This window comes from Falco cherrug, chromosome 4 (assembly GCF_023634085.1).
Source record: "Falco cherrug isolate bFalChe1 chromosome 4, bFalChe1.pri, whole genome shotgun sequence".
NCBI lineage: Eukaryota > Metazoa > Chordata > Aves > Falconiformes > Falconidae > Falco > Falco cherrug.
The window spans coordinates 32,096,063-32,240,241 of NC_073700.1; the positions used below are offsets into that span (position 1 = coordinate 32,096,063).

General features: G+C 43.6%; 1 protein-coding gene across 1 annotated transcript; it reads right to left on the reverse strand.

Annotated features, from left to right (window-relative positions):
- Positions 1-16,065: 16,065 nt before the first annotated feature.
- FAM20C (FAM20C golgi associated secretory pathway kinase) lies at positions 16,066-76,889 on the reverse strand. The gene is made up of 10 exons (XM_055708565.1): positions 75,050-76,889; positions 73,151-73,323; positions 63,685-63,763; positions 30,727-30,819; positions 28,844-28,959; positions 20,605-20,785; positions 19,871-19,980; positions 18,208-18,289; positions 18,055-18,114; positions 16,066-17,231 (listed from the first exon to the last, which is right to left on the reverse strand). The coding sequence occupies exons 1-10, from the start codon at positions 75,553-75,555 to the stop codon at positions 16,979-16,981; spliced, it is 1,653 nt and encodes a 550-aa protein (XP_055564540.1). The 5' UTR covers positions 75,556-76,889; the 3' UTR covers positions 16,066-16,978.
- Between the last annotated feature and the right edge of the window lie 67,290 nt (positions 76,890-144,179).

The window sequence follows — 144,179 nt, forward strand, 5'->3', positions numbered from 1 at the left end:
TCTTTTCTTTGCAGTGAATGTGTGATTAAGTGAACTTACTGAAAAGGAGGAGAGGGAAGCAAGGTTTAGAATAGGGTTGCCCACATTGCCTTGAATTGATTGTAATATTCGTGTAATTCAGCTGTGATTGGGAAATGTTGTTGCATTCCTGTTCATAGCACAGCCATGGGTTTGGTGCTGGTAGAGCAACTTTTCTGAAAGGTTCTCCAGATTCTTGGCTGGTGACTATTATTTTCTGCACCTTTATGCCTGAAGCAAAGAAGCTGCTTGGTAGAGAGGACCTCATTCTCATCTCTCCCTGACGTGCCAGAGTCATTGCTGAAACCAGTTCAGCAGACTGGTTCTGGCCTGGAAGTTGCATCAGCATGTCCTAATACCTAAACCAACCCTAAAGACCTCTTGATATGTAGGTACAACAGACAGCTCTGTAGATGTTAAACTAGACTTGGCATGGAGCAAATTGTCCACTGAACAGAAGACAATTTTCTCAGCAGACCAAACAAAAAGGTGACTCCAGGTCCCTGCCTCCTGCCCACAACCACCAGGTCTCACTTTGCTCAGCCCTGGTGGTGTGGCTGAGCCTGAGCTTGCTGATTCTTGCAGGCTACGAGAGGTTCACTTGAGTCACTCGTGTTCCTCCCATGGAGCAAGGATGCAGGCTGAAGTTGTTCAAGATTTCAATGATCTTCCAATACATTCCCTTGGAAGGAGAGACAAGGTCCTCCTATTACTCCCTGGGGAAGAGTTATAGCACATTGCAGGTAAGCCAGAAGCTCAGGGGACAACCTTTTGAGAAGTCGGGGCAGACATCAAGGTGCAGCAGTTTAGGTCCAGTTGTGCAACAGTTGTGCTGTTCACACTCAGCTAAGCTACCCCAAGACACAGGTATGTACATACTTGATTTAGCTGTTGCAAAGGCACTATAAATTAATTTGTCCAAAGTCACTGTCTGTGGCAGAAAAGAGAATGGGGCTACAGTTCAGCCACAAGCTGGGTCTGATGTGTTACTATGTTGTAAGTGCTGATGCCTAAGCACCCACACATAGCAGCTCTGTCTCTGGGAAGGTTTGTGGTGGCATGACAGGTCAAAGCTGTTGTACCTTGAGGATCAGCTCCAGAAGAGCTGGACTCTGGTCCATGAAGGCAGAAAGACTGGTGCAGGGCGTGAAGTCCCTTGAAGTAGGGTTATGCTTAGTGCTGATAGAAGCACATAACTTTACTCAAGTCCAGCATGCTCAGGCTCCTGCTGGCAGCAGCCAACTGGTACGTGCTCTGCTCCCACCTGGATGCAGTCTGCTCGCCCAGGCCCAGTGCTGGCACTTGCATAGATGTGAGCTGGAGGAAGGATGGAGAAGATGTTTACTCTAACAAGAGATACCCAGCGTTTCAGTCTCCACAATAATTAGGAGCAAAGCACTTTTAAAGCACCTTCTCTGCACCTATTATATAGGCACAGTGTGAGGTGTAGCCATTAATCAGACAAGCTGCTGGAGATAACTGCTAATTGAGAGTAGTCTGACTCCCTGAAGCTTCCCTCCCTCTTTCTACTCATGCTGAAATATATAATTTGTTCTGTACGCTGGTGTTCAAGAGCAGGTTGTGGCAGGTTGTGGTTTTACTCTTCTGCTGTGCTGGGGACTGGAGGAAGGGATAAGCTGTGTTTATACAGCAATAAAGTGTGTGTGTGCTGCACGCCTCTGTCCGCATCTCGGCAATCGTGGGGATGCTGTGAGTTCATATTCCAGTTCTGCGGGAATAGGTAAGAGTGGGTGGCTGGTAGGAAGCAACTGGAGAATTTCCATGGACATCTGATTTTGAATGTCCAAATCAGTGTCCACCAGCTCACCAAAGCAGCACCAGTATGTAGAGTGTTTCCAGCTGGTGTTGGAAAATTCAGCATGCTCATTCTCTTAATGCAAGATTGTGTTGCAATATCCAGTACTTCAACATAAGGAAGACTTTCCTTGCAGTAGTAATCCTCTTAAAGCCAGAAAGCCACTTGTGGGTGAAAGTGCCACCCACCAGCAGAGCTCCAGAGCAGGACTAGCTGTGAAATGAAGGACTAGAGAAATTAAGAAAAAAATGTTATCTCATGTATGGCTGGATAAATCAGGTGGTAAATTAATGGAAAATACTGGAGTTGCAGGACAGTGAAACCAGCATAAAAAGAATCAGTGAGGCTCCATATCCCAGATGTGCTACACCACACTCAGCAACCTCCGGACAAGGTTGCTGCTACCTTGAACACTGCAAATCAGCACCTGCTGCTTTATTTTCTAGCCAAAATCAGCATTTTCATCCTCACTTTAATTTTCTGCCAATAGATGCTTTTTTTCCCATCATGATGATGCGCAACGGGTGCTATTAAAAAGTGCACTAAATTGCAATTAACTGTGAGAGACTTCTGACATGGCATAGCCACCTTAGGTGCTCCTGTCCTTCCTTCCTCTCTGCTGTGGGCTCAGGTGGGTGAAGAGAGGCAGCAGCAGTTGGGGCTCCCTTGGTCAAAGGTGGAGGGACAGTGGCAGTCCCCCACGATGTGTCTCGGTGGGGGTGGGGAATCGTTGCTGGTTGGACCCAAGACAAGTCTTTGTGTGGGCTGTTCCTGCTTGGCTCTGTTCCCAGCACAGTTTATCCAAAGGGAAGTCTTGCTGGGGAAAAAGTAAGCAAAAAAGCCTCCCTCTGTCTCTGCCTAAGCTTATTCCCATGTAATCCTCAACTGGATCTGGCTTTTTTTCCCTTTGCTGCTCAGTTCTTCGTCCTTTAGGAGCTGCCTAGGACTTAGCGAAGAAAGCCTGCCTCATTCCCTCAAAGGATCAAATCCATTTGGCCTGTTTTCCAGCCTGATTGATGTTTATATGTATTAATTGTTCCCCCTCTTGTTTTCTGATTTCCTACTGATATCATGGAAAGCCCTGAGGAAAACAATGTTTGATGGAGAATAACATGTTTCAGAAGACAACTTCCCATCTCCAGTGTTTGTGGATAATTAGAACATAGAATATAAATGGCTTGCAAAGCTGTTTATTAATTTTTTTCCTTCCATTACCTAAAATAGTTAATTTCTCTGTGTATTTTAAACATCCCAGGCTGTTTTCCATGCAAAAGACAGAGGTGACCACCTCTATGCCTGTTGTCCTTGTCCTGCCAACTCTGATTTAAGCAATATCAAATTTTTAGCATCTACTGCAATGATGACTCCTGGTGTTTACGTACTGCTTGATCATCCACATGCATTGGCAAGTGAGAGCAGATTAACCCACACGCTTCCCAAGGCAGGTCCTGCAAATTTCCATAGATGGACAAACTGAGGCAAAAAAAAAAAATAAATGCAGGGATGTCATGAGATCACAGGAGGAATAGAGATTAATTCTGGAACTGGAGATTCTCCTACCCGGTAACTTTTGGCTTCAGATGACGGTACACATTAATCACAGGATGTGACCTTATCTGGGTCAGGTTAAGGGTTTTGACTTTTAACAAAGCCCGAGCTAGGAATTCAGTGGAAAAAGACTTTTAAGTCACAATGTATGTCAAACTCATATTCAGGACAGATGGTATTTTCTAAAAGTAGGTGTTTACTCCTAGAATTACCCTTCTTCCTTCCTGTAGCCTTTCTTCCTCATTCTGTGGTGCTTCTGCCCACAAACATCTCTTTTCCAGCATATTTCTGGCGGCAATTTTAACAATTAAAAAAAAAACCCCCAAAACAACAACCAGCTATAAAAACCCTCTCTCCCTGTCTTTGTCTCCTTACCTTCATGTTCCTCTTTGGCAATATTCTGGCCTAATTATGGATAAATGTACAACATTTAGTTTTGGAAAATGTCTTTTGTCTTCATATAGGAGGTGTAATTAGGGGTTTAGTTCATCTTGCTTTTTGTTCAGCTAAATGTCACACGCTCTGTTTGTGGTGTTGCCTTTTTTTTCCATCCAAGTAGGGAAACCAAGAATAGATTGCAGAAATAAATGTATCTTATTTCATTTTCTTTTAGAAAACTGCTTTCAGAGCCACTCTCCTCTCCTCCTTTCACCTTGTGCAAAGGACGGCAGACTGCTTCAGATGTCTGCCACCATAGCCTCTCCCTTCTGACAAATCCCACCTGGGTTTATGCCAGTGTGCAAATCGAGGGGGATCAGGATTTGGCCCAGCAGACCCAACAGGAACCGTACAGAGGGCTTGACTCAAATCATTAGGCACCTTATGGGGCAGAACCAGACCCAATTAAAAACCTTGAAGGTGCCATTCTGGGTCAGCCTCGTAGTCCTGTGACAAGACTCGGCTCTTGCATTCCTCAGTCACAATCGTGAAGATTAGATTTTCTGTTATTTAAGCCATATTTTCTTTCAGTTTGGATGACAGCAACTTTCCACTGGCACCATATTCATTAAACTGCCTCTAAGTCCACAGCCATATTCAAAAGTGCTGCTCATTAAATCTTGGAAAGCAGACAACCTTTCCTCTTGTATGTTGGAGAGGATAAAGGCACTTGCAAAAGTCGTCTTTATAGGAATAAAAATAGTCCCAGAAGACAGTGAGTTTTTCTTTCCAATTTCACACAAGTTACTCTGCTAACAATTGCCACTAATATTGTCTTATGTTATTTCTGGATATATTTACGATAAACCCAGAATAATTTCACAGAGATTCTTCTCTTCGTATAATTAACTGCCATGCCTGCTGCAGTGACTTATTGGTACCCATCACCCTGGTTTTAACACTCATTTCAGAAATAAAATTAGAGAGACAGATGCTGATTTTTGCATTATTCACAATGCTAAATTTTGTTTTGTCTGCTTTTATCATTTACCTTTACACTTCTTATAAAAGTAAAGACATTTTAACTCTCAAATTATGGAGTTGCACTTATCTTAGGGATAATGGAACAGAAAATGTAGTTATGAAATTGTTTGCTTGAAAGAGAGGAAAAAAGTAAAAAAATTATTGTTAGTACTGCAGAAGAAATATGGAAAAAGTGCTGGCTTCAGGTTTACGTGTAACGTGTGATTGAAAAAAACAGAGCCAAGTGGGAACCTGCAGTGCCAAACTGCAATTAGTCCCAGCTCACCAAAGCTTGAAAAGCAGATTTGCAGCTGATATATATTACATAGCACTCTGGAACAGGCAGGCAGCGGCTCCAATCCTCTGGCACAATGGCTGTAAGAGAAGAATTGGCCAGAGCTGGAGCGTTCGAGGTGATGCACCATGCTCCTGCAGGAGGCAGGTGCTGGAGAAACATGGCCGCTGGCTGCTTGGATCCTGAAGTGGAACTGCTTTGCCTTCACCTGTGGAATCAGAGTAACAGGATCAGTTAGAAGAGGGGAAAAATAATCCCCAGACAAAATACGCAGTTTGCCATGTGTGTGCTGCGTCGGCTGAGCCAAGCCGCCCGTGCAAGTGTCAGCCATGCAGGGCAGTGCTGCGGAGCGCCCAGGTCCCCTACCAGTGGTAGTAGTATCACTACTACAGCCTCACTGCTGAGCAGGAATACACAAGAACTGATGAATAACGGTCTTCGGTTAAAATGTTGCAAGGCCGCTTTTTAGGAAATAATTGTGTTTATGAATATTTTTGTCATTTTCTTCTTGTTAATTTTTCCCCTGTGAAAGAAAACTCTTTTCCTTACTATTCATTTGACTTTTGGTCTTTGGAGTGCTGTTTCTCATAACTACTTTGTTTAATTTTTCAAAAAATGGTTGCGCTTTCCCAGATGGTGCAGGGAATGGGATTTTGGGAGAACACAAATCCTACTCTTCCTGTTAATTTAAAAAAAAAAAAATAGTTTTGAATATATTGTAGGATACTGTTGCTGCTGAATTTCCAGTGCAAGACTTTGTCCACCTTCTTTGCCCGGGTGGGACCATTCTCCAGGTCTCTTCCCAATGTCCCTGTCCTTGTTTGGGTTTAGTCTTCTATCTCCACCTCTATCTTATGTGCTGAAGTGAAAGCGTATAAATCCTCTATTGAAGTAGTTTCCTGAGACCTAGTCAGGTTTTCACCATCACAGCCTTTTAATAAACCTGGCATGCAGAGCTCCAACACTCTTTAGTGTTACTCTAAGGGTAGGAAAGAGCAGCTTCTTTCATTCACAAGCACCAAGCATATTACTGCAGTCAGGCACCGACTGATGGTCTCATGCGCAACAATTATTTCCACTATTGCTCATGCCAAAGATTAATTTCTTTGCCCACTGCAGACTTCTTGTCTGCTTTATTTCTGCATGTGGAGGGTACTCTACCCAGGGCTCTGGCTCTGTGCAGTTGTTGCAAGGACATCCAATTACCAGTTCAGCATTTTAGTTTGATTAAATGATAGTTATAATGGACAGCCCCACTTGCATTGTGGCCTCTGCACTTTTGTGTTGCTATTAACACAGGCTATGCAAGAAACCAGCCCTTGCCTGAATGCAAAGCCAGCTGGACTCAAAAAAGACCTTTTTAATGACTTCAGGGGACCTTGGATCCAGTCTCTGACAGAAAGTATCATAGGCTGGTAGTCATAATAATTTGCTTTTTCAATCACAGGAAACTCCATGATTCTAGATACAACCAGCCTGAACAAATACATATTAAAATGAGAGTGCACCATAGGTGGGAAGATAAATATAATTGCACCCAATTTTGCACTTGCACTTGTCCTCTAGGAGCTAAAATGAGATTTTTAATATACTTATTATGAATATGTGCATCTGCTCTGCCATTTTTGCATAATGAGCACATTCCTGATACTTAAAGAATTAGTTTCCTCTCTCTCTAAGAGATAGGCAAAATGAGGCATGCTGTTATTCATGTATTTATTTATTCATTCATTATTTTTTTGCCTGAAGCATACTGGGCAATCCATCTTGTTCCCAGGAAAACCCCGGGGGATATGGAGAAGGCTCAGCATTCAGCTCTGAACTCAATTATAACAAATTTCATTCTATAAATTAGAACATGTTGCAGAGAAAGAAGAAAATGCAGCTCCCCATTGTACATTCCCTGAAAGAGAGAGAGAAAAAAATGCTTTTGGACAGTTGCCTTGAGAAATGCAGCGAAGGGAGATTTTCCAGCCTCCCCCAGATCCATGCTGCAGGAGGAAAGGGGCTGCTAGCTGTACTTCCAAATACGTTTTGCCACATCATGGTTTCATACACTGAGCAAAGTCCAAAGCAGCAGCAATAAACGTGGACAACACGCATCAGCCTTGACTCAAGTATCTGGAACTCAGACATGATCCTTCTGTGAAAGGAAAGCAACTTCTCTTGCTTGAGCGAACCAAATCATGGGCTTTTATTTTCCCCCTCAATGACTCAGAGGATAGTTTTAAAAATAAATATTATCTAAAATAATACATTATTTTCCAAAGTAATTCACATGCCAGAAAGCCATCAGGAGAGCATCTATAGGGTGTATCCCTGCAGAATGACTTAGATCTGTTGTAAGTGACATGCATCACTTCCACAGGCTGCCAAAACTGGCTCCAAAACTGCACGATGTGCACCAGCATCCCTGAACACTGCAATGAAGACTCCCCAGTTGCTAACAGATTGATATAGCCAGTATTTTCATAGAATGATTTAGGCTGGAAAAGACCCTTAAGATCACCAAGTCCAACCGTTAAACTGACACTGCCAAACCCACCACTAAACCATGTCCCTAAGCACCACATCTACATGTTTTTCAAACACCTCCAGGTATGACAACTCTACCACTGCCCTGGGAAGCCTCTTCCAATGCTTGACAACCCTTTCAGTGAAGAAATGTTTCCTAATACCCAGTCTAAACCTCCCTGGCACAACTTGAGGCTATTCCTTCTTGTCCTGTCATTCGTCTGGGAGAAGAGACCGACCCCCCTGCCTACAGCCCCCTGTCAGGTAGGTGCAGGGAGCAGCAAGATCCCCGCTGGGCGTCCTCTTCTTCCCATCCTTCAAGTGATGTTTGTAAGCAAATGTGATTCATAACCAGAGTGATTGTTGTAGTCCTCTTAATGACTTCATTTGCAGCAAAAACCAGATACCCACGTGCACCTGGTAGCAATGGACCAGGGTGTGCAGGTTGTGCCCATGCAGCACAAGAGCTGTGGAAGTAGCTGTTCTTGAAAACTAACTGGAATTGGTGCATTGCTGACCTCTTAACGCCTTTACTGTGTTTAAATAGTGGTCCCATTTAGCCATGTTTCCTTGTTTTAGATATCTTTTTAAATCTACTTGGGTTCTGACTCAATCTGGACAACTGCAGTGGTTTCTGTTGCAGTGAGAAAATGCTGCTACTGGTATCTCTGCAGCTTTGCACCGAAGGCTGAAAACTGAGCAATGAGTTGTCAGAGCAAAGAAACCAAAGAGCACGGACAACCCACAACCCTGTGTTGCGCTGGTTCAGGTGAATCGCTACAAAGGGGTTTGAAGGCTGACGAATGAAGCAGCAGCTTGATGCCTGGCCAAAGCAGTGCCTAAGCAGCCAGTTCACCACAATTCCCAGCGACACAAGGGAATGCAGGAGGTATGGGCTCTCAGGCTGCTGTGGGATGCTCTTAGACAGGCAACATACCTGCAAGCCGCTGGCACTCAACACCTGAATCTGAGTCTCAGGTGCAAAGTGTGGGGACTGGGTAAGTAAGTGTCTGAAACTGTCAACATGCTAATCAAGCACGGCAGGCTTGAGGTAGGATGCTCTAATAAAGGTGAGGATGTGTGAGATGTTCTCATAAATATGCAGCAGTCTGCCAGCTGGTTTGTCCCCTCTTTGCAGACTGCACAGGACCGTATAGTTTATATCTATTTCTTCTGATTTCTTAGCCTGCCCCCTTGGTAGGTAACATTTACTTTCATCTGTTGCAAAACTGAGTCCCATGTAAGCAGCTAAGGGGTTACTCTTTAACCAGGAACCACGTACACCACCGCCAGGTCAAATAAAACACTGGCAAAACCATTAAGCTCTTTTAATTTTTAACATCCTTATTTCCAGGGTGCCTCTCAAGCTCAGGCAGGCAGCTCTGTACCGCTGGCCCTCTGCAGCAGCTTGGGCTGCATCCAAAGGAATGCAAAACCACTGGGAAGGTTTCCATTAACTTCGCTAGGTTAGATCCTCTGGCAGGAAAATACTTGTCATTTCAGGCTCCGTGGGATGGCTCTACCGCTGCCTATTTCAAAGGTTAAAAAAAATCAGCTGTGAGGAGCACACATCCTGAACATGACAAACCCCATTTTTCTGCTGGAGTTATCATTCCAATGTGAGTCATGACACAGGTTTTCTTACCTTATCTGGGCTTCTTTAGGGAAGAGCTTCGTTCTACTTCCCCCACCAAACCTGAAGATAGCCACTGTGGTCCTTTTGCTTACCTGGCTCTTAACAGCTGTTAAGAGCCTTTAGGGCAGCAAGGAACTGGGGGGAGTCAGACAGCTGAACTTCTAATTATTTTGTTGTTTTGTTTTTTTGTTTTTTTTTTTTACTTTGTTTGCCGCCAACACACAGAGGAAAAAGGGCATAAGAGCTAACGTGGCAGAACCACCCCCTCCAAACACTTCAGTGTTAGAGCAATGCTGAAGGACCAAAACACCAGTTCCAGTGCAGCTTTAGGGTAACAGCTGGAGCCAGGAGGATCTGTAGGTACTGAATCAATAATTGTTTTTTTCTTACATCAGACAAGTGGGTTGCTTGAGCCAACACCACTTGCAGTCCCTCCTGATGAAGAAAAGAAGGGGTTTGCTGTACTGAACTTCAGAAGCAAAGTTCAGCCAGGCTTTTCTACACCTACAGAGGCAGGGTCTTCATCTGCACAGGTACAGATAGTGCAGAAGATGTCCTCAAAGATAGCCCTCAGATGGACAATGAGGGTAAAGCACTTGGTCAGGCTCTTATGAATGGGGTCTGGAGGAATAAAGAATTTCACAGGAATGATCACACAAGCTCCTATCGAAGCCTACTGGGTGTATCACAAAGAGAGGGCTCTGTAGGCAAGACCAACGTAAGGAACCCTACTGCAAACTGTTGAGTCTGAAGACCACTGCCAGCATTAAAATGAAGTTCCAATTACAATGCAAAGACTTGGCTATAGATGCTTCTATTTATAAATAATGAATTTTGGAGTTTATTCAGGCTAAAAAAGCATCCATTAAAAATGGAAATCCAGTGCAAATCAGTGAAGCAGACAGCTAGAAATATAAAAAAAAGATAAGTAATAATAATAAATTATTTAAGCTTATCGCTAAGAAAGCCATGAGAAAGTCAGAGAGACTATTCATCTGTAAATGGAGCAGCGGAAGAAGATAACGGGCCTAAATTCTGCTGCTGCAAAGCTCTCACTGACTTCACTGATTAAGAAGGAGTTGCTTAAAAATCAGGAGAAAGGGTTCTGATTTCATCTGGAAAACAATGTGAACTTCGCTCAGTGGACTAACCAGAAAAGCCTTTTATCGTCACTATTTATAAAGTGCTGCCTGTGGCAAAGATTCCTGGTGCTGCTCTAAGAGGTTGCACAAATTCTTATGGTGAAGGACTAAGGAGGATATGCTAGAAGGAAAGCTGCTTGCAATTTTGGACAGCCTGATTTGCTTAGTTTACAAGTCGGAAGAGGATTTGTCCTCCGTTTCCAAAGCTCAGCCTGAGAGCAGAGCAGTAAGTGTTGCTCCTGGCTTATGTATCAGTGTCTGCAAGAAAGTATTTGACTGTCAACTTGCCTTTGTCATTTGGGGTTTGTCACCCCGTCGTCCGTTCGTGTCCTGTCCCCCCCTCCCTGGGCTTCCTCCGCTGCATTGCTTACATTTTGCTGACAGCTTTAACTTTCATTTGTCATTTAGCTGTGCATGAGGATTCAGAAGATGCATGCAGATTGTACTCCTCACTTGATTTATGGCACCTTCTGCAGGCATCCAGGTGCTCCAGTGAGCAACGCGGACGTACAGGGATCACTATATTTCAGCAGACTCCAACAACCACCTCTGGAGTGACACATGGCTGGCACAAGAACAGCACCAGCAGCAGGAGGGATGAGATTTTAAATTGTCTGTCTTCTGGGTAGGATCTATCTTAAGTCGCCCTGGGATGTATTTTTGAAGTTATGACATGGTCAACTAAAGCACGTAGGTAGCTTTGTACATATGTCTATCAATCAGTCAGCACCTTTCTAGAAGAAGTGGCAAGGCATTTAGGGAGGCACATTGGGTCTGGCTGAGCCCCGTGGCAACCCTCACGGTGCTGTGCTCTGTACCCGTAGCCAGAGAGGTGCTGAATACACACTGGTGCTCCGGCTCCTGCTGAGCAGGGCTGGCACAGCACCAGGGCTGGCTCTGCCACATTCCCCCTCACCAGCACGCTGGGGGTGGGCAGGATCTTGGGAGGGGGCACAGCCAGGACAGCTGACCCACACTGACCAAAGGGATATTCCATGGCATATGTCTCAGATATAAAAACTAAGAGAAAGGAGGAGGGAGGGGTGTTCGTTATTTATGACATTTGCCTTCTGAAGCAACTGCTACGCACACTGAAGCCCGGCTGCCCTGGAAATGGCTGAACATCGCCTGCTGATGGGAAGTAGGGAATAACATCCTTCCACACATCCAACTTTTACTTTTGCTTCATTAAACTGCCTTTATCTTGACCTCCAAGTTTTTTCATCTTATTCCCCCCACCCCCCACCTTGCTGAGAAGGGGAGTGACAGAGCAGCTTGGTGGGCACCTGGCGTCCAGCCAACCTCAACCCACCACAGCAGGGATCCCAACGCCATTCATTACTGTGGCCAAGGCACGATGTGACCCAGATTCCCATATTCATAGAAGTGGAGAGTACTCTGGTCTGACACCTCCAACTCTGAGATAGTCTGCTTTAGTTCAAGCTGCCAATTCCATCTGCAAGCTGCTGGGTTTGGCCTGTATCTGAGCAAGATTCAAGGCATAACACATGCTACCTGTGACAGGGGAAAGGGGCTGATGGTGTATGAAGGTCATTTGAAAGAGAGGAGCTGATCTCCCAGCAAATAAGTAAGTCTTTATATAGTGGCAGTCCTCCTATCCTGCTCAAAATCCCCTTGTTTCATGTTAACTACATCAAAGTTGCATAAATGGAAAACCTCAGAAAGTGTTTAATATCTCTAAAAATATAGAGCAGCAGACAGCACGTATTCCAGCAGCCCTGGAAGACGATCTCTAGACACACACTTTTGCTCTGACCTTGCATTAGAGGCAGAGGTACTGGTACTGCCAAATCAATAGCCTCCTTCTTGCTTATGCTTCATTTTTACCCATGACCAAAGCTGGTATGACCTCAGTTCTCAGGTCTTTTGCCCCACCAAATTGAATTGCTTTCGATCTTTTTCCTAGACAGCCCCCAAAAGCATTGGATTAGTACTTTACTGATGCAAATGTAGAAGCTAGCAGATAATTCAGTTTGATCTGGTCACAGACTGAGTTATGGCTCGAGGCTACCTATGAATCACTTTTAACATAAAAAAATGTATTCTTAAGAAATCCAGCAGCTTCTAACTGGTAATAACTTGAAATTCCATGTGAAAACTTGTCCCAGGCAACTCAGTATTTCCCTTAAACACTCCATTTACAAAGAAACTTCCTTGTGCATGCTGATTTTTGTATGTTGAGCCCAAATACTTTAATAAACAACTACTGGCAAGAAAGACCATAGAAACAACCAATATCTGGAATAATTTCTGGAAAATTAATTTTGCGGTCATACATTCAGTACTAGAAGAAAGTTTGTTCCATCAGGGTACCAATTATCAAGGCTTTCCTATATGCCCAGCTCCAAGCACTTGTAGGCTGGGGCCACTAAAGCCTTGGGGCAGGGGCAGCCGTCAGGTGGGCTTTGGATGTGTTAACGGGACAGTGCTGTCGCTGCAATGGAATCGAGCAGGAATTCCCCCTTGGACAGGTACCACACACAGACCCACTCTCAGGAACTAGAATGCTCTTTGGACACTCCTCCCTTTCTCGCCCACATAGGACAAGTTCATTTTCAGTTCAGCACCCACAGGCAACAGTCAGGCTGAAATTCCAGGTTCCCTCCTCCTACATAACGCTCCTTGCTGTGGCTTACATTGTCTTCTCCTTCAGGCTTCCAGCCTGCCTATACCTCACGGGCTCTGCCTGGTACTGCTGATCACAACAGTGGTATCTTATTCAAATAATGAGAGCTTTTTTCTTTAGTTTGTGTGAATTTCCTTTGATGCTGAAATAACAGAAAAACAGCAAAACAAAACGAGGCTTTCATCGAATTACTCAGGAGAATACAGTAAGCTATTCTAGGCTGTCAGATACAGTTGTAATTAGGTGCATTTAGAAGTACATTATCTATTTTTAGCTGTTATTTATTGTGCATACTATATTTACTGAGCGCTTCTTGGTACATTATTGTTTAAGTGCTGTTGCTACGCCAGTTTTTGAGATCTGGAGACAAATAAATGTCAGAATCCAATTGGTTTGTTTTCTCAGAGTGAATCTTTTTTTCTGGTAAATATGTAGGACTCCTAAAGAGACATTACACCACGTCAGGCTAATCCTGCTTAGTTCATGGATTACTGACCTAATGCACAATGACAGCCCTTTCAGAGCCACCATCTTGCACCGCAGTAATCTGCTGTCACACGTGCGTGCTGAAGTGCACAACCCCTGCGCACCAAAAACACTGACCCCTCCCCATGGGAACCCCCAAGAACGAGCTGTCCCTGTGCAAAGGTACCTCAGATTGTACCCACTGCTGAGAGAGCTGGGAGAGCTCTCACCGCCCGTAGAGGGATGTGTTTCACCTCAGGACAGGAGAGCAAATCCCTTTGCTTAAAGGCTCTCAAAATCCCAGGAGGCTTTCAGGAGAAGAAATTCAGGCCAGCTGCTAGCTCTGCCTTGGGGCAGTGGAGATGCACCCCAAAAGAGTGGTTTGCCCCTCCCTGGGCTGTACGGAGCTATTCTCCAGCCTGCATTAGCCCCAAGAGCTGAGAGCTCAAAGGCAGAGCCACAAGGTCACTCCTCGGTTCCAGTTTCCCGTCTCTCATGCCCACTCACCCCTGCCCACGCAGGAAAGAAATAACAGAACAAGGCAATAATTCTTTTCCCTTCCCAAATACCTGAAGAATTAATATGAGTCAAAACTCTCGTTACCTGGCAGCATGAATGCAAACACTCCAGAGCTTCCTGGTAGATACTGAGAAGCAACTCCACAGCTTGTTTTAATTAATCAGCCCTTCTACTTCTGGCAATATCCTCCAGATCAGTCCCATGTGCTCAGCTCCCTGGCCACACAAAGGGCCTGAACTCAGCTCTTGCTACTCACTGCCTGAGCACCCTGCAGTGTATTTAGGCTTGCACGGCTCAGGTGTGGTTAATTCACCCCAATTTCCCATTGGAGGCACAGAGGAAAGGAAAACTCTGTCTGCACCTTAGTTATTTATCTCCCTTCTTCCAAGATGCTTACACGTGTCATGCCAAAGAAAAGCCTCCCCTTCAGCTTTTCTGTATGTCTAATTTAGGACTGGAAACAAGAAGAACCTTTAGAGGACTAGAAAGCTTTAGCACAGAGCTTGCAAGGGGAAGCGTCAAAGTGCAGGAAAGGAAAGAAACTGGAGGCTCTACAGAGCCGGTTACAATACAGCAAGGATGAGTGACCTTTAGTTAACTATTCTACAGAAACATTACTAATTCTGCTTATAGAAATTCAGAACCAGGTTCATAACAGTACATTTATATCCCTGACAGCACCAGGCAGTCTTCTGCAAAGACCTTCAGCTTGAACCACCCAGCCAGGAGCACCTGACCTACAACCCAGCTTCTAAAGAACAAAGACCTTTGATATATCTGCTCTTCTCTGAGCTAAGAGGCTGCCAAGTACTGCTTCCCAAAAGAAGACGAGGTCTGCAGACCCAGAGCCCTTGGCTGACCTGACCCTAGAAGCAGAAAGCAGGGCTGGAATGGGAAGGCGATTTTACATCCCCGTCTGCTGTCCTGGCACAATCTCACAGTGATAAAAAGCTGCACCTGCATGAAAACCACAGCCAGGCATTGAGGATAAAGGAAGGATAATATCCCTTGTTTTGTCTTTTTGATAAACCTATGTTTGGGGTCTTTTTGGCTAACGGGGACAGTGAGATTGTAGTGCAAGTGCTATGCTACAGAGAACATCTTTGCTACTGTAGGTGGGTTTTGGAAAGTGGAAAAAAAAAAAGCTATGGAGTAAGAGAAATTTTCTAAGTTTGTAGACAGTTGTATAATCTGAGATGTTCTGTTCTCTTTGTATGCTATGTATGTGAGGGTCATGAGAATTTGAAATGGGCAGTAATATAGTAAAATACTTTTTTTTTTTTTCTTACTGATAATATACCAACCTAAGAAGTGAATGAGACTATATGGTAGCTCTTTCTTGCATTCATAATTTTAATATGCTGAAGTGCCTACATTTTTGTGTATCTGGCTACAACCTTTTAAAGTACATGCTTACAAATCCCTGAGAAGAAAGACATAAAATAAATGACAGCTTTGAATTATAGTTGCGATGAACATTGTCATAATAAATTCTTTCCTCATCCAAAAGAGCAATGAGGGATTCCTTCTGTACCACACCATGTTTTCACAAGTCAAATACAGCCACTTGTTCAATTAATAGCTTCCTTTTGGGCTGAAAGTCTGCACACCTATCACGTAAACTCGGCTGAATGTGATTCAAAACCATTTGGTTAAGAAAACCATGCTTCTAGGTAATTTAGGGTGAGATTTTGGGGGTTGTGCAAGGGCTTTTGCTACCTACATCAGAGGCACGGCTGTACCTAAATCCTCTGAGCAGCGTGTCAAGCCATAATCTTTTAGAGGTGTTGCTCTACAGCTTGTTTCTACAGCTGTAACTGCAAGAGGAAGGGATGCTGAAATACTAGTCAATGCTTCCATATAAAGATTAGCCATTTTCAACACCATGGTCCTTATCGAGTTGTAATGTATATTAGTCATCAGTTCCCTACTTAAACTTAATTTGCAGTTGCTACAATAGGGATGACAACTAAAACACCTATTTCTGGAATACTCAGCTGCTGTGTACAGCTCTGCACTGAACGAGACTTCCAGTGAAAAACGAATCCATTTAGACACGATGGCTACACATTTTGCCATATCTTTATTGCACTTTTACCACGTTGCAAACAATTCCACAAAAATGCTGCAAAAGTAAGCCTAGAGCTGCTGAAAGCAGCTTTTTACCCATATATGTATATATTTACACAAAACTATCAAAAGCGAAGTTGAAAAGTAGCAGCTCAGCTATGATAGTCTAGAAAGATAAGAGCTGCCACCTCCTTATGGACAAATAGTACAACTTGTCATTTTACATCACTTTGTAAAACCAACATTCAAGTATTCCTGTCAATGCACAATTAGTGAAATTCCCTTCTGGTAACCACTGTATTTATTATTATTATTATAATTATTATTTTTGCCTTTAAAAGTTCATAATGCCTTAACCCTTTAAATGCTGAGTAGCCAGGGGAAAAAAAGCATTCAATTTAAATAAGATACAGTGGATTAGAGCACTTAAAGGGTTAACACAATACTAAGTGGACTGTCACCACAAATAAAGTGTGAGTCACAAAACTATGTCGCCCCTCTTAGTTAAATTTGGTAGGTAGGTCTGGGGTTTCATAGATATACCATATATAAATACAAAATATTAAGTAAAGGCCTCCTTTCTATACAAAAAGGACAGGAGGTGTTTTGCTATCAGACTGTTGTCTGTCAATGATCTGAGTATTTTCTGAATCTTTTCATAATCTCTCTTTAGGAACTAATGAAAAGCATCACATTAGGCTTATTTTTCTTAATTCTTAATGAACTAATCCTTTGCAGAGTCTACACTTTACCTACTTTGGGAACAATTATATCTCATTTCTGAATTCACTGAATTCACAAAGTGGCATACACAGTCTTTTGCAAGACTTTTTTTTTTTTTTTTTTTTTCTTTTTCCTCTTTGAATCTTCTTTACTTGGCTGGTAAAAACGTAGTCTTGCGATTTCACTACCTCTCAGTCGTAACAGTGTTAACATCAGTGTTAAAGTCATTTTCAACCACATTGTCATAACCATCCTTTTCTATACAGTCACTAACAGCCTTGAGGACAATCCGCAGCCGCCTGTCCATCGCCTCCAAGTGAGGCTGGTAAAGAATGGGAGCTATTTTATCTTTTAGTAAAGATTCCTTCATCAAGAGACTTAGTTTGTATTCCTCCTTGGCTAACAGCTGTAATCGCAGATAGGTAGACTTCCTTATTCTAAAAGAAAAAGGAGAAAAAAAAATGCAAATCAGTGTTTTCATCACTATTGATCCTGAGAGGGCTAAAAGGCTTATTATAGTCAGCATAGCAATAATAGTGTCAAAACCTGATGTGATGTGAAACGATGAGAACCAGGCAGTGCCACAGTCCTAACGAGCCGCTGGCATGGTCCCCTGGCCAGCGATCTATGGGAGCCCTTAGACATGGAGAGGTTTTGGAGCACAGCTCTGCAGTCAAGTGCAGACAGCCTTCGTGCTCCTCAGCTGGGTAAGGCACCAGCTGGATCTGGTGCAGCATTCCTAGGGCCACGTCCATCTTGGCAATGACAAGCGTGACGCACGTGGCACCGAGCTGGGCATGGGCAATGGCAGTGGGGGCTCCTGGCAGCTCACCCTGCAGGGACACCCAGCACCGCCACAGACACACAGCTCACCCTGCGTCCCAGCCATGCGAAGCTGAAACTCTAAATGTCACCTGCCCTCTCTGACAATCCTGGCCACGGGCGCCAAGGAAAGCCGTTGAGAAGCTCTTTAACAAGCTGGGCTATGTTTTGCCACTTGAGTTCCATGGGACATGTATTTTGTCTTAATAAAGCCTCCCACAACAGCTCGCAGCCACGCGCCTGCAAGGTCCTGATCTCAACAAAGCACTTAACGCGTTCGTGCCAACGCGCAGGGCTAGCTCGGGACAGGCTCCCTCGGCGGGATCGTAACATCTCCTCCCCTCTGCGGTATGCAATAAAAGATTCACTTGAACATTTCAGTCCTGTTAGTGGAAACAACTGTATAAAATGGGAAACAACTCCAGAAGTGAAACGTACCTGCAGCACTGGTTTAAAGGCACCAATATGGAAAGTTCATCATGGGAATATTTTCCAAACCTATTTAAAGATAGAGCAACAACATCACAAAGGCTGTTTTAAGGACTAACTTTTTTCTTTTTTTTCCCTAGAAAGATTATTAAAGGTATTTACCCTCTTCCATTATCTAAGTGGATAATAAATGTTTCATTTCCGAACTTCTCAAAGGTCTCGTAGTGATGTCGATCCATGTTACCTACAGGATAAGGAAGAAAAAAAGACTGTTCTCGCTCTGGCTGCTGCTGAGCCTGCAGGTCAGGGCAGTACAAAATCCATGGTTCAGTGAGAAGCCCAGTGCTCCCCAAACACGACAGCTGTGTAGGGCAGAGAAACCAGTGGGCCTACTGAACTCATTTGCTTCTACTGCTGGAAACCCCAGCGTGCCATACTGGAAAATGGACTGTTATGCCTCAGGGCAGTTTTCAAGCTCTGTGTAACTTTTATACTTAAGCTCTAGCAGACTCAGCAGGAGACAAAGCCAACCTTCCCACCCTCCAGCAACCCCTCCTGGGGTACACCAAGGAAATACCTCTCAAGTATGATGACATCTCAGCTGTTTGGGGAGCCTTGTCACCTGTGAGGTAGCTATGTCTTAAGCCAGCAGAGCTCCATCAATGAAAATGAGCCTGGCTGCTCTACCCTGGGTCACTACCGTACGTAAAGCAGCCATGGGCACATGTGCCAGGTGTGAGGCTTAGTTAAGGGAGGGGAAAATGCATTCGTCAAGCAGGGAAGTTAATCCATCTGACTTTGCTAATATTGTATTAAACTTTGTGAACCATGACCAAACATCTTGGTTTTCCTCTAATAAGAACTTTGTCTAAATTTCTAGATGCCTGGAAACAAAAACAGTATTATGGCTCTAACATATAGAGCAGGATGCTCCCGCAGTGGTACAGCTGAGCAGATCTCTTTGGGCACCCATGGCAGGCAGAGGCATGTTCTGCTTTTTAAGGTCAAGGTGCAGAGTACCGGTGCCAAGCTATGAATTTTGTCTTCATGGCAGGGGTCTTGAGCCACTTATAGATGCCACATATGGCTCCAGAGCTGTGATTTGGCCTCTCCTGCTGCAGCCCATTGCAGAAATCTCAGCAGTGGCAATGGCAGAGGATATTTCCATGCTGGCTTGTGTCCAAGGACCAAGCATGTATGTTGGCACCTTACAGGTACATTAGCTGCAGCAGAACAGGTTTGACATGAGAATGTCTCAGTGTTAACCACTGAGTACGCTTGGAATAGGTTGCTGTTACCTGCTTGTTAATAACTGTTTTATTCCAATAAGGTTACATGAACAGAAAAAAACCCCTTCCGGATACATATCACAGTTGCCTTTGTGACAAAGCAACGTTTCTTTTTTTTTTTTTCCCCCTCTCTGGCAGTTTATAGAGCAAGCAGCAGTGAATACTACTGCAGGCTGAAAACAATGTGCCAATAATGAACCGTCTTTGCATGTGCATCCAGGAGCCGTATGTTACAATGCTAAAGCACTCACTAAAGCAAACTGTGAAGCCCTTAACTGTTGTGAAGGAGACTAGCCTGACCTGTGTTCATCTTCACTCTGCATTTTTGAACGTCTTTGTTCCTTTAATCTGCACTGATGGGAATATACAACCATGTAAATCTGCATTTTCTCATCATCATCTAGCACTGCACATACAGTAAATGCAACTTCAACCATGCTTTAGCAAACTGCTGAGCTATGCATAGCAGTGTAGAAAGAAATGGTTCTTATTCTAATTAAGTGTTGCATTTAATTTTTGAAAAAGATGAAACATACCCATTAGGAAATCAAAAACTGTCATATCCATTACATCCAGAATTCTGGTCCCACTGTCATATGGGGGTGTTTGTTTAACCTCTTCACAATAATCTGGATCAACTTCCCATCTGGAAAAGCCAACATTTTGATATTTTATGTGACATACAAAACTTACTAAGTATTGCAAAAAAAAAAAAAAAAAAAAGTGATTTTGCAAATATCTCTAGTTGCATCACGTTCAACTGAGGGCAGGGTCAGGCAGAGGCAGCAAATTCTTCAGGCTGCTTCCAGTAATGCAGGCAACTGATAAAGATTGTGAATGAGGAAAAAGGAAGAAGACCACAAGACTGAAAACTATCTGGTTAATAACTTCACGATTTAGGAGACCAGCTGCACCATCAGTCATATGATGAAAACATCTGAGACTTGTTCAGGGCTGCTGATAGCAGTGAATCTTTCTCCCTCTGACAGGACTTAAGACAGGTCCTGTTGCAGCCTGTCAAAGCCACTGGAGGTATCTGTCCCACGAGGGAATTACGCCATTGAAGGTCCTTTCAGGTTCAGGACCATAAGCTGGAGCTCCTTGCAAGTGTAAGAACTCTGTCCCTTCCCAGGAGCTGGACCCACTGAAGAAATGCAGGTGTTCTCCTAAGCCTTAATGCTTTAGATCAGTCGAGGGCAGTAATTGCAGTACCGTTTTATTTTCCTATTGCCCTTGGCAGCTGGCAAACCCTTTGCTCACCACTACTCACTCTGCTTTCTTTCGCTTGTGGTAGGAACGTCTCCAAGGGTTTCTCCAGGTTTTCCTTTTCGCTAAAGACAAATCTGGTAGGAAAGCAGCCAGAGAACCTTCAATCTGATCTGGTTTTCCACACAGGGCGTGCTCTGTTGAGCAGTAGTAGGAGCATTCCCCATAGAAGCAGATGTTGTTGGCTGGCAAATAAAGGAAAAGAGTTTTAAAACCTACCCTTCAATTAGCGTTCAAGAATTCATAAAAGCACTGATGCATGTATGAGTGGAAATAAATCTCAGACCCAAAACCCCGTTACCACACAGTTTTCTTCTACTGAAACCACCAGAAAGACATTCATTTCAGTGACTGGGATCACGCCCTATGCTGAGCTCTCTGTGAATACTTCCAGTCTATTTATATTAAAAAAATAAAATAAAATAAATATATTTTAATCCTTTCCCTTCTCCTTTCATTTTCGCAGACTGATACATCCTTTGGGATATATTTGTTACCCCAGGCTGGAACCTGAAATCCCAGAGCTGAACAAGTGGCACATGTTCAAAATTAAGTCACCTTTCAAAATCTTGGCTCGTTTAAGAACAGACGTCACTGTCTCATTCATTTACTTGCTGGTAGGAGAAGAACTGGCAGTTTTACTAAGGAGAATTATTTACCATGAAGACTCATGTGGGGGTGTGTATGGAAGGTGGAGATAGCACAGATGTAACTGTGCCAGCACACATCCCAAACGCAAATGTCTTCCTCCGCACATCATGTTACTCCAACAACCACAGAAAAAGAACCTGCAGCAGCTTTTGGAGCATGTGTTATCTTAAAACGTCCCCGAAGCTGCCACCACATATTTCTGTACAACAGGAACACCCACCTGTTTACAAAAACTCCCTTCCCACGTGAACTCACTGGAGGTGGGAGAGAGCTGCTCACCCCCAAACTGCACCAACGTCGGACTATGAACAGAACACTGCTGATCTTGTCGGTGTGCTACAACTCTTCTGACGATGCCTTATGCACATAAAATGACATTAGAGGAAGACTGTGCCCTTTCCTTATGGTAATGCATGAAGCTGAGAAGTCACATTGCTTCCTAATTCCCCACAAGGTCTCTAAATTCAAATATGACTTCTGAGCTACTCTCCCTTTGGCCAAGCTCGGTATAAAGGCAGCAGGAAGAGCTGGTCAATAGAGGGAGGTGGTTTTCTGCTTGCCACAGAAGACCCCGTGGCTCGGAAAGGTAAGCTGGTGGGGTTTCATCGCAGCGATGCCCTGCAGCACACCGTCTCACACATCACCGTGATGTCCCCCTGGTCCAGACATAACCCATGGCCGGCAAAGAGCCTGGCAGAGATGGTACACCACCGGTGGGCAGTGCCAGGGAGACAATGAGCCAAGCAGACAGGCAGCAATACTGACCCCACTGCTATGGAGAGAGGAGGAGGGACAAACAGAGCAAGGAGCTGCAGTTGGGGAAGAATCAGTAGGAGAACATGGAAGAACAATAAGGTCTCGTGATGTTTTCCATTGTATTAATTAGCTGCATTACCTGGGACTGACTGCTAACCACGGAATGACACCAAATAATTGGATGATAAGGCTGATGTGTTACTATTTGACAGTGTCTCAGCTCTTCATTTCCAGGTCTCTGTGCATGGCCATCAGATTTGTCTGTTAAGTTGTAAGTGTTTTACTCTGGAGACAGCCTTTTCGCATCCCTCTGTTGTGACTGATGCCTAAGGACCACTCATCTACCTGTGCTCAGGAACAACTCCAACCCAAACCTGTGTATTTACTTTCACAGGGTTGGCTCATACCAGTTAAATATATCCTGACTGAGTCCAGAAATATTTACCCTGTGGTCAAAAACCTTGTTGACAATTACTAAAAGAGAAGTACTTCAGGGAAAGGAAAATGAAGAACAGAAATTAAAAAAGGAAGCAAGGGAGCACTCAACATGTCTATACTTTGAATTTAGTAATTTAAAGTGTTTTACCATGTAGAATATCCTTTCTTAAAAATTATTCTAAGAATTTTTCCTTACGTGTAAGTCATACTTAGTCCCTTAACATTTTAGTTAAAGGAACAGTAGTTTGGGACTTCCAATGGGCTATGAAGTGCCCGTGTCCCTGGCCAACAGGCCACTCTGCTACTTGCTATAAACCACAGCACAAGTCTCGGTGCTGCCCATCACACAATATGCCTATTTTTCCTTGTAAGCAAGTCACTATCATAACTCCTATCTCTGAGGGTGAAGTTTTGAAAACCTTTTTACAAAATGTATGGGAAAAGAGCGGTCGCAGTTAGGGAAACTTGGGTTGGAACGGACACCAGAGGCCTCTGGGCCAAGCTACAGCTTTGGGCCAGCTTCTCCAGGTTAAAACCCTCCGAAACCCTCAGCTTCTCCTTGTACACCAGATGCACCAGCTCCAGGACCATCTCAGTGGTCTCCAGGACCATCTCCTTCAGACTCACTCTCTTCATTAGTCTAAATTAAGTGTAAAGTCAACATCTAGCCAAGCCCAACCGAACGCAGCCCGGGGCGTGCTGCCCTGCAGTCTCTAACCTCTCATGGGTTTCCTTCTCAAAAATGCTGTGGCATCATGGACTTGGCGTAGCTTTCGCACAGTTGACGCAGGTGCCTCAACTTTGCCTTTGATCATCCTGGCAAAACCAGGAGGGCTTCATGCCTCCCTGCGAACCTCGTCCATAATTCAGGATGGAAGTCAACAGTTGTCCAAGCACCTGTGGGCAGCACTGCCAGCTGCAGATGGCCTGCAAACGGCAGGATCATGCTGGGCCCTTAGGAAGGGTGGGATATGCTCAGCCAAGAAAAACCAGGGAAAAACATCTGTGATTTATACCCTTAAAAGAAATTATTACAGACAAAACATTTCAAGGGGTTCCAGGCCGCCACAAGGGATGATTTGCAAGAAATCACAGACAGATGCTGCTCTCTGCAGGCCAGCACAGAAGAGCTAGGAGATAGAAAGAGATCCCTCATTCCTGGGCACCTGCTGCCTCGGTGGGATGGTGGCTCTCGGCTGCGCTGCAGCAAAGGTTTACGTTTGTACCGATCTGAAGCTGCAGCAGGGCTTGTGCTTCAGTTCAGCTGTGTCAGCATCACCTGCTTGTCTATGGAGGGAGGGATCCCATGCAGATTTATCTTGATTGCCTGAGACAATTTACCTTCCAGGGTTTCTATGACCTGACTTCCACCTGGAAGCGGGAAGCCGATGCTCGGTTATCTGCTGCCGTAACTGTTTTGTAAAGAGCAAAAGGCCCAGCAATGCCCCTCCCGTGCTATCGCAGCCTCTGCTGCTCACTATGTAAATCTGACCTTTCAAAGAAGGAATTATATTAAACACAGCATTTTGCACAGTGGGAAGATAAATGCTGTGTTTAATAGTTTGCTTCTGACTTTAACTTTGGGAACAATGAAACCCTGCTCCGTATTGTCAACGAAAGCAACCGGGACTAATCATTTGACAGTAATCACACATTCGTATCCAGATAAATCTTCAGGAAAGCTTGGGGGCTACGGCAGCAATGGCATTCACTGCTGCAGAGTGACACAGCTAGCACGTGTGCTGCCTGTGCTGTGCTGGTCTGCCCATCCCCACACTGGCTGGGCTCCTTCAGCTATTGATCTTCCCACAGACCCCCACCACCTGCAACGGGAGTCCAGTCCTCCCAGCAAAGGATGTGTCCGGTCATTAAGACAGCAAACTCGCAGTAAAACTACATAAGTACTTCTTGGTGAGATGTTACTTTCGATGGCAAAGCTTTTTTTTTTGCCAGCTGTTACTCTCCCTGTTGGCTCAGACCAGTGGTACTTACTCTCCACAGCTCCTGTCTGATTTCTGGGGGTAGTGGAGGTGAAAAGATACTGTATCTCAAGTTACTATTAATGAAATTAAGTGCTTTGATTGATACAGAATGGACATCTTGGAATGTCTACCCAAGTTCTTATATACAAGCGGTGAGATGAAGCAGCCTGAATTATCTAGGGAAACATTAATTTTTAAGGTTTCTTAAAAATGTAGGGAAGAAAAGAGGTACCAAATATAGAAAAGCACAGTTCTCATTTAAGACTTCAAGGTGCAGTAGCAAGCCTCTTTGAAACCTAAGTAGGTGACCCACATTCTGCACAGCAGGCTGAGGGTGAAATTCCAGCTAGAGACACAAGCCCAGTGTTCACCAGCAATCCCATGCTAAGAGCAGGGTTTGGCCTTTCGAAGGCAAAACTAAGAGGGAAGGGGAGATGAGGTCTATTGGATTGCAGTCCTCCTCCCATTAAACTCGCCCAGCCCATACGTTCCTCAGTCATTCCATACAGGTGTTTCTGTACAGACCCCTGTCATAGGTAAAAAACCACCAGGAATTTATGCTCCTGCAGAGTGGGTAGAAATGGCAACAGCAGCAGCACTGGCAAACCAGAAAGGAAGGGATGCTTATACATGCTGAAATGTTAAAATGCTAAGAATTTGCTACATGCAAACTCCTTTGTTAAAAAACCAAAATTGTTTCCCCAAAGCACTAGAGAGGCAAAAGAATCTCAAGCAGTGCCACAAATGTCTGACTTTCATTATCTGAGGAGGAACGGATACAATACATAATGAAATCCACGCACAAATAATTGTCTGGTGACCGAAACTCCAGCTAATTATAACAATTAAGAACCGGAGTGTCTGTGTACTCATCTGCACACTTCCTGTGTGTCATCCTGATAGCCGGACAATGATTTTTCTCAGGAAGAAAAGGAACAAGTGGAGATACCTTGAAGCAAATTGTTTGGCAGAGCAATTCTTTTATTGAGATTTGCACGAGCATTAATAGAGGACATTTAGCAAGCCTGTACAATTGGAGTACTGGAAAGAATTCTGAATATTTACTAAAGCAATGCATGGAAAGATCTTTCTTTCACCTGCTCAAAATAGTAAGTAATTCAGAATTTCTATTGTTTGCTGAGAGGGAGAAAAAAAATCCATAATCCCTTGGAATTGGTTAATATGAACAAAACCATAGTGCTTACTAGCTGTGTAACATTGATTTCTTTAAGCTGCTGCCTCAATTACTTCCAAAATGAAGGCTGACATCATTAATATGCCTCTTTTTTCCTAGCAAATTACCATTCATTTGTAAGACTAGCAGGCTACTGCAGTCTGCCCTACTGCAAAGGATGTAAAATTAATTTAAATAATTACTGACCTAATTCCATTTCTCATGTTTAGTCCAAACTGCCTGGAAGTGCACTTTTCCGCAATCTGCTTTCTCTCTGAATGCAGCCTAATGCATCGACTGACCTGTCTGCTCGCAGCCATTTCCACTTTCTGATGGAAGAAGGGATGCTGCTCCGCAGCGCGCTCCAAAACTACAACTGCCTGCAGCTTCCTGGCCCTGATTTCCATGCCTGATGGGACAAGTGAGATGGCCCAGGCGTGGAAATGCAGTGAGGTTTCTTCCAACACATCTCTGCACTGGTCCAGGGAATAACACAGTATACAGATGAGCATCATCAATATTTACCCTCTGAGTGTTTCCACTGCAAACAGTGGTCTCCTAGCCAGAGGGGAAGACCTTTCCATAAAATCAATTACATTTAGCACTCATTTCAAGAGATGTATGTGGGTGCATGGAGAGGGATACATTGCCAGCAGACAGCACATGTCCCCATGACCATTAATTATCTCTGAGCACCCGTGGGGATGGAGATGCAGAGACACAGCCACCTGAAATGCTGTCCCAGAGGGGCCTCAATAGCTCAGGGTGGCTGCACAGGCTGCTTCTTGCAAGTATCTATGTGTAATGCCCCAATTTCTTGGGTTTGTGACCAGTTCTCCCTCAAAACCAACCAACTTTGCCACACCTCATCTGCCAGAGTGGCCAAGTCAGCCTCTTCCAGCCTTCCCCAGGCTTCCCATTCCCTCTCCATCCTCACCTCCCCAGGCCACGGGGTTCATCTCAGCACCCTTCTCTTTTCCCTTCTCTGCCCTCAATCTGCTGCTTCAGCTGCCTGCTAGGTTTCTGAATTTGTTTCTAAATGCTTAATTTAGGACATTTATTACTTTTTCATTAAGCATTAATTAATGCCTGCCTTTTAAGGTCAGTATGAAATACAAGACGGAGGTTGGGAATATGTTAATGAGAATCTGACTAATTAAACTGGGGACTTGTAGGGAAGAACTCTGACGAGTAACCAACATGATTTAAGCAAAGTATATTGATTTATGAAATGTAAAATTGAAAGAAAAATTAATTGCTTAAGCGTTTTATTCTCCAGAAAAGCCTGATTCATAGTTAATCAAATATTTTAATTGAATTTATCAGTGGCCTCTAAATAAATTTGAATAAAGGATTATGTTTGGATCATCCCTTGGATGTCTAGAATTTCATAATGACAAGATAAAGATCTTCATCCAAACCGGCAGCTTTAACTCTGCATTGCTGTGCTGTGGCTGCTGTAAGCTGCTCGGTACTTGAGTACAGTTTGGTAATTCTCAGAAATCACTCAAGTTCACCCCTAAGCCTTGATACATAAACTGGGAAGCTAAAAAGCAAGCAAACCTACTAATCCGTGTCTTACTTGCTAAAACAGGAATAGAATGGTTTATATTTCAAATGAGCCAAAGAACCTTGTGCACATAAACAGTCACAAGATTTTTTTGCTGTCTTTTGTGATTGTTTGCCCACATAAACTCAAGCAAAAAAAAAAAAAAGAAAAGTAGACCAAGAAAGACAGACAAGGAAGGGGGAGAGAAAGTGACTGAGGCACAAGTGCCTAGCTGGAGCATACAGAAGTGTCTGCACATCAGGTTTGGTGAACACTGTGGCCATGTACTGTCACCATGCACTGTCACCACTGTCACCGTGATTGTACATGTAGAATTGGAGCACTCATAACACAGGGTAGGATGAAACCTTTTGTAATTATGTAATGTATTTTACAAGTGAAGTTACTGGAATAAATAAGTGTCTGCTCAACTGTGTCCTGCAGAGCTGAACATAAATATGAAGCTCAAAGTAACAGCTGTAACAATGACTTCATTGGTGATCATGAAAGTGTGATAAACATTTTAAGACAGAAAGCTTGGCAATGACAGGGTTCTGTTTTTTAGCTAACAGCAACAAATTACAGTTCCAGCAGGAGAAACTGTAATTAAGTCTTTGGATCTTGGCTTTGGGGATCTGGGATACACAGCTTCTGGCCAATCACACACTGAGCAAGAGAGAGATCTCTGCAGATTTCTGCTCCAGATTGCCTGTTACACAAGTCACAGCCTGAGTTGAGCAAAGCGCATTTGCATGCAGCTGAAATAATACAAGTTAAGCTCACTGGAACGTAGCTACATGTTTTGGATTGAACGTTTCCCTATATATTATTTCTCTAAGAACGTGGTTATGCAGGTATTTTTGTGCCTTAAATCAGAGCCTTAATTTCTCCATCTCAGCATCCCAGATACTAAACATAGATGATACCACTTTCTTCCACCCTTTGCCCATCTTTACCTATCCCAGCTATACATTCTGGTGAGCAGGGCATGGCTTTACCCTGTGTTTGCAAAATTCCCACCCTGTGGAACTCAATCTTTGGCTGAGGCCACCAGATGTGAAAGAGTGAAGAGTAATAGAGAGTGAGTGGTATCTGTTCCTAGAGTCAGCCCTCAAAGCAAGAACAAGGACTGGGAACAATTCAGGTCACTTCTACTCTGGCCTCTGCCCAGCGGAGAATTTGAGCTGGAAGCAGGATACGTTACATCTATTTGCTTGATTTTTTTCAAACTCCTGTTGTAATAAAAACTGAAGTACATGACTCTGAGAAAATTAGGTTTTGGTCCTCCAGTCAAAACCGAGAAATAAATGGAGAGACCAACAGAAGTGACGGATCCCATTGCAGTAGAAAAAAAAAGTCTAAATAACTAATGGGCTAAGTAATAAGGTTTTGGGTAAACTGAGAGCAACAGAAGAAATTGCTTTCGAAATTGCTCTACATAAAGCATTTGTTGAATACATTGCTTTTGTTAACATAAAAGCCTGTCTCTGCAGATAATTTGTCAAGGGGAAAAGGCACTCAATTCAAAACAATAAAGTCTTCTTTGTAGGCTGTGTCTCCACATTTATTTTTATTCAAAGGTCTAGAAGACAGTTCTATTAGAAATATCTGAGCAATTAAGCAATCTACACATTGTTCCCTTAAGTAAGTGTTTGGCGGGACAGAAAGAGTATAGTGTTATTTCCAAGACTACCTGGTGAGATGAAAAACGTTCTCCACAGCTTTTTGTCACGAGTAACATCTCGTATTTCTCTTGTCATGTTAACCAGTCTACCTGCAACCGGTGGCACTCGACGGAAATCCAGGATCCTGGAAGAGAATGACAACAGATAGTTTATGTAAAGGATTAAAATATAATGATAGTGATAGGTTTTAGGAAGGTTCATCCTGCTCTGAAGGCACATCTATCTGTGGTCTTTAAGGAGTAAAAAGACCAGAAACTTTTAACTGGATAGTCCTTCATGTCCATCACAAAGTATGTCCCGAATATGATCAGCTCTGTCTTGCCTACATCGTATGAAGCAGATATAAAATACAGAAGAGTATGGGGATAAATTGTTCCAAGAAAAAATTAAGATATGTAGAATTCAAGAAATAAGAAACAGTAGAAACCACTTTTTTACTTTGTGCTACTTCAAGATTGTTAAAACATGCATGTAGCTCACAAGTTTTTTAAGAAGTGACTTGAGGAATGGGATTTCAGCCTCTTTCTTCCATAAACACCATCTAATAGTAATTTTTTTTCTGACAGCCTAAGTACTTGTTTGATTTATTTGCTTCTGCTCCTCTCTGCTTTGATACCCTTATACCAACCTAAGCAATCTCCCTGAGACTAAAAATTTTCCCATGGGCAACAGCTGGGTGAAGAGCCTGTCTCTACCTACAACTCCCCCACTTTACTAGATCATTAAAAATTCCATACAAAGTATGGCTATTAGATGCAGTAAAAGAGCAAAGTCCCCATACAAAGCCTCCCCATAGGTGGGATTTTTATGTCCACTGTCTGCTGGTAAGATTGACTACACTGGGTAGTAATTGCTTTTTCTGCTTAGTGTGTGATATGTAACATACCTCCCTGTAGGAACTCCATTCATTTTTTTTCCTACAGCATCATCTGCTTAAAACGGCAATATAAAATATAAAGCAGAAGGGACCAACACCTAGGTCAACAACAATAAAATATAGGAGATCCTTGAAGGATCTGAGCAAGATGGCTCTTCACGGCAAATCCACCCTGTACCATTCGCTGATCGGTTCCCTTCTCCTAACCATCGGACCAGGAGGCAGCAATACTACATGTATCCCCAGAAAATGTGCGGTCCCAAAGCTTCAGGCTTTTGGAAGGATGTTTCCTGGCACTTTGGGGTGCAAAAGATGCTTCAGTTCTAACAGCCTGTGAAATGTCATGGTTTCTAACCATACTGTTAATAATTTGTCACTGATTATTAATTCCCACTCCTCATCTGGGCAGGCTGAGAGGGCTGCAGTCCCTTGCCAGTCTCAGGTATCCACAGTACCCTGCACTTACTCTGCCCGGGGGGACGTTTTCAGCTAACCGGCGCACAGCAGGACCACCACTGCCTTCTCCCTCCCACCAACTTGGGGCCTAAATACGCTCCTGATGTGGGAGCGCCCCAGATTTTTGCTGAGAAACCAGAACTCCCTGCCCATCTCCACTGTTCCCCTCTGCATCCTCGCACTGCTGCCCACGTGCCCTGGAGCTTGCTGGGGTGAGCCAGGCTCCTGTCACACTTACACAACATATTCCCCAGGAGATGGGTCCTCTCCACCTGCACTTCAAGATCACAGGGGAAATTCATTTCTCAGCATCTCTTCAATATAATGCCTCTTTCTTTTTGAGAATTACTTATTGCCAAGTTTCTTGTTCCCAGAGCAGGTTGTATTTCCTAATTATTAATCTACCCTTTCATCACCTGCCATTTCATTTATTCATGGGGTTTGCCCACCTTTGTTCCGTTTCCCTCTTTTAAAAAAGTAATTCAGTTACGGAGCTGGCCAAGTGAAGAAACCTATCACAATATTTCCACTTTTTTAATGTAAATCCATTTTACTTGCCTGTCCAAATGAAATGCTGCTATTTCTGCATTATGTCTTTCATAGTCTGAGAAATAAAAAAAATCAGGTGGGGTTTCTTGTTCTCTGGTTTGCCTGCAAAGAAAAACAAGGAGAATGTTTTAATGAAGGGTTAACATTTCTAAGGAGCAGTACTCAGCCATCAGCACCTTATTCAGGAGTTCAGTATTGTTTGCTTAATGGAAGGCCTTTAGACACTTTACATGTGCATTATTTGCCATGTAGCCTTCATTTTCTCTTCTTTTTTAAACTACTGTAACAAAAAATAGGAATTCAAGACTTGTGCATGCAGGCTGCTGTCAGAAAGCTATTCCACTCAAGACTCTTGTTCTATTTAACAAGATCTGTTTTATCACTCTCAAACATTTCATTAGTGATAGCAGTGAAGACAATGTCATTTCATTAAATTATCATTAACTATAATTATGAAATTTCCAAAAGTAATAACATTTTTCTTTCATCTTTGGCAGCCATGCAGCTCCTATCTAAAATATGACTCTCCCTTTGTATTACTTAGAGCCAAAAGTGACATGTTTTTCTCACTTCAGAAGAAATGGGATCATTGCAGTTTGACGGCCACGACACATGTCACGTTTCAAAGAACATTAACAAGACCGTGCTCCTGAGAGGATGCAGAATTTGTTTTCTCTTCGGTTTAAGAACCAATAAAAAATGTCATTCTGATGGAAATAGAAAGGCTAAAGCTTCAACACTGAACTCCACGGAAAATACAAAGCTCAATATAACACAGGAGCAAATCTCTGTCTGGCTTTAGGCCATTTCCAGTCCCGATGGCTTTTGAGTGGAGCACAACTCAAGCAGTTGAACAGTGCGATGTCTGGGCCCCACCTCAACCTGCATCATGTCCTATTTTGAAGTCTTAAATGAGAGATAAGCACTACAAAGCTGTTGTTCTTCAGAGCATCTGCAAGGGAGGACACTTCCCCAGAAGAGGAAAACAAAGCTTTTCCTCATTCCCTGCTGTCACAGGTGGCCAGCTGACAGCTCGTGCGTCACCCATGCTACACACTGGCAATTAAAGTACAGCTTCTGCACCAGCACCTTGTCACATGAAAGGCTTTGGGTGGTGCTGGTGCAGAGCTCAAACCTCCAGAGAATTTGCGGTAAGTCCTAATTAGCGGGCTTGCTGGGAGCCTGAAGCTGTGTCCACCCACCACCATGACTACTGGGACCGGTATCTGCCCACAAGCCCTCCTGTATCTCCATTGCTGGAGAAACCAGCTGAGTCTCATGGGTTTGGGCTATACGAAGACTTTGCTATGCAACCAGCAGGGTTTGAAAAGCTGATATCCTTTCTCCAACATTCTTGTTTATACGAATATGTTCGTAAGGTACTCGATCTTGCCCTACATGACGAACAATTGCCATCATAGAGACAGCATCACGATATTTGACTTGTGTCCAATATAACTCAAGGTCAGAGGGGCCTCCAACACCCCAGTGATGCTCTGGCCAAAACAGCACTGACCACTGTCACAGTGGTGGTCACAAAGGCGGCCAACACTTTGCAGGAGTCCTGCTAGGGTGCTGCTGTGGTTGCAAAGGGTTCACATGGAGACAAGCTAAAAGTGAGCCTGGCATAAAATAAAATTAATAGTTTGTTTTGTCTCCATAATCAATGCGCAAAAGGGGAGGGAGCATGCCCACAAAGAGGAACACAGGACAGCCAGAACCTATGGCATGTCACCCAATACACCATGCTATCCAGGCAAGGATCAGGAGAGCTGCAACCCTGCTGTGCACGTTCCCCTCAAAAATGAGGAAATGAGCCCTGAATATAAATTAAAAGATTAACATATTTCTGTTGGGCAGAAAATTACACATTTGTATATAACTTTCCCTCCCCTCCAGACTTTAAAATAGTCAATTTCTTCAACAAATCAAAGAGAGGAAGATTCATCCCAAGCTTTTGCAAACTTTACACATATCAGCACAGCTGATAAGTTGCAAAAAATGTTACTAATTAGCTAATCAATGCCATCTGCTTTTTATCTCCCAAAGACTTTAAACAAATCACGGCTGTTCCTTTACAAGAAAATCTTGCTCCAGAAAATCAGAGTTAAACAAGAGCTAGATCACAATCTTGCAAGCACAGCACTACCCCTGGCCCTGCTCCCTTGCACTGCCTGCCTGACATGCCGGGCAGTCAGTCCGTCACCGCCGGGACAGTCTGGTCTCTCTAATTTCACTTGTCTAGTTGCTCCCTGCCACCCCCGGCAACGGCTGGGGATATTATTCATTTGGGAGTAAGTACAGCTGTCCTGCAGGCTTAAGCTTGTTTCGTACATATTTCTCTCCTGTCATAATGTATTATTAAGTGGTAGCACACCCTCCTAGAAAATCATGAACTTGATTGTCCTAAAACCTTCAGACACCATATCTACAGTGCAATCCAGACAATGGAAATACCGATATTTCTTGAACCTGACTATACGTCATGAAACAAACTCCCAAGTTCCTTTGGTGCTTCAGGTGCTTCGTACTTATCCACAGACAACCACTCTCCAGCCACAGTCCCCATGTCAAACAAGCATTTGGTGCCCACTTTTCTGTCTCTTGGAGATATTGGGTTCTTTTGAATGTAGACCGGAAGGAGTATTCATCAAACTCCCAAGCTGCTTTACAGTTCTTATGTTCCTTTGCAAAGTTCTGCAGAACCAAGGTGTAGCAGATTCAAATGTGAAACCCTCTCCCAACATGACCTTGAAAAATCCTTCCTGCTGACTTATTCCGATATCCCATAGATAGAACAGGAATCTGGTTCCTCAGACCTGACTTCAGTTGGCAAGATTTTATTCAAACATACATTTACTGTTAATTTGATGTCTGCAGCAGCACCTGAAGAGATTTGCTGGCAATTTCTCTGACACAGTAAGCTGCTGTACCACCAGCAAATGCTAATATGTGTGATGATCATAGCCTAAGGTACGCAACAATTTAAAAAGCCACATGAGCCGAACACAGGTTTGAATCAACGGAATCAATGGGCTGTTATGAGAATGGCTTTAACATTGTTAAAAGGACTCCTGCATCATAATCTATATTTTCTACTTTACTCAAACGTGTTTATACACATTTTATTTTATCCATGTTAAAAAAGTTGCTATTTTTTCAGTGCGCACAATCTAATCAATGCATTTCTGGGTTTGGTGCTAATTCCTCTGATGATCTATTCTGATGTACATGTATAAAGAGGCGGAAGGCGAAACTCTGCTCTCAGCAACGTGGATGCACAGTCAGCAGTTACTCCAGCTTCAGATCGTGGTAACTGGCCCTCCACCTCCAAGTGATGGGCTGGGAAAGGGGCATGCACTCTGAGTCACCTCCAGGTCAAGTCAAGTATCTTATAAATCAACACTGGAACCTATCCATCCCACAGCATGTTTTAAATCAGAATTGCATTTTAAAGGGGAAAAAAACCCCCAACCCACAAGTTATTTTGGTTTTATTACCTGCTGGCTATTGAAGGTTATTTTCTAATAACACGACACACGCAATGAGATATTTGAGCAAACAGAGCAATATGCTGAAACCCCTGCAGAAGTGTACACTTCCGAGGGGCAATAAATTAAAGCAGTGGTTGGAGCTCCTCAGTGCCAGCAGCACCATCTCACAACGTGCAGGACACAGGTTCTGCACAGGTTGCAGATGATGGAAGAGGACTTCTGGTGGCAGCTCTTATTTTGCAAACAGTTGGAATCTAGTGATCCTCTCTTTGAAGAAGGATTTGGCAGATATTTATAACAGCAGGCTGGGAAGCTCTGGAGGAGAGACAGATGGAGGTCTGTTGATACTGCACACAGTTAAAAATTACACGGTGGCACCAGACCAATTACAGCATGAGAAAAAGCCAAATCAGCATGGTAACACTAGTAGAGGAGAAATAAGAACTAAAGGAAGTCAAAGCCCATGAAAATTTCCCCACCATGGCGTAACTCAGAGAAAACATGGGCTGTAAAGAATGATTTTAAACAGGACAGGGACTTGTTTGTGTTGACACAAGACGAGATGCAACTGTCATCTGATCTTGTGGCTAGAAAGTGAGCCATGCCTACAAATAGAAGCAATAAAGCTACTCTAATAAATGAACAGTCATGAATAAATCTGGTGAGTCAGCTCCATTCTAGCTACGGTTGGGACCTGTTTTGGTGTTCAGTGGTATTTGGATAAACCAACATACTGATTTGTGCGCAGAAATAATTGCAAAGCCTCAAGCTTTTCTTAAATGTTTCTGTAAATATTTTTGGCCAATTACTTGATGCCCCAAACCCAACATTTGTAATCTCTTGGGTTTTTTTTCCTGTCGTTCATGAACATCACCACCACAGTGAGACTGCAGGCTCTGCAGACTCTCTGGCATTTCAGAAAACACCGTTAGAGAAACTAAAACTTTAACATAGAAATGTGTATTTAGTTTCCAGGATCACTCACATTCACCTGCCTCAATTACCAGGATTAATACCCACCAGGGCTGTGTATTACTCGAAAGAATCCTGCCTCGGTGCCAGACTTCCTCTGCTCTGGAGGGGTCCTATTATCTGTACCGCAGCCAAAAAGCTAGAAAATGGGGCAAACAGCCCAATCTGAGTCAAGTGTTATCCTGACAGACACATGCTGTCTTCCTATGCTGCAGTCCAGAGACATTTCAGAGACACCTTTTGTGTCAAACCCACGTACCTTAACTAATGAAAGGACGTGGCACTGATTTGAAAAGAGCTCCTTTTAAATAGGTTGCACTGCTGTTCTGACACATAATCAGGAGAATCAGCCACAGGGATCAGGGATGATTACAGATCACAACGAGCTTTGCCGCAGCAGGGAGCGGGTTTGCTTAGGTTAGACCATTCTGCAGACAAAGACCCTGACCCTCTCCGGCCAGGGAAATTTGGCAGCAGCAAAATCACAAAGACATGTAACAGGCCAACGAGGCATGGTAATTGCATTGGCAGGGACATGACAAACATTGCTAAGAGCATAATTTGGCTATTGGAACAGATAACTGGAGATTATCTGGGTCTACCCAATGCTATAGGTCACCATTCTCCTTTGGAAAGCAGCTTTCCTCTCTTCCTGTGGAGTATTTAAGGTGTTTAATACCTGTCCTGGAGCCCACTTGCAGGCTCAATAGTTAATACACAGTGTTACCAAAATGACAAAATATAGTTGATACAAGACTAAAAGGCTGCCACTTAGTAGTTTGGTGCTGTTTCAATTACTCTGTAGCCTGGGAGGGACTTGGGGACTTCTTGCATTTGGAAGCACCATGGCAGGGCTTTGCAGGCAGCCCCTTGCTCCAGCATGCAACCGAAACACAGATGCTCCATCAGGTCTGGAGAGCCTTTCTTCCAACAGAGCCAGGCATGAAATCTCCCCAACCCTTGCCTGTGATCTTCTTCTTTGTACTAGTGGAAAACTCAGACTGAAAGTCCGGTGCCTGCTTGCAAGATTTCCACCACCACCACCCCTGCAACACTTATGTCAAATTGGATTGTGCAGCAGGGGGATCTAGAGTGCCCTGAGATAATCTAAAGCTTATTATTCTAAGTGAAGGAGGCAGCCCGTGGAAAAAAAATGATGTCTCTGAGGCAGCTGCAGTCCTTCAGAGGGTACTTAGATTTTGCATACCAAGTCATATCATCCGAGAGGGCTTTCTGTGTATTTGGCACCAGTTCGAACAGGTGGAAAAAATGTCACTTAATTTTATAATACATTTTAGTGGTTTAGGAAGTCCTTAGGAAGACAAATGATATTGCTAATGCAGCTACACCTACAGTAGCGAAGATATCTGGTGCTTATTTCTGACTCCTTATGGAGTCTTGGCAGCTGATGGCTTTGGCTTTATTGAAGCATTCTGCTACAAAAAGCACTCCCAGGAATGATACGAGCTGTTTACAAGAGCAGAATACTGTCCAGAAAATGAGCAGCCAATCCAGGAATGCAAAGACATGCAATTTAAGTGGTACAGAAAGGATGTTTGGCCCATTTCATCACTATCATCCAAATAACAATATGGGCCTCTGCAGGATATTCAGGCTTCTCCCGTTTAAGTAGCAGTTCTGCAGCTAGAAAAAATGAGAGAATATTTACTGTGGCAGAAAGACAGAAATTCGCACAGGGGTGTGATAGAAATAGGAATAATTAGCAAACTGCCAAAAGGATAAATACCGAGATCATGCTATTGCATGCCAGCCCCGGAGTGCTTTTCTCCCGAGCAGATGAAGAGAGCTTGACAACAGCACATGCTCAAGGACCAGCTAGCTTAATATAAATCATAAACTTCTGATGCAGAGAATCACAATAAGCTTCCCAAAGAGCATTTGTATATATAAATATCTTGTTACCTGGCACAGAAGGATGGTGGTGGGAAGAGGGGGAGAAAATCCACAGGGCAACAGTATATTAAAAGTGGGTTTTCTTTCCATTTCCAGTTGCAGAGTCAAAGAAAAAAAGGCTCAGGAGGTCACCTAAGCCATCCCCTGGCCCCAGGGCGAAATCAGCTAGACCTAAACCATTCTTGACAGACGTCGCTATAACGTGATCTTCAAAATGTCCTTTCACAATCCCATGGCTACAGCCTGCTCCTCCTTGTCCTTTCTCTTCTGCTAATTTCCAGTCTTGCTTTTCCCCCTTGCTCCATGATCAAGGCAAAACCATCACAGTACAACTTGCTGCAGCTAACCTGAGTGCCTTGCTAAGGAAGGAATACGTGTGTTAGATGTGCCAGAACAACTGGCTCCCATTCCTGAAAAGAGCATTCCCAAGGCAAGACGTGGGAATTAAGCCTTAACGCCTTTAGATTGCAGATCCCTCAGCGCAGAGGCCCCTTCTTTACCAAGCACAATTAATTGATTTTTATTTCATTAAAAACCCAACACACCCAAAGCCTTGAAAGCCTACTTTAGGCCTTCCCATTAAAACTAGCACTGTTTCTAGAAGACAATGAAGCAACCTCTGATTTCTCTACGTAGATCAGCGTGTTTGTGAAAAACTTGTGCAAAACGGAGTGCCCTGCTCCCCAGCACCAGTGCTGTTCCATGTACGAGATATAGATCGATAGATAGATAGATAGACAGACATATAGACAGATACATACATACATAGATAAAGCAGATTTTCACCTGAGCAAAACAGGAGTTACCCCTCCTGACTACACAAGCAGATGTGATATGAAGGGATGAATAATCAGGGTAAGTAATATGACCCGAGAATATGAAAGACTCACTTCATTTTCCACTAAAATATAAAAATAATAATTAACCAGACATTTTCCTCTTCTTTGGGGCTTTTCTGTTCCTTCTAGTAATCTGGATTTGGTATCTATCTCAAAATGTACCCTCCCTGTACTGTTGCCTTCACTGACATTGTGCTGACAGTAAAGTCAAGGCATAATCTCACCAATCATCATTTCATTGTCTACCAGCAAATAAGAATATCTTTTTTTTTTTCATTCATTCTTTTGTGCTTTCAGATACATAAGAGAAGAAGAGAATCTTTGATCAGCACAGAACACAAACAAGTTTGATCAACTGGGAAAATTTCCTTCAGCAATTCAGAATATTACTTCCAGCTCTGCCCAGTAAGTAGCTGCCTGTCACCATGGGAAAAGCAAGTGGAAAAAAAATATCAGCGTAAGCACATTTGTCAGGATGCTTTGCCCACTTGCACTTTTTGGGTGACAGGCAGCGGTCCTCTTCCTGCTCGCAGGGAACGTGGCTAAAGAGAGAGGGTCCCTGTGCTGGGGGCTGCACTCCCAGCCTGGTCAGATCTCAGATTCACAGGTTGTTTTTTATTATTGTTATTATTGTTACTGTTGTTTTTATTATTATCATTGCTGTTATTGTTATTATTATTGTTACGTTGTTGTTGTTATTGTTTAGAAGATGGCTGAAAAGAAAGCAAAACGCAATGCTGTTCCAAAGCAGGTAAGCTATACAAAACCAGAGGGGTGAGCTCCAGAGCTACCCAACTCTGGATGGCTGTACACAGCTGCACCTGATGTATAATCCAACACACACAACATCTAACGCTGCCTGCTGTGGTACTGAACATGTTATGACCAGACAAGTACGATCATTCTTTAAATATATGCCTGTATTTCCCCTGCACCCCGCAAACATCTCAAATTTAAGAGGCAGGCACAGCGTTAGAAAGCATGCAAGTTTAAAATACTTGAGGTAAGATGAGGTTTTCCAACATTATGGAATAGTGGCAGATCTCAGTTGTTACTGAAGAGCAGCACCACTGAATGCTGGGGCAAGTGAAATAAATATGCTTTTCACGACCGCTTTTGTGAGCTGTGTACAGGGCTGCTTCTGTTGTAATGACACGCATGGCTGCTTTCTGGCCAGTAGCGGGGATTGAAGTGTGTATTCCCAAAATTAGAAGCTCAGGTCTTCATACCTTGATTGAAAGAAGCCTACCCTCTGCGCAGGCTGCTCAGTGGGAGCTATATAACCCATACTGCTGTGGTGATTGCACAAAAGGTGGCACACGCATGCAGAAATTGCAAGTGTGCAGAGGTGTGGGTCTTCCTGCAAATTAATCTTCATCTCCCTCTTTTGGGATGCTGGTGGGATGTTGGACAGAGAATAGATGAGCACTGATGCTGTGGTGGCTAAATGGCAGTGCCTGTTGGCTAGCTATGTTTTTCTATCATCCAGAAAAAAGCAGGGCTTGTACAGAAAAACAAATGAGTCACAGTATGAAGAGAAAGGCAAACTCTGGGAAGCTCCTGTCACTAATTTACTTGGCAGATAAAAAAATTCTTAACTCAGAAATAAGGTTTGGTTCATCTCTGAGATAGAAACCTGACCTGACATACAGGAATTGAAAGATTAAGTACTTGACAGCACAACAAAAAAGTTCCCAGTGCCAATGTTAACATGGTCAATGCTGTGCCACAGCAGGGAGAAAAAAGCCTCACAGCAATTAAATAAGCAGGAGACAACATTAATGAGGTGCTACAATGATATTTTGTGCCTTTCTTTAAGGTATCTTCATTAAGAAATTGTATCACTATCAATATTTTCTGCCCCTGTGTATTGCTTGGATTCCTTTGTGCTCTTAAATGGTGTAAGCATTTTTGCCATGCCAAGCCCGTGATATCTGTCATCTTTCCCCTTGATTTATCCCTTTGAGGCTCTGTTGTACATTGTCTGCTAGCCATAAATTGCAAACATGAAAAATGATACAGCTGCAAACACTATTTTTTGAAAAACAGGCAGTGCAAACAGAGCTCCATGTGAGCCCAGGTACCTTCAGCCCTTCTTCGGGAAAAAGGCTGCAGAGTATTTTCTACAGCGGTTTTTCAATATATAGAGCTCTGAGAGCATGAGAGGAAAAGTATGTGTAAAATTAGAAGTCTGAAGCATTTCTTCAGCCCTGAGAATGTTATTTAATATGTCTGGGGTCATTAAGGGTAGGGATTTAACGGAACAATAACATTAAACATATTAGAAGCCTAGCAGGGCTCAAATTTCTTCCAGCTTGTTGGATTTTTTCTTTTCACTGTACGTGATGTATGTGCTATTGAAATTCTAGGGTTCACAATAGGCTCCGGTTCAAAATAGGTTGGAAACAGTAATTACTGTGAATCTGATATATTGATACATCACTTCTTCCTTTTTATTCATGAGTTTCCTTGCCATCATTACAAGAACCATGCACACTAGTAAGCCTGTCCTCAAAAATCTCCCAGGAAGCAGGAAAATATTAGCCCCGTTTTTCAGCAAAAGCTGCAAAACATGGAGCTATTAAGGGTTCAGCTCTGCCCTAAGCGAAGCACTCTAGCCTCATTAAGCACATGCTTAACTTTGGGCACACATATAGCCAGTGAACTATGTGTGTCCTTGACAGTCAAGCAGAGACTTAATACTTCCTTGGAGCTCTTTTGTGCTCAGCACTTGGCAAGAACAAGCCAGTGATAAGCACCAGATCCCCACAGCAGCTCTGGCCACTCACCCCGTCCACTTCCAGACTTGCAGTTGTTTTTTTTTTCTTCTTCCACCCTCGACAGCAACCACTTTGGGAAAAAATGTGTAATTCTGCCAAAAGTACAAGTCAGTTTGCCCATGGGCTTTGGTGTCACCAAACCCAGATGTCACCTTTCAGGTTGACTCTGAGGTTTGCACCTCCTAGATGTGCTCAGGACTCCTTGTACCCCAATAACTGCACCACGCAAAGCACTGCAGCTCTAAACAAAAAAAAAATATTTACTTTTCTTACTTATATTGCCAGGCTAACCAGAAATAAGACTCAAATATTGGCTTTCAATGTGTCTCCTGCCCTGCACAGGGAAATACGAATGGATTTAGAAAAGCTCAGACAACTTCTATGAGCTCTCGTGTTCAGCAAAGTTTGAGCTGTGCAAGCACAGGAATGGGCTGGAAGGCCACAGACACTATGTATGAGCAATGCAGGCCCAATGTTTTCCTCTCCAGCCCAAGCGGCACAAGTCGCTTCAACTGAATATTGACACAACTAGAAGAACCACGGTGTTTGCACTCTGCCTTCAGCCCATTTGGTAACAGGCTCCTTCTCTCAGTTTGTAGTTCAGGGTTTGAATTTCTCCTCTCTCTTGCTCTCAAATAACACGTTTGCAGATCTTAAGATTGTATAATAGGGATAAAACCTAATGTAATCACACCTCTCTATTGCCCATACAATGAGATTGTCATTTTATTGTGGCTTATGCTCAGGATCCAGCTAAAAAAGTGAAAAATCCTTTGAAATTTCACTGGTTTGTGTCACATGGGTGACCCATACATCTTCATTTGTATAGGGGAGCTCCACTTTCCCAAGGACCCCAAAGGAGTAACAACGCAAACTTATGGCTTGCTTCCTTCTCCCTTCCCACCTAACCATGCAGAAGTCAAACACTTTTGGCTTTCTATTTACAGTTCACTATTCAAGAGCTACTGGATACTGAATTGCACTGAGTTAAGTGCCCAAGATTTTGCAGATAGATAATTACTGTCAAAAGCATTAATGGCACAGAGCCTACATGGTGTGCATGTGCAGACCAATACATAAAAAAAGAGCATGAAATTCTCATTTGTGCAGTAAGCTGTTTTTACCAGTTATGGATCTCTAAGTCTGGATACTGTACCCACATCCAGTATAAAATAAGAAACAGGGGACCAGAACAGCAAAGCATCTTCTGCCATTTCCTCCAGCAAACCCCAGATCCACCGAGTGCCAGCGGAGCTCAGCTCAAGCCAGTACACATCAGTCCTCCCAGGGAGTGCCCTGCATAAGGGTACAGAGGATGTGCTGGTGCCCAGTCCTGCTGGTCACGGGAGGGCATTCACCAGGAGAACTGCAAGTTCGGCTTTTCAAGCTTGTTTCGTTCCCAGATCCTGAGACTCTTCCATAATTATGCCACTGAGGACAGCAGGCATGTGGTTACTGCGAGATAATCGCTCCCCAGGGCCGAGTGTTTCTAATTCCTCGGAGGTGTGATTTCCCAGCAAAGCGCACGCACCCCTGAACTCGCCTTACCGCTGCTATTAACATTCCTTAATGTGTGGCAAAGGGTTACGCGCCTCTCTGAGCTGGAAAGAAGGTGTAATTGCCTGTTTCAGACTACTTTGTGGTTACAAAAGAAATGGGGATTGCTTTGATATGCTGTGGTATTTCATGGCTCTAATAAAGTGAACTATGCAGCTTCACTCTTTTTTAATTTATTTTATTTTTACTCCTATCTTGTTACTACTCCTCCTGTCAGCAAACACGATCTCCCTGAATGTGTCTAACTTACTCTTTGCCCTAAGCTGGTTCTGGAGTTTGTCGGTAAACTTCCTTTTTTTAATGTGTTTACTTCCCAATCAGAATTTTGCCTAAGCAAGGAACACCAAACAGCATTTGTTCTTGCCATTCCCCAGCTGTGCACAGGCACTGGCCCCATCCCACTGCAAAAACCAGCAGCTGATCAACACACCACAGAGGCTGATCTCCCCTGACAGACACGTGTCCCACCTGGGTTATTTGCTACCTGTTTGGGAACATGCTGACATCACCACTTTGCCACTGTGAGCATTTCTGAGGTAGTCACTTTCTGACCTGTGGCTGCCAAGATGATCTACAAGCACAAATACTCCAGGGTGCTCCTAAACCTCGTGAGTGCTCAGGAACAGCATTTCTCAGCCTTGGTCAGAGGATGCCCCAACTTTTCAGGAAAAAAGAATCCACGGACCATCTTAGTATTAACCCACATGTTTCACTCCTTGGCTCAGTTTGAATTAACTCGCTGTATCTTTCTCAACAGTTTTTATCTATTTATCCATTTTCTTTCTTTTTCATTTATTGCATGAGTAACAGTGCACTGGGTTGGGAGCCCTTTTCTGTAGCCATTTCACGGATTAATTGTGCGGCTTTACAATGCTATAAAAAACTTTACTTTCTCTCTAAACTTCTCCTCTTCCAGACTGGAAACCCCCACTGATAATCTGCGCTTTATATTAAGGGCACCACATGAATCACAAATTACATTGGGAATTACACATCAGGGTCCTTTTAGCTTGCAGTCGGCTGGATAAAGGGTGGGTTAACACTCCGCAGCCCACAGGGAGTCACTGCGGTTACTCCCAGGAGAAAATCAAGCCGTATTAGCATCTCCTTCTTCTGCATCTCCACCGAGAGGAGGATTCTAACCTTGCAGCCTCCATGTGAGCCCTGCTGCTGGGGCTGCAAGCGCAGTCCCCACTCTCCACACAGCATTATCCCTCTCTGCCTTTAATCCTCGTCAGAGACACAGCATTTTAGGAAGAAAACTGAGCTGGAGGCTTTGAGGAGCGTCACTTAAAAGAACAGTAGAGAAGGGCTCAGCATTAGCCTAACCCACTCCATCTTAAGTAAAAAAAAGACCTACTGAAATCTCTGAAATATGCCCCAAATGAAAAACCAAAGAGCAGAAGGGTGTTAGGGGAGCTGCTCCACAGCACTACAAGGGAAGAAACTCTCGCTGGCATGGCTGCTCAGGGCAATTACTGTTTTACAGAGACATCTCCCATCAAGAGCAATGCGTTCAGTGAACTCCCATGCTCAAGGTGCAGAGAAATATTCACGCTTGGTGGATCATAAAAGCGCATCCACTCAAATGTGTGGGGGAGAGAAAGAAGGGTGTGTGTATGTGTGTGTTTTTGCATGTGTGTGTGCATTTAGTCAAACAGAGGGGAATGCTTTCCACCAGCAAGATTCAGCTGAGTTAGTGTTCAATGTGAAACAGTGGGCTCCTCTTCACAAAACAGGAATTAGTTTTGGCTAATTTAAACTTAAAAGCCTGCCTATGTTGAGGTTGCTTGGTAAGATAAGGGGAGATTACAACAAAGCGTGAGAGGGCTGATAATAAAAGCAGAGCTTCAAAAAAACAGCACAAGAAAAAAAAGAGACGAGAGTAGAGGACAAAAGAAGAGAGGAAAAATGTGCAAAAGATGTGCAGTAAAACCTTTAGTGAAATGACATTGTTGCCAAATTATTTTTTTTATGGAGCTGATTTATGACATGCAGCTGCTTTTCTCTAACAGTGCATGTCTGGTTACCTCTCCTTGAATTTTTAACTGCATTTAAATGTCTACAAAATATGAAGCTTATCTACCGTACAGCACAATAGATACATGTGTGCTTAGCCCACGGGAGTTTTGTGAGAGTCTGGTTTCAAAGAAAGGCCTATGTTTTTCCTAAAGCCAAGGATGCTTGTGTTTCAGTTTTCCTACCTTTTAATATGAACTGTGAGGATAAGTATAAGCAAAGCGATTGCATGGTTTAATCATTTGACTTCACCATCTCATTCCTTTAGCATTTACTGTTTGTTTCTGGGTCTCATCCAACTTTCCTTTGACTCAGTGAAAGGTCTCCCACTGCGTTCAAGGTGAACTGGATCAGGAAGGGCAGAACCCGTTCACAGACTGGGACCCAATGTGCCCACACTTGAATGTGAAGGCCAGCAAAGTCATGGGAAAAGCCTCCCAGTGACTTCAGTGGAGCGCGGAGCAGATGCTGATTAACATGAATAACTAGACAAGCCGTCTGTGCCAGCAAACACCCCGTTCTTGTCCACACCTGTATGTGGGGGACAGGAGACATGACCTCTGTTTTTAGTGTTTAGTTTGAATATGCCCATGACATCTTCCACAGATCTTGCTAGTATCAAGAGTAGAAGAGTCGTAAATTAACATTGGAATTCCAGCTCTGTCCAAGCACATTGTCTGCCTCACACTTTCAGAACTAAGATGTTGGATGAGAAAGAACACACAAGACATCTTGTGTTTTATTACTGGTCCTTCGAGTTCCCTCCTTAGCAATCACCAGTAGGCTGCTATGATCAAATGTCTGAGTAAAGTCCAACAAAGCTGAGCGAAGATCTTCATTTTATCACAAATATTGATAAGATGAAACCTGTTTTGTTTGTTGGTTGCTTTCTGCACCCCCTCCCTCCCCCCCCCCCCCCCCCCCCAGCCCCTTCCCCCATCCACTGTTTTCCATGCAGCTCACAGGCAATGATTGTATTGACACAAGTGCTCAACAGCAATATGAACGTCAAGAAAGTATTACAGGCTTAGTTACAGACAGGCAGACTACTTTCTGACTCAGTCAGCTTATTGGTTGGAACAGGTAGAAGAGGAAAACAAATGAAACAAAATAGTGGGTTCATTGCTTGCCTGCAGGAATACCTGCAAAATGACCCAAAGATGCTAAGCAGGATTAAATTTGCCATTCTATTTTCTACACATATATAGATCTTTTTAGTCACACCTTTTAAAATACCAGCTTCACCTTTTGATTTCCAGCATTGCATACACTGCTGCAACGCCATCACATCAATCGCATTCCTTAAATTAGGGATCTCACCTACATAACTACTGCACAGTCCGAGAGCGTGAGGTGGTGATGCCTCAGGGACCTGGGGGTATCGCCACCTCCCGCTTCCGCCTCCCAGCTCTGTTCCAGCTCTGCTAACAGGGAGCAGAGGACAGAGCAGTGTAAACATCAAAAACCAAACAAAACCCCCTTCCGTAAAGTCCTCATTCTTAATCTTTTGTACCCAGAGGAGAAAAAAAGAGGAAAAGAGAACAAGCCACACCTGGCAGGTAAGCCTCCTGGCTCAGTGTTATTGGAAGGCACTGGAAAAACCTGTACAGAGTAGACCTGGCTAAAGCTGTCTCAGGCAGGGCTGGAAAAAGCTCTGCACTAGTACAAGTTGCTTCATAGCTTGCTGGAAAGGATGGGGGAGCGATGGAGCGAGTCAGTCTCTAAGAAAGTGCATTCAGTACAACATTCATCCTCGCTAAAAACCCAGTTCATCCCCACTAAAGACTCTTTATTTGATACCGCCTGTGAAGTCAAGTCTTTTAGGAAGTATTTCCAGATACACCTTTTCCTCCGCCAACATACAATAAGTCTTTAAACGACATCCTAAATCAGATTGCCCTTGTAGCTGGCCAGCAAGCACTGTTGCCAAATAGCAGATCTATTTTTGATATGACCTTAATAGTTAAATCCTGCCATTAGGTACATGCACACAGCTCCTGGGGACATAGCAAGACTTCCCTTGCATCTTGCAGTCTGGTTTTGCTAATGATTAATATTCAGTTTTCTAAGTTTAATGAAGACATTGTTTCCACTTATCTACAGGTCAGATGGCAATTGCAAAACAACTTACTTGTTAGATGGCTGCAGATTCCCTGCTGATACATCTGATTATTTATGCACGATGTGCATTTCCAGATAGACGACCATATTAAATCATATGCTTTTGCCTTATTATTTCATGAGTTTTAATAGTTTTCCATTACTTTTTTATTAGAAAGAAGGAATAGTCACTCATGCTAATAATGTGCTGTAGCTATGTTTTACATCTGCACCTTTAAAGTTATTGGAACTTCTTTCCAAAGGCATACCAAAGAGCAAATGCCAGAAATTGTTGACTTCTATCATGAAAATAAAGACAAGAAATTGGATTGAGGCTTTTTCTTCAAAGACTGTGAGATTTTTTGGCTTTTTGAACTATTCTGAGAGATCCAGCAAAAACTTTTCACACACGAGCCTCATGCTCAGCTGAATTCGGTCCTGCACAAAGTCCCTTTGTACCCGTTACACCTAACTCTAACTCCGAAAACTAATCTCTTCCAAGCTTACCAGGCAAACACATGCACTCCACGTGGGTACCCGCCTTTGAGGGATGGGAAACCCTAACCTGGGTTGCCAAAGAGCAGACATGGTCCACTTCCAAACCAGAGCAGGTGGCTCCAAGTTGGCAAAACCCACTCGAGTGCTCTGCATGCAGCTGGGAGGCTGGAAGGAAAGGCACAAAGACACACAAAGCTGCTTTGGGGGAGTTGCAAGTCTCTCTGAACTGCAACTCTGCAAGAAAGGCAAAGACCCAGCAAGAAAGGTCTGTGAACTGCAGGAGAATTTTCTTGCTTTTTTATAAACTACTACTGTAATGGTAATCAACTAAAAATAACCAAGTGAGTTCTAGCTCAAAATGTGATCAGCCCATAAATAGTTAGAAAAACTCCTTCCACGCACATCATGTACTTAATTTTCATTTGCAACACGTACTAAAGCTCTGCTTGTGCATAAGTAATGCCTACGAATAGTAAATGGTAAATTTTCCATCTTAAACATACAGAACAGTCTTACCTTACTGAGCAAAGGGACACGACTGTGAGTTCAGACACCGGATAATTTTTTGCTGTCTGAACACCGCAAAAGTGATTGCTGTTTTTGCAGAGGAGATATTTTAACATCTGAATCGCAGATTTCAAATAGCAAAATGTGCTCACATACAAAAGCAAGTCTGTGGGAAGTTACAGGGACCTTTTACTTCCAAAACTGCTCACACAAAGTTTTTGTTACACTTATCGACTGCGAATTTGGGGTGGCAGGGGATTCTCCGGAGCTCTTCATTTCACTTCACTTTATTTGGCACCACCAAATCCTAACTGTGGGTTACAAATTCAGAGCCCACTTTGATGGATCATAGTTTGACTGCCATGATGTTAAACAACAGTCTTATTCCACACTGTAATTACTGCAAACAATTTCATCATCTGAGGTGTGCTTTGCAGGGTTACGTATTATCTGATGCTGCTTCTTGTCACCATTCATCACATGAATATTCTCTTTACCTGCTGTGTTTCTATGTGCCTGATAGAACCGTGGCATTTTTAATGGCATAATTTCCTGGGATGAACTGAAAAGCAGCACAGCATGGCCTGCATTATTTATACGCTGAATCCTACAAATGGCAAGGAAAATACTGTAGATTTCCTGGAAATAAATATATTCATTATACTGAAGCCTTCTGCAGAGTAGACTGTATGTCACCAAAAGAATTTAATTACTACCTCAAAAGTATCTTTATTTTGCTAGATTTGTAACAAAAAAAGACTGTCTAGACACATTTTAATTCAAAGACAAAAGACTCCTTTCCAACCCAAAAATACCCTGTTGATAGATCTAGAAATGTGCCCTACTGTTGCTGCTAATCAGTAAAAAATTCTTAGCATTTTTACAGCATGAAATAAATTGTAGATTGAGCCAATTGGGAATACTAATGACAGAAGCCATAAAATATTTTGTAACATCAATTACAACTAAAGGAAGAGGACTTGCACCATAGATGAGCACAATATTTTGCAGCCCTGCTTCATTTAAGACTATGATTCCTGAACATGATTTGGAAGTTGATTTGCCAAGAAGGATGTTCAGGAATATGTAATTGGCACCTATGCAACTGTGGTGCTCCTGCAATTCAGCTGCAGCTGCAGAATTAGCTTAGATGGGAGGATGTGATTCTATTGAACCTACCTGACAAATCTCCAGACTCAGGCTGAGTTTTCCAAATCGTATTGTTATCAATAATAAACCCCCCTTGATTTTGGTTAAAGCCTTAAAATGGTGTGTTAGGTTCAATCCAGAACGAAAAAGCGATCTGAAAACTAACAGAATCCTCTTAGTAAAGCTCAGATTTGTTTTCACGTGTTCCTTACTGTTATGCACAGACTACCTCCCTGACCACACTCAACAGCTGGACTCCAGGGAAACAACTATTTCTGCCTTCTGACATGCAGGATTTATCAGAGGCAGCCGCTATTTTCTGCTTTACACACGATCACATGCAGTAAAATTTATTTTAAGTCATCATTGTAATGTCACCAGCTTGTTTTTAAAAAACTGTTTATAAGGGTCTTTCCATCCTGATGGAATTGCCATTTAAAAAACAGAGATGGTAACCAGAGGAAGAAATTGAAACTGGGACTGCGACAAGGAGAAAAGTTACACAGAAAAAAAGCAAAAACCAGGCTTGTTTTTCCCTCCTTTCCCTCTTCCCCATCATAGGAAAATTATCTCCTTGCCCCAAAATAAATGAATCAGTAGATTCTGAAGCAACATATTTGAAAGAGCCTGTTTTCAACCTGATGCAGAATACATTTCCACTAGCTATGCACCACAGGAAAATAACGTCCTACCCAGATACAGCTCCTATTCCTCACACTAGACCCTCTGCGGCTCCACACTCGAGACAGGCAATATTTGGTCACAAGGTGGTTAAATTAAATCTCTCCTAACACAGAGGAGTTACCCATGTTCAGCCTACAATGTTCCAGCCAAATAATGCTTTGATAATGATGTCTGCAGTTAGATGACAAATCAGGCTATTTAAATTGCTTCAGCACATACATCCTTTACAGGCAGGGTATCCAGGTAACCATTCTAGCATGGATTCGAGGTGGGAGGGAGAAAGCAATAGCTAATTTCTTCAGCTAGGTGGAAAATTAATCCTGAAGAGATTTGTCCAGTATGTTATGGTCAATTTGAAGAAAAACCATCTAAAGTTAATTATTTTAAAGTATATTTTTAAATGTGTAGCTATGCAAGAAAGGATAAAATAATTGTCCTTCAAAAATACAATGGCTAGGCTTATTTCTGGAAATAATTAAAAATATTTTAAAGCCTTCAATAGGAAGGGTTTCTCTACTTTAATACATGTTAGTATCAACATGCTTGAAATGAGAGGAAAAATACCAGTGGAGAATTTCAGATGCTGCAACCAGCCATCTTTTTGCAAGTTTAATGCTAACTGAAATATAAAATTCTATATTGCCTTTTTTTTTCCTCCCTAAAACAAGCTCAACAATAATTTTAATACCTGGTTAAATAAACGTTGTTACTGACCAGTATTAAATGCTATTATGGCTCCACTTGAGAGATGCCTGGTAATGTCCTTGAGAGCCTTGGAAAGGTTTAGCCACATCAGTAATGTTGGTTTGGGTAGAGATGGGGGATACGGGGACTTTTTCATGCCCTGGCCTGAGGTTTTTTCAGGTTTCAGAAAGGTTTTGTCCATCGAGGAGCCACGTGGAGAGGCAGAAGATGGGACAGGCTCCCCATCTCCACTGTGGTCTCCAGTTTAGGAGCCCTGAATATCTTTTCTGTGATTCCTGCCTTGGGCATCCTCAATATTTTAGGTCCAGCTGATTCACAAACAGAAATGCTGAAGTAAGATGAGAGGTGAGATCTGGTTCCCCCTGAAACCAAGGAGAGTCCTTCCACTGACCCGCAGAGATCTGACAGCCCCAGACCCCCAAAGGTCAATGTGATCCCTCTTACAGTCCACCCAGGGGGTGAACAACTGGGGGAAAGCTTTCTGCTCTGCCTGCAAACCTGCAAGGGCAGGGGACATGCTGCTCTCTACCACCCTTCACACCAGGAGGATGCTGACTCCATCCCCACATCAGCCCAAGGCAGAGCCAAGTGACCCCCCCACAACAGAGGGCTGGGACAGGGAAGGGACCTGGGCAGGCTCAGCCACGTACTCTTCCTTGGCTCGTGCCAGCCGTAAAGGCATTTGCCAAGATGATAGAAATATTCACATTCTGGTAGCGCTTCTCTTGTGATGCTGATCATTTGTAAGTGTTCACCAGATCTATTAAACAGGAAAATACAAACAACTTCTGATATTCCTTTCCTTGAAAACTATTTTGGAAAATATGACTCGTTTACTTCTCTTCTAAACAGGAGAAGTAATATTTTCCAGCACTCCCTGAGGATGCATTTAACCAGAAGCTAAGCCAGATGTAGAAACGTCTGCAGAGGTTTTTGTTCCTTTCATAAAAAGGGAGAGGAAAGAAGAAAAAAAAAAAAAGACAAGAAAACTGTAAAGCAAGAGTCAAGGTACTACTGGGTTTTCAAGCAATGTTGGTCATTTGATTACCCTTAAAATCAGATCTGATCACAGAGAAAACACAGCATATGACCAGCTAGAGAAGGTCACATTGCAGAAGAAAGCAGGTGGTCTCATTTTTTAACAGCTAACGCAACAGAAGCACAAATCTTCCAGTCACCAAAGAGCCTCTCCTGGTTTGGCAATTGCCACGTATAATATCTGATGAACTCTGATGTCTCACTGCTCAAGGATAAAATCCCAGCAGGCAGGGGCTGAAGGAACAGCTACACAGTCAGTGGGAAAAAAATCTTGTATTATTACAGCAGCCACTTATTTTATTCGCCAGAATTAAAACCTCTTCACAGATAAAAGTGGGGATTTTTTTTTTCATCCCACAAAGCAATTTTAGATTTCTATAGAATCATTCAAAAGCAATTAAAATCCTGCTACTGTTGATGGATTTGTATTCCTTGCTCGCAGTGATGTCAGGCTTTGAAATTCAGGGCTGCTGAGTGTAATTCTTTGGGGCTTCGGTGTCATTGCGGAGTGCCAGAAAATACCTTCCCTATGTTCACAGATATTAAATGCCTTTGGTAACACCAAAATAGTTTCAAGGCCTGTTGCTATTAAAATCCAGAAGATACTGCAATAAAGAATAAGTGCAATATCAGGCAATTCAATACACTGCAATTTCACCCTTTTAGTGTGAATTTTTAGGGGAAGGGAGAAAAGAGAGAATCCAATAATCTAATAATGGTACAGTTAGGTAAGAGGGACCAGAAAGCTTTTCCAAATTGTCCTACTGCATCAGAAGTCATAGACTTATGTTGCGGGGGGGGGGGGGGGTGGGGGGGGGGGGGGTGTGGGGGCGGGGCGGGAAGGAACAAAATCCTTCACAAGCAAGCAAGTAAAAAATCCAAAACCAGTATCTACACAAAAATGATTCATAGTCCTCATCCATTTAAAGGTCTGTGTTAATTAAGCCAGAAAGTGAGCCTCCAATACCAGTGTTTGTTTTGGCTTCATTTTATATAACAAAGGAAATTGTTGTTAAAAATGTAATTCAGATGTCAGCAATGTGAGGCCGTTCCCAGTTGCAGAGATGCAAAATGGCAGGATTAACACTGTTGCGCCTGAAATTGCATGGGAGGGATGAACCCTGATACGCAGCCCTGAATAAAAGGGACAAGCTGTGCCAAACAAAGAGCTTTAGGCACCTCCTGCAATATAGGTACCATTCTAATCCCCAAGAAGGTCCTTCTCCTGCCAAAGGATGCAGCACATAATAGAAAAAGCACAGGGTCAACAACACTGGATGCAAAACCTTGCCAAAACATCAGCAAAACACTGATCAGTGATTATGACTATTGGCTTCTCGGCACCGCGGATGTCTTATTGAGATTGGCATCACCCCAAGAAACTGTTGTTTGTGGATAAACAGGACAATTTCTTTTCTTAGGCCACATTTAGTCTACAGAATTGCTGCATTGTTGCTCCTTGAAAGGCAAATGTAGACAAAGTAAGTTAAATAAAGCTATAATCATGCTGCTGTCTGACATACAAGATCATTAGAGGCCACCAGGCAGAACTGGCAGAAGATATGGGCTGGCTCAAAACAATTGGAGCAAAATTAAGTCTTCAAGGACACCAGCGAAGCCCAGCTGAAGTCAGCATGGGAAGAATTTGTCCCTTCTGCTGCTGCTCTGGGTGCAGCCGGGCACTTCAGCACAGCTCGGGCTATGGAGTGCAACAGAGAGGTCATCACGCCAGGGCCAAAATGGAGAAGCAAGAAGGGTTTTCTGTCTTAACTTGGGGCTTTCATAGCACAGCCAGCCTAAAAGAAGCTATGTGACCATCCACACGCAGAGCTAGTGTTATATTACAGACGAATCCTGCATCCTTTACAGCATCATATCCTACACAGCAGGGAACAAGGGGAGCTTGAAAGGCAAACAACCGATATTTTTTTTTTTCCACATTTCTCTTCCTTTAAACTCAGAGTAACAGATACAAATAGCCTTGCTCCTGCAAATCATGTTTGAACTGCGGCTGGCAGGAAATGAAGGTGGTTGAAGGGGGGGGCTATAAAAGGTTGTTCATTAGTCCGGCCTTCTTTATGAGCTTCTTCAGTCCCAAAGACAGATGGGTTTGGGAGTACAGCAGAACAGGGGACTTGCACATTCAAAGAAATGACAGGATCCAGGCCTGCAAGGAATTCCTCCTCCCATCCCTTCAGATTATGGGGTTAATTAATAACAGTTAATTAATGATGTGTCAATCATCATGAAATGCATGCCTGTGTGAGAAAAGCTGCCCCTCAGGGCAGTAAGCATTAAGGCCCCGCAGTTATGTTTTAAAGAAAGCCCCCACGACAATTTCTGTGAAGCCTTGAAAAGGACTTTTTAATCCTTTTATCTCAGGATTCACTCCTGGCAAGAGCCAGCCTCCCACAGGAAACCACCTAGCAGAGGTAGTTAAAAATTGCTGTGCTGTTGCCTTCAAGGTGAGGCTCTGGAGGTGGCAGGACAGTGCCAGGTGCTGGCTGTCCCCAGCTGAACTCAGGCTGAAAGCACCTCAGAAACCACCTTGTCCTGGGCGATGGAGCAGCAGGAACCAGGGAGAAGAATGTGGGGGTATCACCTCTGTTGTGAAACACCCCATGCCCAAACCAGACACCCCATCACTGTGCCCACCCTTCCCATGGTAACTTCAGGAGGGACGGGCATTTGGGCATGAGCACGGAGGAGCTCTGCTCTCGCTCCCCTCTGCCAGATGAGCATCCCAGGCTCTTGGCTGCCAGGACATTCATGCCCATCTGCTCACATGGCACAATGCCCGCTCACAAGTTGTCAGACAATTTCACAGGTGCCAAAAGAGCCTGGATTTGAATAGGTGGCCTGGATATGCTGCAAACCCCATCTCTTCCGCACGGCCTCGCCGGCTGCTAACAGAGCAGGACCCGGCTGTGCCTCACACCGCCCAGAGCCACCGACTCACTGAGGACTGGCACTGCCCCACGGTACCCCAGCACGAAAGCGGAGGCTTCACTGCTGCTTCAGGCAAAGCATTAGTGCCCCAAGTGCTACAAAAGCACATGAAAAGCAGCTTCTGTACCAAAATATCCAGCGCACGCCGAGATAACTTCAAGGCACCGTGATACAATCGGCAGCACAAAAGCCCAACTCTCCAAAGCAAAGGCACAAGAGGAGCAGAAACCCCTGCAGCTCCCCACGGGCAGCAACAAACTAGGTCAGGCAGAGAAAAAAAAGGGCATGTTTTGGGCTAAATTCCCAGCTACCCGGCTCTTGTACCTAGGGTCAAAAGGCTGGAAAAAAAAATAATGGTTTAACTCTGAGCTGGCTCTGGGAATAGGAAAATGAGGCAGGCAATGAGGAAAGCAGCCTGTGCCCTCCTTGGGCACCCTGTTTTGCTGGTGTCAGAGCCCTGAGATGTCAGGTTGGCTGCTGCTGTGACTGGGGGGAGACACGGAGGCTCGCAGTGGCACTAGGTCCATGCCAAAGGGGACAGCTGCCATCCCCACATTGCCCAGGGCTGGCATGAACCCTCCTCACTGCACCCCATCCTTCTGCTGTCAACAACCCCCAGCCCCACATCTCAATCTTATGGAGAAAAACAGGATTTTGCTTTAAGTTGTCGCTGCCATCATCAGCCCCAGGAGGCAGAGCTGGCATTCGCAGCACAGCATCCCTCTCCCCTCCTCCTCGCTGAGGCTCACTCAGAGCCCTGACACAAAACCTGGGCTTGCAACATGAAAGGCTGAAAAACCTCTGGGTTTTATGCCCCAGGAATCAGATTTTCTGCTTAATAAACCCCTAAAGAATCAGATGCAAAAGGTTTGTTTGAAAGTTTTGGCCAGATTATCTTGTTTCAGTGATTCAAACAAGCACAAAATACAGGGAAGCACAAATACGCTGGGTCAAGATTCTCTTCTTGTATACCATGAGATAGAATCAAACAACATCAATCAGTCCTACTAAAAATTAAAGAAAATAATAGCAATCTTTGCTAGATTTCCCCTTAAGTCTACAGAATCTTCTTTTTTTTTTTTCTGCTTTATGCCAGCTAACCAAAGCTGTTTAAAAATCCATATGCAGACTGCGTGTATCTGAAGTCTGCGTGCAATATTTCTGCCAGCTACTGCAGGTCTCCACGCACAGCTATGGCGTTATTCATCCTCTGGCTGGGTGACCACCCCTGCCTAAAGAATTTGGACCACCGATTAGCAAGGTTTACAAAAGGGGCTTGAAGTGCTAACAGGATCAGTTGGATGCTGCTGCTGAGAACAGTATCTGGTTTACATGCTGGCTTGGGGTATTTTATTATCCGTAGCACATAATCCAGCACTTTAAACTGCTTCTATTTACAACAGTTTTCCTGTCCCCCCCCCTACTCTCCAGCTCCCACACATTTGCAGATGCTACTTACTCTGGGTTTCTGCTACTTCTTCACATGCAAATGAGTCTTCCAGGATTTCTCACTTATTTACACACATGCAGAATGTTACAGCAGGGTGGAAATTGTAAGTTAACAAGAAAAGTACTAACACTGATGAACCAGACACTGAAAATGAAAAAACAAAAAAGTTAGAAGTGTCCAGCGTGTTTGTTTACAGCTGTGAGTCACCAACTGCACCACACCAAGGGTGTAATTTGGACATGCGTTGTGCACTCTAAGCCTCTCAGCTTTGCCCAAACTTTCCTGTCTCGACCTGCAAGACACTTACTTCGGTTGTGGGTCTCTCCCAAATGCCACCCAGTTTTTTCATCACCACTGAGCGCAGGACTGTCTTGCCTAAACCGGTGACCTCCGGCAAAGTTGGATGCGGGTCCTCAGCTACCAGCCACGCTGTTTCACCATATGCATTTCACTGCTGCTTATCTCCTGCCCCTTCTGACAGCCAGCAGCCCAAACTCAAGAGCCCTACAGAAATGTTGGTGACTTTAATGAGATGGTTGTTAGAAAAGCAAACAAGTTTGAAACAAATCTCGGTGCAAGTGGCCAAATGCCCATCTGCATCCTTCAAAGTGGTGGGGATCCCCAAAGCTATCTATCCCTGTGTGAGATAAGGGCCAGCGGCAGAAGAGGAGGAATTTAGCTCCATAAAAATCCAAAAATAACTCCTCTCAAAGGGGGAGATGAGCACAGTGCAACTCATCTCCAGGATAAAGCATACACACTGCTCCAGACAGAAAACAGCTTCAGCCTCTGGTTTACACCACAAGTCTTGCACAAATCATTTTCCTTCCCTGAATTTCAGTCTCTTGAGCCTAGTTTAAGGGTTATAAATTGTAAAGAAATGGAGACAAATTCCCATGAAATATTTCAGGGTAGTGATATCTGCATATCCCACTGAAAACATTTTGGACACATTTTTTTGCTTAGATTTACTAAGGACATCTTACCTCACTGCTACACTGACGAGTCCCCTGCGTACCAAGCCCTGTTACTTAGCAGTAAATTACAGGTTATGCATTCCACACCAGCTCCTCCCTCAGTAACATTTGCTGCTTTTCTACACAGCTGATACAGGGTAAAAAGGTGTGCAATAAGAAACTGAGGAACTGAAAGCAGGTCTCCTATTAAAAGGCAAAGCCACAGGACTGCATTTCTTGGGATGTAGAAAATTAAAATGAAGTAGCAGCTTGATTAAGATCAGTCACTGAAGATGCTTCTTTCCTAATACACTATGGTAAAAAAAAAAGCTGCTGCAGTGGCTGGCTTTTAAAGAAAAAATAAACACCAGTGTATCTTTGTTCCTAAAGACTAATTAGCAAGATTCTAGAAGCACTTAGATAGATGGCAGCTAATCAGGCAGAGACACTTCACTACTGTAAAACAGGACTGCCCACTCAGCACTCCCTTAAAACCACAATAAGGTGCAGGTACAGTCAGTACCTGCGGCCATTTGTGTCTGCGTAAGACAAGAACACAAATAGATGTTAAGCACTGTGGAGAAACCCCAACAAATGAGTCAACTAAATGAACTAAAATGCAAGGCTTGAACTATTTGTGCAAAAAGCCCCAGTCACAGAGACCATGGGGCTGACGTTTCTGTGAGCTGCAGAGTGAAGTCTTCTCCTGTCAGGAGCTGAAGATGCCATGGGGCAGTCAGGGGAGAGGGATTTTGGGGAGAAGCCACCAGCAGTGGTGGATGGCAGTGCCCAGTGCCAGGAAGTGGGATAGAGCTGAACCCCATGGACACAATGATGTCCAGCAAAACAGCCCTGGTCTGTGGGAGGAGGGTCTGCTCCCCCCCACCATTGGGACTCACATTGTCCCATCCTGGCTCAGAGCAGCTCCTGCCTGGCTCCAGGAGGGGATTACCCAGGGCAGCTTTGGCTTGGGACAGCACAACAGAGCTGGTGCCGAAAGTGAAACGCTGCTGTCTCAGATCCCTACAGATCCTAACCTGAACAGACAACCTTTGAGCTACCTGGACGTTGACTCTGGGGTCATTTCATAAACATGTTTGCAGAATTTGAGAACAAATTGCTCCTGGTCTGGATGGGATTGATCAATCTTTCAGCCAGCCGTTGCTGAGCTCTAGCAAGAGGAAATGCAGTGCACAGTGACAGACAGAAGGCTGGATTTCATTGCTGTCCAGGGCCATCAGTCAGCCTCAATCCTGGTCCAGCTCCCCTTGAGGTTACCGCAGATTTTCCAATCTGCATAAATGAGATTTGGACCAGAGGCACTGCTGAGTGCTGGAACACAATTTGCATTGAAATACAGAAGAAGTCTGATCTGATGAACAGGATTAGTTATAAAAGAGAAAACAGGTCACACATAATATACCAAAAGATAAAGAACTAAAATACTGCACAGCAACCATTACTGTCCTTATTGAGGACCACATTCAGATCTTGTGTACTTTAAATATCAAGTGATCTAATTCATCCATTTACTCCAGGTTTATTCCTGATGTAAATCTGCCTGTCAGTCTCACTCAAGTAAACATTTCAGCAGGGATTTGGTAGGTAAAGATTTGAATGCCCTTAAAAAGCCCAAAGTCTCATGGATGAGGTCCACAGAATATCTGATTACTGTTTATTACTGCCAGCAGCAAAGAAAACATTTCTTCTTCATGATGTAATGAGACACAATTCTGAAATACACCTAAATAAACTGAATCCTGGGATAACCAGCTTCAAGCTTTCCGACCAGTTTATTCAACCTTAGGTCTCCACTAACAAACCTTGCGCAACACCAGCATTCTCCAGTGACTGGAACAGTAATATGGCTTCAGTTGAGGGACGAAACACAGCGGCTGGGTTTGTACTTTGACCAGCGACTGCTCAGTCAGGTTTCACACAGCACATTCCAGTGTGCTGAAGTGTTAATCCTGGAAGGCTTCTAGCATAGCAGCTACTGGATGCGTATCTCACTTCTCTAGCTGCTCAGAGAAAACATTGCAATTTGATTTAATTGCTATGTTGACTTATAACAGTATGTTTATACTGGATGCCTGCCAGCTGAAATGCAACAGGTTTGCAAAATGTATTTCCTCAAACCAGCATGATATGCAATGTAATAAGGAAAGCAACCTTTCAGTGGCCCCGATTCTGAAGTTCATTTCAACTCCTCTGACTTGGAAGCAATGCTACCAATTTGGAAGAATTACACCAGCCTAATTGATATGATAATCAGGCCTGGAGGCTGCATTTCACAGGTACAACAGTCATGCTGCAGCTTCAGAAAGGGAATATAACTGTAGGAAATGAAAGCGATTACTAGTTGTTTGTATTACGGGGATTGTTTGGCCTATTTAATATCCCTATCAAAAGATGCATTATTTGCTGAGCAATCCTAAAAGGAAATCAAAGAGAATCTTAAAGAACGTTGCTAATCCTTTGTCCCTATGACATCTAAAAGCCAGTATAAAGCTGTGCTTTGCCAATTGAAACAAAAATATTATCTTCCCCATGACCTTTGCTGCTAGATTTCAGCCCAGCTAACAGTGCCTACATCTTTGAGCCAAAAGATATGCTAGAGGAACATTACAGAAGCTGAAAGGTGAGTGCACTTGGTTTATTTCTGTAGAGCACTAGCTTTGCACTAGACAGTGGCTACCAGCTTATTCTGTGGCTGGCACTAGGATGGAGCACGACTGAAGGTTGCAGGAACCAGTGGGTGGCATTATTTCTACAGTGGCGAGTTTCAGGAGGGATAGTGAGGGCAAGAGTTACAAACAACATGGTTAACAGTGTTTGGTCGGTTAGTGAATGGGACTTCATGAGATGAACACCTATGATTCAAGGAGACCGGTTTCACAACCCCAAAAGTCTCTTCTGGCCTGATACCACTCTGATGCTAATTGATTCTACTGTACTAAAGACTTTAACTGCAAGCTTCAGCTACTGAGAGAAACAGGCACGTGGCTCTTACCAATCCTGCACTGATGTGTAAAAACAGAAGAAAAAGGATGTTAAAAATATCAAGCAAAATCTGAAGTTGGAACAGAACTGTTTTTTACCTGTTTCAGTCAAAAGAGTTCACTAGATACAGTAGTATTTCTTTGAATGGAACAAACAAACCACAAAGATTTTATAATGAATACCCTTTCTACACATTTCTACAAAGCAGTCTATAAAACTGGGAGTGAGAGATGTCATTCTTAAACACATACCACAGGACACTTTTCTCACAACTCCAATAATAAGGTATCATTTTCTATTCATTCCTACTTGGCTTTTCCATAAGGAACTGTGAAAATCTCTCTCAAGATCCCGGCACCAGTGTATGCAACAGGAATCCTAACACTGACTCCACTGGAGGAGAATCTCCCACTTCCAGAATAAAGCCTTGGGAGAAAAAAAATAAAACAGTGTGTTGGTTTTGCTGCTGAGCCAGTTATTTAACTCCACCAGCTAGCAAAAACAAAGGGAAACCAAATAAAACTATGAAGTACATGTTCCTTTTGGACAAATAAGCCAAAATCCTTTGAAATTTATGGCTCTACACCACCCCTACCTGATAAGTCATACAGAAGGCTGCAGCTGCAGAGATCAGTGATCATGTAAATAAATATGATGCTGTACAATACTAGTAAAGTTAGACACACTAATCATGGGAGAAGGGGAGGCTGCTATTTCTTTCCTGTCCCATATGGTAATAATTTTGTATGATTGAACTGTTAGGAGCTAAATAAAACTACACATTAACTGTAAGATACATTGCAAATACATTAAATCTTCCCTGGAGTTTTAGCAAATACTTGCTTTTTCTATGATGCATTTGGAATTAGCAAAGGAATCTACACTGGGCCATAGGATTTATAAATAGATTTGGCTTCCTCTGCAATACTTTATGAGCAATTATTTCAGAAATAAAGACGCAGAGCCACAAATAAATAAAATAATTGCAGATGATCAGGCTTTATTTACCACTATCACATTTCCCTGACTGTTAAGCTTCCCTCCTCTCATTTGCTCCACTAGCTTGAATCAACGACCAAACGAAAAGTTGTCAGTTAATGTCAAACACTGCACACAAAAGGTGGCAAAGGCAGATTCTGTTTTCCCCATTTCTAAATCCTGCCTGGGCCTTTCTGGAGCTGGCTTGCTCCCTGGATAAATTCATCATGGAACTGGGAGGCTGGGAAAGGGCACAGCAAGTCAGATGTGTTCTGCAGGGTTTCAAGCAATCTGCCAGGAGTGCATTTTACTATGACTCCCCTGCAGAAGTCACTGCCAAAGGTTTGGAGACCTCTCCTTTGGCTAACAGATGCCCAGCCGTGTCTGGGAAGGGTTTGTATGCTCTCCCGTCTGCTGCAATCCTGCTCAGACAGGTATCGATTCAATGTGGAAGGTACTGATACAGCTATGTATAGCAAAACCAGCTTTCCAGGTACTTCAAATGAATCAAATCCAGGTAGAGACTGGCCTCATGTGTACATATTACCCTATATGTGCCTCACACCATTCAGCTTTCAGTACTTCAGATCCCAGACAGGGCAGGACACTCAGTATTATCAATTTTCCTTGGGATCAGGCCTGAAATCCTACTGATGTAAACTCTTCTATAAAAAACAGTGGCTCAGTTCAGTTTAACATAGACATGCAACTCATATTGCCCCCTCCAGCGTTAAGCGATAAACTGAGGCCCCAGTTTTCATTTGCAGCTGGACACTCGGTACTATTTAATGGTTGGGTTACCTGGAGTTCATGAAGAAGGTTGCTTGTATGAAGACACTTACCAGCTTGGGAGAAAAGAAAGCCTAATTTCTGCTGCTCTGAAAAGCTGTGGAGCCAGTAACACAGTAACTACTGAAACTCATGGGATGCACCATGTGGAGATGGCCTGACTAGCCACCAAGGGCTTCCTTCCAAGGAGCTGATCTAAGAAGCAGCCACCAGGACAATATCTTGCAGCTCTCTGATGAAACCATTTAGAAAAAAACATCCTTTACATTGCCAGTTCTGATCACCACAGATGTCTGGCCCTGATCTATAGCCCTCTGTCCTGGGAAGGCAAAGCCAGCTTTGTGAAGCCTGGATCAGAAGGGCACCCTGCAGAAAAGAAAGAGCACCAGAAACAGCCTGGAAAGCATCTAGGGCCTGAAGAGGGTCCTACAAGAAGGAGTCTCATAGCTTCAAAGCCTGATTTTCATTTTTATTTTTTGTTGTTCTAGGCTGCTTATTTCTGGATAAGAAATGATGCTGCAAACCTCTCCAAGAACTTCATCAACAACAGTCCATAAGCTGGTGAAAGAGGCCAATGGGACCAGATGCCAAAGGAGCTAGCAAGATTTACGCTAGCTGAGCATCTAGCTCCCTGTTCACTGTTATCAGAATGAAGACAAATGCTTGCAAACAACCTTATTCAAAATCACTAACGCGTTCAGTGATGCTCAGCACAAACACAGCAGCATTGCTGCTGTAAGGTGTGGTGCCTGGGAACACAGCTGCTGAATGCTCTAATGCTGCTTTTTCCAGTGGTGTATGTAATGCAAAGAGCAGTGAGAAAACAGGGTGTTGCTGCCCTTCTTCAAATCAAGCAAACTGAATGATTAAGATATAATTTTCTGTTATTGTTCTAGTGTATGGTAGTAATTGCTTCTACACAGGAACGTGGCTGTACCTCTATTGTCATCCATCATCTTGCTGAGGCTGCATACAGTACAGTAGAAACTGTAAACTTTCAATTTGATCTCATTAGCATTCCCAGAATTACAATGTCATACAATGATAAAGACTGAGATTATCTACATCTGAGCAAATGGAGAAGAAACAGATCACACACTACATAAAAAGCCAACAGCACAACCACAGTTCCGCCAAATACTTACAGGCTGCTCAAAGCTTGATTTGGACAAGACACAATTAAGAATTGTGCCTATATGCATCAAACTTGCACATATAGGGGACAGACCCATGCATTGCTGATCTGATGATCCCAGCATTCAGGGAGAGGAAGGGAAGATGTTGCAGTAGATGCTCTCTGACACTCTGCCTTTCCTCTAACTTGGCAGTATTACCTGTGCTTCCTCTGACCTCTCCCAGGCAACCACTGATCCACCAGAAACATGGAGAAATTTGTGTGCAATTTGGGTAGTGACACAGAGGCATTTGGCCTTCTCAAATGCCTTGTGCTGCCTGGAAGTTCACAGGATTTCCTTGTAATTCCCAGGATGAACACACATAAGGAGGGTTCCTATTCAAACTTGGGTTGAAGGAAAGTGGGGCAAATTATTTGGCCCTTCTGGCAGACAAATAAGATCAAGCCAAATCTGTACCTGTCTGAGGTCGATCTACAGCAAAATCTATACCAAAACAGGGAATTTGTCAGTCTCCAGCTCAGTCTTTGTGCCCTGAGCTGTGCTCCCCGCTACAGCTGTAACACAACGCCAACACACACTCCAAGACACTCTTTCTTGGTACTTTAGTCTTTTATGGACCGTCTTAGAGGAAATTAACTGAACTTCCCTACAGTGGGAACAAAAGAAGAAAATGGATTTATTATTGCAGTGGTACCTTTGACACAGATACTGAGTGGCTTCATTACACATGTTGCAGCACCAAGTGTCTTGGCTAAACCCTCTACAATAAGCCCAGAGTCATTTTCCTTATTACAATACAAACACACAGGTCAGGATTCAGAACTCATCTACATCTGCTTTGCATCTGAACAACTTCCCTCATCTCAATGGGATCTGGGCAGGCACAAATCAAGGCTGCATCATCCTACTCCTTCCTTTTCTGTCTAGATTCATTACCTTGCAGCACCACTCTCAAATTTTCACAGAGTCAGCATAGCCATAGCTAAATGACTAATAGAACTCTTTAATACAAACAACAGTAAATCAGTGGATTAAATTATAATCTATCAGACAAACACTATTTAGCTCTTCCCAAAGCTGTTCTGAACCAGCTCCCTTGTCTGGCCATATTCCAGAGGAGCACTGACACTAGATAGAGCTCAGACCTATGGAGTAAGTTTACACAGGAAGGAGATGCTGCAAACATGCTGTATTTATGATGGGATATTTCACAGAGATCAGAGTGAATAGCATTCCCAAGAAGACTGTAATGTATCTGAAGCCTCCTCACTATCTCTTCCAAAGACCAGTATAGCAGGGCAAGGTTTCAACAGACCTGAAGCTCTACAGTCAGCAGCAAGCTTAGGAAACCAGACACATTAACCTCGAGAGACACTACAGCAAATTTTTAAAGGCTTAGAAAATAGCAACGGGCTATTCAACCACAATTTCACAGACTTTTTTTACTTACTTCATTGGTTTGAACAATGCTTGTCCATAGTTCTGGAACGTCATGATAAGCTTCAGCTGGGTGCCTCCTGATTTCATCGCTGCGGGGAAAAAACCAAAACCACTTTAAAACACTACATATGGATCTACTTACATTCAGCTTCCTTGAAACAAAATCATATCTCTTTTGCTCTGTACTAGGTTCAGCACTGCAGTATCTGAGCACCAAGCAGGGTAATCCTAACTGGACAACAGATTATTCAGCAGTTGCAGAGTACAGGGAAGGGCTTTGAGCTGCTGACTGGGACTAAAAATGGGTTGTACTCCCTGACATGCCTTTGTCTTCTCCAAATGGTCAATATGGGCTCCATAAGCACCCTAACTGAATGGCATGTATAGGAACAGACCATTGGAGTCTTGTTTTCTCCATCTTCAATTGCTTTTGGAGCTCCTTTTAGCAAGGAACACACTCTGGGAAAGGAGATGGGGTGCTTTCAAAGACAGCTGCCGCTAGGATGTACAGTCCAATGCACAGCAGACATCTCCTTAATTAAAAGTATGAGCAGATATTATAGCAATCTCTGATCTCTGCTGCGATTTTAATAATTGTTGCTGAGCAGTACAGATATGTAAATTAATCTTCTCTATGCACAATGGATATGTATCCAAGCCCATCCATTAACTTCAAGGGATCCCAAGACAGCTCATACATGAGAGCAAAGCTGCACAGAGCGGGTCGCTGGCTCTGCGGGGAGGGTAGGAGAGGGCACACAGAGCAGCCAAGGCTGCGGTCCACACTGCACACCGAGGGCCATCTTTGCTCAAACATGAAATGGACTCACTTTCCAACTGAGAGCTAATGGGAATTGAAGATTGACATTTAGTCACACCAGTCTGAACAATTTGGACGATATCACATTAACAGCCAGATTATAGTGTTTCTAGAGTCAGAACAGTATTTTTTTAATTTATGAATTCATAAAAATGCATTTTACTTGATGATAATGCTACTTAAAAAAGATAAATACATACTTTGGCAAACCAGCTGTTTTTTCACCATCTCAATCAAAACTGCTCTGAATAAATGAAATGACCTATACTCTGATTCTTTAATTCACTCCTCTGTTTGGAGAGGCAGGCCATGGCAGTCATATTTGTGTGGATGAGTCAGTTATTTAAAAATGATTGCTACGAATGATCAGATAATCAATCCCTTTCTTTACAGTTTTGACAAAACCCATGTCAACTGTAGAACTACATAAATGTCAAGTTACCTTGCTCTGTAAATTTTGGCTTAGAGCTGCCCTTGTTCCACCTGTACAGCTTGTACATTTTTTTTCTCTAATCAATGCCATTAGCTACACATCTTTTTAATTACTCATCTGTGCCTTATTACCGATAGGTCATCGGCTCTCTTTCAGCACTTGTAATCTGTATTTTTGCAACAAAATGCTATGCAAACCTGGTCAGTGTAATTATACTTCTCCTCAAATAAAATCCCTCCTGCCTTGCTGTTTTGCTGATCCCAGCCTTCTCTCACATTTTCAGTTTATCCCAAAGGAATAAATAAATAATTAGAAATTAAAGGGCATTAAAGAATTTGCACTGAACAAGGAAAGCAGCAGGTCAGTTGAGCCACACCTGAGGGGAGAAGGAGCAGCAGGCCTTTTCATACCCAGCCTGGAGCCTGAAGGCAGTGAGAAGGCAGCAGCCCTCCAGCCAAACACCTACATGTGCTGCCCTAGGACCACCACAGCCCAGCCATACACTCTGGAAACACTCCCAGTTAGTCTGGACAGTTAGAGCTGCCCTTGGCTCCTGCCACAGGGACACCCCGGATCAGCCCCCACCACCGTCCCTGCCCAGCTGTTGCTGAGAGCATGGGGGTTGCCCCACTTTTTAAGGGGCAACCTGTACTTGCACCCCTCTGTGTGGGCTGTCTTCATACCGGTCAGCACCAAAGGGCAGAAGCACATCCTGCCTGCCCAACAACTCTCCCCAGCCCGTCTCAACACGGCTGCCTGCAGACTGCTCCCACCAACCTAAAACCAGGTGTTTTTTTTCTCTGAAATTGATGTAATTTATGCTTTTTCATTCAGTTCTGAGGAGCTCTGGGCTTACAGATTGGCTCCCTCTCCTCTGTGAGACAGGTATGTCCAAAACATACCAGAGATCCTGTAAGCCCATCACAGCAAAGGGAAGGGTAGAGCCTGTTCTGGGGTACCGCTGGGAAGCCAAGTGTTTGGGAGATCACAGCAACGCCAAGAGGAAATAAAAAGGATGCTCCAGCATGCCCTCTTGTAAGCACAAAGTCTCAGATACACCAAGATGACTGGTTTCTCAGCAAATTGAAGCCACTTGACAGATAATGATTTTGTTAGCAGCCGAGCTCAACAACAGGCATGTCATCACCAAGCAAGGAAATGCATGAAGAAGATTAACAATTCAGAATAATTCTTCCACGAGACACAGAGGCCTGGTTTCCTGTCAGAAAGAATTGAGCTGAAGTAAGACAAAAGAACCTCCCTGGTCTTTTTAGATCCATCTCACTGTATAGCCTTAATTGGCTGCCACAGTAGCCTAGAGTGAACACAAGTTTTTCAGGCATGTGCTGCTCAGAGGAAAATTTGGACCTCCCCAAAACAGAGGGTGACACTGGTGGGAACAGTGTCCTATCATGCCTTGTGGCAGGGCACGTGGACAATCACCCACACCGAGCTCCGTGTTGGCTTCTCCCCACATCACCCTGACTTGCACGCAGATGCTTAAACTTCTGCCGCTCATTCAGGCTGGAGGTGATCCAAAGCCAGCTTCCAAGTCCAGACTAGTTATAGTCTAACATTGTAAACCCTGCAGAAAGGGAAACATCTGAGCTTAGACTGTCCTTTTGACCTCAAAAAGACTCTTCATGCACTCTAAGCAGACTTGGAGGCATTCCAGGGTGCCCAAATCCTGGGGGTGGCAATGCCAGAAAAGAGCAGATCTCATTGGAAATGATTCAGTCAGATCTCTAGGTAAGATTACTGTCGCAGCACTATCTAAACTAGGCTGCTGCAACAAGGCTTTTACAATCACACACCAAGTTAACTTCAAGAAGTAGTTCCTGCACCTTGCGTCAGCATAGCCACCAATCCCCCATGAGGTTTCAAAAGTTCATCTATTGTCTGGGCTGTTTCTTCATCCTCTTCAGGACAGTCCACCCTGCTTCTTGCCTCTGCTGCACCCAGAGTCTTCCTTCTTCAGGCTCCTCTTCCAGCCAGCCTCTCCTCAGCCAGGCCCCTGCTTCTTCCTGGGCCTCTCCTTATCTCCTCTACATCTGGGGTACTTTCTCTCCTCCCCCTACTTCTTCCAGGTCTCTCTTCATCCAGGATTCCTCTTCATATCGTCCTTAAAGCTATTTAACTACTTAGCAGGACCCAGCCACAGCTGTGCATTATCCACATCAACCAACCCACCTCCCCTGAAGACAGCCCACAGCTGTATATTATCAATGTTAATTAACCTGCCTTCATTCCTCTACAATTCCTCTACAGATTACTTTCCTTGTCCTAACCTAGCATTACATCTGCGTACTGGCTTTCCCCTCATTTTCTGAGCAGTATTCCTGCAGGAAGCCCCCCTCCTGCTCATCCCTCCATTAAACGTGTCCCTCTGGCCATTATGGCCCAACAGCGGGAGCCCTGTCACCTTCCAGGAGCTTACCCCAAACAAACACCCCTTGCTTATCTGGAGATGCCCTTGTGCCTTCTCCTACTGCCCACGGGAACGTTTGCAAAGAATTTACAATACCCAGAAGCAGCACATACAATTTTCCAAGAAACCGGAGGATGCAATACCATTGCAAGCTGTCATGTCTACGATCAGCAGGCCTAGTATTGTTAGGGCGGCCTAGCGACATCAGGCTGTACTGACTGCGAGGGAAACACTAGCCACACTCTTGAATTCACCTTTTCTTTTTTAAGGTTTCTGAACATACCGTAACATCACAGGTCATGAACAGCTCTGTAAGACTTTATAAACCTGCTAGCTCCCAGCAGCTACCTTCAATCAAGTCTCATACAGCTCCTGGACGTATTGGCACAGTGTTAAAAACAAATCCCAATACCATCATTACTTTTTGTCTTCAGGCGACTCCAAGCCTCTCTTTTTCCCCCAAAGTAGCAGGAAACGGAAAGCAGCATTAACCTCCCCTGTTAACCCAGTGCAAGGGCTTCAGGTGTGATCAGAAATCTTCCCAACTTTAGAGGGCTTTGCTTGAGTGCCTGTAGGACTAGAGTCTTGTCCAAAAACTAGTGAAACTGGTGGGATTCCTTCTGTTTTCTCTGATAGAACTTGAATCAAGCCTCCAAAAGTCCTCACCCCATTTACATCTATGAGCCTGTTGTCACAGCCACATGCCACGTCTGCTACTTCCCCACCTTGTCCCCTCACCAACACAAAACCTGAATTCCCTTTCTGCTCCACAGACACCATCCAACACAAAAGATGCACTATCTATCATCTCTCAATCATCTTTTTGTAGCCGCACGCTACAGGGTTTCTGGCTAGCATCTGGTACTAACTCTTAGTAGAGGCACAATGCCACCCAAAAGGATCTGACCCAAAAGGATTTGGAATTGGAACTGGTCTGACTTTCCAAATCCTCTGTTTTGCTGCATGACAGCCCTCATCCTACTGGCCTGTCTAGACCATATGGTCATCCGACCGAAAGCGAGAGTCCCAACAGGACCTCTGAACCTGCCTTTTGGTCAGAATCCAACAAACATTTTAAAATGTATTCAATATGCAACGCTAATGTCTGAGAAGTGAGATCCAGTTAAAGCCTGGGAAGCAGTTAACATCTGAAACAGAGGACATTCAGATCCATTTTGGATTCCTATTAATAGATCAAGCTTAAATCTAACATAAACATGTTGATTGGTTTTAACAAGTAATACTCTGCCCCAGGCTAGAGACATGGCCCTGTAAAAGCTGTAAAGAACATATTTCAAAACAAATTCAAGCCCTCATCATCTCTTAATTTGTTCTTGTTCAGCCAATTCTGCTAACTTGTTTTTAAAGGCCTTTCTTGGTTTAATCAAGAGGGTAAAAGACTTCTGGAGGGGAAAAGATCTGTAAAATCATTCAGAGGCTTTGTTGTACATTTTAAGTCCCCTCCTTTCATCTGGAATTGTACATTAAATCAATCTGTTGACTCTTGGCAGATTCATTGTTTTCTTATACACTAAACCAATGGTGCTACATTTCATTATGTTTTTCACATATTCTCAACAGCATTTTTTCCCTTCCTTTGGATGAGAGTTTTATAATTTCCTTTAGCACCAGAATTTATATTCAATATTTAGCGTCTTGTCTTTTTCTTTTTTTTTTCCCCCTGACTTGAAGCAGAGTCCACCTTAGTTAATTGCAGCATCTATTCACTGCGTGAGTAATCTTGCATGCTTGCTTTCTAATTACTGCCTGTACAAACTGAAGGCATCGCACGTTCAGAAATGAACTCGATCAGGTAATGTTTCCAAACCTTTCCAACGAGAGAATTTAAAGAATCAAAAAATAAAACCCAAGTAAACACAGGAAATACAAAAAAGCCTGTTCTGCTCACAGGATCCCACAGCACGGCTCCTCCAGACAGCAGTACGAGCAAGATCAAGGCCACACTGCCTCTACAATGCACCAAGCCATATTTGTTGTTAAACTGCTGACAGTGCTGCCACAATTATGCACAGACATCTTGTAAATATGCAAGAAAATAGCTAACTATGGTTATTTATGCATGCAATAAACAGTTTTGAAAGGCAAAGGAAATGTGCAATTGCCTGTGCATGTGCTGCTTCTGAAAACTGGGTTTCAGTGCTCAGTGGAAAAACAATTCTCTCTAGGCTCCTATTTATGGCAAGAGGAAATTTTCACTGAATTAAATCAAATTAAGAGCTATCCCTTCATGCTGAACAAAACGAATAGGAAAGAGATGTACTGATGCAGGGCACAGAATAGTTGCTCAGCTTGAAAGCTGCGGGTAACCCTGTCCTTTCCGAGGCCAGCTGTAGGTGTCACTGTGGGAGTGAATGTGCTGCTCCTTCCCATCCACGGATTTGTTCCATTTAAACTTTAACATCAAGAAAATGTCACCTTGGTGCTCCCTGCTCTTGGGAATTGCTTCTGTCACCGTTTTCATTTTAAAATAACACCGCACATTACAGAGTCGTGTGAGCGGTTCTGATAGATGGTGGGGGATCAATCTGGTCACCACTCGCCTCCATAAATAATGCAAGCTGAGCAGAGAAATTACAGTGTGGCTAAGAAAGCTGCAATTTGGATCTAATTACTGTAGGTATCAAGAACTCGCACAGCAAATCACCTAATTCTATTAGAGCCAAAGCAAATCTGAACACTGGGAAGAAACTGGATAAAGCAATATCCCATTTCATCTAATGCATGTGTATATTTAATTGTCCTGCTTGCAAAAAGAAGCCTGGAGATTGTGCATTATGAAGGTTTCCATTTATTTTATACTTCTAACCTGGCATCTTTGCAGCTTCCTTAAAAAAAAAAAAAAAAGAAAACAAAAAGCAAACCAACAAAAACTGACCATAAGGAAAAAAACCCAGGCAAATTAGAAGTTATGCTGCAATATGCAAAAGAATATAGCCGCCCTATAAATGTCCTTTGGTCAAATATATTACTCTTTATTAATCAGCTTACATGCTTCTGAATCCCTGCTGCTGCTCTGCAGTAAAGCACAAAGCTGGCAGGTATTATTTTAAAACATACATTTTAAAGCTCCCAAAGAATTTGCAACATAAAGTAAGAGATGCTGCACTGTGTAATAAGAAAAAAAAAGCAAGCATATTAACAATATGCTCTTTCTTTCTTTGCAACCTGACAAAGCTCCTGAATCCCCACAGAGGCAGGCAGTGGATGCTACCAGCAAAATTCAGATCCTGGCATCCCTACATTGGCAAAGGCCCCTTCCATTTCCATATGCTTGGTTTTAGACTGGGATTTATGCGTAGGACTCATTCCCTGTCAGTTCCCACAGCAGCCGATACAAATACCAAATGTAGTTCATGTTTTAGTTTACAGAAATGATACTGAATCATTGACAGAAACTATGGCTCTGTGTTTTCGTTAGGGGCATGAGGCCCTACCGTGCCCTCAAGAACCTTGTTCAAACATTAACAGAGAGACAATCCCATAGGAAATCGCTAATAACTACCATAAATCTTCCTCTGTGGTCCCGTGGCCCTTTCCCCCCCGCTGATCTGAAAGCTCTATCAAGAGCATAATTAATGGAAAACCTCACAACACATCTATATGACACATTAGGTGAAATCATGGCCCCAGGGAAGTAAATGGCAAAACTTCCACTTACGTCACCAAGATCAGGATTTCACTCCTATTTTTTACGATAACCATTTTGCTGCTAGGGTAACTGAAGCATAGAGAGGTTAAGCAACATGCCCAGAAGATCAAGTGAAGAGCGGGTACTAAACTATTACTTCTCCTTCCTACATTCCTTTTTCTCCCAGCAGGTTGTACATCCCTACATCAACCTTAACCACCCCACTGCTCTGCAGAAGTGACAGGCTCCAAGGCTTGAATGCTGCTGAGTTTGCTGCAGACACTGCTCTCCTCCTGCACAGGCAACACGGCTGAGCTCTGAAGTGTTGAAGAGGTAAATAGTGATTGATACACTCAGCAGCCATGCAGCACAAAACACTGCTACAGCCAATGCATTTTGTGTAAACCTCAAGAGACAAGCCAGGAGATGGTTTGGGCAGCTGGGCAGGATGGGGGGCACTGCTGCTCTCGGTCGGGGACAGGGCAGAGCACAGCCTGTGCCTTGTCCTCCTTGGTGGATGTGCTCAAAGAACAACGTTAACACGTGTTATAAAGTAATGGCTCAACCCCCATTCGTACGTGCCACTAATATTCCAGAAATCAGTTGGTACGGAGGAGAGAGGTCAGGGAAGGCAACAGCTGTGTCAAGGAGAAAAAACACCCAGGCCATGTCCATGCCGTGCCCTTGCCCCCCTCCAGCACAGACCAGAGAGGCATGGGCAGGGTCGGCTGCTGCTGCCTGCAGGGTCACATCTGAGCTAGAGAAGGGAAAATACATGGCTTAATTGTCAAACCTGAGCTCCTTGATGAATCATGCCAAGCCAGAGTTTTGGGGACAGAAAATCCATCACAGGTTAATAAATGAGCCTGTGTTTGTCACCTTTCATGAGCTAGGTGTCCACTGGACCCTTGAATTCAACATGTGGGACGGCAGCTGGATACCCCAAACTGCTTTATTCAAAACCCTGCCCCAGCAGAGCTCAAAGCAGAGCTGGGTGCTGGGTACAGCCACCACACACCTCGACTCATGGGGGCGAAGCTCTCCTGTGGCTTCCTGCATTGTACACCTACTCCATCTGGATCAGCTAAATAAGCTCACTCTTGATGACCAAGGACCTCCCTTCTTGCTGCTCAGCAGCCACTGTGATTCACACAATGGAAAATGTAAACCCTAGGGCTGCTGTGCTGTGCTTGCCCCGGCCATTTCCTGCTGAAGCCAGGGGAATTTTTGCCTTGCAGAGTTAAGGACCTGCTGACCTCATCCCGGGTGCCAGCACACCATCAGCACTTTTACAGAGCTCCTGCTATTTCATCCCTCTGAAATGGACTTGGCAACTTTGTCGTCAGCGCAAGTAACTTCATTTTCTGCACGGCCGACGGAAACTGCGGGCTGTGCTGCACCTACCTCTGGAAACCAAGGGGTGTGCATTTGTTTAGTATCCCTGGGCTTTCATTTGGGGTTGTGGCTTTTTTCCCCTGTGCAGCTATGCAGCTAAATTCAAGGAAACACACGTTGTCATTAAACAGCCCTGGAGAAAAGCCCTGAACTGTGTCACCTTGTTTAACCAGAGCAAAAGGTTGACATAGGCACATCCCCATTGTAGATTTACAAGCCAAATAAAAAGAGCTGAACTCTGCTCAGTGTGAGGCTGGCTCGCATGGAGCTCCCTGTGCAATGCCCAGGGAAGCTGCAGCTCTGCTGAGCCCCACGGCGCTGGATGCTCCCACAGCCGCGGCTGCAGGGAAGCAGGGCAGCCACCTCTCTCCTTCCTTGGGAAGATGCACTGCCAGACACAGCCTTTAAATAATAATCAGCTTATAATACAAATCTAGCTCATGCAAGATGCTATCTGCTTTTTGCCATCATATTTATTTTAAATAACCAAATAGGGCACTTTCAGCCTGATCACGACTAAAAGATCTCTGAAATGAATGAGGTTCGCCTTGCTGGCAGACTTTGCAATTATTTGGGTAATACAGAGCTGGCAATATCTCTTTACGTTTAACAGGGAAAATGAGCACAGAAGTCGGGAAGCAATGTTGTAGGCACACCAGAGGAAGCCATGCAAAATATTAATAGTCAAACAGCAATGAGATCCTGAACAATGAGCAATAATGATAAAAAAATTATATATATCCAAACATACCAACACTGGTTATCTTTTGGGAGACCAGGTCTTGTAGTAAAGCCTCAATTGCAGGATTATGTCTGGAATACAACTCGTACCGATTAATGCCAATGTGGAATTTTAACCAGTTTGGGTAGGAGTCTATGGAGGTTTCTCCAGTTGGCAAAAATTCTTCATTATCTTCATTTTGCCTACCACCAAAAAAAAAGAACAACACAACAAAAACCCAAAAATGAGGAGAAAGAAATAATGTTACAGTTTGTAACAGGCATCAAGAAACAGGGCTTTCAAAATGTGACAACTCGGAAAGGCAAAGCACGACAGAGGTGGGAGAAGCCCCCAGCTCACCCCTGCGCCGGCTGCACGCCAGGAGCCTGCTCCCACCTGGGGCCGAGGAGGAGATGGATTTTCCCCTCCACTCACCATGCCTGATTTAAAGCCCATGAAAGTCAGGAGTGAAACTCAGGGTGACATCACTGAGCGTTAGCAGAGGCCCTTACATAGCAGGAACAGAGAGCTGCAGGTTGTACATTGCGTTCAGGTGGTATGATGCTGCACACATCTTTTCCAAGTTTGACCCCAAGGACAGCACCGTCCTGTACCTTTACATAGCAGGGACCTGGGTCTGGGAATGAGAGTGCAGCAGTGACCTGACCTGTCGTACCAAACGCTCCCAACTCACAATTCTTCTCTTTTTTAAAAAGAGAGAATAAGAAGAAACTGGATCACTCTGAACTGGTTGCTGAAGAATAACTGGAAGATTTTGCCCCTTCCCTAGCAGGAGGAGACTACTACAGAAAAGAATTGTTAAACTTACTTTTAACTCCCCAATTTCTTGTTAGTCCTGCAAACTTTGGCTGCAGCCACTAAGGAAAATATGTACAACAGGCAGTTGCATTGTGGATGTCAGTGGTAATTTCACTCTTCACCTACCGAACATGCTATCACATATATTTGATCCTGAAGTCTTTTGTGGATTTAGTCACGTCCAGACATTCACACATTTGTGATCTTCCCCCCACCCCCACCCTTCACCCCCCCCCAGAGTAACCAGAACTTTTCCAGGTTATTTCACTTCACAGTCAGTTTTGATTATTAGATGGAAGGGGCCTGGACAATCCACATGCTTGTGGGGCGGAAATCAGAAATATTTATCCTCTCTTTCTAAAGGTTTAGATCATGCTGGCTGCTCTGAGGCTTGACAGAGCTTTTGCACGGTACAATGCAGCTGTTTAAACATGACAATGTCAGTGTGTTTGGAAGAGGGTGCTGTTGTATTAGACAAGCCTTTTGATTTTTCAGTCATTGAAATTTCTCAGCATTTCCTACTAGCCAACAGGGCATACGATGCACGGAGGCAATGAACTGCTTTGAAGGCTGGAGAGCAGCGGAGGTGCTAGGGCACAAAGAATTAATTGAGGATGAAAACTGTCGCACAGATCAGATCCCGAAGGCAGCAATACCTGCTAAGATGAATGCCTTTGTGACACTAGACCTCGCTTTCTGGGAAAAGTTAGTGCATCGCTGCCTGGCCTCACTGCTTGGCCAGCACGCCTGGGGGTGGGAGGCCAGGACCGCGTGGAGAGGGAGGCTGGCGGGCGCTCGCCCTCTCGCACCCTTCTCCCGGCTGGCTGCAGCTGGGGTGGGGGTCGGGGTGCCCCCTCGGCCTCGGCACCCCGGCCTCCTCGCGCTCCTGGCTGCATCCCCTATTCCGCGGCTTTTTCGGGCTTTTTGGAGGGAGCGCGGCCGGTCTTGCCCGCAGACGCCCTCCCCTTCCCCCGGTGACACGGCGCTGCCCGCCGCCTGCCCCAGCCCCGCCGGCCCGGCTGCTCCCCCGCGCCGCCTCCGCTCCGCGCCAGCACCGCGCCCCGCTCCGCGCCGGCCGCCGGCCCCCCGCGCCCCCCCGCCGGTACTCACCACTCGGGCTGCTCGGCCGCCCGCGGGTTGAACCTGATGTCGCTGTTGACATTGAAGAGGAGGTCGCCGTCGGCGAGCGGGGGCAGGGCGGCGCGGTAGAGCGGGTGCTGGAAGAGGGCGGCCAGCGGGGCGGCGGCGGCGGCGGCGGGGGGCGGCGGGCGCGGAGCCCCGGGGGCGATCAGCCGCCGCGTCCGCGCCGCCGCCGCTCCCCCGCCTCCCGCGCCGCCGCCCGCCGCCCGCTCCGCCGCTTCCCGCGACTGCGAGGAGAGGTTGGAGCCGGGCTCGGCGCTGAAGTCCTGCAGGATCCGCAGCGTGTGCTTGCTGGGCCAGCGCGGCGCGGCGCGGGGCGGCGCGGCGGCGGGCGGCGGGCAGGAGCAGCCGGGGCGGCCCTCGGTCCCCCGCCGCTCCAGCCGCGGCAGCAGGTCGATCATGATGTGCATGGTGCAGGCGACGAGGAACACCATGAGGATCAGCACCCGGAACTTGCGGACCAGGAGCATTTTCATGGCCGGGGCGGCTAATAAATTACCGGGGGAGGGGGAGGGAGGGGAGGCGGCGGGGTCGGTCGGGAGCGCTTTCGCGGAAAGAGCCCGGGCGGGCGCGGGTCTTCCAGCCCCCCCCCGGGGCTTTGGCTTTCTCCTTTCGGATCGGGAAGCGAGCGATCAAGTCAATAAAGTTATCTCCATAGGCGCCGAGAAATAAACAGGCTAAAAACAATAGGTCCTCATTTCTCAGTATCATCAAGAACTTAGGAGGGGGAGGGAAAAAAAAAAAAAAAGGAAAAAAAATATATCGAAAGAAAAAAGCACCAGACCGAGCCTTTAAAATCAATAGGAAAACAATGCCAGCGGCATCGCGATATATAAAGCCATCTGTTCACGATTTCTCTCTTTTTTTATTACAGGGATCACAACAAATAGAACTGGTTCTTGGAGAGAAACCAGCATCAGACACTAGCTTTGGTTAAATAAAATTTTAAAACAAAGCCAAACAAAAGGATGGGAAGGAGGAAGGGGGAAAAATAATATTAAGAAAACCTGTACGGAAAGGCGACAGAAGAAAAAAAATCATCCATAATATTTGGCTGTGCTGGAAACGCTGACTCCCTTCCTTTGAATTTGACCAGTGATGCAGCAGAAGCGCTCTCCCACTCGCTCTCGCTCCCTCTCTTCTCTGAGACTGTTTAAGAACATTGGCTGGAAAATAATTTTCTTAGAGCGGTTCCAGTTTCTTCATCCATCGCGTCCAGTGCTTGGGAGAGATTAATACGTTCAACTGAGATCGAGTCTGGGTGGCTGCTGTATCCGAGCTGGGCTTTTGCTTTGGCTTTGCTTGGTTTTTTTTGGCTGCAAAACTGTCTGATGGCACAACTGCAACATAAAGGTTAAATATGGCACAGAGAAAAAAAAAAGGGGGGGGGGGGAGTATTAGAGGAAAGAAACTAATATAAATCGGCAGAGGTTCTTTTCAGTAAAGAGGTCCTGTCTTTGATCTCTGCTGGGTCTTACAGATCTGCCTTTTAGAGAGAGAGAGAAAGGAAGAGAGAAAGGGGGAGAGAAGGGAAGAGGGGGGAGAGATCTTTGGCAGGTGCAGAGTGAAAACCTCTTTCAGCTACACTGAATTCTGGAGACTGGTTGGACTAGTAGCTCTGCAGCTCCAGCTTTCGGTGGGTGTGTTAAATATTATGAGTGAGCCATGATTCCTGCCTTCCTCACGTCATAGTTAGGAGATTGGCTAAATAAACGCTACAGTGATAGTAACAGGAAAACCTCAACCAAAAGCGGGGGGGGGGATTTTTCCCTTCCTCTCCTCCCTCCTTCCCACCCCCCTTTTCATTCTACTGCAGCTCCAACTGGGGCAAGGAGAGGGCGTCTGTTACACAAAGGTTTGCAAAAAAAAAAAAAAAAAAAAAAAGAAATACAAACCAAAGAAAAAAATAGTGCTAGCAGAGAGAGGAATCTGCACTAACAGCATTGCCAAGTATAAGCGCGGTCTGTGTGCCCAGGCTGGGAGCAGCGATTCTGCTCTGTCATTGCCTGGGCTGGAGAGCAGCGGCTGCTCGGTCCCCCTTGCCCCCAGCCCCTCGCCGGAGCAAGGTCAACTCGGAAAGCTGCGTGCTCTGCTTCCTCTGGAGGAGGAACAGCCTTTATTTTTAATCCCTGATCCTGTGGGCTGAGATAATCCGTGAGCATGCTGCGGGGTAATCTGCCCTCTCCCCTGCTGCCCTTGGCTGCGCAATCAGCTCTGTAGCTGGGTGGCCTCGTGGCTAATGGAGCTGGTAGTCACAGGGCCAGGGCAGCCACCGGTGCCCAGGGAGCGCTGTCGATGGTTGTCTGAGGTTGAGGGCAGTCTGGAGGAGGGGAAAGCCACTGTGATGGTCTTCAGGTGGTCAGGCAGGGACGCTCTGGGCTGCTGATAAAATCAGCTTTTAAGTGGGAGGGTCCCCTGGGTGTTACAGTCCTCAGCAGGGCTCAGTTATCGAGCAGGGCTGCAGCAGGACTGAGCAAGGTAATGTGCTTCTGCCTGCCCACCACCACCTTTCCACAAAATCATCTCAACACTGATCTTGATGGCCCATTTTTCCCTGCATTAAGCGACACTGAAGGTTTTTTTTTTCCAAAAAACCCTATATACTCCCCCCACATACACCCACTCCCAGGCCCCATCCAGCACTGTTCCCTCACTGGGTTAAAGCCTTGTGCTCTGCACTCCCCTGAAGCACACCCGTGCACCGTTCCAGTGTCACCATGTTTTGCCCAAGGGGAGTCACTGCTTTTCTCCAATGGGAAAAGAAGATTGGGGTAAAAAAAGAGCTGACATGGCCATGATCCTGTGGACTGCTCTGTACCTTTATGGAGGAACAAGACTTGCTGTTCTAGGGGGACCTCTTAGTACCAGGGTTCAGACATACAGCTCACTGTCGACACAAGCGCTTCGATTCCCATGGAAGCCGTTATGTCACCCTGGCTCCTTCAAGTACCGGTGTACTTAATCATAGCAAAACATTTTGCTATGGAACCAGGAGCAAAGCCTTCCATCTTTTCCCACTGTTTCACCAAGATACCTCTGTCCAAGGGCATCTCATCAGTTGACTATGAGGACAGTAACACTGTCTCCCTGTGTGCCACTGCCTCCCACCACGCCTCAATAGCAAGTCTGTATGGTTCTGCTTGGGAAACCAAGTTTGATTCACAAGTTAACTATGACTCTATGGAGTGAGCTAAAGTTCAGCTTGTTTTAACCTAGTTTATCAAGTTGGTGGTTTTGGTCCCTCAGGAAGAGCCCTGCAGTTTTGGTTCACTGGGGAAGCCTGCTGTTGCTGGAAAGGGGTACAATATGTGATGGGGGTACAGCATGAATGGCATGTGGAAGACTATCTGGTCGGGTTTGGTTTGCTGGGTTTTTTTTTCCTTTTGCCTGCCTGTGGCTGCAACCTTTACCCTGCTGAGCTTCTGGTGCTGTTGCTTAGGGATGTCAGGTGAACTGAATTATCAATCAAGCCCGAGGAGACAAAAGGAGGCAGGTGGGAGGTGGAGCTATGGAGGGCAGCAGTCAAAGCTGGTGCTCCAGGGGTGCAGGGTATGTAGTTCTCTGTGTATCACTTGTATTCCCTTTGCTGTGGCTTTTTAAGGAGTTCTGTGTGAGTTGCTTGTAGCATTTTGTGTAAGGATAAGTAAGAACACATTATCTGCTTTAGCATGGTATGGTAGGGTTTGTAGGTTACAGGTGTTAGCTGCATGGATTTTTTTTTTTCCTTAGTATTTGGCCTACCAAAGCTTAAGGCTATGGTATTACATGGGGAGTGAGCCTTAACAGGTATGATGAAGAGAAAGCTGTAAATTGCTTAGATGAGTTGTGTAAATTAAAGTTGTTTGAATGCATCTATGACTTTGTGGTAACGGAACGTTGTGTCAAACATTGTAATTCCACATGCAAGATTTATATAATAAAAGTGAGATTAGCTTTGAAATGTAAGCAACTAAGTGTAATTAATTACATGGTTTTCAAAAGGTGAAATAACAGCACTGAACAAATAACTGATTCCTTGAAACTGCGTATTTGTTCCTATCAGTATGACCTCTGGGGCATATTGGCTATCTAGTTAAGTATGATTTCATCTAAATTGTGTCTGCCTGTGAACTGAATCTGCCTGTCTTCCATAAGCTTTTTGTTCCTTGAACCTCTCAAACATTTGAGTTTTTCATTAGAAGATGGGAGATTGGATGTACCCTATTCCCCTCTATAAGGTACCAGTGTGGACAAGTTTTGCCAGGACCAAAGATCCCTAGAGTACTGCTAAAGGAGAGCTGTCTCATCTCTCTGCACTTTCTCTCACATTCCTCCTTTTTGTGGGATTCAGAAGAACTGAGTCTCACTTTTGAAAGATTTTATTTACTACTTCTGGGGGGAGCTTTTTTTATAGTGTAAGTAGCACCCACATGCTACCAAAGTGAAAATGTTGAAACAGCAAGTGTTGCCAGGTGGAAAAATCTCCTGTGATGACGTACAATGGAGTTATGGCTCTAATGGCCTGCAGCTGATGGTTTTGACCTGCCCACCAATGGCCACCTCACACCTGTCCACTGGATAAGCAGTAACACCTGCTTTTAACAAGACTGATTAAAAAGGCCAACGGGGTCTTTCAATGCATTGTTCTCAGCTATCCCTCATCCTCTGGTGATTTAGGATGGAAAGTGCTGGTAACCAAGATGTGGGCAGCAAAGGAGGGCAGCTCCTAATGTGATCCTCCCTTGCACCTCCTGTGGTCACTTGGGCTGGTGCAACTCTTACGTGGATGAGGGGGTGGCTCTCGGCTCTGGTCCCAGCCTCCTCAAAGTCTTGGGAAATGTCTTACCAATTGGTTAACTTGGGCTGCCTTCAGTGTGAAGTTCTCTGCTCCTGTTGGCAGTCTGCAGGTATATTTTTTCCTTAAATTGCCCGATACCTTTCAGGCTTCAGTCTTTCCCAGCAGGGCTGAGCAGATGCTATTACCTGAATCAGATTTTTTTTTGTTGTTGTTGTCTTCTTCAATGCCATAAAGCAAGCCTTAAAGGGAAATATCATCAGATAATTATTTGTTTCTCAACCTCAATATCTATAAACACCTTTACCTATCGATGTGGTCATATGTGAGCTAAGATGTACTGGCTAGTTGGCAAACGCTGGCAGGCAGTGAGCTTGTGGCTTTGCTTCAGAGTAAGGAGTAATGTGTAATTCTGTTTCCTGAGCTTTCCTTCCTCCATCCTGGAGATTGTCTGTTAATGATCAGCACCAGTAGTATGTTACAGCCCCTCTGTGTCTCCAAGCTGTGCTGATTGGTAAAGCAAGGGAATGAAGCCAAGACACATCTAGCTTTTCCCCCTCCTGTGTGGGCTCCATCTCTGGCACATCTCCACACAAGGAGGATACCAGCCTCCCTCCTTTCCCGTTGATCTTTCCCATGAAGAGGTGCAAGAATAAACCCTGTTCTTGTTTTGGAGACACTGTGCCTTCAGTGTGAGTGAAGGGGCTCCTCCCACCATCTGTTTAGGAACACAGAGTAAGTGACAATATCACGTTCCCATTCCTGTGGTGGCCCCGTGGGTCTGGCAGGGAGCCTGGTGTTTGGGCCAGGCTGGAGATGGGAACCTGAATGTCTGCTGGCTTGGGAGGGCTGAGGTGGCTTGTGGTCAGGAAGTGACACACTATAGATGCATAAAGCCACTGAGATAAGTCAGGAGCTGGGCTGCAAGTCAGGATAGCTTGGAAAGTGGGAAGCAGGTACGAGGTAAGGAGCAGGGAGGCTCGGGGACCAGGTCTGAGGACTACCAAGCTGGGTGCAGCTTTCCAGGACAGCCCCATGGCTGACTCTGGGCAAGTGTGATCTTGGTACAGGAGAGCTTTTGTGCTTGTGCTGGCATCTGGAGTGTGTGTGACCCACCCCCAGTATGGAATGGTTCCCTTTTCCTGCAGCTAGGGAAGAAATGGGGATTTGCATCCAGCCAGCTGGAGTTCAGCTCTACCTCCCTGTCCGTGTACCTTGATGATTTGGCCCCTTTTCTTCCAGCACAAGCGCAGCATTTGCATGCCAGTTAGCTTACTCTGGTTTCAAACATTTGTCTTCAAGACTTGGAGTTGGTAGGGAAACCAAAACTCTTGGTAACTGCTGACTGTTGTTCAACCTTTTCTTCAAATAAACTTTTAACCACAGAACTTGTGTGCGTGGAGCCAGAGGGTCTGTGTAATAATGCCTGATTTCGGTAGTCTCAGATGTTAGTTGCTTGTTGTTTTACTTCCTAAGGCCTTGGGCTCAGTAAGCAAAATGTAAATATTTCTCCCTATCTAAACTTCTGTGTCTTCATATGGAATTCCAGTATATGAGAAAGGGTTTTCATTTCTGCTGTGCTATGTGTTGGACCAGCATTACCCCTATAATTGCTGGTATTATGTAAACAAGGAAATAATAAGTTGTTAATGGAATATTATGACATTAAGTTATTGCATAGAGCTCACTTCAGTAATTTCAATGAAATCAAGTCCCTTACATCAACTCTTTATTATTTATTTTTTTTTGGCCATTGAATACAAAATATCTTTCCTCTGTTTCCTTGGAAGTATTTGAATGTTAACTGAAACTTCATGTTGAATTACTGCAATCATAAGCCAAGATTGCTTTGGATCTAACAGGCTTTTTAATTTGGTATTACAAATTAACACAAAGTGCTTTTTTTGCATGTTCTACCTTTGCTTTTATTTAATAATACAATCTAGAATTCAGGAGTGGTTATTGTCGTATACCCTGGCATTTCTTCATTGTTCTGTGCATGAATTAATAGCTTATCTACTGGTGAAATCTGTATAGATGTTTATTTTCCCCATTTTTGTCTGCCTGCCTCACTGAGCAGCGACAATGGTCAGTGTACGTGTTAATGTACTCAGGTAAATAAATGAAGCATGGTTTTGGGTGAGTAAACATCCCCCGCTATTTTTCTGTGTAACGGTTTACAGCCTTCTGATGTAAAGCCTGAATGTAGCTGGGAAAACTGTAAGTCAGGCCTGATTGCACATTTTCAATCAACATAATATTTTTATTGTTACTTCTAGTGGAAAAATGGATTTTTCCTTTCTGGAAACTTCTGTCTATGATACTGGAAGTCCTGAGGGCATCGCATGCCTTGCCTGGCCCCTGTGGTGTTGCTGCCTAGGGTGCTCTTTCTGCTCTCCCTCTTTCCTCCCTCTGAAGATTCATGTGCTGACCCAATTTATTGGTGCTTTGCCTTATGAACTCAGATCTCACTGGCAGTCTAATGGGTACTGCATATTAACCTCCCACACTGTGAAAAACCCCTTTATTGCTAAGGGATATGCTTGATACTGAACAGAAGGAAATTCCATAAGCTTTATTTCAGAGTCAACTTCTTGTTGGTGGGTGAAGGATCAGTGATACCTGTTTGTGGTGATGTGCTAATATATTTTTTTGAACAAATAAAGCAAGGTGATGTTGTCTTGGTTGCCTGTCAGCCCAGGATTTTGTTAGCTATGTGAAAATTTTTTACCAAGTCTCCTCCAAATGAAACAGGCAGCGTGGCCAGCCATTCCTTCCTGTAATGGTTTTGCTGAGGTTGACTGGAGGGGCATTGAGCTACAAGCTTGATCTAAGTAGTGATGAAAGGAGGGACATGTAATTGGCTTTCCCCGTTACCAGCAGAGTGGGCTGGTACTGTCAAATCAACACAGCTGGGCAAAGGAGCAGCTTGTCCTGGAAATGTATCCCCAGCCTCAACTGATTTCAGAAAGCCAAAGCTTCCAGCTCCAGCCTCTTGCTTTGAGTATTCTCATTCTTTCACTTGGGATATGGTATTCTGGATGATCCCAAAATCCAGGGATTGCTTGATAAACCTGTTGAAAGCAGAGAACTCCTCATTATATTAAGGCAATGAAACAGAAGGCTTTTCCCTGCCTGTTTATTGCTCCTCAGCTGTTGCTGCTGCAGATCAAGGGTTAGTTCCTCAGCTGGTCTTGATTTCAATGAAATGCCATCTAATTATATCAGCTGAGGATCTGGTCTACAATGCTTAATTCTTCCATTGGCTGGAACAAAGAGCTGCCTGGCAATGCAAGGACAAAACCTGTTACTGTTGTTGCTAAAGCAATGTGATTGCCTGGGGAGGGATTGCATTTGCTCTAGTTGTTCAAGTGAGGTAGTGATCTTGCATGTAGCTACATTAGAGGGGCTGGAAAATTAAGCGGTAGGGTGTCATGAAGAAAACTAGCTGTTAGGAGGCTGTGTTCTTATATAAAAGTGATTATTTAAACTAAGTCAAAACAAATTATCTTGATGTGCATGACATGCGAGCATGTACTACTTCAGTTATCGTAATTTCATCACCCTATAACAACTGATTCCTTCAAAAAGAACTGTGACCAAATAACCTGTATTCCTTGTGGACTTTGAGTTCAGGTAATAGCACATGAATCCTTTTCAAGTGTATAAAACACGGCTTGCTAAATTACACATAAAATCCTTTTGCAGATTCATTGAAACTGATGGAGCTACACAATTTATGCCTGGAGAAAATGTGTCCTGGTGCTAAAACAAGATGTAGTTACACATACACACAGGAAGCTTCTGCATGCTGCAGCGTGCAGTCACACACGGACCCATTTGACTGCATACAAAGACATAAACGCATGCACACATGAACAGTTTAATTGTACACTGAAGAAGCTCTTCTGGGAATTCTTTTTTTGTTGCTGTCTAATTTTGATTTGTATGGATGTTTTGACGACTTAGCTTGAGCTTTTTTCCTCTTGACTGGCTAAATTTTCAATCAGATAATTTTAAAAAAAAAACTGAGGAAGTAAGAGCAAACCACAAAGACATTTTAAGCATGCCACAGCCTGAAATAGAAATTAAAATACTAATAAAAAAAACCCTCGTGGGAGAGTCTTACAACTAGGCAGTGTAACCTAACAGGCTGCGAATTACGCTGCCCCAGGAGACACCAGGACTCTTCCCAACCTGGATGTTCCCTGACTATGTGATGCTGAAAAGTTGCTTCAGTGCTCTTTCCTCATCCAATGGGGAGGGATACCCTAGAGCATTTCAGATCTATTAATAAAAGCCAGTACAGGAGAGAGACAGTGATGAGCTTTTAGGTCTCAGTTCTTTGGAGAATAGTGCATACTCCTGACTTCAATCCCACAAGAAACTATAACTCTTAAGGATATTCTATAGAGGAGGGTCTGAAACATCAGGACTTTGGGTGAGTCCTTGAGTCATGAAAACACCTTGAACTTAGTGGTGTCCTTATGTATATGAGCAGTCGTGTATCCCCAAGGACAGCGTGATGCGACTGCACGTGCAAAGCACAGTCAGTCTCTGAGCAGGGTTTGTGAGAGCACCCTTGCACCGACTCTTCCTCACTCTCCCCTACTCTCCTGTGGTTTTGTTGCGTACTGTCCTTAAAATGTTTTCCCAAACACTGTTCAGACACAATCACAGATCTGCCTCTGGTGATTTGATATTAAAGATGCTGAAAACATTGACCATGGAGGATTCCTGTGCAATAGTTGTCACTTAAAAATAAATCTGTCTTTTTTTCCTCCAGCAGCTGATGATATTTTTGTTGTCTAATTGAGCCTTGCCATAAAACTTGCTGCAAGCTTAGGGAAAGACATGTGAAAGGCAGGTGTCTGCAAAGGGTGCTGGAGTTTCCAACAGCCCTTTTTCTTTCCCACCTCATGAATGGTTGCTTAGGTGATAGTGAAAACATAATTTTGTAAAAAAAAAAAAAAAAAAAAAAAAGTTTGAAACTAACTTCTCAGTGTTCCTAGTCCCTAAAAAAATGTTTTTTTTTTTAAAGTCTAATTAGCTTGGTGTGAGGTTCCTTTCCAAAGAATCACCCTGTGGGTCGGGCTTCTCCTTGCCTGCCTCTGCTGGGGTGTTTGGGTCCTGCTGAGGCAGCAGCTCTGATCCCAGCCCGAACAGTTCCTGCCCTGAGATCTGAATTAAACCATTCCAGCCTGACTTAAGGTGGTCCCAGGACTGGCTTGGCCTTTCCCTTGATGAAGGTGCAGGGAGCCTGCTGTTGGCTTGCTGAAGGAGGTGGTGAGGGTCTCCGTCTGCCTCCCTTCCCCCCATCAGCAGGATGGGGTTTCCTGGAACCACTCTGAAGTGTTTTTCACTCTTTTGGTCCTAAATTTGTCTTTCTTTCCCTAAGGGTTTTTTCACACTAACTTCCTTGGGTTGTTCTATTGATATGCTGCAGTAGTAAACTCCAGGGATTAAACACGGTTATTTTGCATATGCCATTGGAGGTGGGAGGATATGTGTAGCCCTCGCAGTGAAGCAGCAGTGCTGTTATGAGGGAGGGATGATCTATGAGTATGGGAGTGTGTCGGGGTGCTGGGGGCAGGTTAGTTTTCTGGTGCTTTTATTTCTTGTTAGGTTTTGGTCTTCTCCAAGGGATGGGCTCGAACACCTGAGACAGCTTAGGTGTCTGAGCTGGAAACATAATTGCCATAGACTCCCTTGTTACTCAGCACTAATTGCCTTTGGGGTTGTCATTTAGCGGAGAGAGACCAACTGTAGGTTTCCGTGCATAAGTTGGAGTAATAAGACTTGATTTATCTGCTCCATCTCTTCAGAGAGGGAATGCTTTGAGGCAGGGGCTATCCTTTATTCTCTGTTTGTACAGTGCCTACAGCAAGAGAGCAGTGTCCTCGGGTGGAATACAGGTTAGAAAAAGGATGGAGATAATATATATGCACACTGCCTCTAATCCAGTAGTGAAAGCAGTTGCTCACTTGCCTTCTCTGCTGGAAGATAAAAACTTTGGGCAGTTGCCAAGAAATGTGTCAAGGTTATAACTCTCGGGTGGACTGCAAACATGAATGTCAGACATGCGAAGTGGAAGGAGTTTCAAGTGCAGGCTTTTTCCTTCTCTGGTTCTTTGAAGGCTGAGGTAACTTTAAAAAGGAGAAAAAAAAAGATTTCCATGGAAATTTTTGAAACCAAAGGAACGAACATTAGTGTGTGCTTTGTTCTGTGTTCTTCTACAGCTGATAGAAGTCACAGTGTAAACGGACCGAACTGCTGAGTGACCTTTAACAAAACCAGATAGGAAGCCTTTGTTGTTGTTGTCAGTAGTGGTGGTGATTTCTCTTTTTTTTTTTTAAAAAAAAAGGTAAGTAGTGTCTTTCAGTGAAGTGATTCACTAGTTTTAACTGAAACTTTGCGACAGGGTCATGGTGACAAGATAGAGATTGCAGTGAGTAACAAGGCTCAGTCAATTATTGACTAGCCCATCTCAGCACCTTTTTCTTTGCTGGCAAAATGTCATGACCTTTGTATACAGAGCTGAGCCTGCAGGAGCCAAGCATTGACCATTCTGGGTCTCGCTGAGAAACGAACATTTTCTTGGTAGAAAGTGAATTGAATTCTCTCCTTGTGAAGCTCTTCCTATTATGTACGTGGCTGGCTGCTCAGATTGCTGTCCTTTCTCATAGGAAAACATGCAGAATAGGTACAAGCCAGCACAGTGGCTGTTGTATTGTAAAATATTTGAGAACCTGAACTAAAGCCAGCTAGAGCAGGGCTAGTGTGGCCCAGATTTCAGATGGGGCCCTTTAGACATGACTGCCATACATGCAAATGCTAATACGGTGACTCATAAATATGAATAATTCTTCAAATGGCCTATCTGCTATTTCTCCTAGAGCTAATAGTTTCAAGAGAACAAGGAGTTTGTAGTAACAGTGGCTGCAAAGCTCTGCTATGCTCACATTTTGCTGTGTGAAGTTATACCTCTCCTTTCCAGCTGTCTGCAAATACAGGTTGTGCCCTTCTGGCAGGATAGTCAGGGCAGAGGGACTGGGCTTCTCTGTGCTTTTTGCATAGGTGTTACTCCTTTCAGCACTGATGTAGCCAGAAATCTCTGAAAATTGCTAATGCTTGAGATCCCCAGTGTGCCATGCTCCTGGAGTTCCTTGCCTTGATGTGATGGGGAAGAGGCTGTTGCAGCTGGATCAGTTCCCCTTAGGCCAAGGTGGCAGTAAAACCTGGCTGACCTCCTTGTTTGCTTGCTGAAGTCAACAGAAGCTGTGATATGGATCTTCTAGCTTGGCAGTCTGATATTCAAGGACTGAACAGATTGAACTGAAAGGCTGGTGAAGCCCTTCCACGTAATGCCATCACCAGGAGTAGAGGTCCTGCTCAGATTGTGGCTGAGAGCTTTGCATAGCACCATCATTGTGAGCAGAGGTCCTGGTCAACACTTTGCTGGACTAAGTTCTGCAAGACCCACATTAGTATTAGAGACATTCATATAATGGAAGTCCACAAAGATTTTTGTGCATGTTAACAATAAGGTCCACTTTAGAATTCCAGTCTACAAATGGAAATGAGGTAGGTAAGTCAAGTGCTAGGGGTAATAAAGTGAAAATTAAACTAATATTTGTATTTAGTTAAGATGTGGAGTGAAGAAATAAGGTTTCTGGTATCTGATTGCTTCTGTGCCACAGATAACAAATAAGCCAGCATGAAAAATAAAAATTGCATGAAGAGCAAAGTAACAGCAAATCCAAAAATGCTTCAAAGACAGCATGTTGAAACTGGTAGGGTTGGTTTTTTTTTTTAAAAAAAAAGCTTTTGGAAAGAAACATTAAAAGGATAAACATCAAAGGAAGAACAAAAGGAATTAAGGACAAATAAATTGAAGAACAAAATTATGAAGCAAAAGAACCAAATGTCTTATACAGAAGGACTGAAAACGAAGGACATGAAGAAATAATGAAACAAGGGAATAAATAACAAAGAGTATGAGATGCAGCTTTAAGTATCATTTGCATAGGTGCTAACAGTCCAATATGAACAAGTTGTACTTCCTATTTTATTTCATTTACTTTATTGTTCCTTAACACAGAAGACAATTAGTTTCTTTCTAATAATAATTACAGGTAGGGTATGGCTTCCACCTCTAGTCTCTAGGAATAACACAGAAATAGCACTATGGGTTGTCAAGAACTGCTTGGAGGCTTTGTTTTGTGGCAGAAGCGGGCAGGGGGTTGCAGATGGCAAAGGGCAGAGGACTGGTATGTGCTTGAGTTTGAGTAGGACTTGGGTGTGTGTAACTGTAGGGTGAAGGCTGCGAGAGGATGGGTAGGAGGCTGCTTTCCCTAGGGAGTCTTCAGTGGAGGTCTGACAACGTGCAACTTCTCCCATCTGCTGTGTACAGATTGGTGCAGAAGAACACATGAAGTACCACTGCCAATAAAGACCAAAGGACAAAGTATGCCCTAAGGAAGATGCTCTTCCCCATACTCTTGGCATGTAGCTGTTACTTAAACTTCATGTGGAGGTCAGTGTGTAAATCTGGGCCAAACGGTCCTGCTGTGCATCTGCTCCAGATGTGCTTCCCCTGCACCAATGCTCAGGGCATGGTGATGGCAGCACTGGGGTAAGGGATGAGGCTTGTGGCGGGTGGATGGTGTGTAACAGATGCCCAAGCACGCTCTAGGGTGAGACTATTCCAAAGGCAGCACAGAAATCACAGAGCTTAATCACTCTATTTTCCACCTGGTTTTGTGTTATAAACCTGTGGCAAAATGGGAGTGAAATGGCCAATGGATCTCATGAGTCCAGCCAGACCCAAACTGTTTTCTTTGTAAAGGACTTCAAAGAAGCCAGTTGAACCTCCCGCTCCACGCTTGGTCTGGCATTTTGGTTTAGTCTCAGAAGGGAGGTGTTGGTATTGCTGCAAAACAGTTCAGGAGGGGTGAGGACACTGGAAGTCACTGAGGTACCAATAGCCTGGGGTGGGTTGACCCTGGCTGGATGCCAGGCACTCACCAAAGCTGCTCTATCGCTCCCCTCCTTGGCGGATGGGGGAGAGAAAATCTAACAAAAAGCTTGTGGGTCAGTAAGGAGAGGGAGAGATCACTTGCTAATTACTGTCATGGGCAAAACGTACTCAGCTTGGGGAAATTGGTTCAGTTTATTACCAGTCAAATCAGAGTAGGATAATGAAAAATAAAACCAAATCTTAAAAACATCTTCCTCCCACCCCTTCCTTCTCTGGCTCAGCTTCACTCCCCATTTTCTCTCCCTCCTCCCAGGCAGTGGTGCAAGGGTATGGGGAATGGGGGTTGTGGTCAGCTCATCACACTGCCCCAGCCTGGGTCCCATCCGTGGGGTGCAGCCCTTCAGGAACAGGCTGCTCCAGCCTGGGCCCCCGCGGGGTCACAAGCCCGGCCAGCAAACCTGCTCCAGCCTGGGCCTCTCTCCATGAGCCCACGGGTCCTGCCAGGAGCTGCTCCAGCGTAGGCTTCCCATGGGGTCACAGCCTCCTTCGGGCGCCCACCTGCTCCGGCACGGGGTCCTCCATGGGCTGCAGGTGGGGATCTGCCCACCCCCCCCACCCACCCCCGTTAACCTCCCCGGGCTGGGGGCACAGCCTGCCTCTCCATGGGCTTCCCTCGGGCTGCCAGGGAATCCCTGCTCCGGTGCCTGGAGCCCCCGGGCCTCCTCCTGCGCTGCCCTGGGGGTGCAGGGCTGCTGCTCTCACACATTCTCTCTGGCTGCAGTTGCTGCTGCGCAGGTTTCTTTCCCCGCTTCTTAATACATTATCCCAGAGGTGCTCCTGCAGTTACTGATGGCCTTGGCCAGTGGTGGGTCTATCTTGGAGCTGGATGGCACTGGCTCCATCAGATTTAGGGGAAGCCTCCAGCAGCTTCTCGCAGAAGACCCTGTAGCCCCCACCCCCCATTAGCAAAACCTTGTAATGCAAACCCAATATATAACCTTGCTCCACAGGGAAACAGTGGCTGTTTGTATGCCCCTGTAGCCCCTCTTGTGCCATTAAACTTATAGATGCTGTGTTCTGGTGCAGCTGCTCATCTGCTATTTCATTGCTGTGGCAGCAAGGAAGGGGTGAAGGCTGCAAGCGCCTTCCTGTTTGCACCGCACAGTTAGTGCCATCTGAAGTAATTCAGTTCTTCACTTACTGGCACCTGACAGCCAGAAGGGCTGAGAAACAAACGGCAGAAAAGGAGAGCAATGAGGAAAAAAGGACTGAGGCTTAGAGAGGTGAGAGACACAGAAGCGGCAATCGCTTCTGAAGTCTTTTAATAGAAAGGTCTGTGGAAAATTATTTTCTCCTTTTCTTTGCTCTCCAGACCCCAATGTTCAAAGGGCAGGCGGTGACTCCGATTGCTGCCAGCTGGATCCTCCAGAAGCGCTATTCTTTTGACTTGGGCAGGCTAACACCAGTAGTGGGAGAAGTTGCCCTGGGTGCTGAATATGCACATTTGCATTCTTGAAACCAAAGCTGAACTTTTATTTGGCCTTTCTGAGTCATGATTACAAATAAATAAATAAATGCAGGAATCACGGTTGTAGAGAAAAGCAAGAGAAACAGCTTTCTGGCACAAACATATGCAAGCCATATTTCTCCAACAATAATTTCCCATGGAAGTTTAACCTCTGAAGGACACCAGAGTTAAATGGAGCTGTAGGTTTTGTAACATAAGATGGTATTGTCAGTCCGGCAAGCCTGATAGCCACAGAGTGGTAACACAATATGAAAGAAGCAGTACGCCCGTATTTAGAGCAAAAAAGACAAGGAGCTCTTCCCAGAGTCTGCATTAATGCTGCCATTCCTGTGTGACTATGGCCATGTCATTTAATTGCATTGCATCATCGGAAGATGGGTGTGAAATTAATACCGTATGCAGCCAGCATATAAAGGCCAGGGGAATAAATCATAGTGAGAGAAGATCACATTGTCCTTAAAGAGGGAAAAATCTGAGACTGTGCATCTGAAACAACTGTACTTTCTCATCTGCCCAGTGGGTGAGTGGGCACATGGTGAGCACTTGCCCTGCTTGGGGTGAGGGAACCTGATGGCATCTGTGTGTCATGACCTCCCACAGGCAGTAGGCGACCCTCCCAGCTGACCCTGTTGAGGACTGTCCCCTCATGGCAGTGGGCTGGGACCTACGTGTGCTAGGGGCTGGCTGTGGCTGGGGTGGCAGGGGCAGCCAGATGTGCCTTTGCTAATAATAACAAGAATTGCCTTGTGAGCAAAGCTCCATCTGGGTTGCTTGCATAAGCTGTGGGGTATTGGTTTGTCTTCTCCTGGACAGGTTATGTAATCGCATCAGAAATCAAATATTCAATTTGGATTTCACCTTTTCTGAACATCTGGCTGTTAGTGGTTTAGGCCTGCTGATTTTGCAAGGATCCTGGTTAGAAATAGGTCTTTGCACATGCAGGCATGGAAAACAAATGCTGGAAGCTTGCCAAGACAATGACCTTGGAATTAATTTTCAAATTCAAGTGATTATATTTGCTCTACATGGCTCAGAGTTTCAGTAAGAGTGGTGCTACGGTGTGCTGACCTCTCTGGCTCTAATTCAGCGCTCATTTGAGGGTCCCTCTTTTCTCCAATGCTGCGTTGCCACCTTTGAGATCGGCAGAGAGGAGGGCTCTGGAGCCCTGCAATGAGCCAGGATGGCACCTGAAGCTGGTGGCATCTACAAAAAGAGTCCAGTGTCCTTCAGCAAGCTTTAGAGAGAGCTTGTGAAAGGCTTCTGGCAAGGCACTCTGCAGTGCCCTTGCAGTATTTTGATTTCCTCCCTATGTTGGTCTTGGGTACGCTGAGCATCTTTTGGTTTTCACCAGGGAAGCAACGCTCAGGACAAGTTTTGCCAGAGAATTGTCAGAGAAGTTGATTGCAGCTTTTGATTTGCTTGACTTACTGGCTGAGGTCCATGTTGGCAGATATTTTGGTAGCTCGTTATTGTTGGAGGCTTTTCTCAATGTGTGCTCTTTAAAGCTGTGTGCAAGGTATCTGGTACAGCCTGATCTGTGTCCCTTTTGCAGCCGGCTTCAGGATTCCCTTCTCAAGTAAGAGAAGCCTATTGGATGGTATGTCACAGCAGCAGCATGTAAACATAAAGAAAGGTTTCATGGCCTTGCTGTTAATGTTTTTAAGCTCAGGGACTTTGAGGAAATGAGAAAATAAGTATGATAGTCTGTTCCTTGACACCCCACCCCCCCGCCCCAGCATTTTTAACTGTGTTTCAATTATTGTAACAGATAATAAATGCAATGTATGCACCCATGCACAAAAACCAAGCATTATTTTGTGCTTAGCCCATGTGTTTCATGTAGAAATCTGGATGACAGCCAGATCAGTAAATTACTCTGATTTTTTTTTTTTTAATGGAAATAAAAAATGCAACAGATGTACTGTATACTGAAAAGAGTTAAAAATAACTGTTTGTGATCTCTATGCTTGCCTTTAAACAAAATGCATGATACACAGAGGAGTGGTTGTTTAGCATATGGAGACTTTAACATTAATAATTGCTTGAACCGTTTCTGGGAGTTTGCAAGGTTTGTGCAGGGAGGCCTTGAAGCTGATGACAAGTTTCATAGATTGGATTTCTGCTAACATTTTAAGCACTCTCCCCATGTTCAAACTGCCTGACTGCTCTGAGCTGTGAAAGTCTCTATGACCACTTGGATGTTACAGTGACTTTTGTGAGAAGATGTGCAATGGCCTAACAGAAGTTAGTTCCCATCCCTGCCCCACTGGGAAGCACGCTATTTTTATTTGGTTTGTATCTGGGTAAATCAAGAAGTTATTTCTGGGTCGCCCAGCAATTTTTTTAAATGCTGGTACCTCTTTCTTGCGACTGGTACCAATCCTTGCTCATTACAAATCAGAATAACTGGTTCAGCATTATGTGGAGGATTGGCTGCATCTGGCAAGACTGGATTAATTCCAATGTGCTGCATAACTTCAGGCTGACTGCAATCCTTGTGAGAGAAGGATTTTTCTTTTAAGAGTTAATTTAAGTGCTGTTCCAATGTGTGCATCTTCCAATGTGTTTGGCCTCATTGCAGCTGTCAAATGACTAGGGAGCCTTTCTGTAAATCATTTTGACAATACACATTTCTAAGTTGGTGTAAAGAAAACATTTTCTTCCTTTATGAATGTTACATAGTGGAAGAGCTTCATCTCCATTTCACACTTATGCTTTAATGCACAACGGTTTTAAATAGTCTGTGTGTAAGATACTCTGTGTGGACTCAGAAATAAGTTTTAGGGAACACTTAACTGAACTACCTGAAAGGCTGATTTTTTTTTTTTTAATAGGAATTTTACCTATTTCTGCCAACTTTCATACAGTACATTTTTGATTCAATATGTTGCTCTTGTTTAAAAAAGAACTTGTTTTCTTAGAGTGCTAAAAAAAGACCTTTGAAATGCCATGAGACTATAGTGATGAGTTATGCTGGAGAAACCAATATTATATCTTTCATCATTTGTCTGGTGTCCTTGCCAAACTTCTAATTTAGCAGCGCACAGTAGTGCACCAAAGTGAGTCATGAATTCTTCAGTATAATTACCACGCAGTGCAAAACCAAGGCTACAGAAGTCTGAACCTTTTCCTGTCTGTCGTTTTTCCCTTCTAGTTGCTTTTCAAATACCATATGCTTTGCAGGAAATCTGTGCATTGCATCACAGCTTCAACCCTGGTCTGAGCAGATATGATTAAAAGCTAAATTTTGAGCTAATAACTAAAAGCCCTTTTTTATGGGACAGGCACAAAAGAGAAAAAAGTTTGGATTGTTTTTGCAGCTAGAATGTGGTTTGGGGTTTTGTGTTTTGTTTTGGTTTACTTTTTTTTTTTGAGAACACCCTGGCAGAGAGAGAGGTACTGTAGAGTTGTAAGACTTGATACGAGATCTGAGTAAATGCTGAAAGTTAGTCTTGTTGGTGTTTTAAAATTAGTTTTTCCTTGAATTGATTTTTATTTTTGTATCCTCTTATTTGTCTTGTCCATGAATTTTAGATAGTGATCCTTGCATATAAGGTAGTTGCAAAGGGTGCCCAGAAAGCTCATGCGTTCATTCAGGGTCTGAACCCATGACTAAGTTGCAGAGGGGTCCTGATGACTTTTTGTATCATCAGTGAGACCATCAGGGAAGGTGTACCTGAAGTCTGGAGTTTCAAAATTGCTCCTGTGTCCAAATTCATGTGCATTTGTGTGTCCGTTGATGATCACTAATCTTTACCTGCTTTATAAATTCTCACAAGGGCTCAGATTCTGAAAGGTCATTAGGAAAGACTAAAGCTCTATACAAAGTTCATAACAAGTGAAGTCTTTCTTCAGAAAGTGCTGATTCAAGTTGGTTTTGAAATTTCACATCTTCCAAGTTGCTGCATGTGACACTTAGTTTCACAGGGGTCTGCAGCGGGTAAGAACTTAGAAATTCAACAGAAATTCTCCAGTACAGGGGACACTTATTTTTCTTCAGACTGTGCAAGATGAATCCTGTGTGCAAGCATGCGGACGTAACTGTGTTATGTTAAATATTACCTTTGTATTTGAAGTATTCCTGCCTCCCTGCCTGTATTGTGGGATGTTGCAGCACAGTTTCTACCCGAGCAGAAAGAGCGGAGACGTTACAGATCTGGGGGATTTCACTTCCCTCGGCTGCTGTGGGGACAGTCAATGTTCAGTGGCATTTCGTTTCTAGGTGTTGCGAAAAACTGCTTCCTGAGCTCTTAACTGCAGAAATTCGCTTCCTGTAGAAGGCACAAGACAATGTGGTTGCATTTCTGAAGGCATAGTTACATTTCAGAGTGCTGCTACAGGAACACTGCCATCGCAAGATCTAAACACAAGACCCACCCCACCTCATTCTTATTATTTACCTGTTTGATAGGGAAATGTGCCTTTCAGACATAGTTCTGTTTGGCAGCTATAGATGAAATATGATTTTTTTTTTTTTTTCCTAACTTGACCATGAGAAAATGCAATGTCCAAAAGTATTACAAACTCCCCTTGCATTTCTGGAAACTTCTTCTGCTCTTCCCCAATTACTGTTTTGGTTGCCATATCTTGATTCTGGCTTGTGGCTCAGCCCTGCGCTTGTTTCATGGTTGGATAAAGGCAATTAAAGCAGAGGGCTTGCTCCTGTGAGTGGGGTTGTACAGCTGCAGGAACGCTTGTGCTTTGCTGTCGCTGTGCTCTACCGGCACCACCAACAAAGCTCTCAGCAACACTTTTTCAGTAATGGCATTAACTAGACTACATGTCTGGGAATTTGTCAGACTATCTCCTTTCTTTCCCTTTCATAACTGTGTTTATAGGAATACACCGTGGTAAGAAGTTTATTCTGCATCCATGCTGAATTAATTATCTTTTTTTATTATTGTCCCCCCCCATGGAATGGACTTTCAGAACTACAATGTTGCTGTTGTAGGAGCTGACATAGAGGTGAGACTACCTAAGCTAATGACTTGGAAGTTGAATAATAAGTTATATATATAGGGACTACTGTTCTTCAGGTTATGGAGATGTTGGGCTTGTTCGTTACATGTTCTGCTCTCTTCAGTTGCTGCAGCATCAATAGCATTTCTCCTGATGAATTTTTTTTCTGGTTCCACAGGTGCATAAAGAGTTTCAAGGCACAAGTAAAAACACTTTCTTAAAAGAGTCCACAGCCTAAGCATGAGGGTACATCAAGAGGAGATAACAGCAAATGATAGAACATACTCAGTATGAAAGATAACATAATTATCTGAGAAGCTAGTGTAATCATCTGGGGTGAGTGAGCAAATCAATTGTTTCGATGAGAGCGTGTTGGATGGGAAACTTAGATAAGAGTTGCTGAGAAAGAGCTTATACCAGAGATGAGGCATGGTGGATCAAATCCAACAGGACATTTCAGGCACTGGGACAACACAAGCAAACCCTGTCCTACTCACTGTGATTATAATAGCTGTCATAGAGAGATGGGTTCAGTCTGAATGCTGCATTACTTTGATTTTTGTCAATTAAAGTCTGATGCAATTAGATGAAGCCCTTGCTCTGCATACTTGACACTGCAAGATGCTGAGGAGACTGGCCCTGATCCAACAAAGCACTTAAGTGACTCCATTAGCTTAAATGACACTACCTGTATGCTTAAAATTAAGCAGGCACTGAAGTGCTTTGCTGGGTTGATGCCAGTCTGTGAAATGGGTGGTAAGATCAGATTCGTAGCTTTGGGTTTTGCATGCAGGAGGTCTGTATCGTTTCACTTATTGCCTCTTTAGGCTTGCTCGTCAAGTTGTGATTTTGATAAAAATAAGTGCCGACACTAAATAAATCACCCCCAAAAAGTGCTTCTCTCACAGAATTTTTACAACGGGCGCTATCAGAAACTGTTCAGGCAGAGTAATGCCAAACTGAGCCATTCCAGTCAACAACCCTAATGTATTTGAGGCAGTTAGATACAGAAACTGATGCCTTGTAACCTGGGTATGTTGTTTGGGATTCTGTTGTAATGCCAAACTGAGCCATTCCAGTCAACAACCCTAATGTATTTGAGGCAGTTAGATACAGAAACTGATGCCTTGTAACCTGGGTATGTTGTTTAGGACCAGCTGAAGAATATTATTTGAAATGGCTGGTGTTCTTGACTGAATGAAGGCAGCATAGCCAGATGCCTAATGGCATTCTTAGATTAAATGGACCTATAGGCTGTGTATAATTGTGGTGAAACTATATCATAAAATACTATAATTAGTATTACTTGGTTTATATACAGTTCTTAAGACCCAAAGGTACTGTTAATTCAGAAGTAAGCACATCCACCAAGTCTGGAAAGTTAGAGGTCATACAGGTGCAAGAGTCTACTGAGGAATTTGAAATGATTTACCCTAAATTAAAGAAAATAGACTTGGAAGGGACCTCAGGAGATCATTTAGTTCATCTGTCTCTTTAACCCACCAGCACCATATATTCCCCAGTCTCCCTAAGCTATCTATTCCAGGGCATAACAGTCTTTACCATTAGAAAGTATTTCCTGATGTCTGAATTGAATTTCCTTTGCTGTAATTTTATCTCATTATTTCTCTAACCTACCACGCACATGAAGAATAGATTATTCCCTTCCATCTGCAGCATCCTTTCACAGCAGCCTCAGGACAGCCCTGAGCTACTCTTTCGCCATGTGTCTCTCCCTTGCTGTATATTTTTTGTGAATTTTCACACTTCCCTCATTTCCATCCCTCTAGCATCTTGCTCTGGACAGCCACCTGTAAGGGACTGTGAGGGGAGCTGCGGCTATGCTCCTAGGGGGTTAGGCCACAAGAAAGTCTGGTGGGAAGGAAAATTCTGCATCTCTGCCTTGCCATATCTCATCAGGGGGTACCAAAGTGCCAAGTCCCAGTGCATAAGACTGTGCATGTGACTATTGGTGTGGCTTTTTTATTAAAGAAACATTGAATTCTCAACCTTCTGCTTTCTTTTACTCAGCACTAACTGATAGAGGAGACAAAGCTGTGGTCAGACGCAGCTGTTGCTGAAAGGTCTGTGTTTTCCCCGGAAAACCGGGTGGTGGATTTGCATTCTTGCTCTTTCCGTGTGACTGCTGACTTGCTCCTCACAAAGGAGTCTCAGTTCTGGTGCTGAATTTTGGTTCTGTTGGGCAGCAGACAAAAGGCTAAGACCGATGCAGTTTACAAGCCATGCTGCAGATTCTGTGACCTTTGGCTGGTCAGCCCTTCAGCAGAGACCCGAAAGCTTGGGAGAGGTATAAAGCAGAAAAGGAGGAGGGAAGCAGCTCCTGAAAGTCCTCTGAACTGCTTTAGCTCAAATTCAGGAAAGCCTTTTTCAGGCTTGAGGTGTTCCAGTTACATTCCAGTGATTGATTTTATTTTTCTGTTAAAGATCATTTTTTTAACAGCTTGGCACACTTGATAGCCCCGTCTCAGCATTTGGGCACACTTTAGGTGCTGAGTTTTCCTCAACCATCTCTACCAGTATTAAAAAAAAACTTTTTTCCAGGATTATCCCTGAGGACAGCCTGGGAACATCAGGAATTCAGAAGGCAGCTCCTGCCTTGCATGCGTTTGCTGAGCAACCCTTTCCTACATATGCATGTGCACTGCTCTTTTTGTTATTCCTGAAGCACCTCAGGAAACTTCTGCAGCACACAGCCCTGCCTTCCTTGCAGCTTTGATAATGCTCTCGTGTTGACAGATGATACTCACGTGGGTGCAAAGCCGGTTATATTTACACTCTCCCAGAAGGCTCGGTGCAGTTGTCACAACTTGTCAGTGGTCAGGACCGAACAGTTCGCAGTTGGTGTAAAGATATTTTTCTGTTACAGAATTTGGCGTGTTTAAAAAGGACTGTGATTATTAAGATGTAATCAAATGCATTAAGGCAACTATTTCCTTCACCATTAATAATGAGAAACCTGGCAATATAATCTTCCCTTCATTCTCATTTCACTTTTGTGGTGAGAAATGAAATGAAAGCAATCAGGAGCTCCAGGAGCCTTTTTGCACTGTGTATTTTTGTTGTCATAAAAATCATAAAATAAGTACTTCTGTCATGTAATTTTAGTTAAAAATTTTCCTAGAGAAAATACTTCCTTTATCATAGCTCCTAAGTGTTCCCATAAATGGGAATTAGGTTCTTAATTCATTGAGGTACTTTGGAAAACTCCCTTAAACCTCACTTGCAATATGTATGTTTCCTTCTCAGGTAGTCTGCTTCATTTTTAGTTTCCTATATGGTATATTTATTTGTTTACTAAGGCTTATATAACCGATTTAAAATCCTCCCTAAGAGTTAAGGGATTAGGAAATGATAGGTTATAGCAATAATTTTAGATCATGTTTAATATCTTAAATACTTTTTCACTAAAGCAAGTTGAATAGTCACCAGCCTTTACCTTACAAAGCTTCATTTAAACCTAATACTCAAATATAAACGTAGAAATTACCATTTAATGCTTTTGTTTGACATGGGCTTACAATGTTTTCTCAGCTGCAGAAAATGAGGGAAAACTGAGTTGAAATGGTTGAATTCCATTATCCTTGATTCTGCTCTTTTTTAAAAACTGATGATCTTCTCACAGTTTGTCTAATGACTCCCTTGAGTTTGTTAACCTTTAATTATACCATTTAATTTTTCATCTATCTCTTACATCAACTTATATAGTAGATTCAAGACAATTTCTTCATATTCTAGGTTAAGCACTCTGTTCCCCCTAGAACCTGGAGTTCTAATTAGACCTCCAAGGTTGAGGTCTTCTGACGTGCTTTACCATTGCTCATCTTAGACTGATATAACTGTAATAACACAGACTGGCAATTTCCACTGGGAGACCTCAAAGGTGAACTGGGAGATCTCAAAGGTAATTCAGTCAAGTAGAGGAGTACTTCTCGCTCTCCAAAGTGATAAAGTCAAATGAGACTCCATGGATGTATCTTCAGTGTCTGTGGAGGATGTGTACAAGCCCTTCTCTCTGGCTTAATCTGGCTGCTCTTCACACTGCTCATGTACATGCAGGTGCTCAGCCAGGCAAGGTGAGCTTGCTTGATGTTTGCCTTAATTCCGTTAGGAAAACTGCTGTAATAACAGCTTTTAAGCTGAATGAGGAAAGTACTGGACATAAAACCAGGTCTTTCTACTTCTGTGCTACTTTAGCTTGCTCTGTGCCCATCCCTGGCAAGGATGTCATGGTACCTCTGCCAAGCGAAGGCTTATAGCCCTTAGGAACGTGCTCTGTATTTCAGCTTTTGTGGGCTCTCAGTTCCTTCTCATTGGCTTCTTTTCTCATTCTGGGGAGGTGAGAGCAAGGTTTTTAGTCCTCCAACAGGAGCATCCCGCCTGCATGCGCAGCACACAATGTACTAAAGCCCTTTATTCAAGGACAAGTGAGTGTCTTTCCTGCAGCACGTTGCCTCGGACTGGCATGCTGAGGGTCCCCAAAGCTGCCAGCATCCCTTTTATGAAATGCTGAGCTCCTGTTAGCCTGGGGAAAAGCCCTGACTTCTCACTCTAATCCCTCCTGAGGCAATGCCATGCTCAAAAAGAAACATATGGAAATAGGCCTGTTCCCAGCAGCTCCCTCGCTGCTGCCTTTCCACCGGTGCCAAGTTCACAGTGGCGGGGAGACCTTGCTCATCTCCCCGCATGCCGCTGTGATCTCCTGCTTCTGTGGAGCTGTCAAAATGGCTCCTCCCAGCGAACCATCTGTGTTTCCAGTGATAAATCCTGTGATCCAGCTTCACCTTCCAGCAACTGACAGGTCTCGGAAACAAGCTGGCTGGTCCTTGACATGACAGAGTCCCTCTCCGCATAACGTCCTGTGCCAGAGCGCCCTGCGCGGGGGCTGGGGGTGCACTTGCCTCCAGCCTCCTGTTCCCCAGCTCACAGGGGTCACCTCGCTGTGGAGCTGGGACACTGATGTGGTTTTCCACCCCTCCTGGGTTGAGAGAAGCTCCCCCCATGTTTCCTCTCCAGTCCTTCCCAGGTTAGTGCTGTAGCACCTTCCCTGCCAGGCCAGCATCACTCTTGGCTCTCCCCCTGTTTTCTCTGAGCCTCTGCTATGGCTGGCTCTGCTTTCACATCCACAGGCTCTTGGAGATGCTCTAGAGGTAGAGTGGGAATTGCAAAGGGATTTTTATTTTTTTTTTAAAGAGCATCCTAACTGTGCCTTACAAGAAAAGGGGAAAAAGTAATGTAGATTCTAAGCCTGTATCACTTGATCCATACATTTGGTTCCCGGTGCATGGAATTCCTTCTTTAGGGACAAGACCATCCTGTCCCCTCTCAGCTCTTCAGAGGTTGGACAGAAGTCATGTCCTCCTTTCAATGCTGGACTAGGGGGATGGGCTTTGCCCAGACTTTTTCTTCTTTACTCTTTTTCCTCTCCAGCAAAAGAACAAACTGCCAACTCTGCCTCTGATAGAGGGGCAAAAGAGAAGTGCTTTTTATTAATTGTTGCATAGAAAATCAGTGGCAGCACTGTGAGGACAAATTTATCTTCCAGCTCTTCAGCTTGTACTTTAGTCATACTTTGTCAACCAGACAATGCTCATCACTTACATATAAAATCCTTCCAGAGAATATATAAGTAAGGAGAATACATGTATAATGAAATAACAAGTCTTGGCATTTCCTACAGAAGCAGCCAAACATTCAGCTGTGATCACTTTTATTAAGAGGAGAAACTGCTAGAAACAATAGTGGCCCAAATAATCGATGAGAGAAGAATTTGATCTCTGGCTTGTGGCTGTAATAAATTTCTCTTGTTGGCTCTGTTCATTTACTGCAGGTAGGAGCTCTGTGCAGTGATTAAAGAAGCAAAATATTTTAGGCACAAGAGAATGTAACAATTCTCCCAGTGAACTGAACAAAAATAGCTCCACGGGTAGATAAATGGAAGAGAAGGTGCTTTTATTTGAAGCCCGTATTAAATTAGGGAGCAGTTATTTTTGTTCCTTGCCCCTTGCAGGTGACAGCTAAGCAAAATTATATTTCTGGGACTATTGCCTTGTACAGACTGTGTCCAGCCTTTTCATTAGCACCTCAGGAGCTGAGGCAGGGGAAAGGAGATGCCTTCCCTTGCAGTGATTGCCAGGCAGGGAGATCTGGGGGAGATGCCCGAGCACGAGGAGAGGGAAGGTCGGGTTTTGCTGCAGAGGAGAGGGAAAGCTCATGAACGCCAATATTTTTGGTTTGCTTTAACTATGGGTGATGTTTGTGACCTGGATCTCCTGGCATGTAGGGCTGGTTAGCCACAGAAGGACAGCGACAGGGAGCAGACAGGGCATGGAAAGGACTCTGCCCAGAGAGGGGCAATGCCTGCTGGGTGCCCGCACAGCCCTGTCCCTTGTGTTTGCTTCTGTCCTGTATGTAAAAGCAAATGGGTGCTCTGCTCAAAATGTGGAGTTGCTTTCTGTGAGGACATTTGGATAGCTTGGGTTGCAGTCACATTTTAAAGAGCATTAGACCCAGGCAGAGGAAGCCCTATTGCCTTTCATCAGGGCAATATAAGACTAGAAGACACTGCTGGGGCCAAGGACAGCAGCAGTTACCAATAACTCATCTGATCTGTGCGAGAAAATGAGTAAATAACAGTATTGTCTCAAACAGTTACGTTTAATGTTTCATTAATGTTTTGTGAATATTGATAATTCTTTTTATATAATTTAGCATGCTGGGCTCTTCCATCCCCGGAGTTCTTTCCAGATGGGATAGCAAATGGGAGAGAAAGAAAGCTGTCACGGCCATCAGCATGTCGTTAGAGTTAACGCAGGAGTTGTCAAATGATGCCTGTTTGCTGCCGAAAAGCTCTGTGTTGGCAGGAGGCAGCAAAAGTGTAACATTTATCACCAGTGAGTATTATTTCAAAAGATCATTTAGTATCTGTCAAGGCTGGTGTAATATTTTTTTGGCCAAAGAATTTAAGTGGGAAGACGTGTGTGCATGCGCCTGCACTTCTGATTAATTGTAATCTCACATAATGCACTCCTTAGCTTGACATTTTTAAAGTAAGGGTAGGTTGGTTGATTCCTGAAATTAATTATAATTCAGATTTTGGAGTGTGAAAAACGGATAGAGAGCTTTCTATAAACCCTTTAGACACAGCTAGAATTTGGAATGATTTATTATGCATTTCTACTACGCTCTGCTGCTCATGTCATGAAATCTTTAGGAATTTACTGCAAGAAAATGGCTCCTTTTCACAAATTTGATGCAAGGAGAAGATGGAATTTGTGTTTTAATTGCATTTTGATAAAGGAAAACAAAGCCAGTCAGGGCTGTGGCCCTTGATATAGCTGATGAGATGATTCTCTGGTGTCCCTAATTCAGAAAGAGCAAGAAAAATTTACATCTTCACGAATCCCTGTGTGAAACTTTTAAAAACATAAAAGCTAACATATGCTGGGATAGCTTATTTGCCTTTTCTTGCAGGAATAAATTAGCAAAGTCAAAATACTTCCTAGCACTTCAGCAGGAATAAATAGTCTTTTGGTGGTTCTCCTTTAGGTGTTAAACTTATTAATGCATTTCTTTAGAAAGATTAAATTGTCTGCAAGTTCTCCTGAAACTATGGCAGCAGACGCTAACTTCTGAATTCAACGAGTGCCCAGATAAAGGTCTGCTCTGGAGAGGGTGTTTTTAAATTGCAGCTGTCTGCACAAGGAGTTATTGAGAAACAGCCATGCCAGTAGGAAGACTGCTGCCTTTAATCTGAATCAGCTTTCATGTGTAAACGTGGTTAACTTTATCACACTTAACAATCTTCAATATTAATGAAACTTTCCAGCTATGGATTACAATGTAGTAATGCCTGCCTGCTCAGAAGTCCAGAAGATGCAGGGAAAATATAGTGAAATGCTGTCCAGGCTCTTGTAGAATAGCTCACATGTGTGATTGGAATCTGGAGAAATGTTTGTAGCAGTGTGATGGGTATCAGTGTATCTTGGTCGGGTATCACAGCCTCCTGGGAGCTGCAAGCAGATTCTTACAGAAGAACAATAGGATTTTTTTTTCATTAAGCTCTTCCCTGTTGGCTAAGAAAGATAAGAAAGCCTCCTCCCCTACTTGACTCATGCAGTAGATAAGATAAAGATCTATGTATAAGATAAAAACTTAAGTGCAGCAGGAACTTGGAAGAGCCATTTTCTAGGAGAAAAAACTTAGCACGCATCAGTTTGAAAAAGAAAATAGACATTGATTTACACTGTGTTATAGAGAAATTATGTGAGAAATTATGTTTCTGGTAGTAAAAGCAAATCCCAGTTGTTGGCTCCAGATGTACTTTTTGTCGGAGACACTGGATTGTAACAAAGGCATCATCTGCACGTTGTAATTCTCCCCTCTAGAGCTTTTGGAGGCCGGGGAAGAGGAGTTGTTTGCTCTGAGATCGCCTTCATGCCATGTTAACATGCATGGCAATCATTTGCAAAAATTGCTGACCTTAGCAGGCTGTGAGGCTTGTGTCTTATACGGATGAGTATTTCTTGACTTTCTGTCTTGTGGTAAGGACAAAAAGACCTTTTGCAGGTTTATCATTCTTCACCCTTACCTAATTACTGTCATGACAGCATCCCCAGTCATTAGGATAACTCAAAACCAAGCAGGAGGGTTTTCTTTTCCTGGAACACTCCCTCATCAAAACAGTGACAGAGTAAGATAGTTTGTCCATTTTTCTGCCTTGCAGAACTTATTTTCCTTTTCCTCTTAATTACCTGCACTGCTGGGCTCCGCGTATTATCTACCTCGCTTGCTCTCATGAATATTGATTCTAGGGATTGTGCTAACACATTTTCCCTTGCGTTCAGAAATCCAGGCGGTGTTATGTGCAATACTCTAATAGCATATATGGGTCAGATTGTATTCTGAGCTTGCATGATGAGCTCTGACTGAAGTCTCCTAGGGACAAATAACCCAAATGCAGGGCTGTATTCCTCTAGTAACTTGGTTGTAATGCACTGCTCACTATGTGAGTGCTTGGGTACCTACACTTTCATGATTAATGTTATGCAAAATATAATTTGGGTGTTCCGCTGTCTGCTATCTCAGGAATATTTCCCTTCTAGGTGAATAAATTCTTTTGTCTCTAACTTGAACAATGCAGTTCCAATTTTCACATTATCCAAATTCTTGGGGTTTTCTTCACAACCTGCCCCTTCATACAAGCACTGTGCCGATTCTCTAGAGAACAAGAATTGCACCCTGAAACAGTAATCTTCAGAGGAAAAAGCACCTGTTTAAATCTAGTTAATATTAGGAATATTGAAACACATACAAAAACTCTTCATTAAAAAGCTGTATACCGAGACCTCATTAAAAAATGCCCAAAGATCCTTTAATGGGAAGGAATACATGAACTGAAGGGGTCTTCCATGCAGCGCAACGCTTGGCCAAGGCAGAGAATCGAGCAGAAAAGGTGTTTACTCTTGGTCAGGCTGGATGTGCCACGTTTTAGATGTGTCTGTGTGCTGGAGTCCCTGGCTGCATGAAAGCTGGGTTGTCAGCAACTGGCTGGCAGCCAGCAGGGCCATCTTTTCAGGAGAAATGGGACAGTGCGCTCCAGGTTTGCTGAAACCAGATAATTAATGGAAGGATGAAAGTGAGAATGAAATGTATTCAGGTATGATCATCAGGTATCTTCCAAAATGGGTGGTAATAGAAAGTGGCAGAAAGTTCTAGCAATAAAATCTGAAGATGAAGTGCATTCATTTAATCAATTAAGATCGATCAGTGGAATCAAAGGCACTGTATTGGTTGCAGCTAATGCAGAGCTTAAAGCATTTTATCACTAGTAATTAAAAAATTGGCTCGATTTCCTATTTCAAATCCGTCCCATGTTTGTAGTAAGCATTATAAATAAAATAATAGTATTATGAGTTATTTAAGGTTTACCACCAATCTTTCTTAGCTGCTTGAGTAAAATTGTCCGGTACTTAAACATGAATTTTTCTCTCTAATTCTAAATAGCCAATTTCAACCACCGTTTTTGTGACCTCTCTTCAAAACTGTTTCATAACAGTATCCACCCATGATTTCTTTCAATGAAGTGAAAATCTATCAGCTTTATATATGATTTCCTTTTTTAAAAAAACTAAATAAAATTCTCAGATGCTGACCCTCACTTGTCTGCTTCACAGAAGTATGATTTTTCCTACATTTTCTTTGTTTTAGTTTTGGAGAAAAGTCTTAAAGGAGACATACAGCAAAAACATCCTTTTGCTGTAATAGCTTGTTTGCTTAGAGAAACCAGCTGAAGCTATCAAGACGAATGAATTCTTTTATGGGTGTGAGCTGTATTTCCCTTAAGGGTGTGCATGGTCAAGTTGTACCAGCACATCCTTTCTAATGCAAGCCAGTCCTAGGCTTGGAGGAGTCAGCTGTGCTGGGACAGACATTCTTCTACTAGTTGTAAGGGCACCCACACCAGTCAGTGGGTGCTGTGAGTAGTACGTATCTGTTGTTTGAATGCAGGCTTCAAGGATGCTTCACAGTAAGCATCTCTCAAAGGCCCCATTAAAGCACTTCCCATCTTTCTGACCATACCAAATAAGAGAAGTTTGGCTCACAAAGATGTTTTCCAATGACTCTTGGCTTTCAAACCTGGACTCCACCCTGTTCCAAGGGTGCTGTTTTAAATGCAAATATAAAATCGTACTGTATGCAGCTATAAAAATATGGGTGGCTTCTCAGCTAAAGCAAGGCTGCTTTTCACCTGCACAAACAGAATGCTTCATGCAGGCGACTTCCCTTTGTTAGCTTCAAGAGGTGAACCTTTCTGGTCCTGAGTTTTTCTGATTTCGTACCCAGCCCCTGCGGGGTCAGACAGCTGTTTTATCCTGCGTGTTGGCTGGGGAGGCCTGTGCAATGTGTGGATCTTGGAACAATCACTCGGAGATGGATTGATAGAACCTGCCACCCGATGTGCCAGTTGCTGAGGTGGAGCTGTGCTCTCTGCTGAAACAGATTGGACCAGGAAAGGAAATAATCATGGTACAATCTGCACCCAAGAAGGAGGAAACAGTGCTGCACAACGCTATTTTCTAAGCTCTTCATATACAAGTTTTATTTTTTTATGTAGGTGGTGTCTTTTTCCATTTGCTGTTTCCTTGGATCCTGATACTCTGAGGGCAGAAATCTGCCTCCCATCTTTGACTCCTGAGTAACACAGGAGGCACTTTATCCTAATTCAGTAAGTGCAGCAAAAACAGCTGTGGAAAACAAGCTGCCAGTCACAGATCACTGCATGACTGGAACTGCAGCGCTGGCTTCTGTCTCTGGTGTTCAGATTTGAGCACTAGGCATTGCAGCCTGCTCAGGGGAAAGTTGGTTTCAGTTCAGGACCCAAACCAGAGGAATGTATATTCTACTTTCCAGAAAGCAGGATAGTCCCTGACAAATTTCAAACCATTACTGTGAGATTGAGGGAAGCTCTTCTCCACTTTTCTAGGGGGAGAAAAAAAAATAAATCCATAAAACTGAGTTTCCCCCACCCACCCAAACTGATAATACATAAAACCACAACAACTTGTAAATACAACACGAGGCGGAGGAATTTTCAATGGCTTTGGGCGAAGGAAGAACAATAGCAAAGTATGTGGCAGCCTACAGCAGAACCCCACATGGACAGCAATGATGCACAGTGGGGGGAAAAAAATCCACTCAAACCCTCAAGGTAGTTCATGAGCACTGCAAAACCCTGTTGCAGAACTGATTTAATAACTTAGATGGGCCTCTCTTCCTAAAGAGCAGCTGAGATTCCTGCTCATCTCCAAAAAGTCAATTTAAATTATATCTGCTTCAAGTTAGAGCAAATGCCTCTTGTCTGAAATCTTTGTCCACAGTCTGGGAACCCCAGCACTCCTAGGATCCTGCTGTGAACTGCAGCTTGACTGACCCAAGCCTTACATCCCATTCCACTGCAGAAAACTTGTGTTGGTAGAGCAAAGAAAGAGGAAAAAAATTAAAATATTGTGGGAGAGAGGCAGTGGGCTAGAGCAACCCTGTGCTGGGGCAGTACATGCACATTTGCAAGCAAAAAAGGCAGAGCAAAATCTGCTTGTTCAGCTGCAGAGGTTCAGTTGGTTGGTACCTCTGACAACAAGACAGAGCTGTTCATCAGGTTGGTCATTGAGATCTTTCCGTCAGGGTCTGAATTCCACCAGAATCAAAACTGTCTGTGAAATAATGTTTAGTCCAAATTTTTGTTGTTTAGTCCAATTGTTTTTGTTGTAGAGGAGGGAAAAAAATAAGAGACAAGAAAATTATAGCATCATTAGGATGGTCCATGTCTGCAGTAGTAAAACAAACTTCAGTTTCCCCTTGGGGAATTTCAGATTATCTTTTCCCTACTATCATAGATACTGTCAAAAATAAAAAATAATTCATTCATGCAGAAACCAATGTTTTGGTAATTCCAGAGCAACTATTTCCTCAAAAATGTCTATTGCAAGGAATTTGGTAATATTTTGTGTTTTGTTCTGATGTGGAAGAGAAATTCATCTGAAGGTATCCTCCATGAACCAAGGTGTTCGGTTGTGACCCAGGGCTGCAATAGTATGCTCTTGTAGATAAAATTCCAGTGGTCTGAGCATCATCAAGGATTCTGTGGATATGGCTTTAAGTCTTTTCATTAACACAGACTTTCTTACGTTATATTCAAGTAGTTCTATCTTTCTGTACCTCACTTATCTATGCAGAAATGATCAGGACTACATAGATCATAGAGCTCTAGACAAAAATCTTGAGAGGATCTAAAGATTTCGGGTAAAGCAGCTGTATTACCTAAGAGACATCATTCTGTAAATGTAGGGTGAGTTCTCAGTTCTGGGAAACAAGGCTGGACATAGAGGTTTAGGTGTGTGTTTTTTTTTCTGGGGAGTGGGCATGGTTCAGCACAGATAGAAAAAGACTCAATAGCTGGCTGGGCATCTTTATCGTAACTGCAGTAAAGCGGGGAGAGGAAGAATCCAAGGCATTAAGAAAGGCCCATCTGTCTAAAACATACACGATGAAATCCTAATCTGTCTTGTTGATTGGTATGAACATGTTTTCTCATTTTCCTCTTTCATCTTTTTTGAAAAAAAAACACCTAAGCGTTCCTTCTACCTTTCACGAAGCGTATACAGTAATCAGGATTATGTTGTTTTCATACAAACATGGAAATTAAACAGTGTTGCTATTCTTCATTCTGTTTCTGCAAGACAGACAAAGCAGACTGTGCTGTGATGTCCTCCTTGTGGTACTGGCTCTATCCAGATGCCATCAGGGTGTGTATGAAAGTGTCTGCATAACTTCCACCTTCCAGAGATAAAGGGAGTTCTTGATGTTTGTTCTCTGATTTGCAGCTGTGCATCACTGGACCTTCTTGTGGTCTCCAGGCCTACAGCTAGACTGATCTTCATCCCACCAAAGCTGTTGGGAATGCAGACAGCTGGCTTGCTGGAAGTTATCTTTATTTCTGAGACTGGTATTTCTGAGAATCTCAGTGCTCCTCTTGGGCAGCACCTTGGAACAGGGAAGCTGTGTGCAGGAGCTGACTAGAGCTGGGGCATCCTCAGGTACACCCCTCCAGATGAGTGTCGCTGGCAGATGCTCCAGGGGAACCCAACAGTGACTCAGTTCCTTTTTTTAAGTGTCTTCTTGAAAAGCTATATGTATTAAATTTGGGATCTCTTAACCTTATGTTATTCCCTCTAATGGTGTTTCTTCACAGCAAATACCTGGACCCAGCAAGATGCAGAAAATATTTAACCATGTTGTTGCAGATTTGATTACGACGTGATCTATTCTGGGAACAGCAACTGTAATTTTAGTACATATTTATGAGGATGGCGAGGGGTCCAACAGGAAGTATGACGTGAATCTCCAAAGCAGGGCAGCCCTCCAAATTAGTTTATATTAACTTGTGTGTAGTGTGGAGAGGAATGGGGAGGCAGGAGCAGCAGCCGGCAGGAGTGAATGGATACACGTGGGATTTTTCCACTCCTGCTGCAGAGTCCATTCTGGCTCGAGGCTAGAGCTCAGCAGCCCTGTTTGTCCAGACACATCCCGGGCTGGGTGTTTGAGGATGAGCAGCAGTGCAGTGAGACCCTTGGGGCTGGCAGGGCTGCCTGCCCAGGAAGCTTGCCTGTGCCAGCGGTGCATGCGTTGGCCCGCAGCGCGGGGGGCACGCTGTGCCAGCGGTGCATGCATGGGCCTGCAGCTCGGGGGGCACATTGCCCGAGTCGCTGCGGGGGGGGCTGCTGGTGCAGCTTCGCTGGGCAGACCGCGGGTATGCTCAGCACCCCGACCTGCTCCTGTGCTGTACCCAAACGGTCTGAGTTGGGTTTTATTTTCCTCCTAACAGGCTAGCAGAAAATGTAGGTGCTTTGGTTACAAAGCTTGTTGTGCTCTGTCTCCCATGCGCTGCCTCCATCTCCCCTGCGATGCTCGTGCTGTGGGGCCATGAACTCAGCGGCAGGGCTGAGCCGTGGGGCTGCCTGAGCTCCAGCCCTTGCTGCAGCCACACTGCCCTGGGTGCTGCGTGCGCTGCGCTGCCTGGGCAATACAGCGAATATCCTGACGTGAATCTGGCTCTTTAGGAGCAGTCTATGCCTTCCAGTAGACTTTCTCCTGTCCTGTCGTACCCTTCAAATCACCGACTCGTGATTGCTGCTGCACGCACAGGTCGGGGCAGGCAAGTGCTCAACTGCTTCATTTCCTCAGCGACTGCAAGAGGGGCTGTGGTCCCAAAGAAGATGTAAATGCCTGCAGTGAGAGTGCTGATGTGCATAATGCCTGAAACCAGGCTCTGGACCTTGTTTAGAGCAGCTGTTCTTTATGAGGATTCTGTTTTCTAAACACAATGTTTAGAAAATCTCTGGCAAATTTAGGAAGAACACGGAGATGTTTGCCAGTGTTTGTGAAATGTCACAGAGTTTTGGGGCAGTTTTATGACTCCTTTCAATGTTTTTATTGTGTTTTATAGTAAAAGCAGGATTTTACAGTGTTACCTTATAAAATAAGTAGATGCATCAGTAGGCATTACATGAAAAGGGACCGCTTTTACTGGTGCGGATAAGTCTCAAATAGGAAACAATACTTATTCTCAAAGCAGTAAGCAAGCAAGCAATAAAATGGGTGGAAAGTTACAATTGGTTTTATCAAATGCCTACCTGTTCTTTTAGAGGCAGTCCCAAGGAAACACTACCTGGGAATTTCCCTGTGTCTGAATTAAGTGGGAGCAGTGTTAAGTGCAGTGCAGTTGTGGGAAGCACCCTAAGGCCCAATTGAGAAGAAGAAACCACACACTACATTCATCGCCTGTCCTAGAATGCTCTGCTCTTTTCTTTACTACAGTCTGAATTAATACCTTCGCTTATAACCTGCAGCACTGTGCATCTGATTCTGCTTTTGCTGATGTCTGTGGCAATAGTGCATTAATAGAATTTGGCTCCTCTCCATTGATAAGATCCTCCAAGCATTTACTTCTCTGCGAAAGACGGGAAAAGCAGAGTAGCCTCAAAGGCTCCAATGACCCTGCTCCAGCAGAAAGCCTAATGCAATTAGTCTCCACTCATGTCTATTACGGTGACATTTTCCTGCTAATATCATGCTACAAATGTACTATGGTCAGCAAGGATGCCTGGCTTGCCCTGGAGAGGGGGAAGGGTGTTTGGCCTATGTCTGTACTGTGAGATGCAGCTTGCCATGCAGCCAGGGCGAACAGAAGCGGCTTTAAGGTAATGAAATGAGCTACCACAACATACCATCCCAGGGATGGCCCAAAGTAGTTTTGGAGGACTTTTGGTGAACAGCATGGACCTGCCTGTTGCTTCAGTCTGATAGCTGTGCCTTACATGACATGAGGCACAATCCAGCCTGGGGCTCTGCGTGGTGCTGGGCACCCTCCTCTGCTGTTGCCACGGGCCCTCAGGGAAGTGTCCAGACCACACGGGGAGGCTGGGAAGGACAACGGTCTGTCAGCCACTGACACATTTCCCCACAGCCCTCAGATGTTTTCCTGATCCTCCCCAGATCTTTGTTCATGCTCCCAAATCCCACCGGAGCCACTGGAGGAAGACAAGTCTCCAGAAAAGGCCTCCAACAGCGGCAGAAATTATGCAAGGATTCAGACAAGTCCTAACCTGACATTTTTCAAAGTGAAATGCAAGACCTACTGCTTGCTGATTGCTTTTGCCCTGTAAGAGCAGCTGAAGCGCAAACATCATTCGCTATGGATGATGACAAGGAGAGAGGGATGGGGAAGGAGCGAGAAAAGAGAAGTATTGCATGGCATTATGGAGGAAAACAAGCTTCTTTATAGACAGTTTTGATGAAACTATTAATTTTGTGTGTAGTGCTTAGAAATTATCACTGTCCGTGCCAGAGCTAGAGAGCTAATTATATCAGATACAGAGGAAGATGTAATTATCTCCCCTTCCTCGGCAGGGCTTGTGGCTGCCACCGGAGCAGGACACAGTGAGGGCCTCTTGCAGCCCATGGCAATGGAGGAGGCTGAAAGGAGCCCCCCAGGGATGCTCCAGGCTGGGATGCTCGGGGCTGCCTCCCACAGAGGGGTTTGGGCAAACAAGGTCTGCTTTATGCAGTTCCTCATGGATATTTCCCTTCTTTCTCCAAACTGAGCCAACCAACCAGCCAACGGGCTCTGTAAGGTTACTCCTGGTGAGATTAAACCTATAATTATGTGGAGGTTTCTCACAGAGGTGACATACCTCCAACCATTGCCCAAACCTTGCAAAATTAACTTCTGCAGAAAACCTATAAAAGTCGGGAGAGGGGGAAAAAAAAGATTGCATTCCAATGGAGCCAAAGACCATGGCCTCTTTAAATGTTATTAAGTCAATAATTAAGTGAATTTGGAGTGTGAACTGTGTATCCACTTTAAATGGATTAATGATATGAGAATTCATACAAAATTGCTGTGTTGATTTTATGTTAATGGCTGTTTGAATATAAGCTGAACTATTAACCAAGGATAAGTGGAACTAATGTGCCAGCATTACTATAGAAATATAATTGAAAGGATGGTCTGCAATTTGCAAAGGGCCTCGTTTCACTGGAGTGGGTCAGGGGAACAAAGACTCCCTTGGACAGATTGGAAGGATGTCAGTTAGGGTGGGAGGGCTGTAAATGGAGGGATGCTTAAATAAAATCTGGAGGGAGGGGTATAATTCAGCTGTCAATAGTGACATTGGAGACACCCAGCAGGGCAGGGTATCTAGTTTGTTATAGAACACCGGTTTGTGCTTTAAACCTCTCAGGACATTCCCAAGACTGCTGTGCTTTATGCCAGCGGCCAAGGAGCAAATATTCCCAAGATCTTGGTGATAAATATGTGCTTAAGGCTGCATTTCACATGAGTCAGCCTTCCCCCTCACTCCATCCCGAGTGCAGCACGGCAGGGACAGGGAAGCTGCTGCAAAACCACAGCAAAAATTGTGTTGGTTGGTAGAAGGAGGCACGGCGAGTAGGAATGGCACGAAAATGAGCAGGAGGAAATGTAAGCTGGCTGTCAGTGTGTTTTTCCAAACAGCAAAGTCTGGTTAGTCGTGGAATCCCCATTACTTGAATCATTTAAATATAAGCTGGATAAAAGCCCTCAAGAAAATACTACAGAGCATATTCGTGCTTTGGCAGGCAGTTGACTAGGATGACCTAATAAGTCTTTTCAGCTCTTAGTTCTTGGGGGCTATGGTTAAAATAAAGATAGGATTGAAACAGCTGCTGAATGACCTTCTTTGTTCTCAGCCTTTGATTTTTTTCCCCCTCCCCTCTGAGGCAGCATCCAAGGTGCTGAGCGGGCAGCCTGTGTGCAGCCCATAAAGGCAGGAGCAGTTTGAGGTACCCAGGGTTCCTGAAGCCTTCAGTGTCCCCTCCCTTGTGGCTCTTTTATGTGCTAGTGTCGTTCCTCTTGGTTTGTGTGAGTGGAGGTAAAACCAGGCTCAAGGCTTTTGATGCTGATGATTTCACATACTGTTGTGATAATATCATGTTTGTCCTCTGCAAAAGGTTGGCTTTGGAGGTGCTAAAGCGTGGATTTAAGGTAACTGCTGCAAACGTGCTGACTAGGTGGAAAAAGTGGATAGTTTTCTGCCAGATCAGTGGGTTGAACTGGCTCAGTGGGGTGTCCCACAAGGGGCTTGCTGTGCAAGGAGGCTGGAGCTGCACAGGAGGCTTGGAGGCAAGAGCAGGGGTTGAGGGGAGGAAGGAGCAGAGGGAACAGGATTTCCCACATTTAGCAATCGTAAACTGATGGATCTGCTCAGGTGTGCCATCTAGCTTCGTGCTTAGTTTCCCTATCTGAAATTTAGGGATAAAGATGCTTCCTCTGCCCACTGATTTCAGAGCTACGCCTAAAAAGCCACCCTCAAGAGTAGTTCTGCTCTTTGTAAAAGCAAGTGCATCCACCACTGCCTCTCCAAGGACTGGCTTTATAACTATAGATTTAACATGACAGATTTTGACACAAAGCTGCAAGTTTTCTGTTGCTCTTATGTGGTTGCTAGTGATTGAAAAGATACCAATAGGACCTGGTTGAATGCCCAGATGTCTGTAAGATGTCTGTTTAATACCTTTATTGATGATATTTATGAGGGGATCAAGTGCACCCTCAGTAAGTTGCAGACACCACCAAGCTGGGTGGGAGTGTTGATGTGCTGGAGGGCAGGGGGCTCTGCAGAGGGATCTGGGCAGGCTGGACCGATGGGCTGAGGCCAAGTGGATGAGGTTCAACCAGGCTCCGTGCCGGGCCCTGCCCGTGGGTCACAGCAGCCCCCGCAGCGCTGCGGGCTGGGGCAGGGGGCTGGGAACTGCCCAGAGGGAAAGGGCCTGGGGGGGCTGGCCAACAGCCGCTGGGCAGGAGCCGGCCGTGTGCCCGGGTGGCCAAGGTGGCCAGCAGCATCCTGGCTGGTACCCGAACCACCATGGCCAGAGGGCCAGGGCAGTGCCCGTCCCCCTGCACTGGGGGCACTGGTGTGGCCGCCCCTCGAACCCTGGGCTCAGCTGTGGCCCCTCACTGCCAGGGGGACGTGGAGGGGCTGGAGCGTGTCCAGAGCCGGGCAGGGGCTGGGGAAGGGGCTGGGGCACAAGCCCTGTGGGGAGCAGCTGGGGGAGCTGGGGGGGGTCAGCCTGGAGAGCAGGGGGCTCGGGGGGGACCTGATCGCTCCCTCCAGCTGCCTGACAGGGGCTGTGGGCAGGGGGGGTCGGTCTCTGCGCCCCGGGAACAAGCGACAGGGCAAGAGCAAACGGCCTCGGGCTGTGCCAGGGGAGGTTTAGGTTGGAAATTGGGAAAAAATTCTTCACCAAAAGGGCTGTCAAGCACTGGAACAGGCTGCCCGGGGAGGTGGTAGAGTCACCGTCACTGAAAGTGTTTAAAAAACACTTAAATGCGGTGCTCAAGGCCGTGGTTCAGTGGTGGGCTTGGCGGTGCTGGGTTAAGGATTGGACTTGATGATGTCAAAGGTCTTTTCCAACCTAAATGATTCCATCATTCTAAGAGCTGTTGATTCTTGACTCTAAAGCAGGTTAGATGGGGCTCTGTAGGTTTGCGCATAAAACCAGCAATGCTCTGTCAAAAAATAAACCACTGCTCAGAATTTATGGGCAACATTATAAACACAGAACTGGGTAGGTGATTAGTTCATGATATAATGATGGTGATACTTAAAGAAAATGTAAATAAATTCTTAATCATGTTTTTCATCCTTTTGAGGCTTGTCTGCCAGAACTACAAACAAACAAACAGTGGGAGCGTATAGATGTTTGGAAAATAAACTGCATGATTAGCTAATCTCATCTAACTGAGGCATAATGATAAACTGCATCGTACATATTTCGTAGTTTATTACTATTAGTATGACTGTGTTTCAAGGTCAGAATTTTTATTCCTCTTACTTCATAAACATGCATGCTTGGAAGAAATTAAAGCTATTTTGTATTATAGATTGCAGGAAATAATAATATTCATTGCTTTGAAGCATGAAAAATACAAAACACTACAGTTTTTTTGGGTGAAATTCCTCCATTATTGATTTGGGTCTGGCTATTAATACACCAAATCTTGACTTTTTTCACTTGGAGCCAAATCTTCACATTCCCAGAATATTCAGTACACTTAGAAGTCTACGTCTTTGTGTGCACATTTAATTTGCAAATTTACAAATGCAAATATGCATATTTACATGTTCAGTTTGTCAAACCCCTTCTCCCAATAACATTATATATATTATCCAGCTAAAGACTTAGCTCTCTGGGCCTTCCTCCTTGCTGGGGCAAAGCTCAGTACGGCTGAGTACAAATTCTCCATCTGTACTGGGATGAATGCTTCCTTAGTGCTGCATTTTGATACATTTACTCATCTTCCTTGAATATCACTTTATTTCGCTAGTAGTCCAATCTAGTAATGGACATACCAGTAATCTATTTTGCACTTACAGAGTAATATACTACTTGACAGACGGAAAGATATGAGAGTAGTTATTCATGGAGGATAGGAGGAATGACTGCAGGTCAACCCAGTAGCAGAAGTGGGAGCCTCCACCCGGATGAGGAGCTTGACAGGGTGGGATTGCCAGTGGAAAAGGTTGGGAACAGCTTACCATCACAAGTCTTTATTTTTTGCACAGTACTAGAGCTATGTATCCTTTCACTGCCAGACATATGGGCAGCCCCTAATGAGGCTTACATTATTGCTACTTAATATGCAAGTTGTTTTAAAGCAAGTGAAACTTGCAATGGTAATGAACACTTCAGCAAAACACATTTTTCTTCACTGGCCCATTACTATCCAGAGATAGCTAATATCTGCTAAATGATTTTTCTCTCAAAGATAATGCCCAGATAAGCTGTTAATGCCTCCTCCCATGCAAAAATTATGTCAGGTCCTCTAAAAGTAGGAGGTTGACTTTACGACTACCGTATCTGAAAGCAAAAATACAAAGTCTGGCAATCTTTCCGCTTGCCTTTGGTGCCTACAGGGGATGCCCAGGTTATGTTTTTGAGGTTTTTGCCAAATTAATCAGAGCTAAACCGTTGCATTTTGTTTTATTTGTTCTGAAGGTTAAAATTATCAGTTAATTAACTGCTTTCGGTAGTAACACTTTCAGAGAGATGCCAAGTATAACAGGAGTCGTGTTGTGACCACTAGCTAGTGACTGCCACAGCTCAGCAAGGGAACATACACCCACTGAATATTCTTCCACGATGTTTTTGGGCAGAGGCATTTCCTCTATGAGCAACTATCCCCATTGCCTAACTGGTGTCAAAGCAGCTCTTCTTAAAGAGGAAAAGGTGACTTTGTGCACAGCCTCCTGCCTACCCTTGAAAAACACAGCGTCTCTGATGGCCATTTGTCTCTTCAGGGTCAAAACTGGTTGTCCTTAACAAAGCTCCCCTTTATGGGAGCTTGGCTGCTCTGTTAATGACATAGAGATTCTGGCCCTGTCAGCATCGTGGGTTTGGCCACAACAGACTTCAGCAAAACCCTTTCTGAATGCCCAAGAAGAGAATTAACCCCACCCCCACCCCCATTTATTTGCAAGCCTTTATGTTTTGAAAAGCAGTGCCACTTTGGATGCACCCTCTGTGTGCGCAGCCCCTGGCATCTGGAGAGACAAAGGAGAAACCCAGCTTGGAAGCTTGGTAACTGCAAGGATATGTATACTGTGCCCCCCTGGATTCAGAGCGGGTTAAATACAGACTGCTCTTTGCTCCAGGAATATTTCCTTGACTCTGAGCTGGCTCCTGTGCACTTCTTGGAAGCCAGAAGAAAACCAGACTCAGCCATGGGCAGGGGGCACCTGCTTTGCAGAGGGTGCCGGTGCCTTTGCTGCTCACCATCCCACCCCATCCTGGAGGAAGCAGGCAAAGAGGCTGTCCTGCCCCCAGGAGGTTCTGTGGAGGGGCATTTCCTTGAGGGAGGGCAAACTCCTCTTCTCTTTCTCTGCCTTCCCAGTTAGAACCTTGCTCCTTTCCTTCTCCTCCCCACCATCCCGATGGCCCTGCTCCTCATCTAGTACTGACAAGCACTTTGCAAGCACCTGAAAAAAATTACTCAGATAGCTGTTCTGCCTCCAGATACAGAGAGTTTGTATTCCCTGTTTCTTTAATAACCTAGACAGTTAAATTAGAATAATATTAAGGGGCAGTTTAGTGAGGATGAAAAGGAAATGGTGCTGCCAACTTCAATAGAAAAATATCTTGAGTCAGGTTTTCATGAATTACACGGTAATCTTAAAAATCACAGTTGAAATGGCTAAATTGGCCCCTTTTTCCTTTGCATTCTGATTTCTGGGTCTTTAGGGTACAATCATAAAGTCTAGAAAATTGCTATTAATAAAAATTAAGAGAGGAGCTAGCTGAATTTCTCATGTCATTGCACGCTTCTGGCAGCGAAAGCTGAAAAACACTCAAAAATCATAAGACTCGAGATAAAAATCATGTGAGTTGGCAACACTGTTCCAAGACTCCCCGAGAGATCCTGTACTGCCTTCAGAGAGTGTAACTGTGCTTTTAAAATTACACCATTGCAAAATTAATCAGGGGAGAGGATCAGATGGAATAAATGGAAGGGAGTTTAGCAATGACTTAGATTTACGGCCGGAGGAGGATGACTCATGCCTCGTTGCAGCTCTGGTGCACGTCCCATCATGCTGCTTTGTTCAGGGCTCTGGACACATCTCAGATGAAGGCATGTTGCATGTCCTGACTTCCTCTGGAGAATCAGCAGAATCGGTGTTCCCTGGGCCAGGGAGATTAAACAGTTTCTTATCAGGAGAGCAGTGCGGCGGCAGCAGGGAGGTCAAATCTCTACATGACCACAGTGCAGGAAATGTTTGTTTTCCTCCCTCAATAAAGGAAAAGGGCAATTTTCATCTTCATCCAGCTTAGGTAATATTTCTGAAGTTCGTTAAACCCATGTTTGTGACCACAGAGTTATACTTAGTCTGTCAGACCCTATTGATTTCCAAGTATCAACATTTTATTGCAATATTAAGTATATTATAGCTGTTCAAATAGTACTTTTCAAGACTCTGTTCTCTGGTTGATCTGTGAATGATTTACAAACTGCTTGTGGTTTCTGAGCTTACCATTAGGTGCTGGGCCATGTAGTTATTTGGAAATGTGTATGATTCGGGCAAATCATTGACAGCATATGAAGTGTTCATGTATGAAGGGAGATGTTCAAAAGCACAAGGAGCACCAAACAAACATTGAAAGACCAGAAAAGCCCAGCTTCTGTGTCCTACATGTGCCATCTTCTAGGTGATTAGTTATTTATTATTAGTGGACTTTAATCAGCCACATGTTTTTTTTTTACTTTGTAATTTGATGGTTGCAACCATCCCCCAACAGGGAAATGATGCGAAGGGAAGAACAGATGGTGAGTCAGGCCGCTACCAGCCAGGCAAAGCCTGTGGCTTGCTCCTTGGGGTCCCAGATTGATTTTTCTCGTAATTACGACTGATGCTTTGACCAGGAATGTGGAATGAGTTTTGACTGTTATCAGCAAAATTGAGGGGCGGTGAGCTCCCTGTGGGTGGAGGAGGAGATTTTTCCAAGCATTATAAGAGCTTCTTCACATGTCTGTAGTAAAGGAGTTGAAATACAGACTTGGCTGTTTGACAGATTATCTTCTCAAAGGTGGTAGGCGGGGAAAAATCTAGTGAAGGTGCCCAAGGTTACTCCAAACTAACACCTTGGATGTGATTTGGCCCCCTGAGTCCTTCATTTGGAGGAAGGTTGGTATGAGGTGTGCAGCTCTGACTGGCCATGCTCTGTACTTGTTTCAAATATACCTTAAGCAAATGTATGGAGCAGGATTATTATTATTTTTTTTTTAATTTGTGAATATAGTGCTAGAAGGATAAAGGCAATAGCTGTAAATGCCTGGTGTGGGTGGGAGATGCATGGAGGACAACATATTTGTACTAGTTAGGGAAGAATTTTGGAAACAGAATTGGAAAATTCTCCTTTCATTGATACTAAACAATTCAGCGATAACTATTGCAATCGGTAAAGCACTGAGAGGAAAACCAACTGAAAAATTCTTTTACCAAATAAAACCAACACAAGCACCAAAAAAACCCCAAACCCAAGATCATTTCTTGGCAGACGGATACCAGCCGTGGCCTGTAGGTTGCAGCAGTGTCTGCTTTTCATTAGGAAACACCACTTCATCCTTTGTTTTCCCAAAGTGGAATTCCCTAGTGAAATAAACCAACTCGTATTTGGCTGCATTGCTGAAAAAAAAAAACCCAGCCTTGACCTTGCTGGCGAGACAAAGGGTGTTGTTTCTTTAGGGCTTTGCTACGCAGATGTGAGCTATGTCCAGCGGTTCAGGCCACGTGAATCAGAGCCACGCGGTCCAGCAGCGCAGAGCCTTCCCATCGTGTTGGGAAAATGATGGGAAGGACTAAGACATGCCATAAACAATGCTGGGAAAAATTGGTCCTGGAGGTCCCATCCCATTAGGTCAATTAAATTTCTCCATTTTCTTTCATGTGCTGCAAATCCAGATAGTTGTCTGTTGAGTTCTTCTATCCTATAGGAACGGAGGTATGCAAAATTGTGGCACCACATACAGTACTGCAGTGAGAAACTGCTCCACATTCATATGATCCTGTCTTGTGCTACAGAAATCAAAAACTTTAGCAGATGGCACTCATGTAACTCTTTCTGGCTGCAAAGATAGGCATAAACAACAACTTCATGCATCAAGTTCATTCACTTCATTGATTATTCACAGAATGTTAAATACAGGTAAGAAAAAAAATACAGAACAAAATTGTATGGATGTTTCAATGACAAAGTGTTCTGGTTTTCACCAGGAAATGCTGAGGAATCCAGCACTTTGTAAAGCCAGTCATAAACATATAAAAATATATGAATGCCAATGGAAATTATCGACTGAACAATCTCCTTTTTGGTGGAAATATGTTTTATCAATATTTATGCTGATCTGCTTGAAATACTCAAGGCAGAAGGGGAAAACCAGTCAAAACTCTGAAAAATGTAAAGCATGTTTAAAACTAGCTGAAAACTAGAAGTCATCATGTGATTATTTTTTTTAAAGAAAAAGCATTCTCTGTTTCTTCAGAGATTAATTTAGTTTAAGGCCAGAAAGGACCATGAGATCGTTTACTTTGGTATTTTGTGTAATGAAGGCTAGTTACCTCTATATTTAGCCAGAAAAACTTATATTTGGCTTATTTTTTCCAGAAAAGCAGCTAGCATCTAGTTTTGACTTGTATATGCTGAGAACTGCAGAATCCACCGTTTCGTCAGTATTTTCTATAAGCAATTTATAACTTTCCCTATTAAACTGTGTTCTTAATTGCTCACTTAAAATTGCATGTCTTCACATTTCAGACCTTTCTTCTTGTTATGCTTTGCTCCTTTAGATGAAAGGGTACTTTGATACCCAGTGTTTTCTTCTTTCGTGTGTACAAACACACTGCAATCAAGTCACCTTTCCATTGTCTTGCTGGTTAATTAAACTGAATTCCATAAATAATATGCAAAAGATTTTAATTATTTTAGACTCCTTCTTTACTCCAATTTTCAGTAGCCTTAAAACCTGCAAGTGTTACAACAGGGTAGTTTTGCTGGTGCTGCTTGCAGAGGTAAAAATTCACTCCTCGATTCTTTTTTTTTACTGTATCCAAAGGTCAAATTTGCTTGCTTGGTTTTTTGGGGGTTTTTTTTGGTTTTTTTTTTTCTTTTCCTAGAATGAGGGCTCATATTCAGTTGCTTAACTCTTTCCCAGCTCACCGCTTCCCATGTAGTCCTTGCTGCAAGTATGGCCTACATTCCTCATGGATAGCTGTGAAAGTTAGCATTTGGCTGGATTAAAATGCATCTTGTTTTAAGCGCCCCAAATTGCTACATGATGCACATTGCTCTCCATGATTAACCTGATGTCGATTCCTGTCTGTCACATTGCTGAGGCTTTGCAACCATGGACTGTGGTTTACCTGCAACCCTATCGTGCCACAAACCAACTGTCTTCTGCAGATGTCTCATAATGTTTTTATAATCAGTGTGTTGTGTTCTGCTGAGTTCTATGACTCACCAAACTCTAAGTGTATTGCATCCATGCAGTTATCTTTATCAGCCAAACTTGTAATCTCATCAAAGAATGACATCAGATTTATACGATGAGGCCTGTTTTCCATAAAACCATGATTACTGGCATTAATTATATTTCTATACTTTATGTTAATTAATTTTCTTTATTAATTTAAGTCTTTATCAGCTTTTCATTGCCTTGCCTGGCATCAATGCTGGCCAGCTGGCTCACATTTCGGATCCACTTTTGACTCTTGGCACCATACTAGCTGTTATCCAGAGTTCAGGAATTTCCTTTGTGTTAATGTATTTGTCAAAAACTAATTTCAACTGGCTCAATCTTCATGGCTGGGACACTTAACATCACCATATTCTCTGTGCCCTTCCTCTTCAGTGGCAATAGCTTTCCTATTAAGTGTTGGGAGGGGGAACTCGTATCATGTCACCCAGGAATTCCTCTATATCATAGCAGCTTCCATGTTCAACTGTCAGATATTACCACCTTTGGGCTTTTCTGTCATCGTTGAGCAATTGGTTTAGTTCTGCTTCTTATTGTATGGATAAAATCAGATGGTTGAGCCATTTCACTGAAAACTTCAGGACAGATGTGTGTGAGATACATGCATTAGCAACACTGGTCTCCACGTCATCTCTTGTGTATAGACTTCTGTAGTTCTGCTGCAGTCAAAGAGACAGTGAATTACTAGAATCTGTCCTATGTGCAGCTTGAGGCTGGCATTACTACAGAGAGCTAAAAACCCAGGAATCTCCCAATTATCCGCACAGACTGACATCCATTACTCCACCAGCAGAGACGGTGAGACTGTATTCCTGGGGAGCAGTATCAGTTTTGCGTGGGTTACAATGGAGACTTGCATGGTGTGACGTTTCCATGTGAGCAGTACTAAAAACAGCCTTAGGCACACTGCAAGTCTTTTCCAAACAGAGCTTGTATTTAATTCATCATGTGATGTTAAACCGGGCAAGTTTTCCACTCAGATACATAGTCTTTTATAAGGGCACTCTGCGAAGTACAGCGTTCTATATTTTTTATCATTTTTCTTTAGGAAAATAAATAGAAGACCTTATAACAATTAAATACCTGCCTGTTATTCCCAGGAAACCAGGGTTATATGCCAGAATTTCCATATCAATTGTTGATTATTTAGATTCAATGATCAAGCAGCCATTTCAATGCAACACATACTCCAGTTTATATGACTAAAGGAGAAGGAAAATCACAATGAAAGAACACCATTTGGGTCCAACTCCCAGACATGATGGAAGAGAAATTAAATGCAAAGTTGTCCAGATTGCACCATGGATCCATCCATCTACAGATTAATGTATCTATTTTCCCCTCTGTGGAAGGGCAGATGACATTGTGGTAGACTGGCAAATGGGTCTAGCACAGAATGTGTGACCAGCATCAGCTGTGTGAGTCAGAGTGGAGAATTTTGCCCAAGAGGCAGGTAATTTACTACAGGTCTAAAAATCTGTGCTTTGGGAATAAGTAATAGTCTCATTAGCAATACCTCTAACCACTATGTATCCCAGTTACTTGTTGCTGTGAAGACCTAAACAGAAGTATCCTATGTGTAAGCGATGAATGGTCTAATTTGGACTGTATTCATAGCATAGTTGTAAATCTGGCTAGCAGATACCAAAATCTTGGCTGAAAAGCTGTGATGTAAGAAGCACTTACTGCAGATGCCTGCAAACACATATCTCGTTGTCCACATTTGCATACCCAGAGGTTAGCTCAAATAATTGACAATAATGTCAGGCGTGTCTTATTTATGCTATAATTATTTTACTCACATATGTCACTGAACATAATTGTTTTTTCAGTGTTTTAAGATTCCTCCTACAGATAGGGAGCCATAGAAATATCTTTCTAGCATGAGCTCAGGAGTAGCTGGAAGAAGCCGCGGCTAAAGAGAGGCTGGGATATGCACAGCTGTTCTTATTTCCAGCTGTTTTTTGTATATTCTCTGGGTGGAGCAGACATTGATAGCTGTTCCCTTATAAAATATGTAATAGTGTACTTTATGACCTAATATATTTTCCAGTCCCAAGGCCTGATCCGGAGTCCACTTAGCTCTCTGAACAGGCTTCCAGTAGCACCAGTAGAGCTCTATCAAATTCTTAATGAACCAGTGCAAGTGAGAGGTAATTTAGGGCCATTATCTTTGCAGGGTTGCATATGGTTCGGTGATGCTCTAACATTTGCCTCCAGAGTTCTGTCCCTGCTGCTTCATTTGCTTTCACTAGTTGTTTTTTACCAGCCTTCAGAGATATTATATATATATGTATGACAACTCTGGGTCTCTTATGCTGTCTGAGGCTACTTGCCACCGAGTCGCAGACATCATACTCTCTTGCCTCCTTGGCAGGCTTCCCCAGGAAAGCTCCAGGCCCAGCGGTGGCTGAGAATGTCTGATGAAGTTTTGTGGCACTCCTTCAGTCTTGTCATAGTTTGCTGTTACGCGTCAACTTCAGCCTTCTAATTGCGACTTGATATTTAAGTTCGTTGGCAAAGGTTGTTTGCTTATAGGTTAGTATAGCCACTCCAGCAGAGAACAGAGGGGCAAGGAGAGCACGCTGGAGCTTTTTGTTAGGGCAGAGTGCTGCAAATCCTTTCCCAAGAGGCTAATTTCCACATACAGGATGTAGGCTGATTTTGGGACGTGGGGAGTGTAAATGAACGCAGGAGCCAGACTGCTGAAAACATACCGAGACTAAAACCAGCCCGAGGGAAGAGGAACGTTCTGGGCTTGAGACTCAAGGTCATGGTCCAGACCCATCTTAGGTTTGTGTCTTCAGGTTGCAAAAAGTATAGCTTCAAAAAGAGGATCCAACAACTCTGCTAGCTAGTCTTGTGTACATCACTAGTTGATGTGCATGGGCCACTTGAACAAACAAATATTGCTTTGCCGCTACTGCAGAAGAGGAGACTGTATGGGCTTTCTCCTACTTGGGATATGATCTAAAAGGGCTAAAGTAATTTCAAAACTAGTAGAGATGTGCCAAGTACATATATATCTCACTGGTTTGATGTGGTTGTGCTGGGGACTCCAGATATTTCACACCTACTGGATATTTCTGGGAAATGTTGTTTCTACTCTTGCAGTTCTTTGTTTTTGTTCTTGTTTGTGCTTGTCCCATTAGATCAAATGAGGCTAATGACTGAGGGATAGTCAGCTTCCCAGGGATTTGAGGACTTCAATGCTTGAAAGCTATTAGCAGACATGCTTTGCTGTTGAATACATTGAAGCCTTTTGCTGCAGGGGATCATCCTAAAGGCTGTAAGAAAACAACAGCCAGTATTTTGACAACATCAGCTCACAACTTTGCTTTAGCTAGAACAGTCTTTTTCTAATCCAAATGTAGGTCATGGCTGCAAGTTAATTTGTTCCATGTGCCATTATGATGTAGGATACATTCAGAAAAACAGGGTTCTCCCAGGGTGAGAAAAAATTGTTTGCTAAGCAGTTATAGTCTGTTTTATTTTTTTTTCCTCCCAGATTTCCCACGTGCTTTCCCATGCTTTGCTTTGCCCTCCTCCCTCCCTGTTTTCCTGCCTTAGCAGCCTCATTCCACATCAGTGGCGTAACCAGTTCAACTCCCTGTGCTCTCCAGACCTCTGGGCGTGCAAGCAGAGAGCAACCCCATCCCAGTCCCCATTAGAGCATGCGGCTCCTGGGCAGCTCCCTCTCACTGTACTGGAATTTGCAAGTCGGAGCAGGGACTGTGCGCTCACCCGCTGCCAGGCATTTTGAGGCTGGTGGATCCCAGCTCGCATGGCATCAACTGCCTGCTCCTCGGGAACCCTTGCAAACCTACCCTGCGTCCTCTTCAGCTTTCGGTGGGAGCAGGGACAAGTGGATGTCTTCCAGCGTTTCTGGCTTTGCCTGAGCTGTACCCAAATACTGATAAGAACAGTGCTCGTGTGTGCTCTGTCTGGGCTGCACGCATGCCATGCCGGGTTTATCTCCTGCCTGCCTGCTCTGCAGCTGGAGGAGAGGCTGCAGGGTGGGCTGGCATACCCGGGCGTAGCTTTACCATAGGTGATTGGTAAAACGATATTCCTGAACCCAAGTAGCAAACAAACTGTCCTGAGCAGAGGCCTTGGGCTTTAGGTACTGCATAAACTGAGACAGTGGTTTATTTCAGTGAACCAGGTATTTGATTAGTAGTAGGCTGGTTGGCTGGTGATGATAAACAGAGGGGCTTTGCATGTGGCCTCCCCAGTGCTATTGCAGTGAATTTGCTCTGATATCACGTATGCGTGCAGAAGAATGAAAAACCTAATTAGCGTCACCTGAGATGAAAGCTCTGTAATCATGACTGCAATCTCAGAACAATTAATCATCCACCTACAATGAGTCACCAGACTACTTTCTCATTTTTTTCTGAGTTCTTCCACAGATTTAAAAGAACTACTGGAGCAAACGAGATGATGTGGGGTTTGGGATCCCAGCTCGGTACAGCTGACTGGTTAATCACAGTGGGACCACGAGCACAGAAACCAGCCAAGGTGGCTTTAACAGCTTTTTGTCCCAGTCCCCTGCTGCCATCGCTCAAAACGTCACCCACCATTTAACGAGCATCCTCTGTGCCTGAAAAGGCTATTTCTGGCAACTTGAACCAAACTAGTTCAGCCACTTTGAAGACTGCAGAGCTTGGAGAAAGAATAACTTTCCCATACCTATACATATATTTATACACACGGGTTGAACTTCTGTCTATACAGGTTTTTAGGTTTTGTTTTAGAGTGGTTGTGCTACAACGCCACAAGACAAAATCATCGTAGTATGAGTCCTCGATGCGGGGGGGGGGGGGGGGGGGGGGGGGAAATATCTTGAAAATGTAGAGAAACTGGTTGAGAGATGACCAAGTTGAAAGTTTAAGCCTATACTTGGAGCATCTTTTTCAGCTTCTAAACCAGCCACATGAAGACTGTGGGTTGCCGTAATGCTGGGTGCCGTATTGGCTGTGCAGTAAAAAAGGCAGTGAAGGATCACATTTTCCCTACTTAGCTTGTAAGTTCATTGTGCTGTGTTTCCAGGAAAACTTGATTTTCACAGCACATTAAAGACCAGGTCTTCAGTTGTTACAGATTGATGTAGCTCCACCTAAGTCAATAGATCTCTGATGGTTTGTGGTAATTAAGTGTGGCACTGAGCCTCCAGCACTCTGCCAGAGAAAGCGAAATGTTTAGTTTCTCTAAAGCAAAATAGCAATTATTTAACTGTTAGAATCTGGGAAAAAAAATTTAAAAAACTTGAAGTAAATTAATCTGATGTGCTTTTGACATCAGCAAAAGAGGAATTTTATCGCTTTCACCCTATGTGTGAAAATGTTGCATAATTTTACAAGCAATGAAAGTGTGTGACCAACAGTGAGACAGAGACAGCATGGCTTATAAAAAGAAACAGCACTATAAGAAAATGTAAATATTTACAAAAAGACAAAATAGAGTCTGCAAAATTATCTTGCATTTGAGACATATGAATACTATCACCAAGGATAATATAAAGAGAAAGAGAGAAAAAGAATTAAACTCCACTTACAGGGACTTTGGAATAATCTAATAAAATGTATGCGGCTACACAGTACAATTTCATTCTACAGTTTTAAATTCACGAAGATATATCTTAGGATTGTTAGTGACAATACCTCATACCCATGCCCAGCAAGATACTACTTTTCTCCCCTCAGATCTGTCTCGTGTTGGACCCAAACTTCCGTTGCTTACTAAGGCAAACTCCCACCACAGTTGTTGGGCTAAATTCTCTTCTCATTTACACGGAATGGGAGGACTGAAGGATATTGTACACAGGTTACCATGTCATATTTCCAACCAGATCATCAAAATTAAAAAAGCCGTTTGATAAACCCAATTTTCCAGCTGAAAACACAGTATTTCTGATAGCTATAATCTTTGTAACTGATTTCTGACCCAGTTTTCATATACAAATGTCCTCGAAGCACAGGCATTTTTTCTTTCTTTTGCTTTTCAGTGCCTATTTGCAGTTTCTCTCTGAGACATAAAACATTGTCATGTAAATGATAGTTTTCTTAGAAAGCAAATCCACTGGGATTTTTAATTACAATATCTTTGTGAACATCTGAACCAAGCTGTAGTACACTATGAAGTCTTGAAGTGATGCTGAACAGTACTGCTCATATTTTTATTTCACGTCGGCTGTTCAAACTATTTGGCAAAGGTAATATTTCAAAATGCACAGCTTAGTCGCATAGAAGTTCTCACAACTGCGAGAAAGTGAAGGAGCTTGAAATATATACAAAAACCTTCTTTGGAAGAAGAAGCAGGGCAAAACATGCAATGAGAAATTATATTATAAAAAAATCTTTAATTTATTATGAGGGCAATTTTCAGATTGGAGTGTCAAGGTCCTTCATGTTTATGAACATTTTCTGCACTCACCTAATAACTGAGAGTCAAGGAGAATCTATCAAATTAATTTTAGTTTTGGCTGGAGAGTTAGACTTTTTAAAGAATGCTAATGATTTTGTCCAGACATTAATAAATCTGCAGTAAAACCCAGCATGCAAAAGACAAATTAAGGGACATTTTTGTCCTTCATTCCCTTTCTCTTCTTGGAAGGCTGGAAGTATTATTTATCTGTGCTGTTGGTGCCAGGGACAGATTTTTGAGTGCATGGGACAAGATTCAAATGCGCAGTGCAGGCTAGAGAGTCAAACTGAAATGGAGAATTTAGTCCTTAGTCATCAGGGAGGTGCCACTGTCCTATGAACATGGAACGGACTGGAAATTTTGAGGGAACAGCCTCACCTTTACAAAGAAAAAATAAAGCTTTGGATAGCAACTGGGAGGGTGGACCTGGGAAAGGTGGATCCATACGGATCCTCAGTTTTAGCCACTTTTCCTGAGCATCTTCTGTTGAGCGTTGCTGAAAACAGGTAGCCCTGGTACGTGGTTCTGGTGCAGCCTGGCTGTTTTCAGGAGCTGTTCCTTATTGCAAAGCAACCACAGCCACTGGTGCTCCCATAGGAGTGGATATTGCAGTCCAGCGGCTGTGTCCAGGCAGAAATCCATTTAACTACAGCGAGAACCTGAGCATGAACTCCCGTTTGCCTCACTGGCAGCTGAAGGCATTAATCATCTTGCACAGGACCCTGAACATCTTTTGTAATCTTAAATGAGGATAAACAATGAAGTTGACTTGTTTTTTGCAGAAAAGTGGATGTTACTGAATGTGAAGCCCAAAATACAGTTTAGTCTCTTGTTACCACCTCTGCAGGGAAAAACGTAATTATATTGAGCTCTAAGTAACTTAGTTTGGGACAACTTATTTAGTCTCTCTGAAGTATCAGTCCATTCCCCAGAGCATTAAAAAATGAATGCTAGTGTCCAGCCTATTGCCATAGCAGCCCTGGGAGGGTTTATGTGACACAACACTCCAGAGTTCTAGCAATTCCTCTGGAGGTTAATAATGAAAACAGAGCTATGTACGTGTAGGGCTAATACAATATGCAGAGATACAGCGAAGCCTAGGCAAACGTTTAAAGTGAAGGAAAGTGGACAGGAGCCAAACCCCCAGCTTTTCTCCATTTTAATTTCCTCATAAATACAAATACTCAATGTGCATTGATCTCTCCTGCCGTGTCATGTGTTTGGATTGAGTGCCGAGTATCTATTTCTGCTACCAGTGATGGATAAATTCCTAATGAACTGCGTCAAGACAGCACATGGATTTTTCTAGGTGGCATCGTTCAAGAAGCTTCTTACAAACTCTATTTCAATTTAAGTGACTACAGGAGTACCAGAGTGAGACATAGCAGGGCAAGCAAGCCCTAGGATTTGAAAGCAACCAAAACAAATATCTTTTGGCAGACCTGAAGATCTTTGGTGCTTTTGAGTAGTTGTTTTGGATTTTTTTTTAAGAGCTGGAGTGCTATTTCTCTTAAAATGGTCATGGGTGGGGTTTAGGAATCTTTTTCTGGTGTCCAGCTTTCTGTATAATGCATTTTCTCCCCATAGACACAGCATTATATTCTCTTTCCCTGAGCATAGTGAGTGGGGCGCATAGTCTCAGGGTGAAATCTTTCCAGCATTATCTGATGTAAAATACACAGCTGGACTGATTCCCAGGTCCATTCTCATCTCTTTTGACTTGCAAAGCCATGGCAAGACTCCAGGAAAGAGGTGGAGCACCCTTTAAAAATGTAGAGTGCTCACTACACCCAAATAGCTAATTATCTGGAGGTGTTGCCTAAGGAGTTTGCTGTGCAAAGTGATTACAGAATAGAAGGCAACAAAACGCCAAACAAATTTAAGGTGATGGACAGAGACATTTATAAAACACAGCTCCTTTCTATCTTGGTGTAAATTCTGCCTCTGGTCTCCTTTATTCAGTTGTGGTTATGGACCTAAATGGAGCAAAATACTTAGAGCATAGTCCTTCACAGATGCTTAGGTAAATGAAAACTCCAAAACACCAGGTAAGACCTTGATCCTGCAAGCATCATGATGCACATGGAGCTATATGCTGGTGCGCAGTCCCTGGAGGTCAGTGTAGCTCTGTACAAGAAATACTACAAGGAGGTTCTGCCCTCAAGGATGCTGTCACCCACCAAAAAACATGAGAGAATTCACACTATTCTTCCTACTCCTATAAGAATTCAGGCAAAGAAGACCTGAGTAGGGTTTTTCTGTAAACATGTTTTTTCAAAAGAAAATATAATCTCTGAAGGTGGTGGAATTGATGCCTTTTTTCAGGTTTTAATTGGGAAAAAAATTGCCTTCAGAGTTATAAATTCATGCTAACTTGGTAAACACACACATCCATTCTGGCAAATGGTATGATACTGACATGACATGTCATTGTCTTGTGAATAAGCAGCAGATCTCTGAATATCAGTGAGAAGAAATAGATGATTCTTTTTTGGCTACTTCATGCTAGTGAAAATTTCCCTACTTGAGCATCTTTAATCGGTGCTTCAATACTTCCACATAAATCATTTAGAGTTTATAGGGTTTTCTCAATGCTTTGAGAAAAACATAGAGGAAAGGATCCCTTATCTGGTACTGGTTGATATTGCAAGAATTTTGCTCTACTAGATAACGCAGATCAGACCCAGACTCTTGTGGGTCTTTACATGAGAGAACCAGCATTCAGTCACTGTGCCAAAGTACACATCTGGCTAGCAGGTTAACACATTTGTGGGAAAAGGCACATTCCATTCAGATTTATAATATCTAACAAATGCTTGTTGGTTTTTCTTTAAAAAAAAACCAAAACAAAAACAACAAAACCAAGTATTTGCTGTTCCAAAAATTAACTGTGGGAGGAAAGAAAAGGAGGAGAAAAAAAGTAAAGAAAGGAAAACCTTGTTTTATTTTTCTATGGAAGCTATAATCCTACATGATGGAAACAGTAAAAACTCAGGCTCATAAGGATTTCTGATGATGGGATAACCCTAGATTCTTTGTTCTGAATATAAATTGGTACATTAAAATGCGCTAGTAAGAACTGCAGCTTTAGTGTGAATAGCCAAGAATAAGAAACTCAGCTCCATAAAATGACACCTAACGTGAAAGTTGTCCAAAAGACATTGTTCTATATATACTCCAAAAAAGGTCCGTTTTCTTTTGAAGCAAAAGAATGGGGAAAAAATGCAGACTGCACCAGAAGCTTCTTGTTCAGAACTGGCCTTGCATATGTGTTTCAAAGTTGGTGCTTCTTTATTACAAGCCTTTATAAACCCAGTCAAGCCAATTCCACTGAAAATCAGCTTTTGCCGCTTTTATTTTCCTTTGTGGAACAATATGGGACATGAAAACACCCTTCTACGTTGGTAGAATCACTCTTCCTTGCTCCAGAGAAAACTCATGGTGAAATTATTGCCCTATACACTCAACTACAAAGTGGAAAACAGGATTTTAACCACTTTTCCTAGATATGGATACATCTGCAGATTTGCTTTTAGTTACAGTAGCACACGGGAGTATTTCTACTAGTGAGAATGCTCTGTATCTACCTCTTATGCTGTATACTGAAACCAAGATTTTGATAAACAAGATTTTAAGTGATATAGATTAAATTTCCATTAACTGATTCTCACTTATGCTGAATTGATGTCAGTATAGTTTCAGGGGATATACACACAGAATTTGAAATGATGAAAGTCTTTTGGGAGATCAGAACTGAAAGCAAAGTGTAATTCCCCCCCCCGCCCCCCCCCCCCCCCCGACGTGAGTAAAGCTGGCTTGAAACTAATTGTATTAAGCTTTATACCCTTTCTGCTACAGCAGCTGAGGATATGAATGTTTTAAATTAGTGAAGGCAATTTCTTAGTGGAAACGAGCCTTGGTGGCCAGTTAGATAGACAGGTAGGGAGAATAAGTTCAACACATTTCATGAATGTATGCAGCTGGGTAAAGAAGAGGAATCCTATTAGTGCCCAGTTAAAAGAATGGCTGTATCATGAATTCAGTACTTATTATAGGATCCAGAGGGACTTCTAGCATAGCGATGCAAATCCATAGGAAATTAGCCCCTGAATTCTACTGCTCAAGGAATCACCGTTTTTGTGGAGGTGTTCTCAAATATGAATGATGAGAAATTGGTCTTATTTATATTTCCATAAATCAGGAATAACCTCAGAGCAAGGAGATGGAGTCGTCATTCTTAGATATTTCAACAGCTCCCATGGCCTCAGAAAGCGAGTGTTTTCTATATCTACATGGATCAATTATTGCCTGTGAGCTGTGGAGATGCTAATATCCTCATTTTACAGATTGCATCTGAGACAGAGAGAGAGACTAGAGTCTTGTTTCCTAACAAGATTTAAATCTATAATTGCTATTGGTTTCATTACAAATATGGGGACTTTAGATGCTCTGTACTAGGTAGTTTGCTCCAGAAAATATGTGTTGGAGGATGGAACAGAGCTGACATGTTTTGCATCCATGGTTACCTCTTTAATCACAGAGCCTATGTCCCTGGATGGGGAAGACTGTGGCCCTTCCTCACTGTGCAATAGCCTCCAGAGCTGATGCAGGAGGTAAATGGGAAGGGGAGGGGGGGTGGAGAAAGATGGTTTTATTTTCTCTTTATCATCCTGGGAGGTGATCAGATGCTGAAGTATTCTGCAAGAACTGGGTAAATAACGGAATCCATTGTCTGATGGCAGTTGCTCATTTGCAGTGTCTCACTTCAGGGCGTTGTTTCTTTCCTGTGTTTCCAGAGAAAATTCCTCCCAGGGTAATGATGAAAAACTAGTCACAAATCAACACAACTCCGAATATATGAGAATCATAAAATATTGCAAAATAAAGCAAACAATACAAAAGCCCAGTGCTTTCATCATGCAGGGAAAGACCTCCAGAACACCAAGGAATTTTGGAGCTGATTCAGAGACTCAGAAATCATGAAACTTGGATATTTTTCCTCTCAAGGTTTTTCCTTCTTTTTCCTCCTTTCCAATGAATCACTCAGTGAAAGAATACATTACCTGGAAACACAGCAGGAGTCTTGGCCTTAGTATAAGAGAGCAGATTATAATGAGTATCATACTAAAGAAGAGGGAATAGAGAGCATCAGCAGCCAAAAAAGATAGGCAATTTGTGGGATATGATGTAACTCAGACAAGATGTCAGTGATGGGATGGAAATAAAACAATGTCACTCACTGTGAATTAATTATTCTCCTATAAAAGCAAATCAGTGAAGCAATGTACCGCAAGGTTGTATGGAGTCATGAGGTTTGGCTGTCACACAGGAAAGCGGTCATTTCATCCTGCCTGGGGGCATGTGCGCTAGTCTGGTAGGGTACTGAATGTCTCGTTGCAGGGCAGGCAGGCTTTCAAGAGTTGAGGCAAAATTGCAAAAAAAAATCCATTATAATCCCTTTATATTGAAGAGCTTGTATATCCAGCCAGAAAATTTTGCTTTAGGCTGAAACTGAGCTGACAAGGTCTCAGCGCAAAAGCAAGTGTATCCAGTGGGGAATATTCTTCATTGTGCTGAGAACAAGGTTTGATTTAATGAATGAGAGGAAGTAAGACCATAATTACTCTCTTAGAGGGAAGTAGAACACGGAAACACTAAAACGTACACAATTCCGATTCATGTGACTCTTTGGAATCACAGATATGCATTGCGTTAATAATAGACGTACCTGTAAGGCGACAGAGCTGTTGCTGTGCCTCACAGCAGAGGTTGGTTTCACGCACCAATTGCCACTCCAAAGTGTCTGATAACAAGTCCTTATTGTGCCCAGGCCCGAACTTCTCTCTCTGCCTTCAAAGCTGGATTCACTCAGTCTTTCTGCTATACCCTCAACTGTATAGAATTCACAGCAGCGATAATTTCACCTTCCTTAGAAGGTGAAAGGTAGAGGTAAAGAATCCCATCATGAGAATCCACAAAGCAAAATTTGCCGTCGCATCTTGCTGTCACTGTCACCCTTTGGGTAGCTGTAGCAAAACCATCTATAAGTGGTGTTGGCGATTGAATCACTTAAAGTCCTTGGGGGTTTGTAATGATGCTCCAGTATTTTTTACAGATAATTTGGAAACAAATCTGTGTGCTTAATCACAACCTTTACTCCATGCTGACAGTACTTCCCATCCTAAGAGACAATATTCATTAAAAAGCAACTATTAACTGGAGAAGAGTCGAAATAGGGCCAGAGGCAGATATTCAGTTAAGTGGGCAGAATGAGCATGGAGTTTCTATCTGCATCTTTTCTGAGCTATCACATTTTTCTCTCTTTGCAAAGATGAGCCTGAAGAGGTGGGTTTAGAGTCACACTGTTAGTCCTTGCTGAGCATTGGGCTTGTGCTGTTAGCGAACACTTGGGACTTCTGGGGGCTTGCCAGGTGTCACAACTCTGAAATGAACCTCTGCAGGCACAGATGTAGTATTTTACTGGGGGAAAAAACCCACCAAAATCTAGTGGAGTGACTTTTCTTAGTGTTTCCAACCTTTGGGCTTGCATTGTAAGTGAAAAGAATAGTTGATAGCCAAAGAAGATGCCCATTTTGGCTATGAATTTCAGAGGAGCACCATTACCATTAAAAATTGTTGGTGGAGCTGTAACTTTCATACAGAACCAGTAGCTTAGCAAGTCACTGCAGTGAAAATGAGGCACTGAAGTTGCAGCCCTTTGACTACCCCTAAGAGCTGCTTACCAGCTAGCCAGCAAATGCCCAATACCTTCTTTAGGAAGTGAACTTTCTTATATGCAGGAAATGCTGCAGCAGCTAGAAATAGGCAATTACTGTGAAATAACTGAATGCCCCCAAGTTCATGCTGAGGGTAATCCTGCAGTAACCCCTGCCCATACCCTTGGAAGATCACAGCCTCAGACTTGCTGCAAAGCTACCGTGGACTCCGAGACATACTGAGCTCTCAGAGACCGTAGTCAGCACGCCATCTTATTCTTTCACCAAAAGCTTCCTTTGAAATTTTAAGCAGAGGCAGATCATTACATCAAGGTGTGCTTCGCTGTTTTGTAACATTCGCAGGGTTTATTACATTCACAAGGGTGAGACTGTGTGACTCACACCTTCCTTGGATGAGTGGTCAAACACAAGTTCAAACTCGAGAGGTAAAAACCAGTTTCACTAATTCCCTGTCCTGCTTGGACTTGAATGAAGAGCTTTCCATAACTCAGTAACTTGCAGGTGTGATGGGATCCTCTTTTGCTTGTGCACAGCCTGAGAGTTAATGCATACAGCTATGATTTTACAGCCTGCTGCTTGCTTTGCTGAACGGTGCCATACAAATATAAGATAATTATATCTGAACTCAGCAGAGCATGCGTTTATCTACTATAAGTGTTTTTATAAACTTTTGGAGTCCTATTGCAGTGTGCTTTGATATTTGCCAATTAGTAATTTAAAGCCATCTTGGAACTTTTTCAAAAGATCCCTAGCAAAAAAAGATTGTTTTACCTACATACATATTTCAGTCTGCAATTTTGAAAAATCTACTGTGTGGACTTGGTCCATCTGTATATACCTTTCCTCTCAAGGGGTCCTTAAAGGCTGCCACCAGCTACGCCACAAGTGTTATAGCCCAGAGTGGGATAGTCTGATGGTAATGGTGCTCAGAAGCACACCTGCAATGATAATGCACTTGTATAAAATGCATGGGATAATGGGGCTGCTCTCTTGCAGATATTCACATCCCCGTGGGTGACGTTTGGGTCAGGCTACACATTAGGTTAATGCTAAAACGATGGGGAATAAATGTCAGACCTCTCCAATGGTGTGTCCTAAATGAAAATACTGTTTTTAAATAGAGCATCAGTTACTCTATCTTAGGTGATGATAGAAGGTAAATATTTTTGTGAATGATGATTGACCTGAAGTACTATCATAGATTCCCTTCAGGCAGATGTGCAAAATCCCTCTATTCCCCGCCCTGAACACAGATATTTCAAGGTTATAAATGGGAAGAAAATCTCTGGAAAGCAAGATACTGCAAACAAAATTTAATCTATAAATGTTCTCTTTAAAGGCACAGTCCAAGCTCTCCATTTTATCTACTTGACAAAGCAAAACAACTCAATTTTGAACTTGCTCACATTGATTTTACATCAGGGTATTCCACCAATTTCTGGGAAATTATTGATCTAAGTGAGATCAAAATCCATCCTTTTCTTTCTTTTCCTTCAAAATTCTTTTTCATCTATTGATTATGGTTGTGTGATGTGGCTTATTGACTCTGAGCTAATAATGATCAAGTGCTTTGGGACAAACCAAACTAGCTTAATGGGCCACAACACCAGAATGGATCCCTATAATGTTCCAGAAATTAATTAAACTAATCATTCCCATGTAGCCATGTACCAGGAAGCCCTTAGTATTGTCACTCGCCTGGCTACAGTATTTAAGTCCATGCAAGTTCCAGCTGTTGAAAAATATGACAGGATCATCCACCTTTTACATCTATAAGTGGGGTCAACACGTGGCAAAGCTCAGTGTAACCCTAACGGCATTAGGTCTCCATGTAGCACAGTGAGGATTAAGCCAACTGTAAGCAACAGCAGTTTCTTGCCCTTGTTCTTTTTTTTTTTTTTTTTTTTTTTCTTTTCTGGGGTCAGATGGTTCACATTTATGAAAAAGCATATTTCTTCTTGATCACTCAGAGACAGTAATGATTTCTTGCAGCATTTACAAGTCTTGGTGTTTTTAAAAATACATTTGCAGTGCTTGACTTCCCTAGTGAGCAGATCCAGATGTGTAGGATGAAAGCTGCAGCCCAGTGAAGGCTGTGTGTTGAGTACAGTTGTAGCTTGTTCTTCCCAACCCAAAGGGAGAAGGCTACAGATTAATTGCATATAATATATATATGTGTCTGTGTGTATATATATATAAAGCCTTGCCAAACGGCACGCAGGAGCTTGCAGGGCAAACCAGAGTCCAGATCTGAGATGTGCTGACAGCAGATGCAGCTCTGTCTTGATGGGAGAGTGAAGGTGTCTTGAGACCATGACTGCTACCATGTGAAGTGAGAGTGTGTGGCACCTGGTGGCACTAATGACGGACTAGATCCCCTCCTTAATGCCTTTGGATAAATACACGTCAGCATGCAGTTTTTAATGAGGCTAAAAGGTCTGCTTTCTTCTCTGCTCTGACTTCTTGCATTTAACTTCACCAGCTTACCAAGCTAACTCCTGTTTCATGTAGGCTACGGTAAGCTTCAGGCTGGGCCCTGTTTTTTTATTTTTAAGAAGGTTTTTTTTGTTGTGGTTTTTTTTTTTTTTGTGGTGGTCTGTTGGGTTTTTTTTCAGAATCCTTTTTCTGTAATCCCACATGGGGCTCTTTGTCCTTCCAGTAAAGTAACTGTGAAACAGTAAATTTCCTCCATGTACATTGGTGTGCTGGAGGATAAGATATGGTCCTTGAAAAAGATTCAGGTCAGGAGGCTTGGAAGTGAGCATATGTGTGGGAAACACTGAGGCTGAGGGAGCAAAATGCCTTTGCAGAAGATGGGGGATGCACACTCACGGACAAACCTCCCTTCCACCTTCAGTTAGCACATTAACCTGAACAAAGAGCGTGGTCCATTCCGTACCAGTACCTACTCTCTGTTCCTTGGCCACCCAGTTTTTGCAATTACTAGCAATACTCTTGCTATCAGGGAGATATTTTCCCCTGGCACATGAACTAATACTTCTGAAATTACCCAAGCAATCCAGTTCACGTGCCCCTGCACCTGTCTGCAGGGTGAATCAAATTTGGGGACCTTTGGGACATTGTCTTTAAAGCATCTATCTGATTTGAACTATCACACTAATGGAAGCTCACCATCTGTTACCTCTGTTCTGTATGCTGCATATCTGCTGAGCTCAGCATCATTCAGGAACCTCTGGAGACCATGTTTCATTGCCAGGTGATGAAATCCCAGAAAAGAAGAAATTTGAAATTAAAAGGGGAAACCAGAATGACATGTGGTGTGGTCACTCGGCAGGGGAAGAGCAAAGTCCAGCAACTGTTTCTGTTTGGAAATGGAATCTGTTTCATCTGTAGTTGATAGCAATCACATGCACAAGGTCCCGTAAAAAGTCTACAGTCTCATTCACTTTCTGTCGGCTGTAGTGTCTGTAGCCTTCATTTGGAATTAGCAGGGAAGGGGTTAAGCTCTTCTTTTTAGCAGAAGAGAGACCACAGCTGCATGCCCTAAGTACCTGGGGTGTCAGGGCAGGGACAGATGTCCTGAAATAAGGGATTTCCTTAAACATAAAATGTCTTTGCTCCAGTGAGCTTGCTTGACTGCAACTGGGATGTGTGGAGGTTGGACTTAGTGAGGATTTGGGATAGGGAGAAAATTGTGCTGTCTTCCTTCATATTCTTTTTTTTTTTTTCTTTTTCTTTCTTTTTTTTTTCTTTTTTTCTTTTTTTTTTTTTCCCCATGAGGGTGGTTGGTGTTAAGTAAAGTAGCAGAGTCTTTTTTTCCCGAAGTTGTCTTTCTGCAGTGCTGTAACCTTAGTTGCCTCATTTTTGGAGGGGACTATTTGGATGCTGATTCTAGGAAGCTCTGTTTGCTTCCTCTGTGCCTTTTCCACAAATGAAAAAAATCAAATGGGGAAAAGGGAATAGGGGGAAAAGAAATACTGATGAAATGGACCAAATAGATATGAAATAAGTTAAGGTATCTTATAGAAAACTTTATACAAAAATGTCTCCAGACCTCAGATTTTTTGGTTTTTTAATAAGTAGTCCTTGTTGGTGTCTAGATCCTTAAGCAAAGAGGTAGTTTCCCCAGAGCAGGACTCAGTCCTGGTAACAAGACCCTTCTGTGCTTTCTCTGTCCTTCAGGGAAGGAGGCTGGCATCCACCTGGCTGCTCATTTCTGCAAGCATAAAGCAGATTTTCAAAAGTATCCTGGTATCGTGGAGCTTTATTAAGGTATGGATGAATCCTCCAGATTGCTCAGAGGGTGGGAGAAAGGCTTTGTTTTAACTCTTGTGGTCAGATACAGTCTCTGCCTTGAAAACACTCCTGCGCAGTATGAATGAAGTGTGAGTAATCTTGGGGGTTTTGTCTCTTGGAAGGGGCAACTGACTGTACAGGGCTCATTAATTATCAATGCACATGTGTAAGAGGGAACTAGGGAGATTCTTTGTCTCTATGCAGAACAGCTTTACAGAAGGGAACAGATGCTGTACGGGTCTGTTTAATCCCACCCTGGGGCAGATGCCCAGGGAATGGGCTGAACCTTGTGTGTGCCTGGTGTGCTGTAGGTTTCCCCAAGAGAATGAAGACTGGTTAGGCTTTGGTTGGATGGCCTTTTAAATCCTAGACAACCCTTGCCTACCACTGCCTTAAACACAGGTCTGCGTTTCATCTAATGCTAAAATGGACAGATATTTTGGTGGCTGAAGAGTTTTAATATGAGCAGCCTATCACAAAGTAAGCACTGGGGTGCTGCTCAGTATCCGGCTAGTGTAAGAGGAGCAGCAGAAACAGCCTTCTCTGTCCTGTTGGGTTGTGTGAAGTGCTCAGACAAAGAATAATACACTCAGCAAAGCTCAGTTCATGAAGGTCACTGAGGGCTGCTCATTAGGAAGCAACGATGAAAATGCTGTTACATCCCTTAATTCAAGGGCACTAGATGAGACTGGAATCGATCGTTCAATAACGCTGAAGATAATAAAATAGAGATCTCATAATGTCTGCCTAGGCTAGCCAGGACACACAAACCAGCGCAGCGCTCTAGCTGTGTTTGCAGTAAACTCCTCCATTCATTGAAACCTTTCTTCAGTAAGTTCTGCTGTTCCCTGAATGCTGTTCCTAGATGTCTGTCTTGATGCAGGCACCTCTTAGGTCCAAGAGGTGTAAATAATTTTAGAGGGCAGGATTTGTGCTCAGAAAAGGCCAGGCAGGGCAAACACTCCGGGTGGGTAACCCTGGTGGAATGAAAATCAAAGGCTTTGCATGTTTCTGTCTTCAAACGTATCTTGACTCTTTTGTGATGAACAAAGACCTGTTTTAATTTTCTTGCTCATAAACATGACTCACTTGAAAACAAAAGGAGAAAGCTTATTTCTACTCCTAAATCTTTAACTGCAATTATCAAAGCCAATTCAAGGGCTAGTTTGCCCTGTTCTCACCTAGGGCTAATGAGCATTGGCCAATTAAATCACATTTGCTTTGAAAATTCTAGTCAGGATACTTATACGCAAGGAAAAACTGTTTCTGCTGTCTTTTAACCCTATTTAAAAAATTAAGAAGGCACCCAGTTTAATTTAGCATTAATTCATTTCAAGCCAGTTTTATATAAGCCATTTTCAACTCTAAAAATCTCCTTTTTGGAAAAAAGTGATCTATCACAGCTGTTGTACTGACACACTCCAAGACCAATTTATATTCCATCTTTTTCTGCCTGGCAAAGGCCTGTGTGGTACAGTCTGTGCATTGTGGCCATAAATTAATGTATGAAAAGCTTGTTTTATTGATGTTGTTGTTTACTGATGTTGTTACTTTTCTCCGGGGGAGTGGGGATGTGTGTGTAAAATCATAGCAGTGTATATCCTAAGAGATGGGCATGGGCGTAACAGAAAAATGATGCAAGATTTAAGCCAAAGACAAGAGATCGGAACTTGTGACTTGTGGAAACCTGGCTTTGATTAAAATGCTATTTGTGCAGCATTAGCAGCACATATTGCCTTCTCTGCCAAGTAGTCGTCTTTGTTGCCAGCTTTGCTGTGCTGCTTACTGTATTGGTGTCACTAAACTGTGCTTAATTAGCTGGAACTCGTACGTATATTCAAACTTTCAGTGACGTTACACAGAAAGCTGGCCTGAGTGGGTTACTCCTGATTTATGTGCATTTTTAGATGATGTTAGCTGGAGTCAGATCGCTTATCTAGTAACTGCAAACACTACAGGTCCAAGCTCTTGAGTTTCTGAATGACTGATTCAGGTGAGTGTCAACGTGGTGGTAAGAGAGTGGCTCTGGGTCCTACAAGCAGAGGTCAATAGGACAACACTCATCAGTCATGTCCCTGTATAGCCAAATAATATTTCAGAAAATGCTCGAGCATGTAGTTAACAGGTCCCTAGGTGAAGGAACCTCTTGTTTGACTTGATGTAATGAGAAGGATAGTTCTCTTTAGTGTCGGTGGAAAGTATTCCTGCCCCATCAAAATGGCTAGGCTGTCCTGGGTGGTCTGATTTGATCAGAGACAGGAATTTATAGGACAGTCTGTGACATGTGACTCTAAAGTGTTTTTCTGAGATTAGCTGAGATGATTTTCCTGGGAAAAGATTTGGAAGGGTCTTCTGGGTCATCAGGCCCAGTCCTGTGTAATTTCACTTGGCTTTCTCCAACAATTTTCTTTCAAGCTGTGTTCAGCCAGAAGGAAGTTTTTTACTTTTTTTTGGGGGGGGAGGGAGTGGCGAGCAGGTTGGAGGAAAGCCATCACTGTCAGATATAGTTTGTGTTTCCATGTGAAAAGAGGTAAAGGCATCCACACAAAAATAGCAGATGGCTGCACCCTACAAGTTACACTTACTGTTGCCAGTTTCAGAGCAGAGCTAAGGGATGCTCCTGGCCCCAGGGCGCCCTGTCCCAGGCTGCAGGCTGGAGAAGGGCTTGTGGACCACCACAGGGGCAAGCTGCCTGGCTGCTTCTGCTGCACAGCTACCATCTGAGATCTACCACAAAATATAGCCAGCAAGGAGTTAAACAAAATGCAGCAAATAATGCTTCCCTTATTTTTCTCTTTCTTTCCCTTCCTCCTCCCATGTGCTTTTATTTTTGTCTTGAGCTAAGTAGAAATGGTTTGGGTTTTTTTTTTCCCTTCTTTGGCTGAGCTTATGTTGTTATTTGATTTTTATATGATCCTCAGGTACCTAATGAAGTTGCCACATGCTCAAGGGAAAACAAGTTTCATAACAGAATGACAGTAAAATGTTGCTAAAATCCTCCAGGATAGAGGAAGGATTAGAAGAAGAAAATGCAGAATAATGTAGACTTTAGCTTAAAGACAACAAAAGGTTCCTAGTCCACTGACATACTAAAATCCAACAGAAGTATTCATAATTACTAATAACAAAAAGCTGGTCTATTATTACAACTCCATTCAAACTAAAACACATGTAAAGCTTGTGTGCTAGTGAGTGTATTTTGATGATGGGTCTGGTTTAAACCTAATCTGCTGAAATACAGACAGGATAGGAACAATGCTTTCTCTAGGGATCAACAACTTTGTCTCTGAACAGACTGCCTTATATAAACACCCATAATTCAGTTAAAATTCATGCAGACAACTTAGATTAAAAAGGAACAAATATCAAGCAAATAAACAAAAGTCATGAGCAACAGGGGCTGGTAAAGCCATTGTGGGGAAAAAAATACTCTTTGAAGCATATGCCAGCGTTCACTAAAACAAGAGAATGAATATTAAACACTACAGGTCACAATAACTAACATATGTTCCGCTTTCTGAGAAAGTACCTAGAAATCCCCCTTTCAACAGTGGACACCCTGTTTAGTGCATTTTTTAGTCTTACTTTTTAAAAACCTCTGAATTTAGGTGTCCACCACCACTTTGGCCTTCACTTTCCTAAACACTGTGCACAGAAAAATGTTTCTTGCTTGGAGTGTGCCATGCTTTCAGCTGTATTAATTTATTCAGCTGGGAATAAAGGTGGCTTATCCAGAAGGCTTAGGTGGCTGTAGTTACATGGGTGTGTTTTAACTCGGTAAAGATAGAAATTAAATTGCTCAAGTATTCGTTCCCTTCCAGTTTCTCTTAGTTCATCAAAAGGTACAAAAGCCTTGTCTCTTGGCGTTGATACGATGGCCTGGAAAAATCCTCGACTCTGCTTTACCTGGTGGTGTCACAGGGGGAAAATTCCTTCCCCATGAGGAAGACTGTGCTCAGCCTCACAGGAGAAATCTCTCCTGTCCTCTGCTGCCTTTACTGGGCTGTGTTGGGTTGGTTCTGCCTCCTGCTGCCTTTTCTTTGCACTCTCATGATGAAATAGATGATGGGGAGCTTTGGAGAGGTTAACATTCCCCATGTTACCAGTGAATGTGAGACCAGTGAATGTTCCTTCAAATCCCTGCTCTTTCTGCTTCTGCCACGTGCTAGGTTTTTTCCCCTGTTGAATGTTCTGGGAAAGGCTGTGCGTGAGACATCCTTGAAGACTGACAGGACTGACTTCAGCCTTCTGCTTTTAGGGTATGCTTTGAGACCCTGGATGCCCTACTTGAGTAGCCTCTTCCACATGTGAGATCAGCTCTAATGTGGGCATTTCAAGAGATATTCCCTACCTTTAGATGTAGGGACATAGAGGAAACCTGTAGGAAGCTTTCCATGCTGGTGGAAGGGCATGGAAGAAGGCAACTGTAGCTCAAATCCAGCATATGGCCAGGGATGTCGGGCTGAGGAACTTGCTGAGGGCAGACTCAGGGCTTTCTGAGCCAAGACGCTGTTTGTTTTCCCAACTGTGTTCAAAGAAACCCAACTCTGTATGTTTGCAAATAATTGAGATAATCACCTGACAGGTACCTGATTTCAATAACAGAAAAGAAAAGGCCTGACTAATTACAACAGTTCAGACATTAACCTTTCCTCCTTTCAAGTGTATTAACTGTTTAAGCAATTTCCTGTTTAAAGCGTTTTCTCTTGCAAAAATTATGTTCGTTGGATTTTCATGGATTTTCCTACTTGGAACCATTGCTGTGAGCATAGCCATGCAAAAAGATGACTACCCCTGAACTAACAATCTTTCAGTAGAGATTTTGCCAACTTCTAGTTCTTGTCCTTGTCTCCAGCCCCTTTAGTGACCTTTGGACAAAACTCTTCTGTGACTCAAACCATGATTTAAATCACGTACACGACCTCTCTGAAATAAGACTGAAAATTCAGCTAACCTTGAATTCAAAAAAGCATTCTCTAGGGGCTTGGTATTTAGCTTAGTTTTCAGTTTCAGCACTGCTTACTTGTGTTGGAAAATTATTTTTGGTTGCTTTCTGTGCTTCATTATAATTCTGAAAATGACTAATTTGATGTGACATTTACTAATGTAGTATGATCAGACATAATTTGATCTTATTAACTGAGATCGTACCGTATTAGCAAACATCGGATTCTATTTGAGAAATTTACACATGCTTCGAATGTGGATACACCTTGAAATCATACTGTATTAGTATAATTTGTCAGTTGACTGTTGTATTTGGTAAAGAAAGTCAGAATATATTGCAATTTATAGC

Bases quoted from the DNA above. Each gene is read 5' to 3' on its own strand.
- FAM20C (XM_055708565.1), bottom strand. From the start codon at position 75,555: ATGAAAATGCTCCTGGTCCGCAAGTTCCGGGTGCTGATCCTCATGGTG. The intron at 63,764-73,150 runs GTATGTTTGGAT...TTTTCCCCGCAG, and splicing joins CCAAAAGATAACCAGTGTTG to CGATGAAATCAGGAGGCACC. The intron at 17,232-18,054 runs GTACGTTTCACT...TTTTTCTTTTAG, and splicing joins CCTTTAAACCAGTGCTGCAG to AATAAGGAAGTCTACCTATC.